We start from the raw sequence: 144179 nt of genomic DNA, 5'->3' as shown, positions 1-144179 counted from the left end.
TAAGAAACTGGTCGTGCATCCTATCAGCTATAAACTTGGCATAATCATACATGATAGCAGGAGGTTGTCCTGGAGTGAAGATGGACATGAAAGCCAAGATGATTTCATCTATATACTCACTGGTGGTATAACCTAGGATACTGGATATCATTGCTACAATGTCCTGGCCAAATTTGGAAAATATGGTATACACATATGGGGGAGGATCTTTTGGAATATGCTTCACTTCTACAATAAAGGTTTGGAACATTTCAGCAAGCTTTGCAGTGGTAAGCTTGGGGAATCGGTCCAATAGGTCTCCAATAGAAATAGGGGTTAGGTTTTTCCCTAGTTGAAGTTGCAGCATTTCATTGATTGATTCAGCAGTGATGGTGAAAAGTATGGTTTGGTCAGGGGACATCACTACTCTTTGACTAGGGATATAATTTGCATGGCAGTAATGGACAATTTCTGGAAAGATGTGCACTTAAGGGAATTGATACTTGGGCAAATTGGACTCCCAAAGACCAATTTTATCAGCATGGTTCAGGTATTGGTCTCTGTATCGACAATATAATTTGAGAGGGGATTCATGGACAGAGGTGTCATTGATTTGGAAATCTTTATCAGCGTGGGGGAGGTGGTCCAGGTCCAGGTGAGGAGTGGAAATAGGTCTGACATCCATAGCAATTGGGGCGGCCATTCTCTGTTCTTGTGGATTTGAGAATGGGGGAGGTAAATTTTCAATCTATTAGGGTAATGGTGGTTCAATTTCGGGTGGGTTTGAGTTACTAGAGTTTCTCTTTAATTTTAATTAAGAAAACTCAGCGATTGGTTCTGAAATTGACAGGGTTTTTCAGTGAATTATGGTTTAAATACCTGGAATTTGAAGAAAACTGGGTCTGAACCGGGTGACTGGGAACTGTGAACGGTTGAAAAGGCTACGAGCAGGCTTGAAGGTAATTTGGGAGCTTTGTGGCGTCTTCAGGGTGCAATTTGTACGTGGGTTGATAGCTTCGACGTTCGTAGGTGCGTGCATGGAAGTTTAGAGTTGGAAAACGATAAAAACCAATAATTTGGGGCTTTTTGGCTTTATGCGCGAAAGTCAATTTGGCGAGTACGGGTGAACAGTGGTCGTTTGTCGTGTAGCGCGATGGCGGTAAGTGGTTTCCTTCACACCGCTTTTGGGCACTTGGCGGTATTGGGGGGAGGCCGCCCAATTCCATTCATTGAGCAACACGTAGTCTTGGGGGCCCAGCGGAAAACAACTCTTTTTGGGCGGGTAACCTTCGGAAGTCGGGCCCTTCCGAAATCAACAAGGGTCGTCAGATGGGGAGGGGAGCGATCGTGCGGTGATCGGGCAGTGGAGTTGCACGGAAGGTAATGGGGGGCAAGACAGGCGTTTAAGCGCGGCGGTTTTTGGTTTAATGAGGGATTAAGGTGGGGTTAAGGTATCGGAGTGATTAGCGGCAGGGTTTAATTGGGTTTTTTAAACTAACTTATTCGTGGATCGATTAGTTAGCGGGTTCAGGGTGGAAAATCATAGTTTATATAATTAAACTAGGGTAGGGTTAATTAATATTGCGGGAGTTAAATATATACAGGAAACGGGTTTTGTTTAAGATTTAATAAATAAATTAGTAATTAGTCAAATAAGCGGAAAAGGGGGAATATTCCATCTGATGGAGTTCGGCTTTCGCTCTGATACCATAGGCATGGAACCCCGTTGACGGGGGCTTACAGGCCGTCCCACGGCCCTGTAAACCCCACCTACTCTCGTACCTATCCACCCTTGGTATCCGTGCGGGCTGCGGCCCCTGTTTACACTTCCTCCTCCGGCCGTAAACCCTCACCCTCTCTTTTTACCCCGCCCACTGTCTTTTTCCCCTTTTACCTCGGCACTTTACCCTTACTGTTTTACCTGTTTCTCCCCTGCATCGGAACGGCGCCCTCACTCCGGTTCGGCCGACAGCATCTCGAAGGCGACGTTTTTTATTCGGTTGGCGAGGCGAGCTACCTGTCACTATATACCTGCTAGGGTTTTTTCTGGTTTTTCCTTTGACGGCTACCGGTGATCACCCCTTTCGGTTACCTGGTCTCGAGGAGGGCTCTGTTGGACGGTTACTTTTTTTGTGGAAGGCTTAGTGCAGCTGTCGACATGGACACAGAGGAAGTTGATTACTCGGAGTCTCCGCTGGCGGATAGTTCCATCTGGCAATCCACGTTTTCTTCTTCGGGGGGTCTGCTCAATGGGAGCCTGTCTGCTGGCTTAGAAAACGTCTCCCCCCCCATAGACCCATCTCTTCCCTCCGAATTCTTACCCGGTGAGCCCTCAAACTGGAACTCATTCGCGATCCCCTCCCCGGCCACTTTGGGTTTTTTGGCCGACTGTCTACAACCCTCCCCGAACGGAGCTCCCACCCATCTGCTGGATCCTCCCTCCCTTGACCCTCCCCCTGTTACTGAGGCGACATCCCCTATCCCTCCTGCTGCAAACCCTCCCTCCTCGTTTACAATCCCCCCATCGGCTCCCACTGCCCCCTCCGGCAGCTATCATTCGGTCCCTCCCCTCCCCGAAGCTATCCCTCCCCCGGAGTCGTGCCCTCTTCCCCCCCCTCCCGTCCCTCCCCCTGTGGGCTCACAGGCTCCTGCAAGCCAGAGCCGTATGACCTCCCGGGCTGCCAAAAAGCAACGCTGTCTAAAAACTGCGGAGGACGCTATTCTGAGGCTGGAAGAAGATATTCGTTGGGGAGAAGCCATGGATCTGGCAGACTGCGTCCTGGTGGGTCGGATCAAGGGCAGACATGCATCGGCCGCAAAACTAAAGGAATGGGCGACAGAGATTTGGGGTAAATACCTCGTGGAGATACCTACGGTCCAGACCTTTGTGCGTGGTTGGTTTGCCCTCAAATTTGCACGGGCGGATCACACGAGTTGGGTCCTTTCATCGTTTTGGCACTTTGAAAAGGCCCCGGTCCTCCTCAAGCGATGGACGCCTTTATTCGACCCGGAGACGGAGATAATAGGGATCGGCCCAGTCTGGGTCAGGCTACCAGGCTTGCCGCTGCAGTACTGGTCAGAAGACATTTTTAAGAGGATTGGAAACGCTCTCGGTACTTTCATGGAATCAGATAAATCCTATCTTGCAACGGGCTCGTTGGCTTATGCGAGAATTTTAGTGCATATGGATACCAGAGGGGGGGTGCCGGAAAACATCAAAATACATTGGAAGTCTACTTCAAGAACACAGAAGCTGGATTATGAAGGCCTTCCCTACAGATGCAGAAGATGCCACCAGGTGGGTCACCTCTTCAAAGACTGCCCCCTCATTCAGAAGGGCCAGCAGGCGGCAACAGAACAGGACCAGGACACTGCTGCAGGACAGACCATCCCCCCTGTGGATACGGCGCGCAGAACAGACCTCATCATCACTTCAGATACGGTGGAGGCCCCCCCAGCACCTCGCCGCAAGAAGCAAGGCTCCCACACGGCTCGGCCTCCTTCTCCTCCTCTAACGAGATCCAGAGCTGCGAAGGGTGCGGTCTTCTCCTCGGGTACGTCCTCTATTTCGTCTGCCTCTGTTTCTCATTTTGCATCCATGAGTATTTCCACTTTGGGTGTGCCTCCCATCTGCTGCCCTCCCCCCTCCTCCCCATCTGCCCTTGACCTCGTCATGGGTACAAACCCCCCCCTCAACCCTTCGTTTTTCGTATCCTGCCCCATTCCGAAGCCACCTGGCTTCCTCTCACCCTCCCCCCTCCCTTCTTTCCCCCTCCCCTCCTTCCCCTCGCCCTCCCCATCTGTTAACTCCTCTCCTCGGTACTCCACCCGCTCGACCACCAAGCAAAATCTCCCGGACTCCATTGGGCTGTCGGTGGAAGCCCTCATCCTCTCGCCTAAACAGGGGCGGGGTCGACCTTCTGGCATGACCATAGCTCGTAAACAAATGGAGGATGAGATCCTCCGCGGCAAGCAACAAACTCTTCACAGGGCCCTTAGAGCACAGGACACCCTTCACCACCCCCCTCCATGAAAATTTTGTCCTTCAACTGTAGAGGGTTGGCCAGCCCCGATAAAAAATCGGCCCTGAAGCGACTTCTTCTCTCATACCCTGTGGACATTATTTTCCTTCAAGAGACATTATGTAAAGCAGACTCCGCCACCTCCCTTCTTGGATCATGGCTGCCGGGGTGGTCCTTCTCAGCCATCGATGTGTCTGGCAGATCAGGAGGCATAGCGATTGGTTTCAAGAACATTTCCATAAATATTAAGAACATCTGGGGTGGAGTGGGTTTTCTAGGGGCCGAAATATATTCAAAAGACTTGGAGGAACATCTTAAAATTATAAATGTATATGGCCCCTGCCAAAACAGAGAACTATTCTGGCAAAAGCTGCTCGGTTCCGAGCTCCTTCACGATGAGAACATAATCTTGGGGGGAGACTTAAATTTCTCCATGGGTTTCTCCGAATCATGGGGTCACCAGGCGCAAATTGATCCACTCTCTGATTTCTTCGGACAACTGCTTGAAGATTACCGCTGGATTGACCTCCCCTCCGCAAAAATCCAATTCACATGGAAGAACAACAGAACAGGGGACCAAAGTTTAGCCAGGCGGCTGGACCGTTTCATACTCAAAGAAGGACTCAGCAATGTACATCCTAGAGCCAGGCAATGGGTGGGAAGCGGAGGGATCTCGGATCACAGACCAATATATTTGGAATTGAGTGCAAGACATCAGTCACAAAAAGCCCCGTTCAAATTCAATGCTACCTGGCTGCGGGATCCCACCTACATCAAGCTGATATCGGACTTCTGGAAGGCACATCCGATCCGGGAGGATGAAGACCCAGCCACTGGCTTTGTAAGGAACCTCTCAGAACTCAAAGTGGTCTCGAGAAATTGGGCTAAACTGAAGAGACAGCAGGATGACCAGACCATCTCCCTTGCGGAACAAGCTATAGAAGCCCTCGAATCCCAATCTGATGGTACATATTTATCCCCAGATCAGAAGTCAATGTATGATGATCTCATCAGTAGGAGAACCCAAATTCTCAGGGATAGAGAGGATTCCTGGCGCCTCAGAAGCAGAGCCATTTGGCTAAAGGAGGGGGACGAGAATACAAAATTCTACCACCGGTTTGCAAATGGTCGGAAGGCAATAAATACTATCTGGGAACTACAGGATGAGCATGGTTATTCGGTGAGCAGGCCTGGAGATCTAGCACAACTTGCCACTTCCCACTTCAGAAATATATACAAAGCTCCAGATCAAGCAAGCCTTCTCGAAATAATGAGGGTGGCAGAACTCTTTCCTAGATTTGTGGAGGAGGAGGATGCAGAAGATCTCACAAAAGATATTACATTGGAGGAGCTGGAATCTACCATCAAAGGTTTTCAGAAGGACAAAAGTCCGGGACCGGACGGCTGGACCATCGAATTCTACTCAGCTTTCTTTGAGCTGTTGGGGCAGGATATTCTAAACGTTATAAATCACTGCTGTCATAATGGATCCCTCCCCTCAAGCATAAAAGCCACTTTCATAGCCCTTATTCCTAAATCTGACAAGCCTGTATCCTTTGATGATTTTAGGCCCATCTCGCTCTGCAATTGCCTCTATAAGATTCTGGCAAAAATTCTAGCTAACAGGATCAAGCCCATCCTCTCGGCTAACATATCCTCTGAACAATTCGCCTTCCTCCATCGCCGTCAGATTCATGAAGCAATTGGTACTGCACAAGAGCTTCTTCATTCTATGCAGAGCAAAAATCTGAAGGGCATGATCCTCAAGGTGGACCTATCAAAAGCTTTCGATAGGGTAAATCTCTTATACATCAGAATGCTCCTCACCCATCTGGGCTTCCCCTTCCTTTTCATCAAGAGAATAATGAGCTGCATATCAGATGTCCCTTTCAGTGTCCTCCTCAATGGCTCCCCCTCCCCTTTCTTCACTGCTGAAAGAGGCCTCAGGCAAGGATGCCCCCTCTCTCCCCTCCTTTTTCTCCTCATTATGGAAGGTCTAAGCAGACTGATAGCATCTGAGCATAGAAGAGGAAGATTAAAAGGGATAAAAATATCGGACAACTGCTTCCTCACACATCTACTTTTTGTGGATGATGTATTGATCTTTTTAAATGGTAGTATGGCAGACTCTTCGGCGCTAAAATATGCTTTTGATCTATTCCAGAAAGCAACAGGAATGGTAATAAATATTCAAAAATCCACCATAACGGAACTTGGTTGCACTCCTCAGGAGGTCATCTACATCAAAAACCGCTTTCCTTTCCACTTTCATCCCTTAGAGGAAGGGCTAAAATATCTTGGTTTCAGGGTGAAACATGGAGGATACAAAATAGCTGATTGGATTTGGCTAATATCCAAAGTGGAAAAAAGGATAAATGTCTGGTATAATAGATATCTCACAAGGGCAGGAAGGCTCACTCTCATAAAAGCAGTCTTGGAAGCAACGCCGGTTTACTGGATGTCTCTAGCTTGGATACCCAGAGGGATATTAGCCAGGCTTCAAAAAATCTGCTGCAGATTCTTATGGCAGGGGAACAGACAAGGAAATCTATTTGCTTGGGTAAAATGGGACACCATAGCCAGACCAAAAAAATGGGGAGGTTGGGGGATTAAGAGACTGGATCTATTCGCAAATGCTTTGGCGGCCAAGTTGGGATGGCAACTTCTTACATCAGACAGTCTCTGGTCGAAGGTAGTTATGGAAAAATATATCGCCCCAGAAAGCATATACAGTTGGATCTGTAGGGAACAAAGAGGAGGAAGGCACTCAATCATATGGAAAGCGGTTATAAACTCTCTTCCCCTTATTCGAGAGGGCCTCACCTGGAGAATCAGACAAGGAAACACTGTCCGAGTTGGTATAGACCCCTGGATTGGCTGTGGAAACATGCACACACTCCCAGCACAGCTCATAGCCCATCTTAGGGTGCAAGGAGCCTTCCAGATTGCTCATATTGCAGACCAGGGAAACACTACTTTTCTCCATCAGGCCTGGAGGACAGCACGAGACCTACACATTCCAGAACAGTGGAGACGAGCATGGGAGTTATATACGGAGGCACTCACACAAGCACAGGTCAGATTGACGGAGGGAGAGGACGAAATTGTCTGGGCTCTGGCAAAAAGCGGATCATACACCCCAAAGGAGGGATACCTGCAGCTCATGCAGCCAAACAAGCCAGACAATATGCTGCAATGGTGGAAGACAATCTGGCATTTAAAAGCAGCCCCCAGAACACGCCTTCTCATGTGGGCAATTCTCTTCAACAAAGTACCAACAGGAGCAAATTTAAAAAAGAGATCCTTCCATGGACCTTTCTGGTGCCACTTATGCAAAAGCAATGATGAAGACACTGAGCACCTCTTCCTCACATGCCCGGTTGTCAAAGAACAGTGGTCTATACTTGCTACAAAATCCCCTTCCATCCATCTATGGCAGGGCCATTCTATCAGCGATGCCTGGGAAAACTGGCAAGCACACCATTCAGGAAAAGAAAAGAACATCCCTCTCCTGATGTGCTGGACCATCTGGACAGCCAGAAACAGGGCCATTTTCGACCAAAAAAATCCTCTCTGGCCTACCCTTATTGCGCACCTCTTTGCTGACTTTGCCCTCATTCCTGAGGATCCTCCACCTGCTCCCCATAGGAACATCACCCCGGAGACTATTGACAAATCTTTTCCCTGGGCCTATTTTGATGGCTCAGCCCAAGAGGCTGGTTGTGGGGGAGGTGCCATCCTCTATCTGAGAGAAAACCATTCATACTCGCTGCAAATTTACCTGGGCAGGGGCACAAACAATTATGCTGAGCTCACCACTGCTAAACACCTAATTTCATTTGCACATGAAAAGGGCTGTACAAAACTACAATTGTTTGGGGATTCACAGATTGTATGCAATTGGCTCACCAGGAAATCATCATGCACTGTTTTCTCTTTGAGACACATACTGGATGAGGCACTCAGACTAACAGATGTTTTTGAAAAATTTGAATGTCGACATATCTACAGGGAGCGCAACTCTCGGGCGGACTACCTGTCCAAACAAGCAGCGCAAAGGCAGGAAGAGGACTGGCTAATTCAAGAAGACCTGGATGGGACCTTCTATCAGCATTACCATAGACCCTTTGATGACCAACAGGCACAGAGGGACACACAGATCTGAAAGGGGTCCCAATATGCACAAAGTGATGCTTTTTGTTTTTTCCATTACATACTATTTAGATAGACTTGTTTATATATGGACAGCATAGTTAAGATGAACTGTTATAGTCACCTTTCTCTATTTTTTGTGCCTCCTTATGGGGGGCAGCACTCACAGCTACAAAGCACAGAACACAGTATATATGTTTTTTAATTACTACACAGACAGACTCTTGTGACAGATACCTCTCTGAAACTCCCTGCGTGGATCAACAGTTCAGAGAGAGGACGGTGATTTTTTGTTATGATCGTACACCTGGTTCCTTTTTCAGTACTTTATTTTGGAACTATGGACAGCCTCTGTTGAGGATATTGTGAGACACACAGTCTCAGTATGCATATGCACTGCATCTACAGAATGTAATTTCTCTTGACTAATAGAAATTACGACTTTTTCCATGGGAAAAAAAAAAAAAGCGGAAAAGGGGCACAATATCCTAAGTATATGATATTTCATGTTTTAATGTCTTTCCGATAATAACATAAAAACTTATGATATAGTGTTTTTATGGGTTTTTGATATGAAAATGAGTTATGTGGGGGAGCAAATAATTTTCCTAGGTAAAAATAATTTAACCTTAGGGAAAGAGTATTATTAGGGAAAATGAATGAACTAAAGGGGGAGATGAATTTTTATGAGGGGATTTTAGTACTTATTGCCTATAAGTCATTGAGCCGAGGGTCTGGTCCCTCCAAAAGTCAGAGAAATGCTCTGAGCCTTTTTGACTTAAGGTTTTTAAGTACTTTGAGCTTTATTGTGGGGGAATTAGTTAAGTAAAAGGTGAAATGAATGAGGGAAGTTAATCAATTGCCTTTGATATTCAATTTCATGCTTGATTGTCCATTTTTCCATAGAACTTTCATGATGGAAAAGATAATAATCATGCTCTTGTCTAATCAATCACCATATTTCTGCAATCTTTCTACTACTTACCTATCTACTCATCCTACCATTTTCACTTCTTTTTATTTGGGTGCATTTAAGCTAGCAAACCCTTATCAAACATTTTTTTTTTCTTTACAATAGTAAACTAACTAAATCTAACCTTATTACATCCAAGGGCTCGGATTAAACAATTGAGCTCCTTTTATTTACTCTACCTATCTAATTATCTACCAAGATTAAACATTTTGGTCATATTTTATTCTCTATCTATAGACATGAAATTTAAAACATGAAATAGTCAAGTTTAAACATTTTGACTCTCATGGATTGTGGCAAAGATTACAAACTGCACACAATCATTTATTATGCACAAAAGTAAATAGTAGTGGCATTTTGGCTTGCTCACTTTCATGGTGTTTTTTTCTTTTCTCGGGGTTCATATTTTTCATATTTTTTGACATTTTTTTATTATCTTTTTTGACATACCCTCTTCACACTTTTTCGTTTTTTGAATATAGAAAACATTTGCAGAAAACAAAAGTATGTACATATTACAAGTTTAATCTCAGTCATTCAAAAATTGTGACTCCTATTGGTATAGGAACCTAACACAATCTGTGCACTTTCTGTCACTTTTTATAAAATTCAAATCCGATGCTTGAAGAGAAAGTTATGACTATTTTCCCTCAGTCGCTTGTTTAAGATTGAATTCTAGAGAATGCATAAACCCTAAATTCTTTGGCCCATATCTCAGAAAATATAACGAACTAAGATCTAAAATTCCTACACGAAGTTCACTAAGATTTCAGCTCTACAAGGTTGCAATTTCAGTGTTTGAAGTTTTGTATAGCGAAAATTCCAAGAGGAATTGTTTGCAACAACGAAACCCTAGAATCCAAAGCTTTGATACCAAATGTTATGTAACCAGATCACAAAGAAGATATATCAACGACTTCAACATTAGCCTCTTCGACAGGGAAACCTCCTTTACATCAATTAAATGAACAATTCTTGGATGACTCAAATGATAAGACCTCCTTGGTATAAATAGGGGTCTAAGGGGTGACAATATAATTAGAGCCTACATAACAATAATAATGTAAGGGCACAACAATAACAATAGTGGGCTTTTATGGGGCACAACAATAACAATAGTGGGCTTCTATGGGCACAACAATAACAATAGGGAGCTACACTAACAATAACAATAAGGGGAATACACTAGTATTATAGGGACCTAACATACCAATTCTCTTTGTTCGTCTTTGGTGAGACTAGATCTTGAAGGGGGAATTGGTTGGATAAATTCCCCTTGCTCACCTCGGGTGACATTGGAGCTTGGAGGGAGAATTGGTTGGGCTTTGCAATAAATTATATGGCCAAATTATACTTTCCCACCTAAGGAAAGGTTTTAGCTTGAAGGGAGAATTGGTTAAACTGGTATCCTAGTGTGAGGCCTTGTACTTGAATGGTATTAGACCATGTCCATAGTTGGTTCGAAGATAACCTTTACCCTTGTGGAGTTATGGCCCTAGTTTGGGTGTGACCCACTACTAAGATATGATGAAAAGTGTGATCTATGGTTGGGAGGAAGTTGGAACATAAGAGGTATACAACCAGGTCATAGATCATTATAGGGGATAAGTGTCCAATTTTTGTGTATAAATACTTAATGTGTGTATAAATGATCATGTTCCTCTACGTTAATATTTTTTGTGAGAATTTTTGTTTAATGCTATGTGTATTTTTGGGCATATATGATGTTATGCATTCTATGTGGTTATGCATACCTGTAAGGCTTATGAGTATATTAATTATTGCATAATTGGGTAATTTGCATGGAAGTTGAATTTTCTCTACATAGGAAAAGGATGCCTTTTGTTATTTATGAGAAAAGTATTCTATTGATGAAGAGGATCCAAAAGCTTGAGTAAATGCCCAAATATGAGAATGAAGACTTAGTGGAAGGAGTCTTCATAGAACATCTAAACATAAAGTTGAAAGGGTTCCTTGGTTAACTTATTAAATCTTTTATAATCTAATGAAAGACATAATTAGGCTCACAATACCCTTATAAATGAATGCGACTAAAAGGAACTCTTGTGGCAAGAACTCATGGTTGAACCACTGAGATATGCCCCGTTGGGATCAGCATTGGGCGTTTCCCTTGAATGTAAACCTTAAATGAGCTATAATAAATGCTTGAGCTGGTTCAACTATGAAACTTTTCCCAAAATTGTTTGAACACCCTACAAGAGCCTTGGATTGTCATAAATATGTGCAATATATATGCTCTTGTATGTGCAAATGGATTAACAATTGATAAGAGCTATGTGAGGGCATAATTTTCTTGAGAGATCAATCATAATGATGGCCTCTTCAATTGAAATCAAAATGGACTTGAAGCCTTGTGTTTCCTAATTGAGAATGAAAAAATGACATTTTTCTCTCAAATAGAAAAAATGAATATGTGGTCTATGGCCTCTTTTGCCTGAAAGAATTTGCTTGATTAATGGCTTGAATGCATTAATATTGGATGCTTTTTTTAGGTTTAGTATGCGACACAGAGGTGGCATAAAACCCTATACACAATCACTACGAGAATCCAACCTTTTCCCAAAGTGCGCATAATGGCTTATATGCTAGCACAACATGATTTAAAACTAACAAATGCATAGAAGAAATTAAGAAATTCACAAGAGACAAGACAAGACAAGACAAGAAAACAAATTTCTATTCTCATTCACATACACAACACAATTTCTCTTATAGATTAGAGTACAATTCTATTTTGTACCATGCCTTAGCATATGCCTCGTCACCCTAACAAGAATCTTTATGATTCAAAACGCTAGACATAAGAGAGTTAGTAATATAAAGCAAATTTCAAATTTCAAATGATCATACCTTTTTGTATGAAGAAAATCTTGCAACAAATCTTGTACTCGAAGACATACCTTGGGTTGTTCTTTAACAAACCTTGTAGGACATCATTTTCTTTGAATCCTTTGCAACAAAGCTTCTTTCAAGATTCAAGTCTTTCCTTTGAAGTTTCCTCCATAACCTTAGTGTATTCTACAAGCTTTCCTATCAAGGAAAATACAAAGAAAGGATTATGAGTATGCAAAACAAAGCAAATCTTGATGTGCGGAGGAAATTGAACATGAAATAAGAAACAAAGAACAAGATATTTATCTTTTGGTAAAATGGTGAAGGCTCTCTCTTACTCCAATCTTTCTAAGGACACCTACAACTTATCAAAAACAATTCAAGAATTTCTAACAAGACATATTCTAGAACATAAAAGAAAAAATTTACGAAACTTAAAACAATACTCTATGTTAACACAAGGGAGAGACTCAATAATATAAGTCTTTAATTTCAGATTCTCCAGTCTTATTCTTCTTAGGTGGAGCTTCATCTGCCACTGTTGCATGTTCTCTTTCTCTCTTCTTATTCCTAAGATTTTCAGGACATTGACTCTTGTAGTGTCCCATCTTATCACAATGGTAACATTCAATCTTTGATAGATCAATCTTCTTCTTTGGTCCTTTGAATTTCTTGTATCCTCCCTTCTTCTTGTGATGAACATAATATGCATTGATGTTGTTCTCTTCATCTTCCTTCTTGTCAACTACTAATGAGATGCAAGCTTCTTCTTGACTACATGCATTCCACATTTGTTAAAAGGATGGTGTGTCTTTCCAACTGCTAATACCTTATGCAAAAGAGCTCCATGATTTTGGTAACCCTAATAGTGCAACAAACACAAGTTCTTTCTCTGGTACAACCTCATCAATGGCTTGGAGTTCATCTCTTATTCGAGAGATCCTTACAAAATAAGGAGATACAATGTCATCTTTATAGTTCTTAGTTCATTTTTTGAGACTAGCTATTTGACCAATGTTCTTGATGGTAAATAGTTAGGAGAGAGCTTCATACACCCCTTGAGAAGTATCTATATTGGATATGTAGGGGATTAGATTGGCCTTCACTTCATCTACAATTAGATCCATGGCCAAGATATCAGTTTCCCTGTACTTTTATGTTCCTGCATCATCAATTGGTTTCTCAAAATTTCCTAGAACAAAATCCAATACTTTGTGCTTAGCAAGGATGGGATCTATCCTCTTCTTCCATGCACTATAGTTGGAGGCTCCTTCTAGCTTATTTTCTATCTTCACTGAGGTTGTCATAGACTTTATAATGTCTTCCTTAATATGAAAGACGTTCTTCTATTCCTTGAAACATTTTTCTTAATCCCTTTTTCAATAGATCTTCAAGCTGCCTTTTTGTTGGAATTTCTAAGTTTAACTTGTTAGAAATTCTTCCTGTACTATCTGATTTATTTCTTCCTACTTGTTCAATTACTTAACAAGTTATTTACCATGTAAATATTGAAAATAAATACAAGTACAGTATCAATACATACAGATCATAAACTGAAAGTAAACAAGCACACAAGTGACATCGTTGTTTTTGGAATAATGTCCCCGGAAAAACCCAATGCGGGAAAACCGGTGCAGCTATTCCGAGGGTTTTATTATTATGCAGTTTCAGAATACAACCTGGGTGCCAGAAATGGGTCACCCAACAGAGAATACCCTCTGCAGTAGTACCTCTCATTCGGAGACAGATATTCCGGCTAAATCACTGGATGAACGATCCCACAACAACGATGCAACTTCTGCTACTCTGTGTCAATCTGATAGGGACTGCGTCACCCTATCCAGCTCTCCAGCTCCCAGTCTGTCCCACGAAATTCTCCCAACGCTGCCTCTAGGCTTTGCGTCAACCTCTGGAGCCTCTGCGTCTCACACATTGGCCCTCTCTGGCTTTGTGCAGCTCTTGGCTGCCTCTGCATGGCCTCTGGCTGGCTTTGCGTGGCCTCTAGTTGGCTCTACGTCAACCTCTCTCGGCTTCTACACTGATCCTCCCGGTACTAACTCTGCCTCTCTGCTATGTATTCACTGCCCCTCAGCTGCAACTCTGATCACTCACTCAATTTCCTCAGCAAACCCTGCCCCAGAAAATCGAGTTCTTGATCCCTCTTGGTGTGTTCTCCAATTGACCTTCAATCCTCTTATACTTTTCTCGTTGGTCTATCAACGACCGAGATTAAATCTCTAATCAACGGCTAAGATTGGATTTGGCTTGATCCATGACTTTTGGACCATTCTAACCCAATTTTATAGTAATACCCATTATTATTTTATTTTTCCCAAGTTTAGACTTAGAAACTCCATTAAAAATATTAATTATTTTAATATCTCCCAAACCGGTTAGATTCTGCCCAATCCATTTCTGAGTCTTGGAGATCTCATGTGCTTTAGCCTCTCCACCAATTTTCGTGGCTAGAGCACATCCAATGCTACCCCAAATCAACACTCCCTCTTAGCGAGGACTGTGCTCTAGTAATACTCCTCTCTGAGTATCACCCTGATCATCTAGCATCGGTCCCTACGTTGATGTTAGGTCTCCCCGCCCAACATCCTCTGCACTGCTGCATCCTGTACTGCTTACCCATGGCCCTACCACTGCCACTTTTGCATTTGTATGACAACTTCCTCTGCATCCGTGTTGCTGCCCATGGCCCTACCACTACCACAGCTGCATCTGCACTGCATCTCCGTTCATCATGTTTTCCATAGCACTACCACTACTAACCACTGCATTGCAACTTAGTTACTAAGAACTAAGTAACTGATCCTCCCAACTCTGACATCTCTGTCAGGCTAAAAACACTCCCGATGTTGAAGCTCCCTCTGTCGCTGACAAGTGCTTCCTCTATTGACCTTTTCACTGCTGCAACAACTCCATGCATCTCGCACTGTTGCCTCATGATGTCCCGGGACCCCTGCACTGTCGCACCCTTTGTTGCTCCATCTGCATCTGTCTCTACCGACATCCGCCAGTCCTGCGACTTCTCTTCGGGTCTCCCATAGCTAGGTATAATCCAAGAGGTTGGGTACCTCGAGGATCATGCCCCTCATCGTCTATAGTCTGTCTAACTACAACTCGATGTCTCCCCGCTTCTTCTCAACTGGTGCATGAGCACTCATGGCACAGTTGTCATCTGTCTCCACTTCTTTCTCCGCCCTCGCTGGCGTTGCCTTGGTCTCAGAAGCCTCTCCCTTGCTCTTCTTCCTTGGACACTAGTTCGCATAGTGACCCAATTCCCCACAGTGGAAGCACTTGACCTTGGAGAGGTCCTTCTTCTTCTGTTTCTCTTGCTTTCTCGCAAATGCTAGAGCAGCATCCTCCTCTTCCTCTTTCTTGATTTTGACCCCCTTACCGCTACTCCCTGCCTTGGTTAGCCATCTGATCTCTTCTTGACGAAGAGCCGCCCATAGTTCCTCCCAATCCAGAAGGTTCGACCTGCCCAATAAGCTCTGGACAAATACCTCCCAGTCCTCTGAGACTACGTTCAGTGCGGTCCTCACCAACATCTCCTCATCTGGCGTGGCCCCTATGGAAGTCAGCTAGTCCCGAATCTCTGTCAATCGCCCGAGGAAGATATCTATCTACTCTCCCCTCTACATCTGGTATGACCGCAACTAATTTTCTAGAAGCATCTTCCTCTGCATGGAAGTATGTTGATACAACTTCTTCAAGGCATCCCACATCTCATTTGTCGTACCCTTCTCGGCAATATGTGGTACCACATGATCCTTGACCCTGTCAAGGATGATGCACTTAGCCCTGGCCATTGCCTCTTCGTACTTCTCATTTTCAACCAGGTCAACTGGGATTGCTATTGTTTTCCAGGCGAAGTGCTTGATGCGATACTTGTCTAAAATGGACAAGATCCTGACTTTCCAGACTACGAAGTTGGAAGCTTCGTCCAGTCTATCCTGATCTTTCAGCCCATTCACTGCCATTTCGCTGCTCCTCTTTCGACTCTTTCGAGTCTCTCTACTTCCCTCCTGGAAGTCCTCTGTTTGACTCTTGTTGAGTCTCTCAACTTCCTGTCTGGAAGTTCTCGGTTTGATTCCCTCTGAGCCTCGCTTTCCCTTCTGGAAAGCCCCCTTCCAATGTCGAGATGCCCCACTTCGATCGTTTGTGCAACTGCACCATTGATCCAGATTTCTTGGCAAGAAATCCTTGACATCAACTCCCTCCTCCTTGGTCTTGTCCTGTTAGGTATTGTTCTGATCACAATACCCCACCAGCTTCGCTCTGCAACTCAGCCATAGCCTCCTATGCCTCAGCAATCTGAAGGTCTGAGCCTCTAGGCTCTGCGCAATCCCGACACCGACAAAATTTGCACCTCTTGGCCACAACATCGATCCTTCCTGATTGAGAAAGATGACCAAGCACTGCGTAGGTCAGGTCTGCTCCTCTCTGCCTCAAAACTGATCCTCCTCTTGGCTTGAACTGATGACACAGGCTCTCTACGTCACCCCTTCCTTGCTGCTTTCTGCTAGGAACAACTTTTGTCACTTGGGACAACTGTTTCTGCTGCTCCTGCTCTGCTCGGCTGATGCCTTTAGTTATCCTGTGATCTGCAACCACGCTCTAATACCATGTTGGAATTTCTAAATTTAACCAGTTAGAAATTCTTCTTGTACTATCTGATTTATTTCTTCCTACTTGTTTAATTATTTAACAAGTTATTTACCATGTAAATACTGACAATAAATACAAGTACAAGTATCAACACATACAGATTATCAACTGAAAGTAAACAAGCACACAAGTGACAACGTTGTTTTGGGTCTAATGTCCCTGGAAAAACCCAATGCGGGAAAATCGGTGCAGCTATTCAGAGGGTTTTATTATTATGCAGTTTCAGAATACAACCTGGGTGCCAGAAATGGGTCACCCAACAGAGAATGCCCTCACCAGTAGTACCTCTCAGTTGGAGACAGATATTCCGGCTAAATCACCGGATGAACGATCCCACAGCAACAATGCAGCTTCTGCTGCTCTGCATCACTCTGATAGGGACTGTGTCACCCTACCCGGCTCTCTAGCTCCCAGTCTAACCCACAAAATTCTCCCAGCGCTGCCTCTAGGCTCTGCATCAGCCTCTGGAGCCTCTACGTCTCACATGCTGGCCCTCTTTGGTTCTGCGCAACTTGTGGCTACCTTTGTGTGGCCTCTGGCTGCCTCTGTGTGGCCTCTCGTTGGCTTTGCGTCAACCTCTCTCAGCTTCTGCGCTGATCCTCCCAATACTAACTCTCCCTCTCTGCTATGTATTCATTGCTCCTCAACTGCAACTTTGATCACTCACTCAATTTCCTCAACAAACCCTACCCGAGAAAATCGAGTTCTTGATCTCTCTTGGTGTTCTCCAACTAACCCTCAAGCCTCCTCCTATACTTTTCTCGTTGGTCGATCAACAACCGAGATTAAATCTTTAATCAACAACTAAGATTAGATTTGGCTTGATCCATGACTTTTAGACGATTCTAACCTAGCTTTATATTAATACCCATTAATATTTTATTTTTCCGAAGTTTAGACTTAGGAACTCCATTAAAAATATTTATTATTTTTATATCTCCCAAACCGGTTAGATTCTGCCCAAACTATTTCCGGGTCTTGGAGATCTCATGTGCTTTAGCCTCTCCACCAATTTTCGTGGCTAGAGCACACCCGATGCTACCCCAAATCAACACTTTTTCCTTCTCTTCTTTTACCTTAGCTCTTATACCATGCTAGAAAATCAGAAAGGTAGAAAGATTTTCTTATGTTGACAATTACTTATGATATTATTTATTCTTATTAACTTTCTTTATGTTTTTGTTTTATCTTATCCTCATCATGCAATCATCAAAATAAATCATGAAGATCAAGGACGCTAGATATAGGCACTCAGCTAGAGCTAAAACCCCTATGAAGGGGAAAACCCAGTCAAACTCTTCCACTAGTAGATTCAAATCAAATTCAGACAATCCAAGACCTTAGACTAGACCAAAAGACCTTCCTCCTCCACCAAGTCAGCCTTCCAAGATGATTATGCAAACTTCAGTAGTCTCTTCTCTTCAACCAACTTCGATCTAGCTACTACACAAAATTTCATCCCCCAACTCCCAGATTTGCGGCCCTCCAGCAATTCTGAAATTTTCGGCCTTCTTGCAACCCAAAAACTTTGTATGTGTTGCAGTAAAGAGAGAAAATTCAGCAGGTTTTGCTTGACAAAGGTTTCCTCCTCCTTCTTAGGTATTTCGCTTTCCTTTTTCTTGTCCTGCTACTGCAGATCGGACTTGCTTGTGTGTATTCCAAATGAGGTTGATTTGTTGCCTATATATTGTGGATTCTAGGTCCCAATTAGGCCGACTTGGTGGATGAGGATTATTTGACTCAATTTACATCAAAATAAATTTCTTTCTTGATAGATAAAGCCCAAGAAGGGTCCATTACATGATGACTAGGACTAGGACTCATGACATAAACCTTAGAAGCCTACAATGGAGGCTTTGACCTATAAATAAAATAATAAGAGCATGAAAGGCATGCTAATAAATATTTTTTCTTTTATAAATAAATTCCTTTTTCTTTCTTTTGATAAATACATTACATCATGACTCAAATATAATTATGAAGACCAACCCTAGTTACATTCTTTAATAGGAGGCACCTCATGTATATAAGTGTTGAGTATGGTTGATAATTGTAGGTCAACAACTTAATAAATGCTAACATGATATAAGAAGCCCAACCCTAACATAACCCAACTGTTGAAGAATCTAGGGCAATTAGGCTATATGATTCTTCTCACGATGATAACTATTTGTGAGGTACTTTTTACTTTTTCTTATTAGCGCATTTTTCTCTTGTTATTATTAGAGTGTGTTTTCTTACTTCATCAAATAGTTACCATAACAAAAGAGACAAGAACACAAGAAGTTGGCTTTTTTCCCGGGCCAAAACTTCTCACTCTTTGAGAGGAAAACCTGCACAAATTCTTCTTATAGAGATTCAAATTGACGAATACCAAGACCATGACCCTTGAGCTATTTAGCCACTCCAAGATTAAGACACCAATCCTCTTCTTCGTCATTGCTAAGATCATCATCACTGCTACTGAAGTCATCACTGTTGCAACACCGAGGCCATCATTACTGCACCACTGAGATCATTATTGTTACATCTTCACCATGACAACGAGATCTCTCTCTCTCTCTCTCTCTCTATATATATATATATATATATGAGAGCTGCATCTAAATTCACCGAGATCATGTCCTTGTAACTATGTCTCCATCAAGATCATGATTGTATCTACATGATTACTTCTATGCCGAGATTATGATTGTATCTAGAATGTATGCCGAGACAGAGTATGTTACTGTGGGATTACCAAGATCCTCCTCATCACAAATATGTTGAGACTGCAAGGAGACAGGGTTGAGCCATTTTTTTGTGGTATCCACCGAGATCCTCTTCATCAGTAATATGTGGACACTGTAAGGAGACAGGTCCGAGCCTTTTTCTGTGGTATTCACCGAGACTGTGAGGAGGCTAATACTTCATCTCGGTGGTACCCATCCCAAAAAAAAAAGATGCTTGTCCGAATTCTCTGCCTTCTATGGTGACGTAGCCGCATATAAATAGTGATTTACCTCTACACTTGAGCTGACATGTCATGCTGAACGGGTGTGTCTCCATATGTGAGCCGACTTGACTTCCTTTGTTATTGTTTGGAGGCTGACTTCTTCAAGAGGGATTGTGCTTGTCTTTGGAGGGATTCTAGACATTTCTATAGACTTGTATACATTAAACGTAGGCTCAAGAAGAGCTCTTCATAAATGACATTAATTCTAGACTTTAAATAACGAATCCTATTATCTTAAAATCACTTGCTCATGAAACCCATGAAGCAAGTTTACAATAATAATTTTGTTCTCTTTATTACATCATTTACATCAGTCATAATTACATGTCATTATGAAGACCGAACCTAGTTACACTTTCTTCAACACTCCCTCTTAACTAGGGAGGTATTCATAATGGTACTTGGTCATTCTCAATCTGAAGAATTTCTCATAAGATTGTCTCTCAAGGTACATACCCACCCGGGTGTTCACTGAGTATGACCTTCTAGGATTATTCTAATCTTGGGTTCCCAGCCCTCAAAGAATATCGGTCCTCTTGCCTACTCTTCTCTTGGATGCCCTACACATCCTCAAAGAGCATCGGATGCCAGATGATTACCCAATCCTTCATTCTTTCTTCCCATGTGAAAACAAGAATGTCGTGTCTATCTCTCCCTCTCAACTAGTGAAGATATGCCCATTCCTGTAAAGGAATGTACCCAAGCTCACTCTTAATTAGGGACTTGTCAGAGCTCCCTCTTAACTAAGGACTCTCCTTTACATCAACAACTTCTTCTTCCTGGGTCCTTCAGCTGCTTAATCAATTTCTTTCCTTGATGTCATATACTTTAGTTGAGCTTCTTCCTTGTAGGGCATTAGCCATTGATCACTTTCCTTCTTGGTTCATCTTGTCATTCTTTTCTTCATGGAAAGTGGCCTTCTTGGTACATATCTGGAACCTTCTTCATATGGCTACTTCTTTCTCATCATGCTTCTTTTATGAATTTCCATTCACCACATGAATGCTAGTTGTACTTGCGCTTACAACTCTTGTTCCAGTAGCCCTGCATGAACTCATCTAAGATATTATTCAAGAAATCAAAACATAACATTAGACCTTAAGAGATGGTTCTTCATCATGACATCTTTATGTAGGTATCAACATCCTGCATACATGTTGACACATCTCCCAAAGATATCCATTGTCAAGGATCTCCATCTTTTTCAGACTCTCATCAGAGTCTTCATATCTTTCGGGGGATTTCCTAGTCAAATCTTCTTGGTCTTTTGGATGTTGATCGCTTTTATCATGGTTGCATATCTCACGATCTCTTCCTCTTACACATTCCATTCCTAGGAGCTTCCAATCAGAGTTCCTTAATTGTAGTCAACCACCTCATACTTCATATGAGGACATATTATGTTGATTTCATCTAGTGTGACTCATGCCTTTCTGCATCTTCTCAAAGGAGGAGATTTCCTTTCTTTGATCATGCTTCTCAAGATAGAAGTAGTGATCCATGTTACCTGCAACCATACAACATGACATTATAATATTAAACACAAGCATACATACCTCATTTATCTTTAGGTCATCTAGGCCTCTTTCAACAACTTCCTTGATTGAAGTGTCTTCAACCCCTTGATCTGCTTCATCTCTTATGTCATCATACCATCATCCATGAATTCCACAAGTTGGAGTTCCTGATGAAACACTTGCTTCCTCTCTAGATTAGTGAACCCTCTGATGAGGATTCCATCAGAGAATCTTGAGGATCTTGCATATCCCCATTTGGCAGATGTTTCCTTTTTGACTTGATGTATGATGAGCCTTGTCCTGGATGACTTCATCCTTTCCTTCAATGTCCAATGAGGTTCCCAAGAGCTATATCCTTCATGTTTGACTGCCATGGATTTTGTTCCTTTTGTCCTTCATGATTCCCATGGTGATGTTATGAGCTATTGTTTCTAATGCTTCCATGATGCCACGAGGCATCTTATTATTTATCATGGTCATATTTATAACAAAAGATCTGTTACTCCCTCTTTCCTTGGCCCTTTTATTCAGCATCCTCCATCTTTCCGGTAATATGAGGTTTCTTTGCATAACATTGAATCTTAACTATACTGTTTTGTCTTGTTTGAGGACCAAATTTCCCTTTCCTTTCTGCAAATGTTTGAGTCCTTTAACCTTCAACATTTTTGCCCTCAACTTGTCTTTTTCTATCGAGCATAGAGACCACAAGTTGTAGAATGAGGTAACTTTAGTGCATTTAAGAACAATGATGATTATCTTCTTATCATCTCTCTCAGATCTCCTAATTGAGATCTTAAAGATATCCCTTCATTCTTTGATGTCTTCAATTTTGTGTAGATCAAGTCTAAGTAATATGACCTTCTTTAATACATTTTCAAAGAATATATCTTCTAGCATTTCATATATCTCTTTGATGTTTCCTCTGCTACATAGGGATGAAAGGACCTTTGACTGATTTCACAAGAATCATATGAGTCTTGTTGTCGCACAAAGTGTCTAGGCACCGCGATAACGCTCAGAGTAAGGGTTGTCACTCTTAATCCTTACTCACTCCGTTTAGACTCTCTCCTAAACAAGTCAAGGGGGGTAGTCTCTAAGGTAAATGGACGAGGATAGCCTGTGAAACACAAGTTCTAGAAGATTTTAAGGATGAACAACTTGATGAATTTAAAGCAAGTATCGGCTAAATAAGACACAATCACGAGAAAAAAATGACTACAAACCAATGCCTTTAATGTGATTTAAGCAAAGACTACATAATAACAAGTTATCCAGAACAATTGTCTAATATGTGACAAATGGTGACCAATCAGGAATGATCAATATAAATTCCCAAAACTTTAACATGCAAGAAATTCCAGATTTAAGATGATTTTCGTTAGGAATTCAGATCTAGAATTAATTAACTTTCTCCTATAGTCAATATAATTTAACACATTTATCGCACTTGACAATAGAGAAATATAAAAAATGCATTTAATCACCAAATAACACTAAGGAACTTCAAATTTTAATTTTAATTATTCCTTAGGCAATAACTTCAATGTGATAAATAAAGAAGTCGAACTGAATCAAAGGGTTAAAATTTTAAGATTTTAATGGGCCATAGGCCACATTAAAATATTTAATGTAAAAGTGCAAATCCCTTTAATTTAATTCCTTAGTCACCAAAAAATTTAAATGTTTTTTAGATTTTTTCTTGAATTTTTAATGTTTTTAATTTTTAAATGTAAATAAAAAAATAAAAATAAAAATAAAAAATAAAAAAGGCAAAGTCAAATCATTAATAAAAAAATGTCGAACAAAAAAAAATCGAATAGTGGAATGAAATGAAATTAAAATAAAAAAAGTTAAAAATAAAAATCAGAACAAAAATCGAATTTAAAAAAATGAATCTAACTAATCAGACTAACCTACACTAAATAAATAAAATATACCTAACCTAAGCCAACAACATACATAATAAAAAAGAAGAAGTCTAATGCGTTTGTTGATTTGCTGTTGCAGGTTTTGGAGCAATGAGGAGTTCAACGGCAGGGAAGACTGCGCTTGGAGAATGGAGCAACAACTGCGGGTTAACAACGATGAGGGACGTGGATCGCAGGGAGACGGAGAGGGCTTAGATGGAGCTCGAGCAGACTGTGCGCAATTGAAGAGGAGGCTGCATGAAGGAATGGAGGAGTCAGGTAGGTTGACGACAGCGTTGAGGGAGGAAAGGCTGCGGGAGAAGGAAAGGCTGCGGATAAGGACGGAAGAGAGGCTGGGGGTTAGAGCAAACAATGATGGAAGAGCAGCTGCGTAGGTGACCAGTCGAAGAGAGGCAGACAGGGATGAAAGGCGAGAAGGGAGTTAGCTGAACAGAGGGAGCAGCAAGAGGAAAAAGGCAGCGAGGGTTTGGAATGAAGGCAAATGAGCAGCGAATGATGGAGGATTAGGGAATGATAAAGGAGAACACCGGTTTTGAAGGCAGCCTTGGAGCTGCAAAAACTGCATATGGCTGGCAGCCCTAAAAAAAACGGGCAAACCCAACATTTTCCAGATTTAAAAAACCCAAACATAGATAATAACAAAAAAAAATCGAAATTTTCCAGAAAACCCCGGGCAACGAAGGAACTGTAGCTAGAAACTTAAGAAAAACCCAGGAAAATGAATTTCACACCATGTTTTAACGCTTCAGATTTATCAGTGAAACCCTGGTGAAATTATTTCCAGATTTAAAAAATTTAAAACAATTGGACTGCAAAATACTTTTGAATAAAATCCCTGCAAAGTGATGTTGATGAACCCCAGAGATCCATATCTTACCCTCCAGGGCCTAGATCTGGACTCTACACAGTTTTCTTCTTCAGATTCGTTGTTGCACAACAACAAGAGAACACCCAAATGATATATACGATGATAAAATCTAAAACCCCATAAACCCAAATCAGAAAACCAAAAAATAATTTACAGATCTATGTACAATAATGGCAGATCTATCAGATCTGAGGAGTGTGAGTCCAACTCCGCTCCCAAATCTGATAATCTAATGCTCTCAACAGCCTGATTTATCAATTTCGCACGTAAAAGATTTAAAATTTTAAAGTTTAAAGGAGGTGTTGAGCTCAAAACCCTTCATGCATCACCACTAAAAATCTTATGATATGCCTGGGATCAAATTATGTTGGGCTCTTCAGAAAACACGGATCGGGAGTTGGCTGGTCTAACTGAAAACTTCCCCGAATACCCAATGATTAAAAAAAAATCAAGACTTACCTGCAAAACTTGATTCAGCCATCAACATAGAGCGAGAAAACAATAATAAAACTCAAACAAATAGAGATACCTGTTGTTACGTTCAGAATTTAGATTATAATTCAAACCCCAGCGACTGAGCAAGATACCTGTACTCAAATCACTCTTCAGAAGCTATTATTAATGGCTAAAAAAATTTACGCATGAAAAACAATACATCTTATATTACTTCCATGAAGAGTAACACCGACGAAAATTAACCCCTAAGTCTTTCTTTATTGTCTAAAAAAAAGATTACACGAGAGCTTTTAGCTTAGCACACGAGTCAGAGGTCAGATAAATTGACTGACAAATGACCTCTTATTTAAAGATAAATCCTCCAACGACTAATTCAAGTGATCCTCGTCAAAGCAATCTCGACTGTTGATGAGGATCAAAATTTCTTTTAATCTCATCTGTCGAAATTTTAAATTTTTGAGGAAATTCGAATTTTTCAATTAAATGCATTTTATTTAATTCAAAAATTAAAATTTTGAATTAATTTCCTCAAAATTTTGATTTTGACTAACCCCAAGGACCAAAAGTTTAAAATTTAGCAAAATAATCAATTTACCTTAGTCCCAAGACCTCTTAAAATTTAATTTTTAAGGACCGACGAATTTTGCATTCGGAGAATTTAAATTTACTTAGGACCTAGAATTAATTAAATTTCTGATTTAAGATTTTAATTAATTTTTTTGGTTAGAAAATTTAATTAATTAACCTATGAGGGGATAAATTATTTTTTCCAACCCTCAAGACACTTTATATCATAATTTTCATATTTTTATATCATAAGAGGGAAAACCCATTTGAAAAAGACCCTCACAAATTACCCATTTCTGCAACACAAATATAATCCAGCAGACCAAGCAATTTGTAATAAAATAACCTAACCAAATAGTTAGGATTATTCTCAAATCACTTTTACATAACTCAATTTATAACACTAGGACTCGCCTAAGATCCCAATGACAAAATCCATTTCGGCTTTGGGGTAAGGCTGAAGGAAAACTCTGCCGACCATTCAAGAATGGATCAATGAGACAAAAAACCTCCCGAAATGTAGATCATCACCAGAAAAGTAGGTTTACCTAGGCAATTACATACACGACATGAATCTGCTGAGATTATTTACATTATACACATGCAGAATGGGTTTACATTATAACATGATAATTAGGCTGATGATGATAGCTGAACGACACAGACACGTTGATCAGACACTATCCCTTTTGCGAAAAAAGGGGGTGTATTGCTATGGGTCGTTGACACGTAGTGGTCAACATCTAGCTCTACTTGGGGACACGTTGCTGCAACGAAGGAATGTGAGAACCCAGAATCTACATCCACGGAACACACACTATAACATAAGTAGCGTCCATCCAAAAATCATCATATAACATTAGGCACAAGAAAGATATAAGCTCTTCATTTATTAACTAGTCTAACAACATGAAAAACATAAATGTAACTACAAAATGAAATACTGAAATAACAGGGCATAAGGTTAGAAATACAATACAAAGATGCCCCATGGCATCAGATGTGTTCAATATAGTGCATACTGAGCATTTGCCTGCTTTCAAGCAAATCTGTCGGTTGTTTCTCAAATGTGCCATGTCCAATCCCGCACATAGTAGGACTTTATCCTATCCGAAAATCAAGCTGCTCATGGCCATTTGATGCATCAAATCGCTTTCTCATTCTCTTTCTCTTGCGCTTTTTCTTTGTGGCAAGTTATATCACTGATGATGTAGAACATTCTGCTTCAAAACTCTCAGATGAAGTATGTAAGATATGCATGACATGTCTCTCTTCATTCTGCATCTACTTTGTCAAGAATGATGGATCAGTCTCACAGGTGTCATGAGTTATAACTTGATCTTTTATCACCGATGGATCAAACATGTAAGCATCAACCTGATTCTTATTAATTTCCATTTTATTTGAGTCATCTTCAATTAGCCACTTTTCAATGGAACAAATGACCTCTTCATAATAAGATGGAGCTTGTTGCAATAGATAAGGAAGCTTATGATATGTTGGCGTTTCCTTGTTTCTTTCATCCTCTGACTGACGTTGAGATTTCTGTACCTGTATTGTTATCACATCCCTCTGGTTAGAGCGTTCAACTTTCAAAGCACTGATTTCGTTGGCATGGTTTTCCTCCATGGTCAATAATCTATTTTGAAGACATATTTGGCCAACTTCCATATCTTTTATTACTATCATTATCCGCTTTTATGGTCATCAAACAATTTTGCATAGAGCTCATTTCCCTCTCATGATTAGCTTTCATGGTTTCCATTTCCTTAGCATGTTTTTCTCTCATGACAAGTAAATAGTTTTGCATGGAAGTCTTTTCTTTCTCATGATGAGCCTTCATATTCTGAGCACACTTTACTACTACGTCGACTACGTGATCAGAGTGTTTAATTTTCATGATTTCCATCTCCTCATCACGTTTTTCCAGCTGGGTGTATAAAGTTCTCATATCCTTGGCGTTATCAGCTATCATTTTTTCTTGACTAAGCTCCATATTTTTTACCAGTTGCGTTTGACTGAATTGGATGTCTCTAACCAACTTCGTTAATTCTTTTATAAGATGCTTATCATTTTCCCTTTCATTGTCGACATTGATTTGATAATTTGTTCCTGCTTTTCCACTATCATGGATTCGTCTTGCAACAGTACAAGTGGATGGTACATTCTGATATGGAGAATTGTCTTCAGTTGGATCCTTTACAAGATTACTTTCATCATGTTGCATAATGTTAGGGGACAAAGCAAGCTACCTTGATCACCATATCTATCTGTAAAAGCATTGACGATGTCTTATAAAGAAGCAAAAGAATCTTCAGGACAATTATGAAACCAATTCAAAGCATCACCCTCTAAAGAAAAAACAAATAGACGCATTTTGACATCTTCATGTTTATATTGGGGAGAACTACAATATTTGATTATTGTCTAAGTAACCTTGCATAGATGCTTTCTAACAACTACTGAATCACCACCCAAGAACAAAGGTAATTTACGAATGGCCTCTTCCAGCATATCATGGAGAAAATCAATAAAATAACACGGGGTAGACAAATCATCCATGATGACTTGCTTAAAGGGATAAGGACCAAATGGATGCTAGAGAGAGACCCCTGCTCAAGAAAATCAAGAGATCCACAAGAAGTGAGCTTCTAGTAGAAATTCTTGTAAGAAATGAAAGAAGTGGAGTCGCCACCTGAACATGAATCTAGCTCTAAGATCCAAAAGGAAAACAACTGGATATAAGGGAGGGTTTCTTGTTTGAGAAATAATGGATGAATAAGTGGAGTCGCCACCCAAACAAGAAACAAACCGATATGTCCAGGCGTTAAAAGTGCAGACGAAACGATTAATGAGATGACTAAAGATGAAGCGATGAAAAGATCAAATGATGCCAAAAAATGTTGTGCCGCTTGGTAGGCTAATGAATGGATGAGAAATGAGAAGAATGATGAGGAAATGTCGTTGAAACGTCGAGAATAAAATGGCCCCGACAACGGTGCCAAAAAATGTTGTCGTTGTCAGCGCAAATGAGAAATGAGAAGAATGATGAGGAAATGTCGTTGAAATGCCGAGAATAAAATATCCCCGGCAACGACGCCAAAAATGTTGTCGCACAGAATGTCTAGGCACCACGACAACGGCTCAGAGTTAGGGACCACCCCCCTTGATTTGCCTAGGAGAGAGTCTAAACGAAGTAAGGATCAAGAGTGACAGCCCTTACTCTTAGCCGTTGTTGCGGTGCCTAGACATTCTGTGCGACAACAAGTCCCTTGATTCTTTTCCATGCATTCAAACAATGCTTGACCTTCAGAGACTTTTCCATTTATATCAATGACTTCTCTTTCGGGGACTTATATCTATCCTCCTTTCTTATGCAAGGAATTTTGATGACCCAACCAATTTATAGATCTCCTTGCAAACACGAAGTCATTTAACCAAACTTGATTATAGAATGAAAGATACTTACTTGTCATGTGAAGATGAAATCTTCACCTTGATCATGTTGAAGGTGGTTGAAGCAGATGCATTGATGCTTCCTCCGAATGAGATCCTTGTTGAAATGATAGGAAGCTTGCCTTCTTGCCTTCAAGATACTTTGACTTATACATCTGATCCTTATGATTAACAAATTGTTGACATACTTGAGATGACACTGTATTGCTATCACACAAGTGGACTATGGAACCTTGTAGTATGCAACATCGTGTAGAATCATAGAGCATCGAGGTTACTTGCTACAATCATCACCTATTTCTGAGCACTATGCTGTAGATGATCCACTTCTATATGCCATCGAGTATGCATCATCAAGCTATGGGAATCTGAGTTGTCAAGACTGTATTCTTTATAGAAAAAGGTTTCAATCCGAGGTTGTGACTATCATTGGTATGTTGAGATCATGTCATTGTGAGATTATTGAGATCACTGTATGACATAGACTGACATTGTGGGTAACATGAGACTATGAAATTATCCGAGAATTTCAAATAAGGATCCAAATCAGTCTCATTGTAGTACTTATCCTAAATTGTCTTGTTGTTGCGGACTATCTCTTTGATTATATAGACAAAAGTCCTAGTTGTTGTACATTGATTCTTCAATCTTTGATGTAGATCTTGAAACACAAAGCCCTTCAACTTGCTTTGATGCCCTTCTTGAAACTTGATCCTTAAGTGTCTCTTTTATGCCCTTCCTTTGACTTCAACACCTTAGCTCTGATACCACATTGAAGAATCTAGGGCAATCAGGGTAATATGATTCTTCTCACGATGATAACTATTTGTGAGGTACTTTTTACTTTTTCTTATTAGCACAATCTTCTCTTGTTATTATTAGAGCGTGTTTTCTTACTTCATCAAATAGTTACCAAAACAAAAGAGACAAGAACAAAAGATGTTGGCTTTCTGCCAGGGCCAAAACCTCTCACTCTTTGAGAGGAAAACCCGCACAAATTCTTCTTATAGAGATTCAAATTGACGAATACCAAGACCATGACCCTTGACCTATTTAGCCACTCCAAGATCAAGACACCAATCCTCTTCTTTGTCATTGCTGAGATCATCATCACTGCTACTAAATTCATCACTATTGCAACACTGAGGCCATCACTACTGTACCACTGAGATCATTACCACTGCACCATTGCTGCATCTTCACCATGACAATGAGATCTCTCTCTCTCTCTCTCTCTCTCTCTCTCTCTCTATATATATATATATATATATATATGAGAGCCGCATCTAAATTCATCGAGATCATGTCTTTGTAACTATGTCTCCATCAAGATCATGATTGTATCTACATGATTACATCTATGCCGAGATTACCACTGTATCTAGAATGTATGCCGAGACAGAGTGTGTTACTGTGGGATTACCGAGATCCTCTTCATCACAGATATGTCAAGACTGCAAGGAGACAGGTCTAAGCCCTTTTTCTGTGGTATCCACTGAGATCCTCTTCATCACAAATATGTTGAGATTGTAAGGAGACAGGTTCGAGCCTTTTTTTGTTGTATTCACCGAGACTATGAGGAGGCCGCGACTTCATCTCTATGGTACCCATCCGAAAAACACAAAGATGCTTGTCCGAATTCACTACCTTCTGTGGTGACCCTAGCCGCATATAAATAGTGGTTTGTCTCTACACTTGAGCTGACATGTCATGTTGAACGGGTGTGTCTCCATATGTGAGCCAACTTGACTTCCTTTGTTATTGTTTGCAGGATGACTTCTTCAAGAGGGATTGTGCTTGTCTTTGGAGGGTTTCTAGACATTTCTATAGACTTGTATACATTAAACATAGGCTCAAGAAGAGCTCTTTATACATGACATTAATTCTAGACTTTAAATGACAAATCCTATTATTCAAAAATGACTTGCTCATGAAACCCATGAAGCAAGTTTACAATAATAATTTTGTTCTCTTTATTACATCATTTACATCAGTCATAATTACATGTCATTATGAAGACCGAACCTAGTTACACTTTCTTCAACACCAACGAAACCACATAATGACCACTAGGTGGGTTACAAGTGTCACCATGACAAGATTAACCACCATAACACTGAAAAATTATTGGAATGAACTCAACAACTTCATGACAAAAGACTTAAAGCACCCATATGTGGTTGATTGGGTTGTAAACAATAAAGAAAAAATGATGCATTTCTACATATTTAAATTAATGTTCAAACTTGTATAGAGCCAATTTAAGACAGCTCTCCACAACAACAACAACAAATGTGTGACTTATTTAAAAAAATTTAAGAATAAAGGGGAGATTTAGTAAAACAAAAGAAAAATACCAAAAAGGAGCATCTATATTGAAGAACAAAGATGAAAAGAAAGCTAGGCAACCTAGCAATAAAAGAGAATAAAGACTAGCAGGAATCAATAAAAAAAAATAGAGCTACATGTCAAGGCTTAACTCAATAAATCTTAATTAGATAAGCACTTAAAGATGTATGGCTATCTAACTTTCATGCAACCAGTGAGTGTTTAGAAGATCATGCCAAACTTTCTAAAGTGAAGAAAATGCCATAAAACTTACATTAACCACCTTTTGAGCCTCGGGGATGAAACTTATGTCGCTAGCTGGACAACATCCATGATGTCAGTTCACTAGGAAGGACATCTTGATTACCTGATGCAACAGCTTTAGCAATCAATTTCCCCAGCAACCCATGGTATATAAGCCCTCTTGAGCCAAGACCACCCACAAACCAATATCTAGGAATCACCTTTTGGCTAGAATGAGTGTTTTTCTTTCCAAACAACTTATCCTTTTGCATCGACTCTAAAACAAAATTATCAATGCAACCTATAAGAGGCAATGCACCAAGAGATGTGCGAGGTGGCATGGCCCTCAAACCTGCTCTAGTCCCTAAGACCGTCCATTGTTTTACTGCAGGGTATACTGTAGATATCTTTGGCAAGAGTTCTTTAAGTGCCAAAGAAGCTTCCTCTATAGATACATCACATGAAGTGTTGAAAGATCCCCACTCTTTTGTTGCTCCAATAAGAATCTTGCGAGGGCCTTGTGCTGCAAGCCATGCACTTGATAATATAGAAGGGGATTCATTGTTGTATATTTCTCTGAAAAAGAAACATAACAATTATATCTTAAGCATATATTGAACAACAGTTACAATACATTTCATAGATGTTGTCTAAACAAGATAGACTTATAGCATATGTCAATTTTGTTGTAACAGAAGCTGACCTATTAGCAGTTGGCAATTCTAGATGAGCGACAATTCCCTTGCATGTGGAAAGAGGCAATTTGCCTACGAGCTCTGGCAACAAACCAACTTTTGCACCCAAACAAATAATTACTGCGTCATACCCTCCTGCATAAAAATATAAAACTTACTCAAAAAACAAAATACTTACCATGCAAAAGAGTAATCATGTAATGAAAGCATTAGCCACAAGTTCTTTTAAAAATTTTGCAATACAAATATTTGTGGATATCAAACCCAATTGCATCCTTGAGATAGATTTTTATATTCAGAAGTCTTGCAATTTGTATTTGTTCTTAATGGGCCTTAACTCTGAATACGGCATAAACATCAATATTGGATTACGTATCATGATGTGTTTCAAAACCAGGAATAAACTTAAATTTTTTTAGGATAAGATTTACACAAAAGTCGGGAATAATACTAGCGTTTGTTCTTGGATTATTTGTATGTTGTGCAGTATTAGAAGGGGCTTGGAATTTATACTCTTAAATATGATTGATTGTATAGACCTTGAGCAGACTATATGATTCTAATATAAATTTTAGACTATCTTGTTCAGATTTTATTTACTGTCTATGAGACCAAGGGACAAGAAGTTATCATAAACTTCTTGACCAAAAGTAAATGTAACACAAATTTGCTGCACTATAATTGATAATATTAGCATATTCTGATGACTCTATAGATTTCTATTCATTTGTAGCTCTTGGTATGGTCTCCCTACCACTTGAATGTAAGTTTTCAAGAAAGAAAATGCTTTCTGAGATTTTGTTTTTAATAACAGGTTTGTATGTGCATATGGAAATATGCAATTGGTTTGTGTATGTGCTTGTGTGCATGGACATATGATTAAAAATGAGGTTAAAAATGACGTCCTTGTAAAGTAATGAAATTTGATAAAATCAAATGAACTTAGATGCTAGGCACGTCGTAGATTTCAGAGTGTTCCATATAAATACAATATGGTATGTGTACATGTATATCATATGTATTCATAAGATAATTTAGCATCGTACATATCAACGATATTTTCAATCACTATTCAAGGTGCATTTCCAGTTCTCATTTATGTTAGTGTATTATAAGCAAAACAAAATAGGTCAATGATGGTATAAGGATCAGATTCTTATAAAGTACCAGGACCTAAGAAACATCAGTTTTGAGATCCAGTCGTAATGCCTCGAGACCACCAGTAAGAAAACTAATGAAGATAATTAGTGGCAAAGAATGAAAGGATGGACAAAAAGTTCAAGGGGCTTGCTAAAGAAGGGCCAATCCTTCTTGTTATTCATTAACGAATTATAGATGTCTTGATTCGGATTTATTTCACCTTACATTTTGAGCTGGTAGACAAGCCTTAAACATTTGGCCCAGAATTAATGCTCAAAAGTTGGTCAATTTAATTTAATTTGACTTAAATTTAAGTATTAACATCCAATAAGGCCAATGTTTGCCAATGGGACAGTAAAAAATAGAAAGATAAGTAAACATTAGGAGTGCCAAAGCATTTCTGAGAAAACTGCAAAAGAACAAAAAATATATATTGACAACATCGAAAACTACAGGAAAAGAAAAAGAGAAAATGGGAGGAAAATAATGCTTCAAAGAGAAGTGATCAGTCACTAAAGAGCTCAAAAGATAGAATCCGACAGGCTCTAAACTGTCCAATGAGCACACATTCTTTGTATTTGCCAATGTTTATGGATTTGCAAATTTGACATTTAGTTCAGTTTCTTCATTCAATCTATTAGACTCTTATCAAGTGGAAGTCCCCATGGGCTCTAGACATCCAGGTCATGAGGTCCTGGAGGATGCAGAATCTCACAAAGATTCACATCTAATCCAACTCTTGGTTAAAATCCTTCAAAAGTAGTGGCAACAATAAAAGGAGTTTCGGGCCAAAATTATACATGACAATATGGCCATGTTCCAGCATTATTACTTCACAAGGAATAGATGTACACTAGTTCCAGTCAAGAGGGTCCAAGTCAAGAAACTCCATTGACATTTTTCTGCATTTCGACAAGAAATGATGTCTACTAGTTCCATGGGAATTACTCCTCTAGCAATTGAGCACATAACTACTACACATCTTGCATTTTATGCTCAACACAGTGCCCCAACATCATCTATCTTGGTTGACGATACTTTAGAAAGTACAAGTATTGTAGATGAAAGCCAACATAAGGAATCTCATGAATAAATGCAACCTCAACTTCACCCTGTACTCATACTTTCAGTCACCCAGGTACAGTCAGATTTTGTTTCACCTCACAAGGAAGCATTATATTTTTCACTATTGCTTCATCTTCTGCAAATTCTATCCTTTAGCACGAAGGGCATCCAACAAGTTTCTTCATTGAACTTGTTTCTCTAATAGAGTGTTCTGCCACTAGTTCAAACACTTCATTATCAGTGAGCACACAAGTCCACACCAACAATCCAATTACACAAAGCCAAAATACTATTTCATACTTAATTAGAAAGGATGTTCCCCTTTGGAAGTTGGTAGCATAATTATCTAACCCAATGTTCTCTGCAGTTATAAAATACAATGCATCTCTTTGACATAATTATCAAACCCACTATTCTCTATTTGCACTTACAAATGGTAATTCATAAATTCATACACATGATATTTATTTCAATTGCTATGCCATGATCTTTAATACTTTCCATCTTTCCCTTTTTCACTTCCATCTCTTTCATAATTTTTTTTTACTCTCGTTCATGTTTGTCTTATCATATGTCATTCAGCAATGTCCAGCTTAGCAAATTGAAGACCAATGTAAACCTAAGTCAAATAAAGCCAAGGTGGCTAGATGTGAAGAGCGTGAAAATCAAAAGTTTAAAAATAATAAAGCTAGAGCTATGCCGCCTCATTGAAAAGGCCATTACCCCTAAGTCCTATTACCCACCAAAATGGGCAACCCTATAGGAGAAAACTTTTCTCCTATTCTTAACAGCCAGCCAGTCAACCACATAGCTAGCAGCCCCTGACAACCACCACTAGTTCATAATATGCCATTATATCTCCACCACTTGCATCAGCCATATGCTTCTCACTCATCTGGCATGGGCACATGGACAAAGGTGGGCTTCCACTCAAAAGGTGCTTTAATCATTTTGTAATTCAAGCACACAAGAGGGCCAGAAAAACAAAGGCCAAGTTGGTAATTCAAGCATCCATGAATGCTCCCTCCTCACATCTATTCACTCAAGATGTGGATCCTCCATCAACTGATCCCTTTGACCATGGCACTTGGCCATGAAGTCTTATTCCCTCCGTGACCATCATTATTATTCGCTAACACCTATCAATTGAAGGGTGGATTTAGGAAATGCTACTTTCCCTCAAGGGCTGGAAACACCTAAGTCCTTTAATCACTCCTACCTAAGATGAAACCACCATTGCGAGCTCAAGACCCTGATTTTGGAAGGGGATCCCTATTTGAAGTATCAAATAGCCCATGACTCTCAAGCTTGGTTCATTGAGATGCAACAATGATTTTTGTCCCTAATGACTGGTTGCGTTCACTAGAATATATGTTGTGACTGTCAGGTGCTTCAACAACCCATGTCTTGGGCACCTTTCCACAAGTACCTAGACCATTAAAGAAGTATATTGGCACTATTAAGTGAGACTTTGAGATTCTTCAACCTCTTAGCAGCAACAACATTTCACACATGTTCCAGGGCACCCCCTGCACCCAAGACATTGTACCACACTTTGCACTAGATTTGATGATTCTTCAAGGTGACACAACTAGATCCAACATGCCCAAAGGCTGGCCTTAACACCAATTGATGGAGGGCAGTTGATCCAGGGTCTAGATGAGGATGGTATCACCTTCAAAGACTAGCGAGGGCTAGTAGCCCCTGGAAAGTGTTGATTTTTAAGTGCAATTAAGACTAGTACAAATTTTCAAATCAATAACTCCTTCCAATGATACAATTAGTCTTCATATAGCATTCCAATCATTAAGTAGTTATACATGAAAAATTTCAACCATTCACTCTCTTCAAGAGATCACAGTAAACCTAAGTCACCTGACACGAGACACGCAGGACACAAGGATTCCAGTGTTCGACACGGGCATGTTGACCCCCCAAAATTGGACACCTTATATATATATATATTAAAAAATAGATATTTCTTACACAAATTCTCATTCATGATACAAATTCATTGATTCAAACATAGATCTTCATCTAGATGTAAGTTTTATTGTTTACAAAGTAAGTTAGTAACATTATAGCATGCATAGTACATACAAAATTCAAATACAATTGTAATTTGTGACATGTCACATAAATGATAAATCAATGAATCATAAATTCTAAATTCATAAATGATAAATCATAATACATATTCAATTCATCAATGATCTAATAGGAGAAAGACAAGATAGTAAGATAAAAACATTGACAACTGTAGTTTTCTCATTAAGTCATCAAAATCAAAATTTGTTACATAGGTAGTGCAATGCCAATGGAAAATAGAAATAGAAAATACAAAACAACTACAAGTATACAAGCCTCAAGGTTGTAGGTAGTTCATGACTCATGAGTCATCAATCCTCATAGTCATCATCAAAATCAGCATCACTGTCTGTTGACCACTATATGTCAACTACCCATAGCAGTACACCCCCTTTTCTTCGCAAAAGGGATAGCGCTTGATCGACATGTTCGTGCCATTCGACAGTCATTGTCGACCTGATCATGTTATGTTGTAAACCCAGTCTGCATGTATAAATTGTAAATAATCTTAGCAGAGTTGAGTCATGTATGTAAATTGCCTAGGTGGACCTAATTTTCTAGTGATAATCTACGTTCTTGAAGGTTTTTTGTCTCACCGATCCATGATCGGCAGAGTTTTCCTTCAGCCTAACCCCAAAGCCGGAATGAATTTTGTCATTAGAATCTTAGGGGAATCCTAGTGCGTTGATCTGCTAGATTATATTTGGTCGCAGAACTGGGTGGTCTATGAGGGTCTATGTCAAATGGGTTTTTCCCCCTTGAGATGTAAAATTGTAAAAGTCATGATGTAAAGTGTCTTGAGGGTTAGGAAATGTTTTAATCCCCTCATAGGTCATGGGTCCTAAGTCCTAAGTCCTAGGTCCTAGGTGATTTTTCCAAAGGCTAAGTTCGAGGATCCATTTAAAAAAATAAAAAATAAAAAAAAATAAAGATATAAATAATTAAAAAATTAAAAAAAATTAAAAAAATTAATAAAATTAATAATAAAATTAAAAAATTAAAAAAAATATATTAAAAAATAAAATAAAAGTTTAAAAAATAATAAAATAATAATAAGTCAAATTTTTGAGTAAATAAATGCAGAATTTTAATTTTTTAATATATTAAAATGCATTTAAAAATTCGACGGATGAGATTAAAAGAAATCTTGATCCTCATCGACGGTCGAGATTAGTTTGACATGGATCACTCGAACTAGCTGTTGGGAATTTTTCCTTTAAATAGGGTGCTAGGGGTCATTTGAGATCAGATTGGATCTTAGAGTCTGGTGCTAAAGGAAGCTCTCTTGTAGTCATTTTTTGTGCAATAAAGAAAGACTTTGGGGTTAAAAATCTTGCTGGTGTTACTCTTCTGGAAATGTTGTAAGATTGTTTTATTTTTCTGCATAGTTTTATTTTCAGTCATCGATAATAGCTTGATGAAGATTGATTCAGGCACAGGTATCTTGCCTGATCTCTGGGGTTTGAATGATAGTTTAGATTCTGAAATATAATGGCAGGTATCTCCATTTGATCTAGGTTTCACTATTGTTTTCTCCCTCTATGTTAATGGTTGATTTTAAGCTGTGCAAGAAATCTTAGTTTTGAGTTTACCGGGCGTTAGGGGAAGTTCTCGGCTGAACCAGCCAACTCCCGGACTGTGTTTTCTGAAAGAGCCCAGCTAGTTTTAAGCTCGGTCTTATCATTTGAAATTTTTATGAATACATGCAGGGTTTTTTTGAAGCATTTCACATTAAATTAAATTTCTGAAAATATTTATGTGGCATAACAAGAAATCTGGCTATTTTAGAGCCTGCAGTTTGTGAATATTGTAATTATTTAGTTAGGGTTTTAGTTTCGTTTTCTGCACATATTATTTTTGGGTTTTTTTCCATTACAGGTTGCAGGGTTTTCTGAAGATTTCCGAGGGTTTGATCAAAGTATTTTGCTGCTCGGGGTTTATTTTTGTTACAGGAAAAATTCTTTCTTTTGGGCAGGCTGGATTGCTGCCATATCTCCTGCGTTCATCTCCTTAGCTCCCTGCGTTTCAATCTGCAAACTAGACCCTCACTCTCCAAGCGATTTCATTTCCCATCGTGGCTCCATCCTTGCTCCTCAACTCTACCATTCATTTGCTGCTGCCCACGTTTCATTGTTTCCACATTAAAATCTACAACCACCACAGCACTCGATTTTCCTCCTTCACGCAAGCTCCATTCCCTTCATGCAACGCCCGCAGCCTGCAAGCAAACAAAAAGAAAAGAGGCCCACGCAGTTCTGGCCCGAGTTGCCTCCATACCCTCGCTCTCCTTCCCACAGCACACCTCACCCTCTCTTCCGCGGGTTTTCTCCTCTCTGCTGGACCTGCAAACGCACCACAAACTCCAATAAAAAAAACCGCAGTTCCCTCCCAAGCCGTCAACCTGCCCTGCGGTTCCATTTTCCCGTCATTTCACTCTCCACTGCTGCCATTGCCCTCAGCCGCAGCTCCTCACGCCTTCCTTCCGCCATCCGACCTGCATATTAGCAACGATAAGCAAAAAAGGGTCGAAAATCCGTTCTTGCGTGGTTGGCATAATCGATTTTCAGGTTTAGCGTAGGTGTTTCTATGTGCTTATTCGTTGATTTAAGTTAGCTCTTAAAGTTAGAATTAAATTTTTTTGTTACGTTTTGGTTCTAATTTTTATTTCAATTCGGTTTTTTTTTTTTTTTTTTTTTTTAACTTGCGGCTTCATATGTAAAATAAAAAATTTCATTAAAAACAAAAAAGTAAAAAAGGGGTTAGATTTGATTTTTCATTAGTTTTAATTTGATTTCATTTTGTTTAGGATTTAGTCTAAGGTTTTAGATAGATTTTAGATTTTAGATCTAATTTTACAATAAATAAAAAAAATAAAAAAGGTTTCTTTTAATTTAGTTTAGATTTGACTTTAGTTTTAGATTTAGATTCAGGATTTGAGTTATTTTGTTTAGTTTATTTTTTATTTTTCTTTTGAAAAAATATAACAATAAAAAATTCATAAAAATTATAAAATTATAAAAAGCATAAAGAGTTTCTTTTCTTTTAATTTAGATTTTTAGATTTTTGATTTAAAGTTTCATTTAGCCTTTAGTTTTATTTTATTTGAAAAATATAAAAATATATTTTGGAAATATTTTGCCGGATTCAGTGTTGGCTCAAGGATTTGTCGTGTTTGCAATATATCTTTTCTGCTGAGGCTAAAATTTTGATGTGGGACTAATATTTATCATTTTCATGTGGTTAAATACGCTTAGAAGATCATTTAAAGATTAGCTATATGAATCTGATCTCTGGTTAGCATTTAAAATTACGTGGTTGTTTAAAGCATTTAATCTTTTCGAAATTTTAATTGCTGGAGTATTGTTAAACCATTGAGCGTTTATTGATTATCTCACATTTGGTAAAAGTTAATCTTTGTTTGAGTTGTTTGATGGTAAACGATTGTTAATGAGTTCATACTTCTGCAGCATTTGATAAATAATCTTTTCATCATTCGTTTCATAAGGCACTGGTATATTAACTTAGTAAAATCAATTTAGTGCTTGTTTTCCCTTCGTGTCTCCCAACCCAACTGGTCCCCAGTTGGTCATTCATTACCCCATAGGGTCTACCCCCCTTAGCTGCGGGAGATAAGCTTAAACGGAGAGATCGGGGATCAGGGTGACAACCTCCGATCTGAGCATTGTCGTGACAATCTGTGCGACAACACTGTCCTCATCATCATGGTCACCACTACTCTCCTCTACTGCATCCTCCTCCCCTGTATCCAAAGTCGTCTCTGCATCTGTCAGTGTGGAGGATGACCCCTATACAGTATCACCATCATCAAATCTAACAGGCTCTAGCACTAGATCATTGAGATCCAAGTTGGCTAATGCCAACTCAACACTGTTGTCCAAACCCATATCATCTGGAAAGACATCCCACATCTTTGTCTTTCCCTTCAACCACTCTTCCCTCTGCTTGTAAATAAAATAAAGGTTGGTGTGCACATACACCATTATCTTTGCCCTGGACTGCTCAAGCCTGCTCTTCTTAATACTATACAAATTCCCATATGTGCTCCAATTCCTCTCGCAACAAGAGGATGAAGTCACCTGAGAGAGGAGCCTCCTGGCTAACTGTTGTAGAGGAGGGCTTGTTGCCCCATGATTTGCCCACCAAGAATAGGTCTTCTTAGCCCCCTTGTCTCTAATCACATCATATCCTGCAAATCGACCAGTCCCAGTGGAAAACTCTACAGAGGCATCCTCCACCTCATCAAGCAATGCTCTATCCTGAAAAACCCGCCTAAATGCATCTTTCCTCCCCTGCGAGATTTCACCATCCATGTGAGCAGGGAATCTGCAGGAAGGTCCACCATACAACCACTCATGGCTGTAGTATTTTGGGTTCAATGAGTGAGCCAAACAATGTAAAGGTGTGCAATTCTTGCCCCATTTGCTGACAAGAATATCCTGTATAGTACCACAGAAGGCCTCTGGTGATGTATCATACTCGAGGCACTCACTCTATAAAATAAGGCTCCTCACAAACTCAATCATGGAATCCCATCCCTCATAAACCTCTCCTAGGATAGGTTGGTCTGTATCTACAAATCGAAACAAAGAAATGATAGGGTCCATGATCTGAATAAGTAGATCTACCCTCTCCCACCAAGCATCATCTAGCACTGTGTCCTTCACTCTTTTAGAGGCTACTTGATCTGTCTTTCTCCAAAAAGACCAAAACTTTGAAATAACCATGGCCCCAAGAGCGGTCTTGACCTCCCTCAACCTCTTCAACATGATGAATAAAGGGGCAAACCATGTATACACAATCTTCAACAATGATAGATTGTTGTACTCCTAGTAGATAGTGAGGGCGTTTGTATGATTTTGTACGAAGTTACGGATATGCCATGCATCCTCAATAATGTTACCAATCCAAAGCACATAAGAAGCAATGGATTTCAGTGCTAAGTTCAATGAATGGACAATGCAAGGTGTCCAAAACACCTGTGGATATTTAGCTTCCACAATCATGCCAACAACCTTGCAAACATGTGCATTATCTATAATGATTTGCACACAAGAATCAACACCTACATCTTCAATAACTTTAATAAACAACTCACTCATATATTGTGCATCCTTGTATTCTCCAAGTGTATCCACTGCTTTCAAGAAAACTGGACCATTCAAGGAAGACACCATGAATTTGATGAGTGGGTGTCATGCTGGATCTGTCCATCCATCGGAAACAATGCTAACCCCAGATGTTGGCCATGATGCTTTAATAGGCTCAAGCATTTTTTGCACCTCTTTTTTGCCTTCGTCAACAATGTGGTTCTAAGCTTCTTTGAACAAGAAGCACATACCATGATGGAGCCCCTTGAATTACAGCTCGGCACATCTCAATAAATAGAAGTGAGCATGCGACATTAAAGGAAATGAAGTTTTGATAGAAAAAAGGCAATGGTGAGATCAAGCTCTTCCCGTTTCTCCTTTTGAAAAGTCTTGTCCATTGGACCAAGTGAAATTCCCTTTCTTTTTGCTGCTTGTCCCCCACTAGAACTCTTAAATGGGAATTTGTTGTTGCATTTCCTCAAAAATGGAAGGGGATCATCATTCTTGGTTTTTTTTATTTTGCGGCCACATTTTCCATACCAACATTGAGCTTCCTTTCCATTTCTTTCCTCTTTTGTAAAGGAACTTTTGTACAAGCTCCAACTCCACAACCTGGTAAAGCCAACAAATTGCCTTTCACACGGAAATATGTGCTTGTAAAAGTACTGTGGCAAAATTTGTATCTCCAATTCACATTGCCTCCTCCCTTCACCTTGCTTCTTGGCCCTTCCTCTCTTGTGACATATTTCCACAAGGGATATTTCTCAATGTTACCTTTAGGAGGAAGTCTTCCCTCAACATTACTTGCAATAGAGGGAATACTTGCAGCAGACTCTAATGAAATTGGGGGAGAAGGGGCATCTCCAATGGGGACATTCTTCCCCTTCCTTTTCCCCTTACCTACTGCCCTTCATTGAGCCATGAATACTGTAAAAAAAATAAACAAAAAATGCACAAATTTCTAAAATAAATGCATATGCAAATAGTTGTAATACAAATGCAAAAAAATAGAGAGGAAATGCACTTACCTATTGCTTGAATCTCCTTGAAAACGCTCCCACACCCTTTGCTCTTTGCTCCAAACCCCTCACAGCGAACCCACAACCAACCTATTGCAAAAGAGATGAGTGAAAATGATGAAAATAACAACAAATTTCGCCTTTTTATGGCCACGCCGGTCCCTTTTTTCCGAATTCGTGTCCCAATCGGACATGACGTGTCTCGATTTCCGGACACGAATTGGCACGAATTGTGTCCGATTCGCCGGATTCGAGACACGTCGCCCTGTTTGAACGAATCTGGTTTCAGAGCTTGTAAGGAACTTGTATATATACTAAAACGTGGAGCACAAGTGGGGGCAGTTTGGTTGCTGGTTGACCTTGACGAATTGTCCCATAACACAAATAAATTCATATCTCCATGAATACTTATCGGAATCAGATGATCTTTAGATCAATCCTACACCTCTCGATGAGAGGAATCCAAGAAAAATATCAAATGCCATAAATAAGATAACCCACATGGAGTTTGGCCCTAGTTGCCAATTTTAACACTCCCTCTCAACTAGGAGAAATCCATCCCCTGATCCATCTGCCAGGCTATACTATCTCTGCCATCAGTGTCCTGCACTGCTTTGCTCTGCTCTGCTGAACCATGAAGAAGAAGAATTGATCGAGAATGTCTCATACCATTCTCTATTGACCCGAAGTCAGTCCCATATGAAGAGAGTGTGTCATACCACTCTTACTGATTCGAAATTGGTTCCAAATAAAGAGAGTGTCTCATACCACTCTTACTGATCCGAAATCAGTTCCAAATAAAGAGTGTCTCATACCACTCTTACTGACCCAAAGTCAATTCCAAACGAGAGTGTCTCATACCACTCTTACTATCCCGAAGTCAGTTCCAATTGATCCCAGATCAATATCATCCTAGCATAGGGAGTACGATAGTAACACGATGCCTCCATCGGTACTACTAATGTTCCTATCCTCATTTCCTTACTCATTGGCCAAATGAGAGGTACTTCCCATGAGTCCCAGACTACATGGGTAGGATGTCTCAGCAAGAGAAGGATGAACCACTCATCCTGCTTGCATGTCGCAAGGGGTATCCCAGGGGAAGGCTGAACCACTCACCCTGTACACAACAAATCACTAGGGGAAGGTTGAACCACTCACCCTATGATTGTGTCTCGGTGGGAGAAGGATGAACCACTCATCCTGCCTACATAGAAAACCACTAGGGGAAGGTTGGACCACTCACCCTATGGTTGTTCATCGCTCCAAGATGTACCCCCAAGCCCCCCAGAGCTCCTAGAGCTCAATGTCCATATCATACACGACCCTTAGGAGAGAGTCTCTCCACAACTCCTAGTTGTTCTCGGAAAGTCAAGAATTTGACCTTTCCCAGGGGCTTCGACAGAATATCGACAACGTGCACATTAGTCCCAATGCGATGGAACCTTCTTGCTCCTCGATGTACTATATCCCAGATAAAGTAGTACCTGATGTCCATATCATAGAACATGGGATTCCTTAACAATCGAATCCCCCTTTGGTTGTCACAGAAGATCACGATGATATCCAACAAGTGTCCAAATAGCTCACTGAAGAGCTTCCACAACCAGACAACTTCGCACGAGGTCATACTCCCAGCTATGTATCCAACCTCAACGGTGCTCAAAACAACCGTCTTCTGCTTCCTGCTCATCCAAGATATCGAAGCTGAACTCAAAGAGAACCAACACCTAGAAGTGCTCTTGCAATCCTCCACACTGCCTACCCAGTCAGCGTTCGAATAATCGTGCAGCTTCACATTTCTGGCAGTGTATCTCAATCCATGAGAGATTGTGCCCCGAAGATATCTCAGAAGATTCTTGGCACCAATCCAGTGAGGCTCAACCATATATGAGCTCAACATGCTAACTACAAAACATATATCTGGATGGGAGTTCACCAAGAACATCAATGCTAGAATGAGTTTATGAAACTTAGAGGCATTTCCCAAATCAAGTTCGACATCCCTACCACATAACTTTTAAAAGTTAAGCTCCATCGAGGTAGTCACGGGCTTGTAGTTCCCCATTCCAAATCTGGAATCCAACTCCCTCTTACTTTTGCAAATGAGAGGGTCTACACTTGTCAGAAAGAGGTCGTCCTCAGAAGGTGCCAGTATGAGAGGTCTATCATCCACAACCTTCAAGCAAAGGTTTGGATCGGTTTCACTCCTAGTGAATCTCATCTTCATCAGACAACTATCAATCTTTTCATATCAAGCCCGAGGTGTTTTGCTTCAAGCCATAGAGGGCTTTCTTCCACATGCATACATGAGATTCCCGATCATGAATCTCAAACCCCTCGAGTTTTTCCAAATCTGTGGACCTACTACAGGAGGGGAATGGTCCCCTTGTAAGATTTTCCTTTGGTACATCTCAGACATGTACCTTCATACTCTTCTTGAATTCATGTAGGGCCCCATAATAAGCAGACCTTCGGTGCTATAGAAGAGATGTGTCAACCTACATGATCCCCAATGGACTTCCTGCAACTTGATACAAATTGCCAACCCTGAATGCAAGAATAAAAGCATCTTTGAAAATTCCCTTTTCAAACACGTACCTTTCCATCGATGAATGCCACCTTGAAACCTTTGACTTTCATTGTCGAAATGGACACCAGGTTCTTCTTGTGATCAGGTACATAAAGAGATTCTTGTAAATGAATCGAGTTACCCTCATTCAATTGAGGGGTAACATTCCCTACACCCTTTCTAGGATAGGTGGCATTAACTCCAAGTATAATCCCATGATTGTTTCCATCTCTACCAAATAAGAGAGAGTATCCTTCTATCCGATGAAGTGCCTTGAAGTACTACAATCAATAAGCCAGATTCCCAAAGAGTAGTGGTGAGGGCCAATATAGGGTAACACTCTTTTAGATTATCAGAAACAACATTTGATTCTGCATACCTAAGGTTCCTTGCTTTCTTTGAAGAGTCAGCCATTTCCTTGATGAATTGCATTACCTGTCATTCCTCCGATCATTGAAGATGTCCCTGGAATGATTGTTATCATCATCAAGTGATGTGTCCCTGCCATTCGGAGACTCCTTTGTATAATGGTTGAACTTATTGCAAGCAAGGCATCTGCCTTTCCTTCCACCCTTAGATCTAGACTTCCCATTGAAGTGATCTTTAGGTAGGCCATCAGAAGCTTTCGTTGTGCCATTCTAATAATGTTCTCTGCTTCGATTTCACCCTTGGTGAATCTGAAGAGGGATGAAGAACCCATTGAGCCTTTTTGTCCTTTCCAACTATCTTCGGAGATTGCTCTTTCACTCTTGCTTGGTTGTCTTCATCTCAACTCTGATACCATGTTAATTTTAGGTATGTTCTATGCTGAGAGCAATTTTACTTCAATTTTCCATATAGCTCAATATCAATTCCATATTAGCAATCACATTTAGCATGATAGTAAAATGCAGATAGAACATAAACATAAATCGCAGAAAACAAGAGGACACAAGATGTGGCGCTAGCCAGGGACAAACCCCAATGTGGGGAAACCCTAGATCAATTCTTCTTATATGTTCTTCAATAGTTTAGCAGAGAGAGAGATAGTACATATACAATAGAAGTCAACACTTTGACTTATCTAAATAAGAGCAGAGATCATCTCTAAGAAGATGATACATGAGGTAGCTGAACTCAGTTGATGACATGCTGCTTCAACTGATTCTCCAAGGTGACTCCATCACCATGTTGCACCTATCATTGTGTTGCACCTCATCATCATGTTGCACCTCACTGTGCTGCAGCATGCTACATCTCATCATGCTTCACTAATCATGACTGTACCCATCACTGTGCTCAATGTATCATCACTTCAACATGCTGCTTCAATACCTTTTGTTGTTGCACTATTCACATCATGATCATCATCATCAAGTTGTACCAATGTGCTGCATTGTACTGCATCCATGCTGTCTACAACAGTCACTGCATTTATCATGCTTCTTTATGCACCTTACTGCATCATGCTACCCATGCATCTTATTGCACTATCACCATGTCTTACTGCAGTTTCAGGTCTGCAACATAGTTGTTGTGACTGTGATTGGTTAGGGCATATTGGCAGCCCCTAAACAGTCATCCAAACAACCCTCCTTGGCTGCGGCCTATACTAGGAGAGATGCTCACCTGAATTGATGTTGTTCTGGGCATGAAAAACCCTCAATATACCCTACACTACCTTTAACAGTGAGGTAGGGCCTGTGACCTCACCACAACAATCTACATTGCCCTCCCAAGGATTCTCCACCCAAGAACCACCACAAACAGCTCTGAAACTTATCCTCCCTGTCTCGGCCTTCAAGAACAGACTTCGGACTTTGTTCAACCCATGAAACAGTCCTCCAACCCATGTTGCCCTATCCTCTCATGTTGTGGCCTCAAAACAAAGATCTTCCATTAGATCTGCGGCTAGGGCTAGGGCTTGAATGCGCAGCAGTTTAGGGCATATAGTAAACCCTTATAGGACAACGAGGGAGCCTACTTCAATCTCCTTGATGACAGTAATGAGGGTCTCCCTTTGGACAGTGTATTAGACAAGGGTTGTCTTCTATGACAGCACGGAGGATTTGGGCATGTCTGCTTCTTAATATGACAGCGTGCTGGATCTATGCGTAGGGCTTTCATGAGCTAGGGCATCATCCTCTAGGACTGCGTTTTTCCCTTAAAGATTCTTCTTTCCACTAAATCCCAAAAAAAGTGGAGAAGAAGAAATCTCAAGAGAGTTGTGTGTTCAAATGACTTGCAAGGCACTTGTATTTATACTAAAATGTGGAGCACAAGTGGGGGCAATTTGTTTGTTGGCTGACCTTGACGAATTTTCCCATAACACAAATAAATTCATATCTCCAAGAATACTTATCGAAATTGGATGATCTTTAGATCAATCCTACACCTCTCGATGAGAGGAATCCAAGAAAAATATCAACTGCCATAAATAAGATGACCCACATAGAGTTTGGCCCTAGTTGCTAATTTTATCTATAAATTAGAGTCATTTGAGTCTCTGATTTTTGGCTAAGAAATTGTTGTTAAAGCATTTGTGTAAACTATTGTCCCACTGGGAACTATTTTTTCTATCATAATAAAGACTTTGGGGTGCAACTCGAGGTGTCCATGTTCATTGATTTGTGGTATGTACTGACTACAGGCTTTCTTATGTTGTGTTGATAAATGGTAAGATTTGTTTTTCATTAGATGGAGATAAAATCATTCTATTGATAGTTTTGGGCTAATCTTAGGTGATTTGATTCGCCATATGATTAACAGATTGTCTTGAGATAAATACATAGTGTTTGCAGGTACTTCAGTCCTTGGTCTCCAAGTTCACAAACTGTGGGCAGGGATCAACTTTGCTTGGATCCTAAATATTTATGTGGTGGATTAAATTTTTGCTATGGCTATAGTGTGCGTGGGGTTTCTAAAGTATTTTTAGTAATTTATCAAAGAAAAATAGCCATAAAAATATTATTTCTCAAAAAATTTAATTTTCAAAACCCTTGTATATTTGTATAGTTTTGTGAATAATTTTGTAAATTATTTTGCTAATTGGGATTTTGGGATTTTGAGATTTTGTATATATTTGGGGTTTTGGGTGTTTTATTTTCATTTTTCGCAGGTTAAATCAAGAGAAGAGGTCAAAGTAGAGCTAGATCTAGGCCCTTGAGGGTAAGATCTAGTCTCTAGAATTTTCTTGCAAGGCTAGTCATTGAGAAATTTGCAAAAAAGTTCGAATCTTGGAAGAGAAGAAATTTTATGAAGCAAGGGTTTCATTTTTGGCCTTCCCGGGCCCAGATCTAGCCCTCCCAAGGCCAGTGTTTTCATTCTTAGCCCCTGCGACACCCTTCTTGGCCATTTCTTACTTCCTTTCCTTTCTCTTCCTTAGCCATTGACCTTTTCAGCCCTTCTTTGCTCTCTTTCCTCTTGCTGTCATCCTCTAGCCCTAGTTTGCCCTAAATCCATCTTAAATTTCTGGACTGCATACTTGGTGGTTTTGCAGGTTTTGGGCCTCAAAAACTCTATTTTCCAAGTGGAAACTTGATCCCAAAGTTTCAGCAAATTTTGACCAAGGGATCTTCAAGGCCTTGGGCCTAGGTTTTGCTCTCTAATCCCTAAATTGCATTGTTTTATAATTTTATGTTTATAACAGTGATAAATAGGCCCTAAAATCACATTTAAATTGGTCAAAATAACTCAAAATTGCAAAAATTTTCCTAAATTTTGGCCACTTAGGCATTGGTGATCTAGCCTAGATCTAGAATTTTTCTTGCTGGAATTTACTACATCACTGAACATATCAGATCCACAATTTTCTGAATCACACATCTAAAAAGGCCCAAAAGGTTAAGTTTTCAATTTTGGCAATTTGTTCCAAGTTTTGGGCATGTTTTGGCAACTTGTTGTAGCATAGATAACTCACTATTCTCATCTTTTTCTACTGTTGTAATAAATAGATCAGATCCGAAAAATTTTCTGAATACTGCATCTTAAGGTGGACTAAAAATCACTATTTTACTTTGGCAAGTTGTTGGGCATCTCACTGATCATATCTAGTCACTGTTGGCTTGTTATCTCTTGGATCTAAGGTGTTTTCCTTACTGCTGTCACAATAGTCAGTTATTGCTCATAAAAAGGTCATTGGAACATAAAGTACATTAGTGTTTTCATAGCTTTATGTTTTGTTGTTTCTTGTTCCTAGCATTTACATTGTGGAAGTGGCTAACATTGTGTTCTGCTTGTAAGTTGATGTGCTATAAGAATTCATATTTCATATCTAAAAAGCTCACTCACTAAAGCACTTGAATCATAAATCATCTTAATGTTAAGAATCTCTTGGGCATATTAATATCTTGTGGATCTAATCGAACATCTCTTGATAATTGGCATTGAATAATAAGATCACAAATAATATTGTTGGAATCATCCTTGATAAGTTATGATTGGCATCTTGTAATCATTTAAGTTGCTCTAGGTTCTTGTAATTGTTAAGCATCTTGTGGTTTAACCTATAGTTGAAGCTTACACTTGTATTTTTTAAGCACTTATCTTGTTTAAGATTGTTATCTCATCATTGTTGAGTACTCATGCTATAAGATAATTCACATTAAGTATTTAAATAACATAAACCAATCTTAACTCAAGATAACTTCACTCGTAATTGTTGCATAAGCATCCTAGGACTTAGTTTGCATTAATAATTTAGCCCCAAGCATAAGTTGGTTGATAGACTCCTAAGGCAACCCTTTTCCAATTAGCTTGAGAGATTCAACCCTTCTTAGTAGTTAAAACAGTGACCTTGCAGTTGTCAAAGCCATAGTCTCTGCAGCGTCGGAGACTTCCATCTCACAACCTACTCTGAAGATTTTTTTCAAAACAGTTAAGGGAGAGGTTCAACTTAAAATAGACATCTAATCTAAAATTTTCCAAGATCCTTGCATCATACTTAGATCTTAAGGATTGCACTTCATATAGGTTAGTCTATCATATTAAGCAGCGAGTGTCCATTCGGTTACTTGGTCTAAATTTGTAATAAGCAAGAATTGTGACGCCATTTATCTTGCTAAATTCTACCAAGTAGCTAGGTCACTCATCCATGTCTCCCAAACAAGTTGGTTCCCAACTTGTTTTCCTTCACCTCATTTCCATAGGGACTGCCCCCATAGCCTATTATCGAGAGACAGCCAGAACGGAGTGGGCGGGGATCAGAGTGACAACTCCCACCCTGAGCGGTTGTCGCGGTGTCTGTACAATCCGGGCGACAACAAGGTTTATTTTGGACTCTGTATATATTGGGGTTTTGGGAAGATTTTATTTCATTTGTGCAGGTGAATTATCAAGCCATATCAATTTTGTGAGGGTTTCTAGCCTTCTTGAAGAAAAATTGTTGGGGTTTTAAGGTGGATCTAGGCCTAGGAAGGCAAGATTCACCCTCTAGCTTCCCTCCAAGCTCAACACTCAACTAAGAGAGGAAGACGTTGGCCCTACAAGGAAGAATCTTGGCATTTTGTGGTGATTTTGGTACTCTAACCAATTTTCTTTAGTTTTGCAGTGGTCCGAGATTTTTTCTGAGGCCTTTAAGGCCTAGTCGTGCATCCATTAACCTAGCCGCAGCTCCCCTTGTCCTCTTTCAATGGGCCGTAACCTTTTCGTAGCCCTCCGTGAGCTCTAGTGGGCTTTCCCTGTTGAAAAATATGTAACTAGGTTCGGTCTTCATAAGTATGAAATGTATTCTTGTAAATATAAAACAAAAAAAGAAATTATTATTATTATTGGAGCATGGGTTTCATGCTCAAGTTCTTTTATTTTATAGGTCAAGCACCAATTGAGTGCTTTTAGGGTTTGTCTTAAGTATAAGAGTCATTGTCATATATTGAAGACCTTAGGGCACATTGTAAATTGTAAAGAAAAAATTATTTTGTCTTTAAAGTGTCAAAATACCTCCAAGATCAAATCGGCCTAATGAGCTATCAAGTCGGCCTACATGAAGAGCCACGTCCACCCTTGAAGAAGCCTATATATAAGAGGAACTCGTCCTCCATTTGGATCACTCACTCTCTCATCTCTTAGTCGAAGAAGGAAGTGCGAAGAAGGAGAAGTCAAAGAAGGAAGTGCGAAGAAGAGGAAGTCGAAGAAGTCAAAGTTTCTAGGCCTTATCTATTCTTTTGGGAAGATCGAAGTTAGGGTTTTCTGTGCTGGATCTTCTGGGTTCGATTTTGGAAGCAGAAGAGAAGGGAAGGCAAGCGAAGGTCTCTTAGGGCATCTTACTAGCCCTAGGACTCAAGTCAAGGCAAGCGAAGTCAAGAGGAAGGCTATTAGAGGGAGATCGAAGTCTCCTATAGAAGTAGCAACATTTGTTGGCAAGCAGAATTTCAAATCCACTGGGAGGTCAAAGATATTGCAATAGGAGGCCATGGTAGACTTGATCTTGGGGGGTATTTGTCTGGGTCTAGGTCATGGTATTTGTCAATTGAAAGATCTGAAAGATAAAGAAGAGGTTTACGGGTTTTCCCCTTAAGAGGAGGGGTTTTGGCCCTGGCTTGCAACCTATATACTGTGCCATTGTTCTTACTGTTTTGGTAGTTGTTTGATGTATTGCACATTGGAATAATAACAAACAAAGCTAATAAGTAAAAGGTAACACAAACAATTATCAAGTTAAGAGAATTAACATATTCATTGCCCTATTGAATTGTCAACATTCCCTTGAAATTGTGGGCTTGGGAAAGCCCTAATCCCCCTTGAAGCCCTTCTTCTTAAAGTCACAGGCCTAGATAGGCCTCCCAACCCTCATGACAACCCTTAGAGTCCCTTATCAACCCTATCATAGCATCTTTGACCCTTGACGTTAGCCCTAAAAGCCTCCTTCCTTTGCGTAGGCCTACATGGCCACTAGCCCTAGCCATTGCCCATCCTAGGCCTAGGGTTGGCCTTTGGCCCTCCTCTATGTTGAAAAATGTGTAACTAGGTTGGGTCTTCATAAGTATGAATTGTACTCTTGTAAATAAAATGAAAGGAAATTATTATTGGAGCATGGGTTTCATGCTCAAGTTCTTTTATTTTATAGGAGAAGCACCAATTGAGTGCTTCTAGGGTTTGTCCTAGGTTTAAGAGTCATTGTCATATATTGAAGACCCTATGGGCACATTGTATCTTGTAAAGAACATTTATTTTGTCTTTAAAGTGTTGAAATACCTCCAAGATCAAGTCGGCCTAGAAGCTGTCAAGTCGGCCTACATGAAGAGCCACGTCTACCCTTGAAAGGAGCCTATATATAGAGAGGAACTCGTCCTCCATTAGACACACTCACTCATCTCATTCTATGCGAAGAAGAGGAAGAAGAAAGGTCGAAGAAGAAGGAACAAAGAGGAAGTCGAAGAAGTCGAAGTGCTTGGGCTAGTTCTCTCTCTTGTGAAAGTCGAAGTTAGGGTTTTTGCGCTGGGACTATCTCTGGTTCGATCTTGGAAGAAAGAGAGAAGGGAAGGCAAGCGAAGGTCACTTAGGGTGTCTCACTAGCCCTAAGTCTCAAGAAAAGGAAAGCGAAGGGAAGAGAAGGCTATACGAAGGAGATCAAAGTCTCTAAGAGGAGCAGCAATAGTTGCAACAATTTCCGGGAGACAGAATTTCGGATCTACAGTAGGAGGTCGAAGTCCTTGCAGTGGGAGGTCAAATTGATCTTGATCTTGCAGGGTATTTGTCTGAGTCACTAAATAATGGTATTCGTTAATTGAAAGATCTATAAGAAGAGAATATATTTAAGGGTTTTCCCCTCAAGAGGAGGGGTTTTGGCCCTGGCTTGCAGCCTATATATTGTGTCACTATTCTTATTGTTTTGGTAGTTGTTTGATGTATCTCACACTGTAATAATAAGGAACAAAGCTAATAAGGAAAAAGGTAACACAAACAGTTATCAAGTTAAAGAGAATTAACATATTTATTGCCCTATTGAATTCTCAACATGGTATCAGAGCTAAGGTTATCTAAGGGCATCATGAAGATATCCTCTACAGTGAAGAAGCTCATCAAGAAGATCGCAAGCCATCTCAAGAAAGGTATCAAGGAAGCATGCAGTTTCTTATTTACTTCAAAGAAGGTATCAGTCAAAGAAACAAATGAAGGTCTCTTCTCGGCTCCCTCTGGCACATTCCAAGATGAAGACATTTGGGTAATTGACAGTGGTGCATCAAGGCACACAATTGGCCATTCCAATCGATTGAAGACCTTATCAAAAGGTAAATATGCTTACTCAGTGGAACTTGGAGATGACAAGAGCTATCCCGTGAAAGGCATTGGATCAACCTCCATAAAGCTAGAAGACGGAAGCAACATTCACCTCAACAAAATTCTATTTGTTCCAGGTTTGCACAAGAACTTACTTTCTATTTCAAGTCTTACGGAGATAAAATAGCCTTCATTGATGGAAAGGTCGTTGTTTGGGGAAAAGACTCAAGTATAGATCAAGCCAAAGTTATTGGCATTCGAGAAGGAAGACTCTACAGACTGATATCTCCTGTGGCCCAAGCCCTAGTTCACATTGAAATTAGCCCATGTGAACTTTGGCATCGAAGATTTGGTCATCTACATTTCAAAATCCTTCCAACTCTAAGTTCCATAGTAGATGGAATTCCTAATCTGAAGGAAGATCATGAAGGTGTTTGTAAGGGATGTGCATTGGGTAAGAATACCAAGAGACCATTTGGAAGCAGTGCTTCATGGTCAAAAGAAATCTTGGATCTCATTCACTCCGATGTATGTGGCCCTATGACTCCTAAATCACTTGGAGGTCATCTATATTATGTCACATTCATAGATGATCATTCAAGAAAGACCTGGGTTTACTTAATGAAAACCAAGGACGAAGTATTTACAAAATTTCAAGAATTCAAAGCTGAAGTGGAGAACCTTACAGAAAGAAGAATCAAGATACTAAGATCTGATAATGGAGGAGAATACACATCCAAAGAAATTATAGCATTCTGTAAGGAGTTTGGGATTAAGAGGGAGTTGATAGTCCCATATAATCTCAAACAAAATGGAGTTACAGAAAGAAAGAATAGATCCATTGAAGAAAGTGTAAAAGCAATGTTACACGATCAAGATCTACCTAAGTTTCTATGGGGAGAAGCCACGAAGACAGTTGTCTACATTCAGAATCAAAGTCCCCACAAATCTCTAGACAACAAAACTCCAGAAGAAGTGTTCATTGGAAAGAAGTCATCTATAGATCATCTCTGGATCTTTGGGTGTCCTGTATATATCCATATACCAAAGGACAAAAGAAAGAAGTTGGATCCTTTCGGCATGAAGGGAACATTTGTTGGGTATAGCAACTCATCAAAAGCTTATATGATCTACATGAAAGATGGACATCACATAGAAGTCAGTTGTGATGTCATATTTGATGAGAGCATAGCATTCAAGAAATCAAAGGAACTTTCCATAGACTCTGATGATGAAGAACTTCTAATATTTGAGGAGGAAGTTGACCAAGGGAAAGAAGAATCACACCATGAAGAAGAAGGTCCTTGTGAACCTGTTCAACCTGTGGTCATCCCTGAAACAAGGAAAAGACCTAATTGGTTGAAATCTACACTACTTGATGCAGAAGGTCATGGAGCAGCAACAGCTCATTTAGAGAAAGCAAGAGCCCAAGAGATATTCTGGATATGCTGCATACATGACAAAACTGATAGAAGCATAACCATCCTCCTTTGAAGAGGTTGTAAATAATCGAGAATGGAAGGATGCCATGAATGAAGAGTATCAATCTATAATGAAGAATGAAGTCTGGGAGATCGTACCTAGGCTTGAAGACAAATCTGTGGTTACTTCCAAGTGGATCTATATGATCAAACATGCAGTTGATGGAAGTATAGATAAGTATAAAGCAAGGTTTGTGGATAGAGGCTTCTCTCAACTTGAAGGCATCGACTATGAAGAGACATTTGCTCCAACAACAAGATATACAATGATTCGATCATTAGTCTCTTTGGCAGCATCGATGGGATGGAACATCCACCAAATGGATGTCAAGACTGCGTTTCTGAATGGCACAATAGATGAAGAAGTCTATATAGAGCAACCCTTGGGATTCAAAGTTAAAGATAGGAAGGCATATGTTTGCAGATTGAAGAAAGCATTATATGGCCTCAAGCACGCACCAAGGGCATGGTATGCTAGAATGGACGCACGCCTACAAAGAATAGGCTTCAAAAAAAGCTCTATTGATTCAAACCTTTATATTAAGGTTGTAGATGGTGAACCTATAATCATTCTTCTGTATGTAGATGATCTTCTCTTGACAAGTGTAGAAGGTCGAATTGAAGAATGTAAGAAGCAACTAGCAGCAAAATTTGACATGAAGGATCTTGGGTTGATGCATTACTATTTTGGAGTAGAAGTCTAACATGGACCTGATGAAGTTCATTTGGGTCAAGGAAAGTACGTGATCGAGATACTGAAAAGGTTTGACATGATGGATTGCAAACCTCTGACCACTCTGATGATCACAAACTTGAAGAGACTAAGGAGTTCCGAATCTAGCCCTGTGGATCCTTCCAAGTATAGGCAACTTATTGGCTCATTGATGTACTTGGTGAATACTCGACCAAACATATGCTTTGCAGTAAATGTTCTCAGTCAATTCCAAGTGGAGTCGAAGCATGATCATTGGGTAGCAGCAAAACATATTCTGAGATATTTGCGAGGAACCATCCACTACTGTCTGAAGTATGATAGAAGGAATGATGTCCAATTGATTTGATATTCAGATTCCGATTAGGGAGGCAGTGAACAAGATGGAAGGAGTACTACGATAGGATGTTTTAGTTTGGGATCCTCCATGGTCTCATGGATAAGCAGAAAGCAGGACACAGTTGCTTTGAGTAGTGTTGAGGTTGAATATGGTGCAACCTGCGAAGTCAGTAGAGAAGCTATATGGTTGAGGAAGTTGCTATCTGCCCTGTTTGAAGGACCGATGAACTCTACAGTGATACTTTGTTATAACATCAGTTGTATACGTTTGTCTGAAGATCCAGTGTTTCATGGAAAGGCAAAGCATATAAACAACAAGTATCACTATATTCGAGAGCTAGTACAAAATGGTGTGCTGCAACTACAGTGTATCTCCACTGATGAGCGGGTAGCTGACATATTGACAAAGTCACTTCCAAACAAGAAGCTTGTATATTTGAGAGACAAGCTTGGTTTGGTTGACGTATCCTCCCTAATTGAGAGGGAGAGATATACAGTACATTCTTGTCTTCATTTGGAAGAAAGAATGGAGGATTGGGTAACCATCTAGCATTCGATACTCTTTGAGAATGTGGTAGGGCATGTGAAAATTCCTAGACTCAAAGGAACCCCTACTGCAGCAAATCTGAATCTACTTCACCTACTTGATATTTAAATTACATTCATCAAGTTATTCTTCTGAATATTGAAGCAAATTACTTCTGCAGCCTACACTAATTAAATATTTGATCACATGAAATAGAAAACAGAGCAAAGAACAAGATACACAGAACACACTTATTTTTGGACACAATAGTCCCTGGAAAAACCCATTGCGGGAAAATCGGTGCAGCAGTTCTAAGAGTTTATTATTATGTAGGAGAAATATATAGGATGCTCATCTAGCAATACTTTACAGAGAAAATACTCGCAAAAAATCAGAGTGAGTTTTACCTCACTTCACCCGCCAGAATTTCGGCTGATCCGGCACAAGACTGGCTAACCCCGACTATTTCTGCACTGGCTCTGCGTCAGCCCTGCGTCACCTTCTCTGCCCTTTGCATTAGCTCTCCCGACAGTTCCCGATAGTTCCCGACAATTCTGGATTCTGCGTGACAGACAAATTTTCTGCTCTGTGTTGGCCCTTTTGGCCCTGCGTCAGGACTGCGCAGGCCCAGCGTTAGCTCTCTTGGCTTCTGCACTGCCTCTATGCAAACTCTCTTTGCCGCTCTGTCAGTATTCTCCGGAAATTCCTTCCAGATTCTCACTGCCCCTCTACTGATGAATGATCACTTAGTTCGAATTTCTCAGCTTCCTAGCCCTAGAAATCGAACTCTAGATCAATTCGTTCTCTCTATGTATTTCCAAATGAACCCCAAGCCTCCATTTTATACTTTTCCTATTGAGTCTTCAAGGGCCGAGATTAAGTCTCTAATCAACGACTAAGATTAAAACATGACTTGATCTGCCTTCTAGATCATTCTTACCCATATTTTGATTAATACCCATTAATACTTTAATTTCCCTATGTTTAGACTTAGGAACTCCATTAAAAATATTAACTATTTTAATAAAATACAATTCGGGTGGATTTTCACCAAACGGTTTCTGGGTTCTTTAGAACTCGTGTGGCATAGCCTCTCCACCATTTTTCAAGGTTAGAGCACTTCTAATGCTACCAAAAACTAACACTCCCCCTTAGCGAGGAAAGTGCTCTAGCAACAATGTCCACCTGCATTCTGCTCTGTTTCTAAAGCACCTCCTTCTGCACTGCTGCTGCCACCAACACTGTGTTGCTACTACTCCTATACTGTTGTCCACGGCACTGCCACTGCCACTGTTGCATCTATACTACAGCTCCCTCAGAAACGCTGCATCTGCTATGCTGCTAGCACTGCCACTGCTCACACTGCATCTGTATTGCAACTCCGTTGCTGAGAGAAGCAACTGAAAAAATCCAGAATTAGTTGAAGTTAATTATGTTCAACATAATACAATGAATGTTGGAATCTGACTACTGCTAATTCTAACCCTCTGAATCTTCTGCGCTACTGCTGACTCCTGCATTGTGCCAACTGCATTGCTGCCAACCTTGCTCTGCATTGATCAATCTCTAGTCCCCAGCCACTGCATCTGTCCTCCAAACAATCCACTGCATCATCTGACACTAAGTCCATCTCGCTACTACTGAATCTTGGGCTCCCGTAGCAAGGAATTGATCCAAGAGGTGGACTCCTCAAGGATCCTACCCACATGTAGTCCTCCCGACTACAGCTCAATATCGCCCCATCTCCCTCCTGGAGATGCGTGGGAACTCATGGCAAACTCATCCTCGTCAATCTTTGTTGAAGCAGCCTTAGGATCATGTTTCTCATCCTTGTCCTTTTTCTTCAAAGGACACTGGGATGCATAGTGGCCCATCTTGTCACAACTGAAACATTTTACCTTCAAAATGTCCTTCTTTTGCTTCGGCTTTTGTTGTCCCTTCAATGCTAGAGCTGCATTCTCCTCCTCCTCCTTCGTCTTTGTGCCACTCCCACTGCTGCCACTGAGGTTGACCTTCACTAGGTCCCTCCTTAACTCCTCCTGTTGAAGAGCCGCCCACATCTCCTCCCATGAATATAATTTTTCTCTGCCCAATATGCTTTGGACAAAAACTTGCCATTCATTTGAGACTCCATTTAGGGCTATCCTCACCATCGCGATTGGTTGAGTGGACCCTACTACAGCAAGTTGGTCTCTAGTGTCATGAAGACGTTGAAGATAGAGGTTCACCCTTTCTCCTTTTTGCATCAAGGGCTGCTGCAACTTCTACTCTAAGTACATCTTCCGCTGTTCGGAAGAGCCTTCATACAGAGAAGGCAAGGCTTCCCACATTTCTCGGGCTGTATCCTTGCCCTTCAAGTGTGAGACCACGTGATCTCGAACTCCATCGAGAATGAACCTCTTTGCCTTCCCCTACTCGGCCTTGTATTTCTTCTTTTGATTATTGTCAGTAGGAACAACTACAACACTATTGACGTAGGTCTCGAGATCATGTTCCTCCATAACAACTATGATTCTGGTCTTCCATATGACATAGTTGGAAGCTCCTTCCAACCTGTCCTGATCTCTGAGCCCATGCGATGCCATCTTACCCTATTGTCAAACTGATTCCTCTAGTCACTTCTTAGCACTGCTCAGCAAGTGAGAAGTTCGAACTTTTTGGCGGAAAGTTCTCCGAGGAGAAAATTACCCTTCTACGTGTCTTCGCTTTTTTCCAACGGATTTCTGCCTCGACAGAAATTGCGCCCTTCAAGCACTGCGCTGAGGTTCTGCGTCACTCCCTCTACCTCTGCAAGCTCACGAACTGGAAATCATACCTCTTTGTCGTCTCACTCAGAGAGAGATTTCCTCATATCTGCTTCCCGACAAGGACTGCGCAATCCCTTCAAGGGGATTCGAATTGCTGCCAAGTGCAGCTTTCGGCCTCACTGCTCAGCAATGGATCTGTTCTTTCTGTTTCAAAATCAATCCTCTGATACCATGTGAAAATTCCTAAACTCGAAAGAACCCCTACTGCAGCAAATCTGAATCTACTTCACCTACTTGATTTTTAAATTACATTCATCAAGTTAGTCTTCTGAATATTGAAGCAAATTACTTCTGCAACCTACACTAATTAAATATTTGAATTGTGATCTCATGAAACAGAAAATAGAGCAAAGAACAAGATACAGAGGACACACTTATTTTTGGACAATAGTCCTCGGAAAAACCTAACGTGGGAAAACTGGTGCAACAATTCTGAGGGTTTATTACTATGCAGGAGAAATATCTGAATACAAATCTAGGATGCTCATCTAGCAATCCTTTACAGAGAAAATATTGGCGGAGAATCTGAGTGAGTTTTACCTCACTTCACTCGGCAGAATTCTAGATGATCTGGCACAAGACTGGCTAACCCTGACTATTTCTGCGTTGGCTCTACGTTAGCCCTGCGCCACCTTCTCTGCCCTCTACATCAGCTCTTCCGACTACTCCGGCAACTCTGGATTTTGCGTGACAGGCAACTTTTCTGCTCTGCGCTGGCCCTTCTGGCTCTACATTAGGATTGTGTGGGCCCGACTGGCCCAGCGTCAGCTCTCTCGACTGTTGCGCTGCCCCTCTGCAAGCTCTCTTCGCCTCTCCTTCAGTATTCTCCAGAAACTCCTTCCGGATTCTCACTGCCCCTCTACTGCTGAATGATCATTTAGTTCGAATTTCTCAGCTTCCTAGCACTAAAAATCGAACTCTAGATCAATTTGTTCTCTCCGTGTGTATTTCCAAATGAACCGTAAGCCTCCATTTTATACTTTTCCTGTTGAGTCTTCAATGATCGAGATTAAGTCTCTAATCAACGGCTAAGATTAAAACACGATTTGATCCACCTTCTAGATCATTCTCACCCATATTTTGATTAATACCCATTAATATTTTAATTTCCCTAAGTTTAGACTTAGGAACTCCATTAAAAATATTAATTATTTTAATAAAATACAACCAGGTGGAATTTCACCAAACAGTTTCTGGGTTCTTTAGAACTCGTGTGCCTTAGTCTCTCCACCAATTTTCAAGGCTAGAGCATTTCCGATGCTACCAAAAACTAATAGGGCATTCAAGACAAGAGTAGTCGTGGACCGATATTCTTTGAGGACTAGCTATCCAAGATAAGAATAGTCGAAAGGAAGGTCATACTTGGTGAACGCCTGGGTGGAGTTTGTACTTTAAGAGACAATGATTATGGTTAATAAATCATTGGTCTCACCAGCATTGTGCTTTGATCACGTGGATAGAGTTGTTAGTCAAGGCCTTGCTATGTAACAATGCTGGTTGATATGATGCTAGACAGATGGGTTACCAATCCGACTCTTTTTATGAGATCTCTTGAGATTGAGAATGACCATGTACCTCTTATGAATACCTCCCTAGTTAAGAGGGAGGGTTGAAAAATGTGTAACTAGGTTCGGTCTTGATAAGTATGAAATGTACTCTTGTAAATAAAATGAAAATAAATTATTATTGGAGCATGGGTTTCATGTTCAAGTTCTTTTATTCAAGCACCCATTGAATGCTTCTAGGGTTTGTCCTAGGTTTAAGAGTCATTGTCATATATTGAAGACCCTATGGGCACATTGTATCTTGTAAAAAAATCTTATTGTCTTTAAAGTGTCGAAATACCTCCAAGATGAAGTCGGCCTAGAAGCTGTCAAGTCGGCCTACATGAAGAGCCACATCTACCTTTGAAAGAAGCCTATATATAGAGAGGAACTCGTCCTCCATTATACACACTCACTCATCTCATTCTATGAGAAGAAGAGGAAGAAGAAAGATCGAAGAAGAAGGAACGAAGAGGAAGTTGAAGAAGTTTAAATGCTTGGGCTAGTTCTCTCTCTCTTGTGAAAGTCAAAGTTAGGGTTTTTGTGCTAGGACTATCTTTGGTTCGATCTTGGAAGAAAGAGAAGGAAAGGCAAGCGAAGGTCACTTAGGGTGTCTAACTAGCCCTAATTCTCAAAAAAAGGCAAGCGAAGGGAAGAGAAGGCTATACGAAGGAGATCGAAGTCTCTAAGAGGAGTAACAGTAGTTGCAGTAGTTGCTGGGAGACATAATTTCAGATCTACAGTAGGAGGTCGAAGTCCTTGCAGTGGGAGGCCGATTTGATCTTGATCTTGGAGGGTATTTGTCTGAGTCACTAGGTCATGGTATTCGTCAATTGAAAGATCTATAAGAAGAGAAGAGATTTAAGGTTTTTCCCCTCAAGAGGAGGGTTTTTGGCCCTAGCTTGCAACCTATATATGGTGTCACTATTCTTATTGTTTTGGTAGTTGTTTGATGTATCTCACACTGTAATAATAATGAACAAAGCTAATTAGGAAAAAGGTAACACAAACAATTATCAAGTTAAAGTGAATTAACATAATTACTGCCCTATTGAATTCTCAACACTCTAGCCCTTGCTTCTTGCCCTCTTTGCCTCATTCCATTGCTGATTTGGTTAACATTTGGTTTTTGAGCTAATAGTTAGTGTTTTGCAGAGATTTTGGATCAAATTGTTGTGATTGGAGGTAGTTTTCTCCCTAGAAGAATTTTGGGCAAGCAAGTGGGTCATCTCCAAGGCCTAAGGGCCTACTGGTTTGCTTCATCTAACACTCACTTCCTCACTGTTTTATTTACAGCCAGATAATCACTTGATAGCAGTGAAATATAACTCATCTAAGTGGCTCAAATTTAATTGATAATTCATCTAACACATTGCTAAGTGAATTGCACAAATTGGGTAAATAACTGTTGGGCTTATTTCATGAAAATTTGTTCTGTCATTAGCATACTAAGGTCTGATATGTAACAGTGACATAAGCATCTTCTCATTGTTTGCATTTCATCTTAAGTGCTCTCATCTAAATTAAGAAGAAGAGATAACTTTGGGACTGTTTTGGCATATTTGGCACTGCTGTTACAAAAGTTCATTTTGCTCATGTTAATTGGAACATAAGTTACCTAAGGTTTCTTGAAGTGTTTAATAGCATATTGTGGAAAGGATAGCTAACATTGGTGCATTGGATTTTGAAGCAAATTTACCATTGGTTTAGTTGTTACATTGCTCCTATTGTTCAAGAGATCTAACATTGTGTTTTCTTGTGAGTTTCATAATCCTAAAGTTCATAATCTTGCACTTAATAATTTCACTCACATAAGCACATAATCCTAAGATTTAATATCTTGTTGAATGGTTAATATCGCTTAAATTGGTAATTCAAGGAATTATTGGATATTGGCATTTCTTGTTCTCTCACAATTACATTAAGATCTAATTGCTACACATTAAATTTGGCATTGTGATAATTGATTGACATAACTTGGAAATTTGCTAATGGTGTTGAGAACATTGATCATCTAATTGTGTATCTCTTGGGCAATTGTCATTAATATCCTTTTCATTCTTGTGTCGTCTCATATAAGTGTTGAAGAAAACCTTGGTTAATTGTTCTAAGTAACATTTTGGATAAGTGCTCTAATCTCTTTTACTTGCCATCATTGTCATTATTGTTTCACGGTTAAAATCTATTGTGGATGATAATTTTATCTTTGTCATATTGATCATTTTTTCTTAAGAGCATCTATCTTCTTGTCATCTAATAACTAAGCAATTATCTCTTGGTTATCTTTCATCATTTTTAGCACTAAGCCCGAGGTCATCCTTCATAGGTCTTTCTTGGGGAGCCTTTCAACTTTTCCTTTAAGCATTTGAACCATTAATTGAGCCTCTCCTTTGAATGAGCCTAGGAAATTACATTATACCTTGCCATTGATCCTATCATTCAAGTGATTTCCTTTATATTGGACCTCCTCCCATCGATCAAGGTCTGTAAAGAGCAGGGGACTTCGACTAAGGTTGACAGTGGGTCTTTGTCCCATTGTCACCACTTGATCTAGTAGTAGTCCCTTAGGAACCCCTCCTAGGACCCCTGCTAAATTGAGCGGTAACAAGCCCCTAAGAGGTGTGAAAACAACCCACAAGTGTCATGCAGAAACATCACAACTAACAAGGAGAATATGCATGCCCTAATATATGAAGTTTCTGTTAATTTTTGTAGCATCGGATGTGCTCTAGCCTTGAGATTTTGCAGAGAGGCTAAGACACATGCATTCTCCAATACGTAGAAGTCATTTGGGAAAATTCTACCTAGAGATGATTTAATTAAAATAATTAACTTTTTAAAATGGTTCCCTAAGTCTAAACTTAGGAAATCTGGTTAATTAAAAGGTATTAATTAAATATGGTGCGAATCTTCTAGAAGAAGACGAGGATCAACTCCCAGTTAATCTTAGCCATTGATTATGTTTTAATCTTGGCTGTTGGTGCTCCAACGAGAGATTATAAGGAGTTCGATGGGCACTTGGAGAACACACTTGTGCAGTTCGATTTTGCTGGGAAGTCGATTTCCTGAGTAGCAGCTGTGAGTTGCCGGAAGTGATTCAGTAAAGTCGAAGCAGTGAGAGAGGGTAGGGATAGTAGACTGGAGGAGATTTTCCAGTTCCGAGGAGTGCAAGGCAGAGAAGGCAGAGAGAGGTTCAGAGAGACAACGCAGTGCCACGCAGAGGCAACACAGTGCTTCAGAGGGAGTCCAAAATTCTGTTGAGGAGCAGTCGAGATCTAGTGCCAGAAGCTGGGGTGTGAGACCGGAGTGCCAGAGGGTCGCGTTTCCAGCCAGCAGAAGATTAGAGGAGGAGGTGATGCAGTCTCTAGAGGCTGTGATGCAGAGGCAGCATGGGGCTAGCCATCCAGAGCTCCGATCAGATTTGGATCGCCAGTGACAGTGTGGGATTTTTCTCACTACCTTTTTGCCAGTTTATTCTCTGTATCAAATTGCCAGTTTGGGCATCTAATGATTTGTACTTAGATTACTACTGCATAATAATAAAAACCCTCAATTGCTGCACCAATTTTCCCACATTGAGTTTTTTCTGGGGATGTTTGTCCAAAAACAACAGTGTAATTGTGTGTGTGTTTATTTCTCTCCAGTGCAGTATTTAGTTTCCGCAATATTTTATTTTGTGTAGGCTGCATTGTATGTATTTCGGTATTTGCCGTAGAAAACTGCAAATAATTTGTTGAAAGTAATTTAACAAATAGGAGAAATATCATCAGTTTGCTGCAGTACAAATCGGGTAACTGATTTTTCACAGTTTCTCCATGAGTAAGTGTCTAGCAACCATGTGAAGGCCTTTCAGAAGTCAACAAAGCAGCAATAGAATTTTGAAGACCTCTGTCTAGCCTCCTCAATGATATCCCAGAGATTAATTAGGTGATCCATTACCTGGTAGTCTCTCCTAAAGCTGACCTAGCCTCGAGCCTTACACCCATCCCTGCTGAACCAGGTGAATAAGCAAAAGATCAAGGGCTGTGCCATAAAGTTTGGGAAAGGTGTGGGTGATCATAGCAGTCCCGTAAATATTAGGGGTGTCAACATATTTATGATTCCATGGAAACAGTCAGCTTGCATTCACATTAGAATAATGCAAACAAAGCAATTGCTAACAAAGCTGATTAGAATAGGTAAGAGTGATATAGGTAGTGCCATATCAATTAAATCACCTGAAAACTCGAGGAGACTACCAACATTTCTTTTGTGCAATGACACCTGAGTTCCTGAACTTCGTGAAGCTGATAAATCCCTAGCTTTTCTTTGACATGCCATAAACAGGGCCTGCACTTTAAATAAATGCTATATAGTTCATTACAGTAAACTTGTAAATTGAGCATGTTGAAATGAAAAAGTGGAAATTTTTGTTGTTAAAGTCTATCATCTTTCAAAAACTGAATCATAAATATATATTAGAAGCTAGGCAGGTAATATACTTGTACCTTAAGGTAGCGCTCAGGATGGATGTTGACAGCTTGAGGCATGTAAAGGGCAAAATCTGAATGGAGAACCAATTCAGGCAGAAGTTCCTTTGCTGCAAAGCTATTTATATAGGAGATTTTGCAATTCGACAGTGAATCTTGGGCACCCTTGTCATACATATACAAATAATATAGAACAAGCTGCAGATATCAGTTATAACACAGATTGACTTGCATTACACCTGGCAAATAGATAATACTGGAAACTCTCAAACAAACTAAGCTGGTTCTTACCTTCTTCATATCATACATATTCTTTGCAGTTGCTGCAATTCTCAAGATGCCCCTGGTATAAACACCAGAACAAGCATTAGTAAGAGTAACACTTCAAACTTTGCAAGCTTTACATATAAGAGTCTGAATTTCAGCACAGTAGATTGTATCCAGTATAACAACCACAGAAAAGTAAACATTTCAAGTTCTAATGATTATGTTCAATAAACATGTTAGAATATGCTCCGACCAACAATGTTATCATCCCTTAATTTTTTCTCTCAAGCCATATGACAACTCTGGTGTCATGGTAAGATATGTCCAAATAGTAACAAACACCAATAAAGCAGTATTGTTAATGTGCCACTGCTTCCACTTTGGTATCCTAAACATAGTTGAAAACATCACTAAAATATCAGGAAAAAATTAGTGAAAAATCACGAGTTGAAGGCAAAAATGAAAAATTGCCTAGAAAAAATTGATTGTTCACAAAAAATTGGAAAAATTACAATTTTAGGAAACATTGCAACTTTTTCAAAACAATCATCAAACAAGGCCAACATAAGCCAAAATTTGATTGTTTTTGGTCAATTTGTTTTACTTTATTTTCTGTTGGAAGCCATAACTGCCAATATTCAATTCTCGAGAAATGTTAATTAGAGGACAACGATGATTCTGGCAATGCTGTGTTTGCAGTTGATGTAGTCACCAAAGCAAGTGGAATTTTGTCATGTAATTATTGGCAATGAAGCCGTTAATATGTTTAACATCCGAACTGTTCTGATGTCTTGTCATAGATGCTAATGGCATGGCATTTATATATAGTGGTATATATTCAATGGAGTATATGGTAGTAACATGGCATAGAATAAGATATAGTGAAATTAATATGAAGAAAATAGAATCTCATATCCCATTCAGAATTCAGTAGACATAACAATTTTCAAGATTTCAACCAGTATTGATAATATCAGCGATATTTCGCGAAATATCACGATATTTCCAGGCAAATGATATTTCAGCAGGTAAATATCGTGATATTTTCAGATTTGAAAATATCACGATATTTTCAAAATCTCGGCTAAATATCGCCATATTTTGAAAATATCAGCTAAATATCATTATTGCTTTATATGCTTAAAAATCTGAAAATTTTGATTTTTTATGTTTGCCGATATTTTGCTGATATTTTCGCCGATATTGCCGATAAGATGTTTTCAGGACCCTCGCCGATATATTGCCGATACCGATATTTTCAACACTGATTTCAACATTTCAGGATCGATGGGATTGCAACATTTCACAATTGGATTCTATGATGTAAGAGGGTATGGGATTGGCATTAATCAAGAGAATCAAACCCTCTATGTACCCCACTGTTGGTGGTATTAAATGTTGAACTCATCTATCATGACTTTAACAAAAATGTATCCTTCTTTCAAGCGAAAACCACCAATTAGGCATGTTAAGCTCCATGCCTCATTTTAACCTTGGGATAGCCAATTTCAGCAAAATTGAAGGGTGTCAACTTGAGCAACAACAAAGTGAATGGACTTGGAACCACAAGTAACACCAAGCACCAGTATTGATATTCCTAGAGGATCAAGGCAAAGGCTATATGAGGGGTTAAAGGATGCTACTAATAATGAGGATCCCAATGTAGGGGATGATTTTGATAAGATGCAGTTATTTGTTGTAGCATCATGTTTTTTGGATTCCCAAGGCCATTTAGAGCCTTAATGTTAATGTATCTTCTTTCGAATACGTATCACACATGGTGCCATTTTTCTATGGTCACCATTACATACTATATACATGAGAAAACTTTGCATACTTGGCATTTGATGGTTTTGCTTTACATTGATGTGTGTGTGTATAATTTGCATGGGGGAGTGTAAACACCTAGAGGTCTATAATGGAGAAAGCACTTGAGTGGTTACATAAGGAGGAACACAAGCAAGGGTTAGGGGAGAATGATCCATGTTGCCTCAAAATCTAGGAGGTCTTGTGAGAAGACTCACAAGACAAGGGCCAAATCTTGTTGCAACAATGAGGTAGATTGCCATTGTCACCTCAACAGTCTTCCTCCTACTCTTTAGTAGAATTTCACCACAAGGAAGGCTTCCCAGTGATCACCAAAGAGGATATTCTTTGTTATATGGTTCAAGGTGACAAAAGTATAGGCTTGGTAAAGACACTCTTTAATGGACAAAGGCTCGATTCTTCTTAATTAGGAACAATGTATCATGCACCTAGACTTAATAAAGACATATGACCTAGGGTTTCTTGAATGTAGCAATAAAGGAGAACCTAGGTACATAAAAATCAAAGAAAGGGTTTACTTAGAAGTAAGATCAACAAAATAATAAAGCAAACCTTCCAATTAAGCCTGAAGTTGAAGTCCCACTACGGTTAGGCTTTCTAGGTCGCAAAAATGTTTAGGGAAGGATGATGTCAGCCCTCCAAGGGGAAGTTTTACCACACAAAAGGCTAGATTTCAACTTAAAAGGATCACCAAGATAATCCTAGGTTTTATTACCACAAACACTCATCTACAAGTGCCCTAAATCAATTAAGCCCTAGTTAAATGCCCTACTGACTTGTCTTAAAAGGCCTAGAAAATTAGAAAAGAAGAAAAATGTTTAGTATATCAAAGTTGTTGATCAACACAAAGGTTGCCTATGCCTAATCCTACTTGGGTGATGGAGTCTTTAGGGAGATTTCAAAAGATAAAAAGACAAATGATTGGAGTAAGGGGAGAAAATCTCTTGTTTCCATTTAAATAAACCCTATCTATCTTTTTTGTGAGGGGAGAAATTAAATAGGAGAAGCACACTAGGAGATCTCCTATGAATTTCAAGGAAGATATATTCAACATGCAAAAATTAACCAAGAATTTAATTTTCTCCTATCTTGGATAGTTGACCAGCTACTAGCCCTACAGATTGCTCCTTTATGATGATATGCCACATTCCCCTACCATTTGCATGAGTCATGTTGACCACACTTTATGTCAATTGTTCCAAGAAGTAGAGTACTTGTTAGAAGTATAATTTTTTTCAAAGTCATTATCATCACAAAGCCGCCAACTTATCATTGTAATCCCAAATTTTGTGTTTTTATTGTAAATGATTCTAGTATGACTATTAAACCATGTAACAACACCTAGGTAAGCTTATGATTCTTCTCAAAGGGCTTCACTCTAGGGAGTTTTTTAACCTCCCCAAATTATTTGTGTTTGTAAACACAGATAATTGGTAGAGTTTCTCTCCCAGATATACCCCAAAGCTAGGGTGGAGCTCGTTGGTGAGGTCTTAGGTAAGTCCTTGAGTTATCGAGTCTATGTATTTTTATTATACTAGATCATATGTCTTGTGTCACAGAATATGGCGAAGGGATTATGTGTCTATTGTAAATCCCCCTTCTAAATGTTGAATTATTGCAATATCTTGATGTAAAAGCATTGTCTAGGAATATTTTTGGTGAATGGTTCCTCATAATTAGAACACCCTTGCCAAAATATTTTTTACACCCACTTTGAGGGTGGAAAATGTGTAATTCCACTCTAGAGTCTTTTAATTAATTTTTCTGGCAAAAAAAAAATAATAATAATAATAATTAGCCAAAAAAATAATTAAATTGTGTTTAAAAATAATTTGAAAGAACTTAAATTCTCTCGAAGTGGAAAACTGTCAAAACTTCATGGATCAAAAAAGAATTATTTTTTTGGGGTAATCCATCAAGGGAAAAATCAAATTTTTAAGAGAAATTGACCCTTTGGACCATGGTGGTTAAGTCAAAGAAGATTTTTTGAAGGTTAAAGTTCAAAATATTAATTTTTGGACTAAGAAAAGGGGGTTTAATGTGGAATTCGAATTTTTCCTCAAAATCAAGGAATAAAATTGAAATTTTGATTGGGATCAAAAAAAAATTCTCCATCAACTAAGGAGATCGAATTTTTTCAAGAAGATCAATGGATCAAATTATTTGGACAAGGATCAAGCAATCAAGGAACTAGTCGTTATTTTCCACTTGGAGGGGTTTGATCCTCTAATTTTTTCTATATAAGGAAGCTATTGAACTCCTCATTTAATACTCATGTACTTCATCAGAAAATCATTTGATGTAATGATGTAATGTTCCTAATGGAATTATGCAATGAATAAATGAAGCATGAACTAGAAAACAACCAAAAATCTTTACACGCAAGGCACCAAAACACCCAATAAAAGTTTTAGAACAACAATTGAGCCATTTCATTAAAAATCTGGAATAAATGAGAGTACAATAATAAGGAACAAGTGCACCTGGGCTTGCATAAGCAAGTTGAAGCAAACCCAAGGTGAGAAAGATGCCCCAATGAGTAGAAACTTTGACCCCCAAACTGCCTCTGCGCTGCCCATAAATTGTGCCACTACTGCTGGAATGCTCGAATTGGCCTGAAATTGTTTTTGTAGCTTCCTCTTAATTTTTCGCACAGGACCCAGAAAGGAATTGATCTCAATCCTTCACACTAGAAACCCACAAAATGGAGCAAATTACCAAGAGCTACTGGTTGGAAAGAGACACATGTTTGAACCCGCTAGAGTGCTCAGAAAATTCAGCAAAATTAGTCTTGGCCTCTCCTCAACAAACCCAAAAAAACCCAGAAAGGGTTGGGCCTAATTCCAACCTTCCAAAATCACCCCAATTTGTGTGAGCACCCTCTACAGCTAGGTAATTTTTACTGCCTGAAAAATAGCTGCCAAAGCTCTCCAAAATTAGCTAAGAATACCTCCAGAATTATCCTTATGCCCCTTTGTAAATCTTCATCCCTAACTCTAGTTCAAACCCCCTCAACCAACGTGTTCCTCCAATGACTGCACAAGCCTAGCCAAACCACTTCTACGCTGGCCCAGGAAGAAGAATTTCGGCTTATATGTAATCCACTTAGACAACCCTTCAAACCACTACAAAATCAATTCTAGGTGCCAAGAGAATATGCCTCTAAATCCCCGGAACCCACGCTATCATGAAGCTCACTCCCCACAAGAGTGCGTGGTTGCTTACTGCGCACAACTTGCTCCTCAATAGCTCAAATTTCCCTGTGAAATTCCTCCGAAACAACTCCAAAAATGTAGCAAAGCTCCGCTAGGGTGGCACTCGAAGACCACCGAAGTAGGAGTTGAGATCTCCCTTCAGAAATCTCGTGTGCTAAGCAGCACTATGTTGACACAACGAAACAGCGTGAGCAAACAACGATTCAAGTATCAGATGAGCAAAAGATCCCAATTGTTGCCCTCACCTTTATATTTATAGTTGTTTCCTTCCCTTTCCTTGTGGGTCCCTCCTCCAAATATTTCAACCTCCCAAATTCGCGTATTCCTTGATGGGTGGCCCCCACATTCCACCAACTCCATAATTTTTCCCCTTTTTTTAATTTCTAAAGTAGGCCTTCTCTTTACCCAAAAATCAAATCTTCCTTTGATTTCTCCATTCTCCTAAGTTGTGGGCCAAAATATTTCCCCAATTGCCAAAATTACAAAAATGGAAATTCTTCTTAACAAAATCAATTAATTTGGGGACATTACAGTCCTCCCCACCAAAAATTGCTTGTCCTCAAGCAATGCCTGAAACAAGAACCCTCTCGATCAGCTAACCCAAACAATCAATGCACCCAATACCGGGGTCCCAACTGTACCACCCAGCCATCCCTGATCTCTGCCCTGTCCTGCCAAGATCCCAAGCCATCCTAATCAGCATGAGGCATCCCTTGCTCCATTCGTTGTCCAGCTCATCATAGGCACCAGACGCCCTCTGCATATCGCCACTAAGTAGAGCATCATGGTAGTATAAGATCTTGATCATCCCCTCATGAAACTGCTCTATTGAATAGTTCCTCTCTTGCACTTCAAGAGTGGACTCTAGAAGATGTAATCCAATCCTAGTGGGATTCGAGCCTCGTCTACCTGAGCTTCCCCTGATCTCCTCCTGCTAATCACCTTGCCACACCGGTGAAGTTTCCCACACCATCAATGAATCACTAAAACCCAATGGAAGATCTGGATGGTCTTCCCCTGTAGAAACCAGCTCACCTCTACGGGTAGTTGAACTGCTAAGCCTTGTTATGCCAGAATCCCCTGCCCGTCATAGAAGGAACCTATCCTACTGACTTCATGACACCTTGGTCATGCCTGACTGCTCAACACGCTCGTATTGGACCCTCCTCTCTGGTAACGCTCGACCACTATATCTGTCACGATCAACGTTATGACCAACCTGCCAAGGCAACTCTGCAATGCTAGAGTCCACCACTCCACGACTAGCCTCGATCCTGAGCAGCAACCTGCCTCTCCATATGATGATGCTCTCAGTGATCCCCCATGTGACGCCTGGGAAAGAATTGGATCACTCTATAACGACCAAAAGTCGTACACGCAGCTGAAATCTTTAAAATACTTCAAAGGCATAAATGTCCATTGTAAGACATGTAATTGTATATTGAATTGATGTTAGATATGAGATGATTACAAATGAGAATTAGGGCCTACTTATATACCCTAGGTAGGTGTCCTTTAATGAATGGTCATGTCTCTAAGACATGCCTCTTCATTACTAACTAACAAACCATTAGTTAATTAACTATTATTTATTATATTTATATTTATTATTTTTATATGAATTATATCGATAACATACTCTCCATCATAACCCTACCCATCGAGAAGTGGAGTGATCCGCTCAACACTCGGATCCCTAGATCCCCAACCATACTGGGAGCTCACAACTCCCACACCTCATGGGTTGCTGCTGCGTAGCACTGCTACCTACTAGAGCCCATCCGACCCTCATCTCTGATCCTTGTATGTATCCCATAGGTGGTCCCCAAGTATCAAGAATTTGTCCCAGGCATGCCAATTTGCCCTGTTCCTGCCAAACCACATAGTGATATCTGCTATCCCAACTCTTGATGATATGTCCGGATACTACTCGGAGTCTGGACACCCTCCTGTAGATGAAGTCTACCATCCATTGTCCCTCATGCTCATGTAGCGCCTCAGACTGTCTCGCCAAAAGTGTATCATGCAACTCCCTCGCAACCACCTCTCCAAGTGTGAGCCCAGGGGTGGAACATATGCCACCTTAGAAATAACCATGTGATCCCCAAACTTGTATCCATCAGCTCATGCATCCACCAAATGTCTCAACTGGAGAGTCTCCTCCCCGCCCATGTCACGCGGTGTCTCATCCAACTGCCTAGGGTGGGCCTCCCATGTCCTACTGCTTGAACAAAGAGCATCGAGGGGCGGAAACCAAACTCTCTACGAATGTAAGCGACACTAGAGGATGATGGTTGGGTAGGTCCCCAAGGGTATGATCAAGAGTCTGCAGGGATACTGAAGAGTAATCCTATGGACGACCCTCTCTCTGCCTCAAATCTGCTGATAACCCCCTCGAAGACCTGTCTCCGCTAAACATGGTGTCCCCAGATGCTCAACAATGTCCTCATCGATCTTAGGTGAGCTGCATCCAATGGTATGCCTAACGCCCCTGTCCATAAGTCTCTTTGAAGGCAATGCTCCAAGAGCCCATTGTGTCGCATCACATGCCACCACATACCACCAAGTATCTCCACCCTCCTTGGCATGCCACTATAAGGCACAACCTGTCCATATACACCACAAGATACCCCCAACTACTGCTATACCATCTTGTACCGTCCTGTGTCCTACCTATGCCACTGCACCTGTCACTCCCTGCATGTAATCAATGCGATGTAAGACAATCCCACTCCACAACGCAATCCAATACATTACAACACACCACCATGCATCTCCATGCCCATCTGCAGACCACTTCTCAATGCTAGATGCTCGTACACATCCCTGGATGTGATGGCCTAAATTTGTGTCCATAAGCGTTGGTCTGCACCCGACCGGCATCATCACCTCCACCGTCACATCACCATACCCTCTGATGAATGGATCTCCCCTCCATTCTCCCCTCCAAATCCTCCTTGAGGGACCCAAGAAGTGAATCTCCCTAGGTATCAATAGTGATGCCACCACTGCTCTGCTCCTTTGTATCCTCTGCACCTTGTTGACCACTAGAGTGGTCAACATTTGATTATATGAAGACTCCACGCCCAAGGATGATCCAAAGGACACTTGTACCATAAGATATCATCAGTCAACAGAGTTTTTTAACACTACTTGTATTTTCTCATCATCTTTCTTGTACCCAAATTCCACACCCTGCGGGGAATTGTAATAAGTGATACTAGTGATGATGAGTTTTTTAAGTCTGTAACAGGCCTAGGATGTTGCGACTCGATCAATGAACGAGTACACAATGGAGTGTTTTTTTATCTAGTTAATTATCCTTTCTTTTTCAGAAGCAGATAATTTTTTGGGTTTTTTACTCACTTTTTACCCCAAAGCCGGTCTGACGGTTTGAAGGTTGAGCCCCTAACACATCTTAGTGTCTAGATTTGATATATATTACCATACTAGATTACACAAAAAATTCGTGAAATTTGGCCAAGTTTAAGCAGGATTTTTTAATAATTAAAATTTTCCCGCAAAACGAGATGTTTTAATTATTTTCTATGTAATGATGTAAATAAATGGCCTTGGAAAATGTTTGGGGCATGTGACTACTCGAAATTCATCTTCAGAGACCCAGCGTTATCCTAAGACCCACTTTGGGAGTCAAAAAACAACTGAAAGTCTCTCAAAAGCCGATTTTCCTAATGTCAATGGCAAAAATAAAAAGAAATTCAAAAAAATAAATAATTGAAAAAAATAATTCTTTTTTTCCGAAGTAAAAAAAGAGTCAAAGGGTGACATGGAAGTTCAAAGGAGAAGTCAACGCTGATGTGGAAAGTATGTGGGGCCCACCACATAAGGTACAAGTCAAAGTCAAATGTGCCATGTGTCAAGTCAAAGGCAGTCAAATTTTTTCCAGATGAAGTCATGAAGTATTACGTCAGCTAAAAATTCATTTTGGATTTAATTTAAACATAGTGGAATTAAAGTGCAAGGCATATTATAAAACTGAACCTTTAACAAAGTTAGTGGGGGACAAAAGGTATGACATGGCAGCCACATTGGAGCTCTAGTTAGCCAAGTCAACAAATCAGTCAAGGAGGGCCACGAATCATCAAAAAGGCAGTTAAAATCAGTTTATGGATTTGTAAAAGGAAAGTGGGGACAAGACTGCCACATGGAACAGACCTTGTCTCCCACTTATTCCCCACTAAACTCCACTCAGTTGGCAGTCCACTAAGTAGATATGCAGCCTGTTTTCAAAGTTCAGTCCAACCCACATGCAAAGTATACTTGACAGGCTACACGCAGCAGTCAACTACAACTTGTACGCAACAATTAGATGCAGTTATATGTTGATGATAACACACAAATTTCACACTTGGCAATAATGATATGCACACGCAGACCAAGAAAAGGAACATGCAGTTCACAACAGTTACACATCAGTCCTCGAGCATCAACGCTGGCAGATTTTTCAGTGTATACGGAGGCATCAACGCTGGCAGATTTTTTAGTCTATACGCAGGCCTAAATCAGGGGATCATTCAACGGTTAATAGATTTGTTTGGTGGCACTTTTCAATAGTAAATTGTGGGATAAGTTTCCCTTTATTCCCACACAGCTGTAAACTTCTGCCATTCAAACTGATACACTGCCCTGTCTAAGAGATTTATGCTGCCACTTCATAGTTTATACAGCCAGTGTGGTTTACACCTAGAGGAGTTTTCCTAGCTTTGGGATTGTCATCATTAGCCACTTGTCATTTGATCTTTCATTGGGATTGGCTCCCATAGTTCTATTTAAATGAGCCTTCGACTCTCATTTTATAAATTGAAAACGAGCTATTGTGCTTGGGGAATCGCTGCTTGTATGTACACTTATGCTCTATTGCAATAAAAGACTTTGGGGTTTCATATATGAGGTGTTGTTCTTCTTGAGCAAAGTAATATCTTGATCATTGTGTCTCATTTTCTACTTATGCTAGTGTTCATTAGTTTCCATTATGCTTTTAAGGATTTGTTAATGTGAGATGCATTTGGTTTTGAGAGTTTGCCCTAGATAGAGTTTTAGTTGATTTTTGTTTAATTCTCTAAAGATCTTGTTATCATTGTATTTCTTTTAACCCATGTCGATCTAATGTTTATTCGAAGTTGTGTAGAGACATCTCTTGGATCAAGCCTCAAGCATGAGGAGAAATTCTTGGAAGAATCATCCCACTCTTGAGCAAGTTCACTGAAGAATCTGCATTTTTCATTTCCCAAGGCCTCATCTCGCGATTTTGTGTTGCAAGGATCCTTGGTTTTTAGCTTGTGTTTCAAAATCCAATTTCAATTAAAATCATTTGTCTCAATTTCTTGTGCTAATGATGATTTTATTTCACTACTGAAGAGCATGTTGAAAATTAGGCAAGAATTGGAGTTTCGCTCAAATTCCTTAGTCTAAATTTTGTAAAATATTTGTAGATTTTATTTGCTGACTTTTCTCTTTGTTTTACACTAAGTTTGAGTGTGAGTTTTGCAGAAAATTTAGATCTATTTATGGACTATGTTCACTTTTGTGTTGACAAGATCAGTGTTGCGAAAATCACGATTTTCTGAGTTTGGCGATATTATAGCCCGATTTTTACGCTAATTTTCTTCCCAAAAAATCGCAAAAAAGTCGCGATAACTTGAAAAAATCACGATTTTTTGGGAAAAAAATCTTGAAAAAAAAAAAAATCTTCTTCTTCCTTGATTTTTTGATGAGGAGAAGGAGCAACAGGAGGAGGAGGAGGTGACACAACCTACCCAGGCTACCCCTGTCACCAGTAAAGGACGTGGTCTACCTCCTGTAGCTCCTAGTTCTTCAGCTTCTAGAGCACAACAAAGTCCACTACCAACTCCACCGGCATCTACATCTAGAGGGCAGAGGAAATCAGTGGTATTAGACTTTAGTTATTTGGTTCATTTCACTGTATATGACATTATGACTCATGATATGAGATACATTATTATATTTTTTGTTGATATTTTGAGGTTGAGTTGGGACTCAGGAGTCAGGACTATTCAGGGCATGATTCACTGTTATGTGTGATGTAGCACTAGAAATGATATTACACATCTTATATATTAGTTCTTTTGTCATATTTATGTGTCAATGTATTTATTTTATGTTGTAGATACATTAGATATTAAAAATTTTGAAAAAAATGAATATTTTTGTATTTTACGATTTTTTCCCGATTTTTACCGATTTTTTCCCGATTTTTACGATTTTTTTCCCTCGCCGATAATATCCCGATAACGATTACTGTAACATTGGACAGGATTGAGAAAGCTAAAGTTTGAAACTCTAACTATTTGTTGTAGGACCCCAAGAGCACTTGAAGATCAACTTTAAGGAGGCCGTGGGCAATCTTGGATAGCAGCAAATTAGCTTGGTCGCGGGCCTTTGTGCACTTGTAATTTTCAGATTTCAAGAGTTGTTTCTTGGCCATTGCGGTTGCTACTTCTTGGATGGAGATCTTAGTTCCTATAGACTCCTATTTTGTAATTGTCTCTGCCATCTTTTGGGCAATCCATTAAGGGGTTTTCTATTCGTTGTAAAAAGCCAATAAAATATCTATTTTTCTTGCAGGAGCCTAGGTTTTACCCATGGAATCTCTTCTCTCCATTTAGAGAGAGAAACATGTGAGTGAATTAACTTTTGCATCTTCTCGTTTTCCATTTTAATTGCATGCTTAAAATTTACACAACCTCACTCATCACATTTTCTACAAATTCAACTTAAGGTTTTGCATTCTCCATTTTATATGTAGATTTGAGCTACAAGCACTTTACTTTGAACAATCTACTCTTCACATGTTCATTAACTTAATTTTCTATAAATCATTCTAATTTCATATTGCAAATTCAAGTCCATTTCTTTTGCAAAGTTAATCAATTTTGAGTTCACTTAATCACAAACATTGTTATTTACTTACTTGCAAGGCATCTCTCAAGTTTTATTTATTTTTGAGTAAATCACAAAACTATCATAAGGCAAAACAAATATTTTTCACAAATCCTACATGTGTATGCAATCTTGTGTTTAAAGCAATTTTTATCATTTACTTAACTTTTGCAAATTTACTTGCATGACATAGTAGACATATTAAATTAGTTGCATTTTACAAACTTCCAAAGCCTCATTCATAATTAACCTCCAACTTAACTTGGCTATATAGACATTTAGGGACCGTCCACCTCTATTGAGACTCCTCACTGTAGCGTCCGAATTTTCGGGCGACGGTGAGGTCTGAGGATTGGAGTTTAATTGAAATCTTGCTTTTAGAGTTTAACTAATAAAATCAACCAAGAGCACATTTACATCATCATTTTACTTTACTTGCAATTTCCCATTTTGCTATCTTGATGTGTTTTGAGTTTCATTTGCAAATATCATTCTTTTCATTTCAAGAAGCATTTATGATGCAAGTATTGTGAGTCTTTTACTTTTGCAACAATTTAATTTTCTTGTACTTAGAATATTGATCATTGGTGTAGTTCTATTTCATGTTATTGCTTTGATGATCATTATGCTCATGAGTAATTGATGTATCTTGTTATCTGGGGCATTTTCTTCCAAAGTACTATTTTCTTTATCGCTGCAATTGGTGTTCATATGCTTATTATGGTTTAACATTTGAATTGTCTATCATTGTATCTTGATTTCATTTCTTGAGCAAGCTATTGTTATTTACTTGAATGCACTGGTCTATACTTTGAATATATCATTGAAATTTACGCATTTATATGCTTGCTTAATTCTTGGAAACAAGTTATTTTTGACAAGTAATCCAAATTAACTTTCCCCCTAGAACCTCATATCACTTTTAACTTGATTTTTCATTAAGGACTAGCCCCCTTAGCTAACCTAGCAGATAGCTTAGACGGAGAGAGTTGGGAACAGTGTGACATCCCCTTCTCCGAGTTCCCTGCCACTAACCACACCTTGTGGGGTTGAAGGCTTTTCTCACTAACCTATAGGTAGGTGTAGGCAGCAGGTGACAACATCTTTGGCGTTGCTGCTGGGAACAAGCTTTCTTGTACCTAAGAAATCGACAAACCTTTTGGTTTTAGCATTTTTGAACTTTAGATTTAGATCCTTGCTCAAGTGGCGACTCCACTCAATCCGAATTTTGCAAGAGTCTCTACTAGGAGAAATTCAAGTGGTCTAGTTAGCCCCTACCCTAATCCTGAAATGCTTTTTAGAGAGGTTGAATAGACTTTCCCATAGTAGAGCTCTTGCTCGTCTTGGGCAAGAGGCTATTTCTGATATTCATTTGCCTTTTCCAGAAGAAGTAGAGCCTAGCATCATGCATGATCTTTTTGCTCCTTGTGACTTCACGAACATAAATGTCTATCCTCACAATATCCCTGACACGGCTATTGGAAAGTTGTCTTCCTTTCAAGGTAACAGTGCCATTAGTGCTACATCTCATGTGACAAACTTTAATGTTTGTATCTTTAAATGGTGTAACACTGCTAACTATGAGGATGTGAAGCTTAGACTTTTTGTTTTATCTTTAGAAGATGATGCTCTTGATTGGCTCACTGAGCAACCTACTAACTCATATAACTCTTGACAAGCCATTCTCGCTGCATTTTTAGATAAGTTTGGAGAGAAGAAGGAAAATAGGCATTTGGTCAATGCCATTAGCAACATAAAAAAAATGAGAATGAAACCATGGAGGAGTTTAATAGGAGATTCAATGAATTAGTAAAAAGCATGCCTGCTACCATTAAACCTTATGATGAATTTCTTTTATGTTCATATCTAGATGCTTTTGGGGTTGACACTGCCTATGAGTTGAGGAGGAAGGAGCCTACGAATCTAAGTGTAGCTCAATCTGAGGCCTTGAAGATAGAAAGGGCTAGAAAGCAATCAGAAAAATTTGAAATTCCTGGTTTCAATAAAGGGCCATCAAATGTTGATTTGGGGTCTGAGTGGATTTTGCTAGTGCTATATTGTTTGAGAGGATCGTGAATTTGCCTGAGGTCGTGAATAGCGTTTGTAGCCCATTGTTGCCGGAGTTGGCATTTGGAGGGTGTTGAAGACGTTCGACTGAGAATTCAAGTTGAGGAAGCCGCAATTTAGCCAGCAAAAGGAAGCCGCAATCTCTTCCTGTTATCATACTACAAAATTATACCGGGTATTTATCTTTCTTTAATTTGAAGAAAATGGACTCTGCAAGTTCTTCTGAGTCAATAGGAAAATTTGGCTCTGATACCATTTTCAGGATCAACACATTCAAATACACAGGTATGCGGAAATATCTTTCTTTATAAATTATAAACTGATGATTACAACAGTGGACACTTGCAAGACTGAGTTTTCTTCCTTAGTTTGACTGCAACAACATTTAATGAATATATCTTAGCCGCAGCTTAAGAAATTCGTAGGCTACCTGGCATGCGTGCAGGCTAAGTCTCAAAAACTTACAGGCTTACAGACTCATAGACTCTCTATATGATTCGGCCACTTTAGGTTCTCACCAGCGTCAAGCACTGATGCGCAAGCTCCCAAATCACCTAAGACTTGAATAATTCTCGTGTTGCAAGCAGTTCAGACTAAAAGTCCGCAAATGCAGAGCAGGAGAAAAACTCGACTCAAACTAAACTCTCCAATTCTCAATTCCCCAATGAACCTTACCTTGTAGTTCAAAATATTTATAGAACTAGCAAAGGGGACAAGCATTCGTGAATTGCCGACAGTAAAATGTACAGACTGATGACTCAAAAGGTAAGATGCTAATCGGGACCGAACAGATCGCCGAAAGCTAGATTCGGGCATGGGAGGACTGTCCCATGTTATCACATCCCTTATCCTTTTACGGATAGCCAGAGGCATGTGGGGACCGAATCTAGTACCTTTAATTATTCACACAGTGGAAGTTCTTGGAACGAGTGAACCCACGAAAGCTCGAAAAGACAGAAGATAAAAGCAGAGATATGCAAATCTCATTTTGTACAAAATTACAGAGTGGAGATTCCAGATCAAGGGAACCCACGAAAGCTTGTCCAACACCATCGTCGGTTGGAAAGACGACACTTCAAAAGGGGTAGTAATCAATCTGAGGATGAGTGTAGTATTGGTAGTTCCACCTTTCAATCATGTAATTTGAATAGTATTGGACCCATACTTCTTTCTCTGATTCCCAGATTGCAGTACTATGTGGGTCAGGTAAGTCCAGATAGTTTAAATTCATGAACAGATTTAGATCCGGATCCATCTGTCCATGGAATTCGGCATAATTTGTACTTGTGCCAATAGATCTTGCTTTATAATGATTTATTACAAACCATCGGACATAGCCACATCTTTTGACTCCTCATAGGAAATTTATGTCCTCTAGTTCCAAAAGATTCCTTATTGTTTTGTAAAGGACTTCAGTTACGAGCATACTATGAGGAGTAAAATCTGGAATCTTGAGTAGTGTGAAAGAGTATGGTTTAAGTATGAGAGGTGATAAACCATATATCTTCCACCATTCCATGAAAAGAGGATCATCTTCTTCCATATCTTCAACTGTAACGCCTTCAAATAAGAAAGAAAACTATAAGGAGTAAAATAGATTAGTAGAAAAATTCTGGAGGTTCATTCCTGCATAAAAAGCCTCCTTTTGGCGTTCTCCATCATAGTTTGACCTGTTGAGATGATTATCAAACCTTCTGAATGTTATATGACAACTTGTGATTCGATCATCATCATCATTATCCCTTTCGATTCTGTAGGCTATGCTTCCAATGTGTCTCAAATAATCCAAAGCTTCTAAAGCTTCATCATTCAGTTCATCTTGCAAAGGATCTGTCTAGAGGTGAGGGAAACCTATTCTGTAACAGACTTCTTTAATTGGTCGCCAATCATTATCATGGTCTAACAAAGCCTTATCTAATTCATATGAAACCCAACCAGCCGAAGTTTCAATTTCAACAGTGTCTTCATGTCTTCTTACAAAATTACATTTTAAGGCAAGAATTGAATGTTCTGATAGGAATTCCCTGCTTAACATATCTGCAAAACTATTTTTATCTCCTGGAACAAATTCAATATCAAAAGAATATTGGCTTAGTTCCATGATCCATCTAACCATTGCTGCATCTTCAAATTGGCATTTATGGATGGCATATTTCAAAGCTTGACAGTCTGTCCTTACTGTGAACTTGGTATAGATGACAAAGTCCTTAAACTTGGCGATACCAAGACAGACTGCCCTTAATTCTTTCTTCAGGCTAGACCAATTTAATTGGTTTTTGGCCCAAAGTCCAGAGGCATACTGGCATACCTCTATTTCTTTCTTTCCTCCAGACTTATCTGGATTTTCTTGGCACAAAACTGCTCCCCATCCTGCCTGACTGGCATCTGTCATGATTATCTTTCTCCATTCCTCTCTTATTGGAGACAGTGGCTGGATACTCTTTACTCTTTCCTTTATCCTTTTTACTGCTTGGGTGCAATTTTCATCCCATGGAATAGGGATTTTCTGAAGTCTCTTATTTAGTAGCTTTCTGTCCTGTGCACAATGACTCAAGAACTTTGAAATATAATTAAGACTCCCTAGGAATCTTTGTAACTGATTCTTATCAGTTATCTCGTCTGGGAAATGATCAACAAAATTCAGACTTCTCTGAATCACAGTATAAGAACCATACTGGATATTGTATCCCAGAAAATCTATCATAGTCTTGAAAAGCTTCATTTTTGATGCAGATAGAACAATGCCCATATCTTTGACTCTTTTCAAGAAAATCTTCAAATGCTTGATATGATCTGGTATATTGTCAGAATGTATTAACAGATCATCAATATATTTCTTCAAGAATTCATCCATACCTTCTAAGGTTTCATCCATTATTCTCTGGAATGTTGAAGGTGCATTGATGAGACCAAAAGGCATAATGTTCCACTCATAATGCCCTTGTGGAACTGAGAAAGTTGTTTTCCATTTATCAGCTTCTTTGATACCAACCTGCCAAAAACCTGACTTCAAATCAAATTTAGAAAATACTTTAGATTTTGATATTTGGGCCAGAATGGTGGATGGCTTTGGTAATGGATAAGCATCATAGTCGAGAATGTTGTTTAGAGGTTTGTAATTGACTACCAACCTAGGCTTACCTCTAGCAATCTCTGCATGTTTGTTTACATAGAATGCAAAGCAAGCAATAGGGCTCTTGCTTTTCCTTATTAATCCTTTTTTCAGAAGATCTTTAATTTCTTCTCTACACATCTTCATTTGTTCTTCATTCATTGGAACTGCTTTGGATCTTCTGAGTTTACCATTGAAGTCTGCTTTTAATGGGAGTTCCACCTCATGCTTATGAATGTGCCAAAAAGCATTAGGGTCATCTGAACAGCATTCTTTGAATTTAGCAGTGAGGTCTGCTATTTCTCTTGCATATTTCCCATTATCTAAAAGCTCATCTATCTTTAGAGATTCTTTCTTTATTTCCATCTTAGCCAATAGACCTTCCAATCTTTCTATTCTTCTTAGTCTATTTGGTGCATTTGAGTTAATAAAAGGAAAGAATATCTCTCTACCATCCAAGCTAACAAAATAACCATACCTTTGAGTAGCAACATCAAGCTTGGCTCCATGCTTGGTGAAATTCTGGAAAAATGAAGTTCCTAAATACATAGCACAATCCATATTAGGAACTATTGGGCATACTACCCTTACTCCAACATCTTTTGTCAAGAATATCTCAACTTCTGACTCTGTTTTTGTTTCAATTTCACCACTAGCAGTGATCACCCTGGGACATGCAGTAGGTCTTCTTAGGTGTGCACTAACTACTGCATCACTCACAATGTTCAATCTTGAACCAGTGTCCATTAAACCTTCCAGTCTTCATACTGGTCTCCGATCCTTATTCTCATCTTGATACAATACATGACATCTCGATTCATAATATTGCATCCAAGTGAGATCCTATCATCCTCATTCTTTTCTTCTGGTTCCTCTTGTTTATTTATCTGCTCAGAAATTGGATTAACCACATATGTCCAATTTTCTGTTTTTCCCGAAAGAGGAGGATTTTTTGAAGTAGAAGCTCCTTGAGATCCCATCATTTTGACTGATAGATCTTTGTGATTTTCAATGCACAATCTCTTATTTTCTTTCACAGTCTTCCTTAGCTCTTTTATAGCCTGATGGATAGCTGGAAGGGTCTGTGGAAGATCTTCTCCAAAATCTTCAGTCCTGAACTGCCTTGTTAATGCTTCTACTGAGAATAATGTTGCAGGAGGAACATACCCTTTATGTGGCTAATTCTTTAAACTTGAGGGTACTTGCTTTAGATGATCCATCAACATTGTTTTATACATTTCTTTCAATTGTGGATCTGTTGCGGCCATCATCTGTGTGAAGAGATTCCTGCTAGTCTCTTCATAATCTGTCTTCATCATTCTTACTGCATTGCAGTTGCAGACGTCTGGGTCACTGCATTCACAATCTCGGCATTCAGTGCAGTAAGGATCTCTGCATATTTCTTCTTCTGATGATGAAGAGTAATCTGCATAATTTAATTCATTTTCTGAGTCAGACTCAGAACTGATCAGTTCATCACAACTGCTTGGAAGGTCAAAGAAATTGACCTTTCCTTTTTTATTTATGTATGTAATCTTCTTCTTTGATTCCTTTTTCTTCTCAGGACATTTGTTTGCAGTATGCCCTTTTTTGTTGCAGTTGTAACAGATTATTTCTTTATCTTTAGAGAACATTTATGTATGTTTATATGGCTTCTTCTTGAAATGTCTCTTTGGTTTGCTTTTGGAATGCTGGGAATTCTTCTTAGAATGGAACTTTTTCCTTCGCTTCTGCCCCTCAGAATTGCCAGCTTTCCCAAGGTGCCATTGCTTGCAGAGCTGCTGATAGCCATGAGGTTTTCTTGGATTTGTGGCAGCTCGAGCAATTTTCATTTGTGAACAAAGCTCAACAATTACAGCTTTGACTGCTTGCCTGATTACACCAAATTTATAGTCTCCAACTTTCCCTGGAAGCTTATTAACAATTGCTGAAGATACCCATTGTGGAAGAGAGGCAACAAAGATTTCCTTCCATTTAGGTTTAAGAATCAAGTCAGGAGACAAAGTATGGAGTCTGTGCAAAAACTCATTAAAGTATTCATCAAAATGTTGCATATTGTGCAACTTCATAGCAAGCAGTGTTATGGTTGTGATTTCATTTGTAATCTGAGGAAAACCAACAAAATTTATAGTGATCCCATAGAGTAGTTTTCCTATCATATTATTTACAGAAGATGGGTAACAGGATCCATATATGTAGTCCCATCTTCATTCAGCATAACTGACTGTTCCCAAGAGGGAAGAAGGTTTGGTTCTTTTAATGTTTCTGCTCTTAACCATGCATCCAAAGTACCTTCAAATCCTCCAATTATTCTTCTGCAAGCATTAATAGGGCCAATGTCATCTGCAAGATATGTTCTATAGCATACTAGCATGGAATGTAAGACTGACATTACCTCTGCCTCAGTGCAGTTATCAATATTCCACGAATAGGTGGAATTGGCAGACCAATCTTTGTGATATTCAGATTTCATTAAATCTCTTCGGTCTGGGGCTGGATCCCAAGTAGAATTCCACTTGGATCTGGAAGAAGTAGCATTAACCTGATGTTCTGTATCTTCTTCCGGCTCTGTTATGCCAAATTGCTCTTTATCCTGTGCAGAAAATTTACTGATACAAGCCTCAAGATCCTCAAGTTCTGGGGCTATCTCAATCTTGTGGAGACTTGTATCTACATCATCCTTGTCTTGAGAAGATTCACCAAACATGAATTCAGAAACACTTCCTTAAATTCATCAGATTTTTCTTCAGAAGGCTTCTCAGGAGGTTTTTCTGACAAATAAGGAACTTTACTGAAAACACTGGGATTAGCAAACAAAGAATAAGGATGTGTAGAAGTAGGTGGTGGAAAGTTTATAGAACTAGGAGCTTTGATCAGACTTTCCACAGAAGGAGTTATAGAGTATGGGACTGAAGTTTTAGGCTCAGAAAACAGAGTGGTGGATTTGTAAGCCTCTGCACTAGGCTTCTTTTTTAATGATTCTACTCCAGTAGATACAACCCATACTTGATGTTTTACTATATCAAGGCTTTTGCTTACCTTGATGATTTCCTTTCCATGAGCTATTGTTGCTTCATGGATCTTCTTTTCAGTTTGAATTGATAATCTGTCTAGACTCTGAGCAATGGTTTGATCATTTTCTGCCAGAGTTTTTACACTGTTATTCAGACAGACTGTATTATATTCTTGTTTCTGTAGAACTCTTTCTAGCAAAAGTTTCATTTCAGAACAGGCAATTTCTACAAAATCAAATCTATTTCTCAAAAAAAATTCTAAACTGGAGATGGCCAAGTTTGTCCAGTTGGTTGCTGCAATTGCTTCAATATGTAGAAAAGAAATTAGAGGAGAATCGTGTTATCATTCCTTCTCCTCTCCGTACTCCTGAATTCTCTCCAAAAATTCAAAGTATGCTCTCAAAGCCTAATCTGCCAAAGCATCTGATTGCTGTCAGGGCAAAAGGAGAAGAATTAATAAAGTCAGTATGCTCCCAGTTTCATGTTAACATGATGAGATCAGGAACTCCAGGGAAGCATAAGTGGGAACTTCTAGATGGTTCTATCCAAGAAACAGATTCTAAATTCCCACCATGGAAAAATTTTGTGATTCGACAACAGGATGGAAAGTTGTATAAACTTTTTCCTTCATGGAGAAATCCACTCAGAGCATCAGATGTGCTCTAGCCACGAAAATTGGTGGAGAGGCTAAGCACATGAGATCTCCAAGACCCAGAAATGGTTTGGGCAGAATCTAACCGGTTTGAGAGATATTAAAACAATTAATATTTTTAATGGAGTTCCTAAGTCTAAACTTAGGAAAAATAAAATATTAATGGGTATTAATATAAAATTGGGTTAGAATGGTCGAAAAGTCATGGATCAAGCCAAATTTAATCTTAGTCGTTGATTAGAGATTTAATCTCGGTTGTTGATGGACCAACGACAAAAGTATAAGAGGAGACTTGAGGGTCAGTTGGAGAACACACCAAGAGAGATCAAGAACTCGATTTTCTGGGGCAGGGTTTGCTGAGGAAATTGAGTGAAGTGATCTGAGTTGTAGCTGAGGGGTAGTGAATACATAGCAGAGAGGCAGAGTTGGTACTGGGAGGATCAACGCAGAAGCCAAGAGAGGTGGACGCAAAGCCAGCTAGAGGCCACGCAGAGGCAGCCAGGAGCTGCAGAGCCAGAGAGGGCTAGCGCATGAGACGGAGAGGCTCTGGACGCTGACGCAGAGCCCCGAGAGGTTGACGCAGAGCTCCGAGAGGCTAACGCAGGGCCAGAGAGGTTGACGCAGGCCCTAGAGGCAATGCTGGAAGATTTCGTGGGACAGATTGCAGCGGGAGTGCTGGATAGGGTGACGTAGAGCAGTGGAAGTTGTATTGTTGCTGTGGGATTGTTCATTCGGTGATTTAGCCGAAATATTTGTCTCTGACTGAGAGGTACTACTACCGAGGGCATTCTCTATTGGGTGAGCCATTTCTGGCACCCAGGTTGTATTCTGAAACTACATAATAATAAAACCCTCTGAATAGTTGCACCGGTTTTCCCGCATTCGGTTTTTCCAGGGACATTAGTCCAAAAACAACGGTGTCACTTGTGTGCTTGTTTACTTTCAAATGTTGATCTGTATGTGTTGATACTGTACTTGTATTTATTTTCAGTATTTACATGGTAAATAAGTTGTTAAGTAATTGAACAAGTAGGAAGGAATAAATCAGATAGTACAGGAATAATTTCTAACGGGTTAAACTTAGAAATTCCAACATGGTATCAGAGCGTGGTTGCAGATCACAAGATCACTGAAGGCATCAGCCGAGCAGAGCAGCAACAACAGAAACAGTTGTCCCGAGTGACAGAAGTTGTTCCTAGCAGAAAACAACAAGGAAGGGGTGACGTAGAGAGCCTGCGTCATCAATCTGAGCCAGGAGGAGGATCAGCGTTGAGGCAGAGAGGAGCAGACCTAACCTACGTAGTGCTCGGTCATCTTTCTCAGTCAGGAAGGATCGACGCTCTGGCCAGGAGGTGCAGATTTTGCTAGTGTCGGGATTGAGCAGAGCCTAGAGGCTCAAACCTTCAAATTGTTGAGGCATAAGAGGCTGTGGGTGAGTTGCAGAGCAAAGCTGGTGGGAACTGTGGTTAGAACAGTACCTAACATGGCAAGACCAAGGTGGAGGGAGTTGCTGTCGAGGATTTCTAGCCAAGAAATCTGGATCAGTGGTACAGTTGCACAAATGATCGGAGTGGGGCATCTCGACATTGGCATAAGGGTTTCCAGAAGGAAAATCAAGGCTCAGAGGGAGTCAAACTGAGAACTTCCAGACGAGAAGTTGAGAGACTCAGCAGGAGTCGATCAGAGGACTTCCAAGAGGGAAGTAGAGAAACTCAAAAGAGTCAAAAGAGGAGCAGTAAAATGGCAGTGAATGGGCTGAGAGACCAGGATAGACTGGACAGAGCTTCCAACTTCGTAGTCTAGAAGGCCAGGATCTTGTCCATTCTAGACAGGTATTGCATCAAGCACTTCGCCTTGAAAACGATAGCGATCCCAGTTGACCCGGCTGAAAATGAGAAGTATGAAGAGGCAATGGCCAGGGCTAAGTGCATCATCCTTGATGGGGTCAAGGATCATGTGGTACCACATATTGCCAAGAAGGGTACGAAAAATGAGATGTGGGATGCCCTGAAGAAGTTGTATTAGCATACTTCCGTGTAGAGGAAGATGCTTCTAGAAAATCAGTTGCAGTCATACCAGATGCAGAGGGGAGAGCAAATAGATATCTTCCTCAGGCGATTGACAGAGATCTAGGACCAGTTGACTTCCATAGGGGCCACGTCGGATGAGGAGATGTTGGTGAGGACTGCACTGAACGCAGTCTCAGAGGACTGGGAGGTATTTGTCCAGAGCTTACTGGGCAGGTCAAACCTTCCGAATTGGGAGGAACTGTGGGCGGCTCTTCGTCAAGAGGAAATAAGACGGCTAACCAAGGCAGGGAGTAGCAGTGAGGGGATCAGAATCAACAAGGAGGAAGAGGAGGATGTTGCTCTAGCATTTGCGGGAAAACAGGAGAAATGGAAGGACTTCTCCAAGGTCAAGTGCTTCCACTGTGGGGAACTGGGTCACTATGTGAACCAGTGTCCAAGGAAGAAGAGCAAGGGAGAGGCTTCTGAGACCGAGGCAGCACCAGCGAGAGCGGAGAAAGAAGTGGAGACAGATGACGATTGTTCCATGAGTGCTTATGCACCACTTGAGTGGAAGTGGGGAGACATCGAGTTGTAGTGAGACGGACTACAGGCGATGAGGGGCAGGATCCTCGAGGTACCCAACCTCTTGGATTATACCTTGCTACAGGAGCCCTGAAGAGGAGTAGTAGGACTGGCAGATGTCGGTAGAAAAGGATGCAGATGAAGCAACAAAGAGTGCTACAGTGCAGGAGTCCTGGGACAGCGTGAGGCAGCAGTGCGAGATGCATGGAGTTGTTGCAGCAGTGCAGAAGTTAGTAGAGGGAGCACTTGTCGGCAACAGAGGTAGCTTCAGCATCGGGAGTGTTTCTAGCCTGACAGAGATGTCATAATTGGGAGGTTTAGTTACTTCTCAGTAACTGAGTTGCAGTGGCAGTGTTATGGGCCGCAGGATGCAGCATGATGAGAGGGGATGTAGTGCAAATGTAGAAATGGCAGTGGCAGGGCCATGGGCAGCAGCATGGATGCAACAGTGGCAGTGGCAGGGCCATGGGTAGCAGTGCATGATGCAGCAATGCAGAGGATGTTGGGCAGGGAGACCTAGGATCAGCATAGGGACCGATGCTGGATGATAAGGGTGATACTCAGTGAGGAGTATTATTAGAGCATAGTCCTCGCTAAGAGGGAGTGTTGATTTGGGGTAGCATCAGATGTGCTCTAGCCACGAAAATTGGTGGAGAGGCTAAAGCACATGAGATCTCCAAGACCTAAAAATGGTTTGGGCAAAATCTAACGGTTTGAGAGATATTAAAATAATTAATATTTTTAATAGAGTTCCTAAGTCTAAACTTAGGAAAAATAAAATATTAATGGGTATTAATATAAAACTGGGTTAGAATGGTCCAAAAGTCATGGATCAAGCCAAATCTAATCTTAGTCGTTGATTAGAGATTTAATCTCGGCCGTTGATGGACCAACGAGAAAAGTATAAGAGGAGGCTTGAGGGTCAGTTGGAGAACACACCAAGAGAGATCAAGAACTCGATTTTTTGGGGCAGGGTTTGCTGAGGAAATTGAGTGAAGTGATCTGAGTTGCAGCTGAGGGGCAGTGAATACATAGCAGAGAGGCAGAGTTAGTACCGGGAGGATCAGCACAGAAGCCAGGAGAGGTTGATGTAGAGCCAACTAGAGGCCATGCAGAGGCAGTGAGAGGCCACGCAGAGGCAACCAGGAGTTGCGCAGAGCCAAAGAGGGCCAGCGTGTGAGATGCAGAGGCTCCAGAGGCTGACGCAGAGCCCCGAGAGGCTGACGCTAGGCCAAATAGGCTGACGCTGGGGCTAGAGAGGCTGACGCAGGCCCTAGAGGCAGCGCTGGGAGATTTTCGTGGGACAGATTGGAGCTGGAGAGCTTGGATAGGGTGACACAGTCCCTATCAGGGTGACGCAAAGAAACTGAAGCTGTATTGTTGTTGTGGGATCGTTCATTCAGTGATTTAGCCGGAATATCTGTCTCCAACTTAGAGGTACCACTGTCGAGGGCATTCTCTGTTGGGTGAGCCATTTCGTGCCCCTAGGTTGTATTCTAAAACTGCATAATAATAAAACCCTCTGAATAGCTGCACGGTTTTCCCGCATTGGGTTTTTCCGGGGACATTAGTCCAAAAACAACGGTGTCACTTGTGTGCTTGTTTACTTTCAGTTGATGATTTGTATGTGTTGATATTGTACTTGTATTTATTTTCAGTACTTACATGGTAAATAACTTGTTAAGTAATTGAACAAGTAGGAAGGAATAAATCAGATAGTACAGGAAGAATTTCTAACGGGTTAAACTTAGAAATTCCAACATCAAAATGAAATGATACCAAAGGCAAGGCCAAGGAAGAGACTACACATGATCCTACTAAAAAATTAACTCAACTCATCAAGAGCATGGAAGCGAATCACATTAAAGAAATGCAAGTCATGCAAAATAGGTTGGTGGCCATGGAAAGATCACAAGTGCAAAGATTCCAACCTAGGCCAAATGATAGATGACAAAAGAATAAAGGCCCCCAACAAGAGCATAGGCCTCCAAATCCATTGGAATCCACCAACATGGTAGATCAGATTCCCCCTTTTTGTAGGCCATGTAATGAGTTCCATGAAGAGGCCACATGCCCATATGTGAAGAGAATCATGGAAAGTGGCATGTTAGGAGATGAACATGTAGGGACAAGTGGTCAAATCAATATGTTCTCCATGGAAGATCAAATATACACCATTGAAAGAAATCAAGAGATTGACCATAGGCCTAATAATCTTGGGGTTGACAACATGATTGCAAATTTTGACAAAGTCACTAAGATTTTTGGGGAAAAACCTACATCTGGACAGATTCTTGCTATGGAAAAACACAAAGGGATGACTTATCATAGAAGGGATATCCAAGACCGGAATAATCACAAAAAAATTTCTCCTCCTACTTCAGAATTAAATTTTGACTTAAGAAATTGGGTGATTAATGCAAAGGTTTCTATTCCAGTGACAGAACTTTTAAAGATACCATCTCAAAAGGCCAAGGTTTTAAGTGCCATTAAAGTTACTCAAAGGGAAGAAAAGCCTAGTGATGAACCAGAAGATGAGGAAACTGTATTGAAAAGTATGAACTGTTATGTGAGGAACGAAGATCATCTACCGTTTTATGTTTCTTTGATAGTGAATGATTGTCTTTTACACAACTGCATGCTTGATTCAGGGGCTTCATCAAATGTCATGACCAAAAAAGTCATGGAGCAACTGAATTTAAGGGTATCTAGGCCCTATCACAACATATGTTCAATGGATTCTAAAAGAATTGAATTGTGTGGGATAATTAAAGATTTACAGGTTTTCCTAACTGCATACCCAGACAGAATAATGACTATGGATATTGTTGTGATAAATGTTCCTGATTCATGGGGAATGCTCCTATCAAGAAAATGGGCATCAAATTTAGGTGGTAGCCTTCAAATGGACTTATCATATGCCACCATCCCCATGCCTAATAATACCTTTGTCAGACTTGATCGGGAGTTAGAGAAAATATATCATGTTGAGGATCCAAGGAAACCCAACAATGAGATTATCTATAGATCATGCCAGACAGGAAGTGATGCAGTGTTGACAAATTTTCTTCCCCCCCTAACAAAGCAAATTCAAAATGAAGAAATTAGGCATAGCTCAAAAAGCTTGGGTACTTCAATCTTCCATCAGAGCATTTTCAAGACAAAGCAGTAGGATTGACAATAAATGCATCATCATCACCATCGCAACTAACCAAGAAGAAAAGAAAATGGCAAAAAAAGAAAAAAGATATAAACAATGAATCACCAGTTTTGAGCAAGATCAAGCCTCAACACATCAATAGTCGAAAAAGGAAAAGGAAGAGGTTTGGTATATCTGATGGCCACAAAGAAGTTAATATTGGGGCGAGTTGAAGTCCCAAGATAGTTAGAATTGGATAAGTCACATCACAGAAAGAACCTATGGACTTGCCTGTGAGTAGGCAGGTTCTCAAGATAGATTTCACCGAAGACATTTGATGCCATGGGGCATCTTTTGGTATCAAATTTTTAACCTTATCCTTTGTCATTTTTGTTTAATTAGTTTTATTTCATGAATAAATCGTCATTTATGCTCTTAGAATAAATTTCAATTTCTTCATTTCTGTACTTTATTTCATTTGATGATATTTTGAATGGATACTGTTGATATATGTCTCTTGTGGGTGGATGCAAATTCCAAGTTCTTGCACACTATCACTTCATATCTAGCATGCATCCCCATATGGAGCCAAATGTTGACCACTGAAGTGGTCAACATTTGATTATATGAAGACTTCATGCCCAAGGATTATCCAAAGGACACTTGTACCATCAAATATCATCACTCAACAAAGTTTTTTAACTCTACTGCTATCTTTTCATCATCTTTCTTGTACCCAGATTCCACACCCTGTGGGGGATTGTAATAAGTGATACTAGTAATGATGAGTTTTCTGAGTCTTTTGAGGCTCCTTCAAGTTTGTTCTTAGCCTTGATTGAGTTAGACATCCCATTTGAATATAATAGACTCCTTCCCTGAGATAGTACCTATGAATGGATCATGTGCTTGAAACTGCCTTTTTCTTCCTTCTTCACCAAAGCTCTGAAACCATGTTGGAAAATCAGAAAGGCAGTAAAGATTTTCTTATACTTGATAATTACTTGTGATGTTTCTTATTATTACGATTCTTTATATCTTCTTTATTTAGTTCATTAAGCAATTACCAAAAGCAGCAGCACAAAAAACAATAGACACCAGATGTAGGCACATGCCAAGGCAAAACCCCCCTCGAGGGGAAAACCCAGTCGAGATAATTCTTCCTTTCAATAGTATTCTTTGAGACTCTTCACCCTAGACCAAGACCAGACTTTCCTTCCACACCATATCAACCTCCAAGATCTTTGACCTCTACCTAGCAACTTCGACTATGTAGCAACTTACGGCAACTGGCAACTTCCGGCAACAATGAAACTTGGAAGACTCTGATCTCCCAATCTAGGGCATGAAACAAAGAAAGAGAGACACCAAAATTTTGATTCTCCTTGTCTCCTTAGACTTCCCCAAACTCGCGTTCACTTTGGCTTCCGAGCAACAAACTTTCGCACCTTTTCCCAACTACAAGAGAACTTCGCACTTCTACCCAACAACAAGAGAATTTCGCACTTCTTCCTAGCTACAAGAGAGTTCGAACTTGATGAGAGAATGATGCTCCAAATGAATTCGATGTGCTTCCTTTTATAGGTTTCTTGTGGGGTCGAATAGGGTCCTTAGGCCGACTTGATCTTCTCTTAGGCTGACATGGTGTGGAGGTCACATAATTCATATTTGACTCAATACTTAACTTTTTTACATGATTCAAAAGCCCAAGAAAGATCTCTTTAAACGTAAAATAACTCTATAGACTCAAAATAAATCCTAGAAGTCCTCAATGGGGACTTTTGTTAGGATATTCCGACACATAGGAAATAGTTAAGTATAACTTGGTCTAGTGTAGAGTTAGGTAAAGTGTGTTTCTTTACTATGTACATTTGTAACTTACAATCTGACGGTCACGATATGTTCTAGACATGAAGTGATCCCACAGTTCATTCTCTCCTCAGTATTACCGACGCTTGATTCGTGGCTTAACACCTGATTGGTCCATGATCTCTATTTAAGGAGCATGGAGTGTCATTTGTAGGGTGACCGTTCATGAGAGAAGCTTATGTAAATTTTCTTTCTTTTATTAATAAATTGTCTGAAGTGGTCGCCTTGGCTCAGGCCATGGACTGTTTCCCTCTTTGAGGGTTTTAACCACGTCAAGAATACTGGTGTATTGATCTGTGATCTGTTTGTGAGCAGTGTTCTTTGGTGTTCTATCTGAAGAACTTGCCCTGTAAATCCCTACATGGTATCGAAGCTATTAGAGGGCTGCATCCGTTGGTGATCCAAATTCGAAGCCGGTACAACTGCATCCGACTGTCGTTTCCTAGATCTACTGTTTCTGACTGCTTTCGGGCCAAGAGAACTGCTCTATTGTGTTAGGGGCATCTGTTCCAGTGAGGAACCCCTTTCGTTTCACGCGAAAAGGTTTTTGGTAGCCCTAGCTACGTCATTTTTAAGATCTGGAGGTATACAGTCTTTATTTGCAGTTTTAGTTATTCATCTCTATGTTTATTTCGGTTTATTTAGCTCTCTGTTTTTTATTACCGGATCTATATCTTTCATTTCTACATATGCTCTTTGCCTCGCGACTCTATGCGATCTGGGCAAATTAGAAACAGAAAGGAAGGATTTTTGTCATGCGTATGCTATTTTTCGCCACGCCTTAGTGTGATCTCCGAAAATCAGAAACATTGAGGAAAATATTTAGTTTCCGACAAAAGCTAACTTCAAGCCATAAGGTTTTTTTTTTTTTTTTTTGCATGTCCGTGTTGGGTTGCGTGGTTTTTTGTTTTCTAGGCAAAAAGAGTTTTTTCAAGTAAAGCACACACCCCCAAGCTTCAGTGACTAAGAAAAATAAAATAAACCCCTTCCTCTTTTCCAAAAATTACTAACCTTTTAAACTAGCTCACTTGGTCCAAAGTTACTTTATGAGAATAGAGGTCTTGGGTTCAAGTCTTTTTTATTTGTTGAGTTACTTTTTCAAAAAGCACATGTAACTTATGCTTTAAAGTTACTTTATATAAAGGTGTTCTCACCCATTATAAAAAGTGAGTCACTTATAATTCTAAAGTCTCTTTATCTTTTATTTAAGTTACAATTTAGTGAGTAGCTCATAAAGTACCATTGAAAAAGTGACTTTCACTTATTTATAAAAGTGGGTCACATAAAAAATTTTTTAAAGTGAGCTAATTAAATTAAGTTTGGAAAGGGGAGGATTTTTTTTAAATATAACATTATCATTCACTTTCGCACATTCACGCACTTCGTCAGCATCTTCAACAATTTTTCTTCAAAAAGCCACAACTTCTTCATTCGGAAGCCGTTTTTTATAATCGGCCTAATTTTTCGAGATCTTTCTATTGGAACACTTAGTTTCAGCATCTATAGCTTCAGTTTCTGTTAAAATGTAAAGTCCATGCCAAGTTATTTTTGACAACACCAACTACTTCCAATGGTGGTCCTACATTGTGGATTTATTTAGAAGTACAGGTCTTTACAGAATAGCCTCAGGCCAAGAAACTAAACCTAAAAATGAAGATAATGCAGCCAAATGGGAAAATAGGCAAGATCAAGCACGTCGGTTAATAGGGGTGTCTATTTCTCCAGACCTTAGATTCCATATCGCACAACTTGATACCCCTAATGAAGCAATGAAACAGCTCACTAAAGTTTTTGTAATTAAAAATGAAATTAGAGCCCATCAACTCGAAAATGAGTTGTTTATGTTGGACCCCAATAATTTTTCTTCCATTGAAGATTTTTTGTCCAAGTTCAAGACCCTTAGACTTCTCTTGGAAGGTGTTAAGGTCAAGAAAGAAGATGGTAGCCTTATCTATTCCATTCTTACTAAGTTGGGACCAACCTACTCTGTGTTTGTTTCCACCTTCCATTCTACTAGAGAAGCCTTCATTTCTCAAGTACAACACTACAAGTCTCCCTCTTTTGATCCCTTTTGTGATTCTTTAATAAGAGAACAAGAAAAACTCTTACATCTCGGTCTTCTTAATCTTGGAAACTCTTCTAAGAAAACCTTAGCCGCCCAACAACAACCAAATTCAAAAAATCCTAAGAAGCAGTATCCTAAAAAGAATGGTCCTAAACCAAACAAGGGTCCTAAGCAATTTCAGTCTCAAAATGAAAAATCAATTCAACAAAATGATATGGCAAATAAAAACAAATGGAAGAAGACTGATAGACATTGCAATTTTTGTAATCGAGATGGACACTTAGAATTCAAATGCTTTAAAAAGATGGAAGCCTTGGAAGTAGTAATGAAGAAGCATAACATCCATTTGGAGCATTCTTCAACTTCAACTTCATCTTTAGGAATAGCACTTTCTGCACGTGGTTGTCAAGCATCTCGTTCTGGTTATGCACTAAATGTATCTTCTTCTTCTCATTCTCATGAGTGGCTCATTGATTTTGGAGCTTCTTATCACGTGGCCAAAAACAAAGCCATGTTTTCTTCTTTAAATGATTGTAACACCAAAAATATATATGTTGGTGATGATAGATCTCTTAGTGTTGTAGGGTCTGGAACCATTCATCTAGACAATGGTCAATTTAATGATGTATTGAGTTCCAACCTTATCTTGCAACCTTCTCTCTGTATAGCAGATAACTCATTCAGGTGAAGGTAAAATCGTTGAATTTTCACCTCATGATGTTGTAATTAAGGACCTAAGAGATCCTAGACAGATTTTAGCTACTGGCATTGCTGATGATTCTACAAGGTTGTATAAGTTTAACAACTTTGGGTCATCAACTCTTCCCTCAATATTTGTTGCTCATAATGATGAAGTGAGCAAACTTTGGCATGAGCGATTTGGTCACTTAAACTATCGCTCCCTTCAAAATCTATGTAAAGAAAATATGGTGACAGGTCTTCCTATGGTATCTTGCAGAGATGGTGTTTGTTCCGGATGTGTACTCGGAAAACATCATCGTGATAGTTTTGAAAAACATGCCTCTTGGCACGCCTCAGCCCCTTTACAACTTGTGCATAGTGATTTATGTGGTCCACTTCCAGTTGTTTCATTCTCTGGCAACACATATTTCTTAACTTTCATTGATGATTTCTCCAGACGCACTAGGGTATACTTCTTAAAACTCAAGAGTGAAGTATTTAACATATTCTTGGCCTTTAAGGCCTTTGTTGAGAAACAATCTAGACATCCAATTCTTAAGCTAAGATCTGATAATTGTGGAGAATATGTTAACAACAAATTCATCAACTTTTGCACTGAGCATGGAATTCAAATGCAACATACTGTTCCATATACTCCACAACAAAATGGTGTAGCTGAAAGGAAGAATCGCACCTTAAAGGAAATGGCTAATTTTATGCTTCAATCTAAAAAACTTAGTCTTAATTTTTGGGCATAAGCAATTAACTGTGCAAATTACATAGTAAATCACACGCCTGCTAAGCTTTTAAAGAATATCACTCCAGAAGAAGCATGGAGCTCAATTAAACCAGATGTAAGTCACTTTTGTGTTTTGGAAGTGAAGCATGGGCCCATATTCCCGATGAGAAACATAAAGCCTTAGAATCTAAGAGTGAAAAATGTATTTTTGTTGCATATTCTGAAGATGTCAAAGGATATAGACTTATTCCACTTAAGTCCAAAAATGTTATCATTAGAAGAGATGTAAAGTTTGCTGAAAATATACCAGCCTACGAGCCTAGTTCGGCGGATGTGCCACCTCTCTCTATCCCTTCTACTTCTGAAAATATTTCTTCTTCAGATGATGACAGCGAGGATGACAATCCTCCCCCACCTTCTCAGGATCCTCCTTCAGCTCCTCAACTTCCAAAATGGGTCCGTGCTACTCGGGATGCAGCAGGTGCTCTTGCAGGTGATCCTACAAATCAGCGACGTACACGTTCTCAGTTCGATAGAGCCTCTTCTTTACTAGCTCAAGCTTCAGCGAATTATGATCCTGACACCTTTGCAGAAGCTTCAGGCCATCCAGATTGGGACGCAACTATGAATGAAGAATATCATTCATTATTGGCAAATGATACATGGGATCTTGTTCCTCTTCCAAAGGGATGAAAACTTGTTAGATGCAAATGGGTTTACAAAACCAAGTATGGACCAGATGGAAAAGTTGATAAACATAAAGCTCGTCTTGTTGCTAAGGGTTTTTCATAAGTTGAAGGCATTGACTATACTGAAACCTTCTCCCCTCTTGCCAAAATGAACTCTATCCGCCTTGTTCTTTCCCTCGTTGCCTCTTTCAAATGGGAAGTCCATCAACTTGGTTTTTGCATGAAGAAATCTATATGGAACAACCTCCTAGCTTTATACAAATAGACTCCAACCTTGTATGTCGGCTCAAGAAATCCCTTTATGGTCTCAAGCAATCCCCTAGGGCTTGGTATGCCAAAATAAATGGCTTTCTTTTAGATACTAGCTTTTCTAGCTGTCATTCTGACAATATTGTCTACACCAAAAAAGTGGGTAAGTCTCTTATCATTCTTGTTCTTTATGTTGATGATCTTATCCTTACTGGTAGTGATCCCAACCTTATAAAACATGTGAAGTCTAGCCTTAAAAAGCAGTTTGAAATGACAGACTTAGGACACTTGCATTATTTACTTGGTCTTCAAGTCTCGCAATCCAAGGAAGGTATTTCCCTTTCCCAGTCTAAGTATGCATGTGATCTTCTACGCCACTTTCACATGGAAGACTGTAAGCCAGCCCCTTCTCCCTTTCAGTCTGGAGCCAAACTTTCATTCACTTGTACTTCCCCTGAAGTTGATGCTACCTTATACCATCATCTTGTAGGAAAACTTTTGTATTTGACCCATACCCGTCCCGAACTTTCCTTTGTTGTTGGCCTTATTGCTCGGTTTATGCAGCTAAAAGAATACCTCGTTATGTTCGAGGTACAGTTCAGTTTGGGATTCATTACAGTGCAAAAGCATCTCCTCTATTGGTTGGTTTCACTGATTCCGATTGGGCTGGTGACCATGATGATTGGAAGTCTACTCCAGGTTATGTCTTCACTCTTGGTTCTAGACCTATTACATGGGCTTGCAAGAAACAAAGTGCCATTTCTCTTTCTTCAGCAGAAGCAGAGTATCGTGGCGCTGTAGAAGCTAGTAAGGAAGCCCTGTAGCTTCGTCAGATCCTGTCAGAGTTTGGCTTTTAGCAACAGCATCCGACTACACTTTGGTGTGATAAATTATAATCAAAGTGCCATTCAACTATGCAAAGATCCAGTCCAACATCAGCGCAACAAACACATTGAACTACACATGCACTTCATCAGAAAGCTCATTCATGACCATGTTCTTGAAGTGCAATAATGTTCAACCGATGATCAAGTTGCAAACATCTTTACAAAGGCTCTCACAGAGGCGAAGTTTACTAAACTTCGATTTATGGTTGGAGTTGAGGAAGTTGTCACTAAGGGGAGATAGGTTCTAATGCCTCCTCCTTCTCCCATTGTGTCATATTTGTACATCCTTCAATCCTATCCCAAGTTGTTCTTAAAGGGGAATGTTAGGATATTCCGACACATAGGAAATAGTTAAGTATAACTTGGTCTAGTGTAGAGTTAGGTAAAGTGTGTTTCTTTACTATGTACACTTGTAACTTACAATCCGACGGTGACGATATGTTCTAGACATGAAGTGATCCAACGGTTCATTCTCTCCTCGTTATGACCGACACTTGATCCGTGGCTTAACACCCAATTGGTCCATGATCTCTATTTTAAGAGCATGGAGGGTCATTTGTAGGGTGACCGTTCATGAGAGAAGCTTATGTAAATTTTCTTTCTTTTATTGATAAATTGCCTGAAGTGGTCGCGTTGGCTCAGGTCGTGGATTGTTTCCCTCTTTGAGGGTTTTAACCAGGTCAAGAATACTGGTGTATTGATCTGTGATCTGTTTGTCAGCAATGTCCTTTGGTGTTCTATCTGAGGAACTTACCCTGTAAATTCCTACAACTTCGACCTAAAACATGGTGACCCAAGCATGAAACCCATGCTTTAATAAACTATAATAAATATTAATAATTATTCTTTTCTTTATTCTTTTGACAAGTACATTACATAATGACTCAAGTACATTATTGAAGACTGAACATAGTTACATTTTCCAACATCCCCGACCCCTTAGGAAGCTTATAATGGAGTCTGCTAGCCTAAAGTGGTTCCCATAGGCTAAAGTGGGGAAATATTTAATAAGGGGACTTAAATTGCCTAAGGAAACTTTATAAAGTTCAAAAAGAGAAAGGGTGATATTTCCTAGGCAAGTTAGAAGTCACTTTAACTTTATAAAGTGAAATATCATAAAGTGACTTTATAAAAGTGAATTTAATAAAAAGGGAAGGTGAAAAGGCAACCCTAAACTCATAAAAGAAGGAAAATGAGGAGACTCTCCTCATTCATGCATTTTGGTGAGTTTGGAGAAAGAGCTCTTGGAGAGAGTTTGAAGGAGAAGTTGAGGGTTTGGAACCCTAGCCGCCATAGTAGACTTTGGTGTTGAAACAAAACACCCTAGTTTGAGATTTGAGAGTGAAATCACACAGATTTCACCGTTGAGCTTCAATGGAGAATAAGATTTTCAAGAGATCTTGAGTTGAAAGAGGTTTTATCAGTTGAAAACTTTGTTTATCTTACTTCACCTATCTTCTTTCAGGTTGGGGACATTGCCAAAACTGAGCCACGATATCTTAAACTTCATTATGAGCCGAAAAGCTGAAGTGGTTCGAATTTCTATTGGAGAGGAAGGCGTATTCCTAGCAGAGATTGGTGAGTTGAAACTCCTCATAAATTTGAACAAGTTCATTGAAGAGACAAAGAGAATCGAACTCCCTCTTTACCTGGGTCATGGCCACTCTCAGGACCCATGCTAGCAGCAATACAGTGAGTTGTAACCTTCCTATACAGTGCAGAAGTGAACGCTCTACTAGATTGAAGCTACGCTGAAAATTTTGTTAGTTGTCTCGAACCTAAAACAGAGTTATCTATTGTTAGTGCGTGAACAGTCCCTCGGACTCATTTTCTGGGCTATGTTGAGATTGAGGAGGGCCAAAAATGATGGTTGTTACAAAGAGACTCACGCGAGAAGTTGTCTTGTAGGCTAATGCAGAGATTCTAGGTTTTCATCAAGGTTATCCACCGTTCCTCAGCAGCCCAAGTTCCACATATATCATTTTTGGGTTATGCCATTATTGTCATTTTTAATAAAGTGATGAAAGTTGTATTCCTTGTGCTCCATAAATTATAAACTAACATTCTGAGAAACGGAAGGTGTAATTAAATGGTGTCCGGTACTGTTCATTTTATGGTTTGCTTGCCATCACATTCCATGAATTGAAAATTGATATTTGGATGATGAGATTCTTAATAAATCATTGTTTGGAAATGCAAATTACTCATACATATCTATATTAGCGCATGCATAATATGTTTGATTAAAGGTGTTACTGAAACTTCACAGAAAACCAAGAAGGTTTTAACTATTTGAGTCATTTATTTGGAAAAGAAAAGTACAATGCTATCAAAGCCTTAGTCTTGGCTCAGATGTGGGTTAACAGCTTGAAGACTTAGTTGTGTTAGTTTTTGTAGCATCAGATGTGTTGTAGCCACAAAATTTTGTGGAGAGGTTAGAATATAGGAGATCTCCAAAACCCAAAAATCGTTTCTAGAAATTTCGCCTAGAAATGACTTAATTAGATTATTAGCCAGTTTTTAATATTTCCTAAGTCTAAACTTAGGGAATATGGTTAATTAATCATAATTAATTAAGTCAAGGCGTGAATGTTGGAGAAACTCACACAGATCGACTTCAAGTTAATCCTAGCCATCGATTAAGATTTAATCTTGGTCGTTGGAGTCCCAACAGAGGATTACAAAAAGAAGTCGATGGGCACTTGGAGAAGACACTTGAGAAGTTCGATTTCAACAACAGATCGATTTCCAGAGTAGCAGCAGTCAGTTGTCAAAGAGAGTGTAGAAATTTTGAATAATTTAACACATATTCAACAGAGATTATCCTGATCATGTACTATTGCGGAATACATACACAATACATAAGCTCCTCTACGTTGATCATCAATATAGCAGCATCAATAACAATAAAACATCAAGAGCATTCACACATTAACACAGTATGTAACCCGGGGAAAGCATCTCGCTAAAAACCCCAACTATCTGTATATTAATGATTGAGACCATGTAACATTACAAAGTACAATGCTTATCACAAGCAATCCAGTACCAGCTCCACCTGTTACACACAATACAGCTCAGATCTGATCTCCAAATCTATTCCACTGCTTGCCTGCCTCCACTGCTCAATACCTGCTCAAGAACTGATGAGAATGGCTTACCAAACTCGTATTTCACCTCAAAATAATCACTCACACTTTGTTGGACGTGAGCAAAGGCTACAATACTGGGCAAATACGTGAGCAAACTCATTGGCATACTCAATCCCTTGATTGTGCAAGATCTGGTGCACAACTATAGTCACAACTGATAGCAATCTGATTCTCTACCACATGTCCCTGTTGAACTGAACATGCACTGACATGCAACTGAGTTAACTGATGTATTCATTAGTTGCATCATGAGTTAATAATTAGTTTAACAACTCATCATTAGTCTATTTGCAGTTAGACTAATTACAACTAGTTTAACTAAGTCAAACTGAACACAACTCCATCAACTCCACAATCAACTCCACCAAACTCAACTGATTGAGTTCTAACTGAAGTCATGCATGCAACAACTCAACTGACTCATAAGAAAAACGTATTTCCTTCTGACAGCTGCATGTGCCACCTCTGTAGCTCAAACTGAAGTGCTCCAAGAGAATAAGATCAAGTTTATAGTCCAAATATTATTATGAGATAATAATATTTGACTTTTCTATTTTTGACAGCCAGTCTAAAAATAGACTTTGATCACTCACACTTTGATCAAAAATAGAAGTCCATCTATTTTTCCCAACTTGACCAATCATCCATAAACAGCAACATGCAATCCATAAACATGATCCATATGTCTAAAAATAGACATAGTCTAAAAATAGACTTGCGCCAAAAATAGCCTGCGGGCCCACTTAGTGAAGGCGACTCTTTTCACTAAGCTCCATCATCTTGTTGCAATCTCAACAGAGAGAGCTAGTGAGATCGAAGCAGTGAGAGAGGGGCAGGGGCAGTGAAGTCGTAGGAAGGATTCCAGATCTGGTGAGTGCATTTGCAGAGAGGCAGAGGAGCCATAGAGAGGCTGACGCAGATCTACGCAACAGCCTCTAGAGGCAAAGTCGATTTGCTGGGAGAGACTGACGTTTTCAGTTCCAGATGCTAAGAAGGAGTCCCAAAGTGTCGGAGAAGCGTCTTTCTGGTCAGCAGAAGGCAAAACGACTTCATCAAAATCCAGCAAAAGGCAAGTCACCCAACCAACTACGCATAGCAGCGTTGAGGCTAATGCCGTGCCTTAGAAGGCCGAAATTCTGAAGGCAAGTTCTGCCGGAAAATTGCCTATGGGGTGAGGAAATTTCCTCTCCAGATTTTTGCCAGTATTTCTCTGTAGGATTGCCAGTTGCAGCATCTGGTCGTACTCAGATTATTTCACTGCTACTTAATATTAAAACCCTCAACTACTGCATCGGTTTTCCCAAGTTGGTTTTTTCCGGGGACATTTGTCCAAAAATAATTGTGTAATTTTATGTGTATCTGCTAGCATTTCTTCCAACATTTATTCTTCCGCAGTTTTATTTGTGTAGGTTGCAGTGTGAGTTATTCAGTGTTTGTTGTAGGAAACAATAAATAAATTGTTAAATCCAATTAACAATTAGGAGAATAATTTCCAGTTGTTGCAATGGGATTCCGGGTTTCGGAATTTTCACAAGTTGCTCCTTGACAATGTTTTCATGACAGAAGAAAACCCCTATATAGGGATAACATATAGGAGAAAACACACTTACAGAGAACCAACTCCCCTTATAGAGGAAGATATCCCAGATACAAAGAGTGAAGAGACTAGACACCAAAAAGGGCAAGGGAATAGAGAAAACACCTGAGTTTGAAAGCCCAGATATGGGGGATAAGGAGGAACAAGATTTTAATAGCTTGCTCAGGGCTATAAATGTCTTGGCCAAGGGCCAAAAGGAGATGGTGGATTTGATTAAAGGTGTGACAAACACAAGGGCTTCCACTGGGAAGGAGCCATTGAATGGGGAAGGGTCCAACAATGTTGACGGAAATCAAGCTCGTACTCATGTGCAAAACCAATCACGCACTGCTAGTAAGATGCCCTGACCCAATATGCCTCAATTTGTACAAGAGGTCGTAGAGGACTTAACAATGTCGGTTGACTTTGGAATCCCTTATGTAGATTACATGAAGTGGTATCGGGCTCTAGGATGGGATTTTCACATTGCTATGAGCTTTACGGAGTTTTGCCACCTTTAATTGAAGAGCAGGCCCAAACCATCTCAGAGGTTTCCAAGGCAGAACCAGGAGTTGCTGAAAAGTTTGGGGAAGGTGACCATCCCCTGTTTTGATGGGTCATCCAAATGCTCAACTCAATCATGGGTGCAAAAATTGGACACTTATTTTCTGTTGCATCATATGACAAAGGAGGAGGCTATCAAATTGGCCACCCTGCACTTGAATGGTGAGGCCCATGAGTGGTGGTACCATGGGTTGGTAACGTTGGGGCATAATAGCATCACCTCATACAGAGTTCACTCATAGGCTAATTGACTGCTTTGACAGGAAGGATCAAGAGACTCATTTTAGAGAGCTCGCACAGGTCAAGCAAACAAGTAGTTCAGAGGCTTATATTGCAAAGTTTTGGAGACTGGCAATCATGGTCACAGATATTTCAAAGGCAAGATTGGTGATGCTATTTGTAGAGGGGTTGGAAGAACCTCTACGTGGATGGGTCAAGAGTTTTGAACCCACCACACTTCGTGTGGCAATCAATAAGACCAAGGACTTATAGGATGTCGCTTCCAAAAATAAATTCTCTCCTAGACCTTCTTTCCCTCATAAAGGTAAAGAAGTCAAGCCCCCTCAAAAGGAGTGGACCAGGAAACCAAAGTTGGATGAGGAAACCCGGAAAGAGATAAGGAAGAAGAAATTTTGTTTCAACTGTCAGGAGCCACGGGCACGGGAACACAAGTGTGTTGGCAAAGACAAAAGAGACAAAGCTCATTACATTGAGGTGTACCCAGAAAGTGACAGTGATGATGGGAATGAGGAGCAGATACAAGGATCGGTATAAGAACAGGTACAGGGGCAGATGCACCAGACTGTTGGAGGTGAGTCCTCGCATGCAGAGGGCAAAGCTCCTATTTTAGCCTCTATGTCAGGATTCCCTAGATATCACACTTTCAGAGTTAGAGGGGTTATAGTGGGGCACAAGGTGACAGTATTGGTTGATGGTGGAGCTTCTCACAACTTCATAGATGTTGAGTTGGTGGAACGGAGGGGAATTCCTACAGCAAAGTTCGATGGTTTTACAGTCATCATACCAGGGAAACATCAGATGGACTGCAACAGGTACATTCCCAAGCTACAACTCACCATGGGGAACTACACAGTGACAAATGACTTCTTCGTGGTGGATGTACCAGATGCTAATGTGGTGTTGGGGTGTCAATGGATTTACTACATCGGAAAGTACACCACAGACCAGCAGAACATGGAGATGGAGTTCAACGATCCAGTAGATGGTAGGAGGGTAGTCTTAAGAGCCATGCATAAATACCCGCCCAAGCTTGTATCATCCAACCACATGGAGGTTGTATGAAGACGAGGTGATATTGAGTGGCCAGTGGAGTGAATTATCACTAACAACAAGCAACCAAAGCAGCCACGGCAACACTCAAAGGACATACAGGTATTACTTCGTAAACATCATAAAGTTTTTGTTGATATTCCTCCAGGTAGACCACCAGATAGAGGCTTTGAACATGTCATAGAACTTGAGGAGGGTGTGCAGGGAGTTATAACCACTCCTTATCGACATCCGAAATTTTATAAAGATGAAATAGAGAAGGTCATAAAGGAGCTATTGAGATTGGGCCATATTTGCCCGAGCTCTAGTTCGTTCTCTTCTTTAGTAATGATGGCTAAGAAGAAGGACAGCACCTTACAAATGTGTATAGACTATCGAGCTCTCAATAAGAAAACAATCAAGAACCAGTATCCTATTCCCAGGATTGATGAGTTGATGGATAACTTGAAAGGGGCCAAATATTTTTTGGAGATTGGTCTTTGTTCCGACTATCATCAAATCCGGGTTCGAGAGCAAGACATCCCGAAGACGGCTTTTAGGTCCCACTATGGGCACTACGAGTTTTTGGTTATGCCATTTGGGCTAACAAACGCTCCCGCGACTTTCCAGTCCTGTATGAACCATGTATTTTAATAAGCAGTTGCGAAAGTACTCGCTGGTCTTCTTCGAAGACATATTGGTCTATAGCAAGAAATGGGAAGAACACTTAAGGCACTTGGACGAGGTGTTGGGAATTCTGGAGAAGGAATTGTATGCAAAGGAGTCCAAGTGTGAGTTTGGCATGATGGAGATGTTCTATCTAGGGCATGTGATTGGTCACGATGGGGTACGGGTGCATTAGGAGAAAATTCAGGGAATCATTGAATGGCCAACCCCAAAGAATGTCACGAAGTTGAAGAGCTTCTTTGGACTTTGCACTTACTACAAGAAATTTGTTAAGGGGTTTTCACAGTTAACAACTCCTCTTACAGATCTCACCAAAAAGGGAGCCTTCAGCTGGTCGGAGAAAGCACAGGAAACATTTGAAAGGATGGAGGTGATGAGCACTTGCCCTGTGCTTGCTTTACCTGATTTCACCCAGCCATTCGTGCTGGAATGCGATGCTTCGGGGACAGGAATAGGAGTGGTCCTTATGCAAAATCAACACCCCATAGCGTTTGAAAGTCGCAAGCTTAGAGATTATGAGTTGCACTATTCGATATATGATAAGGAGATGTTGGCCATAATGCATGCATTGGCCAAATTCAGGCAGTATCTGGTAGGATGCAGATTTAAGATAAAAACACCACAACAGCCTGAAATTCATCATGGGGTAGAAAGAATTGAGTGAGAGGCAACAAAAGTGGATAAGTAAGTTGCAGACCTATGACTTTGAGATAGAATACATCAAGGGCAAGAACAACGTAGTGGCTGATGCTCTATCGAGAATGCCACCCACCTTCTCACTCATAGAAATGACGGAAGATTGGAAGTCGCTATTGTTGGTGGAGTATTCAAAGAATAAGTTCGCTTGCGAGATTCTAGATGTATTGATCTATGATGACAGGTATCGGGTTATGAATGATGTTATATACTATAAGGACCAAATTTATATTGTACCAGAATCAAAACTCAAAGAAAGAATCATGCAAGCAGCGCACAACTCACCCTTAGCAAGACATCCGGGATATCTCAAAACCTACAAGAAGGTCAGGGAGAGGTTCACTTGGAAAGGCCTCAAGTCAGATGTGTTGAGATTTGTGAGGAAATGCAACACTTGCCAGCAAAACAAGGTAGAGCATACCCATCTGGTAGGCTTGTTGCAGCCCCTCCCCATCATGGAGGAAAAATGAGAGAGCGTTTCCATGGACCTTATCACTGGCTTACCTCCGGTGCAAGGCAAAGATTGCATACATGTGGGGTTAGATCAGCTTACAAAATTTGCCCATTTCTTTGCCATATCATCAAAATATTCAGCTTCACAAGTGATCGAATTATTTTTCAAGGAGGTTTTCATATTGCATGGGTTGTCGAAGAACATTGTCAGTGGCAAAGATAGCAGGTTCATGGGCGGCTTCTAGCAAGATCTTTTCAGACTTGTGGGGACTAAGCTCACTCTGTGCACTAGTTATCATCCACAGATTGATGGGCAAACAGAGATAGTCAACAAGTGGTCGGAGGGCTATATAAAAAATTATGTGACTGGCCAACAAAAGACATGGCTGAAGTGGTTGCATTTGGGGGAACATTGCTACAATTCCACTTACCACATGTCCATTGGCATGACTCCCTTCAAAACATTATATGGATATGATGTCCCAACTTTTGTAGATAGGATATTTGGAGATAGTCGGGCACCACTGACCAAAGACTGGATCCAGGACATTTTAAAAGTCCTCAAGGATAATCTACACATGGCTCAAAACCAACAAAAGTTGTATGCAAACAGACGGGGTGTAGTGCAACTTTGAAATTGGAGATATGGTATACCTTCGACTTCAGCCCCACAGAGAGTCTTCACTCAAAACCAAAGGCGTTGAAAAATTAAAACCCAGGTTCTATGGGCCCTTCAAGATATTGAGAAGAGTAGGAGAAGTGGCCAATGAGCTTGAGCTTCAAGAGGGATGCAAGATTCACAACGTTTTTCATGTCTCATGCCTCAAAAAGGCCTTGGGATAACATGTTGTTGCTTCCACAGAGCTTCCACCATTGGATGAAGAGGGAGAATTGGTCTTAGTTCCTAAAAAGATCCTAGATACAAGGGAAAGGAAGCTGCAGAGTAGAATGATCAAGGAGTACCTGGTAAAATGGAAGGATTTTCCAGTAGAAGATGCTACCTGGGAGGGTGAACAGGTGCTCAAACATCCTAAGTTGAAATTGCTTGAGGACAAGCAATCTTGGGCAGGGAGGACTGTAATGTCCCCGACCACTTAGGAAGCTTATGATGGAGTCCGCTAGCCTAAAGTGGTTCCCATAGGCTAAAGCGGGGAAATATTTAATAAGGGGACTTAAATTGCCTAAGGAAACTTTATAAAGTTCAAAAAAAGAGAAAGGGTATATTTCTTAGGCAAATTAGAAGTCACTTTAACTTTATAAAGTGAAATATTATAAAGTGAATTTAATAAAAAGAGAAGGTGAAAAGGCAACCCTAAACTCATAAAAGAAGGAAAATGATGAGACTCTCCTCATTCATGCATTTTGGTGAGTTTGGAGAAAGAGCTCTTGGAGAGAGTTTAGGAGAAGTTGAGGGTTTCGAACCCTAGCCACCATAGCAGACTTCAGTCTTGAAAAAAGACACCCTAGTTTGGGATTTGAGAGTGAAATCACACAGATTTCTCTGCTGAGCTTCAATGGAGAATAAGATTTACAAGAGCTTGAGTTGAAAGAGGTTTTATCAGTTGAAATCTTTGTTTATCTTACTTCAACTATCTTCTTTCAGGTTGGGGACATTGCCAGAAGTGAGGCACGATTTCTCAAGCTTCATTGTGAGCTGAAAAGCTGAAGTGTGCTTTGAATTTCTGTTGGAGAGGAAGGCGTATATCTAGAAGAGATTGGTGAGCTGAAACTCCTCATAAATCTGGACGAGTTCATTGCAGAGACAAAGAGAATCGAAGTCCCTCTTTAACTGGGTCATGGCCACTCTCAGGACTCGTGCTAGCAGCAATACAGTGAGTCGTAACCTTCCTATACACAGAAGAAGCGAACACTCTACCAGATTGAAGCTACACTGAAGGCTTTGCTAGCTATCTAAAAACCCAGAACAGAGTTATCTATTGCTGGTGTGTGAGCAGTCCCTCGGACTCATTTTCTGGGCTGTGTTGAGATCAGTGTTGTTAAAATCGCGATAATATCGCGATTTTATCGGAAAATCGCGATTTTTTCATTTTGCCGATCAAATCGCGATTTTTATACGAAAAAATCGCCTACTTTTTTTTTGCCGATTTTTACTGAAAAAATCGCGCTTTTTTCAAAAAATCGCGATTTTTTCGAAAAAAGCACGATTTTTAACGAAAAAATCGTGGGGGATCAGGACAGCATAGTTTTATAACTTTTTTTGGGTTTTTTCATGCAATGTTTTTTGAAAGAAACAAATAATTTTTTAGTGGGGTAGCTTAATGATCAAGTCTAGGCCCTAGTATGGATATGCTATTCATGGTAATGTTAAATTCTTAAAGTAAAAGTGACATTCTCCTTAATCTTCATTTTCATCCTTTTACTTAAATTTTTAACATTACCATGAAATGACTCAGGATGTTTGAGAGTGGTTCCAGCCTCATTGGATTTCATATGGAGAAAGTAGAATTTTAGATTTCATTTAAAATCCAGCAGACTTATCAGTTTTTCAGGATTTCAGGATTGGGAGATTGTAATGTTTCCAGGTGACACCACCTGCCCGGGCTACCCCTGCCACCAGTAGAGGACGTGGTCTACCTCCTATAGCTCCTACTTCTAGTTCTTCAACGTCTAGATCACATCAGACTCCACTGCCATTTCCACCTGCACGGGCACCAGCATCTACATCTAGAGGGAAAGGGAAAGCTGTGGCATTTTCTCGCAAGAGGGGCAGAGGAAATCAATAGGATTAGACTTTCATTTTATTGTATATGACATTATGACATGATGAGATACATTATCATATTTTTTGCTGATATTTTGAGGCTGAGTTGGGACTTACTATTCAGGACATGATTCAATGTTATGTGTGATTTTAGCGCTAGAAATGATATTAAACATCTTATATATTAGTTTTTTTATCATATTTATGTGTCAATGTATTTATTTTATGTTGTAGATGGTTTAGATATTAAAAAAATTGAAAAAAAATGAAAAAAAATGAATATTTTTGTGCCAAACGATTTTTTCCCGCTTTTTTCCGATTTTTTCCGCTTTTTTCCCGGCGCCGATTAAATCCCGATCGCGATGTGTGCAACACTGGTTGAGATTGAGGAGGGCCAAAAATTGATGGCTGTTACAAACAGACTCAAGTGAGAAGCTGTCCTGTAGGCTAACGCAGAGATTTCAGGTTTTCTTCAAGGTTGTCCAGCATTCCTCGGAAGTCCAGGTTCCACATATATCATTTCTGGGTTATGCCATTGTTGTCATTTTTAATAAAGTGCTGAAAGTTGTATTATGCGTCGGGCTCCATGAATTATAAACTAGCATTCTGAGAAAAGGAAGGTGTATTTAAATGGTGTCCTGTACTGTTCATTTTATGGGTTGCTTGCCATCACATTCCATGAATTGAAAACTGATATTTGGATGATGAGATTCCTAATAAATCACTGTTTGAAGTGCAAACTACTCATACATACCTACAGCAGCGCATGCACAATATGTTTGATTAAAGTTGTTATTGAAACTTCAGAGAAAACCCAGAAAGTCTTAACTATTTGAGTCATTTATTTGGAAAAGAATAGTACAGTCTAGCCCTTGCCTTTCAAGGGATCTCACAAGGCCTAATAGATTTTGAGGCAACAATTACAATGGCCTCCCTCTTAGTTACACCAAAGCTTTGCTTGAGCTTTAAGACTTTATCTCAAGAAATGAAGGTTTGTGGGATAACAATGCCCACTATTTGACTCCTAGATATGTTGATCTTGATGTACATGTTTATTGATTATTAGTGAAATAGATGTTGCATTCTCAAAGACAATGAAAAATTGTAGATATTGTTTTTGAAGGTTTGTCCTCTCTGTTTATTGACTTCATCATTTGCAAACCTTTTCTTTGTGCTTATATGTCTATATACTCGCTTTTGAATTACATCTTGAAACCTTAGGTGTCAAGTGCCTTTTAAAGGCTTCACTTCTTCCCACATGCACCCAATTTGCTTCTTTTCTCTTTTAGCACATGAAAATATACAGGACTTCCAAAAATTCTAAAATGAGAGACATCGGGTTTCTTACTAGTGAACATTTCTTCGGGAGTCTTGGAGTCCAATGCTTGATGAGGGCATCAGTTTTGAACATACACAGCGGTATTTGCAGCTTCAACCCATAGGAACTTCGGAAGGCCTTGATCATGAAGCATGGCACGAACTGCTTCTACAATAGAGCGATTCTTCCTTTCAACCATACCATTCTGCTCAGGAGTGTATGGCGTTGTAGTCTCCCTCTTAATGCCAGCGTCTCTGCAATAATCTTGGAATTCATTGGATTCATACTCGGTCCCATTATCAGTCCTCAATATCTTGATTTTCTTCTCGGATTGGTTTTCGATTAAGGCTTTGAAGTGTCGGAACCAGGTGAGCACTTCATCCTTCTTCTTCAAGAAGTATATCCAGGTCTTGCAAGAATAATAATATGTAAAGGTGAGATAATATAAGTATCCTCCCAAAGAGTTTATGGGCATCATACCAAATATGTAGGAGTGGATCAATTGCAATATAGCTGTGGTCTTGCCATTACTTGAGGGGAATGGTCCCCTTGTAAGTTTTCCTTCGACACATCCCGGACATATGCTTTCATGTTCTACTTTGAACTCGGGCATACTTGTCACCATCTGTCTCACATCGGGTAGGGCCTTATAATGAAGATGGGCAAACCTCCGGTGCCATAGTTCAGATTGTAGAGATGTGTCGCAAGACATGGCTCCCAATGGACTTCCTCCAACTTGATACAAAGTGTCAACCCTAAACCCAAGAGTAAAAGCATCTTTAAAATTTCTTTTCCAAACACGTACCTTTCCATCGATGAATGCCACCTTGAATCCTTTGTCCTCCATGGCTGAAATGGACACCAGGTTCTTCTTGAGATCAGGTACATATAGTACTTCTTGCAAATGAATAGTGTTACCTTGATTCAATTGAAGGGTAACATTCCCTACTCCCTTCACAGGATAGGTGGCATCATCTCCAAGGATGATCTCCAAGTTTGTCTCCTTTTCTATCAGATTAGAGAGGGCTTCCTTGTATTCGGTGAAGTGCCTTGAGGCACCACTATCAATCAGCCAATTTCCCAAAGTGTCTAGAGGAGAGGCAGTGGAGAGGGCCAATATAAGATAGTACTCTTTTTGCTTATTGTTAACAACATTTGATTCTTCATACCTGGAGTTCCTTGATTTCTTGGAGGGTCGACCATTTCCTTGATGTCCCGCATTCTTTTTTCCTTTTCCATTGGACCTGCCATTCCTTTGATCGTTGTTGTTGAAGTTGCCCCTGGAATGATTGTGATCATCATCATGCGATGTGTCCCTTCTATTTGGACACTCCCTTGCATAGTGGCCAAACTTATTGCAAACAAAGCACCTGCCCTTCCTTCCTCCCTTAGATCCAGGCTTCCACAGAAATGATCTTTAGACGTTGCATTATTTCTCCTTTGGCATGAGAGGAGAATGCAATGGGGTTGCTTCTATTAGAAGGCATTTCTTGCTCCACCATTCTTGTTTCTTCTTGAATGCATCTTGACATCAATTCTTCAAACCCTGGAATTCGATCATTATTGAGTATAGTGGTTCTAAATACATACCACTCAGGTGGGAGTCCTCCAAGGGTGGTGAGAGTAAGTTCCCTGTCAGGAATGACTTCTCCAATCGAGAGTAGATCATTCTTGATCTCAGTAATCCTCAAGAAATAGGATTGAATGTCCTTGTCCTTGCCCTTCTTAATATCCTTCAACTTATTCTTGAGAAATAGAATTTGATTAGCATTACTAACCTTGAACATGTCGACCAACCTGTCGTAGATCTCCTTGGAGGTCTTCAATTCAGAGATGTAGGCCACCAGATGCTTGTCAATGGAATCCCTGATAATCTTCTTTGCTTTGACTTCAGCCCTATTGTACTTGGTCTTCGCAGCAGCCGGTGCATTTGAAGGAGGTTCAGGGATTTTACCCTGCACATAGTCCATCACTTCTTTTTCTTCCAAGGTCAAATCAAGAGACATCTTCCATCCATGATAGTCAAATTTATCATGGAGCTTGTCTTCAGCCGGGAAGTAGGATGAGGAACCCATTGAACCTTTTGTCCTTGTCCAACTGTCTTTGGTGATTGCTCTTTCACTCTTGCTTGGGCTTTGTCTTCACCTCAGCTCTGATGCCATGTTAATTTTAGGCAACAATGGTATGTTCTATGCTTTATAGTAATTTTACTTCAATTTCTTTATTAGCCCAGTATCAATATTCAGATTAGCAATCACATCAACATGATAGTAAAATGCAGATAGAACATAAACATAAACAGTAGAAGACAAGCCAAGGCAAGAGGACACAAGATGTGGCACCAGCCAGGGACAAACGCCAATGTGGGGAAACCCTTGATCAAATCTTCTTTTAGTCTTCAATAGTTCAACAGAGAGATAGTACAATATACAAATCTAATAATTTATAACAGCAGCGAAAGAGCCCTAACCAGAAAAGTCAACGTTGGTCAACATGGCAGATTTGACCCTCAGCAAATTGGTCAACTTCAATCAACTTCAGCCTCCAAACAGCAAGATAAACAGCTCTCAAAATAGTCAAATTTAGCCTAGTCAAACTTTGGTCAAACAGCCCACCTGCGGTCAGCCCTAGCTGCAGTCAACGCTGGTCAACAATCAACGTTTAGCCTCGATTTCTGTGCCCAGAAATGCGAACTACCCAAGAAGAGATAGCCCTCTAAAAAACGCAGTCAAAGGAGGTCAACGCATGTTGGTCAACGCTTGGTCAAACTGTCCAGAAATTCAGTCTCTTGAAATTTCGCTCTCCTGAAATTTCCGCCTCTTGAAATTTCGCTCTCCTGAAATTTTGGCCTCCTGGAATTTTGGCCTCCTGAAATTTTGCTCTCCTGAAATTTCGAACGTGTGGAGAGAGAGAGGCTCAGAAATCCGTACCCAATCAATGAGGAGAGAGAGAGAAGTGTGAAAATGAGTGTGTCCAAATGAGGCTAAGGCATCATGTATTTATAGCAAACGTTGAGAATGAATAGATGTGATTGTTGGGCTTTTGAGCCTACATAAGTTTGTTGGCCGACCTTGACGATTTGTCCATAATCAAAATAAATTCATAACTTCATTTGTACACGTTGGAATCAGATGATCTTTAGATCAATCCTACACCTCTCGGAGAGAGGAATCCAAGAAAAATATCAGCGGTCATAAATAAGATGACCCATGTGGAGTTTGGATCATCTTAAGAGCAAGAGTAGAATTGTTGACCTAACGTGACACATAGAGAATTGTGCCCTTGTCCATTCAAAAAGTACCTTTCTTAGCCTTTGATTGATATCACCTTGTGAAAACTAAGAAGCCTCCCATGTAGGTAATCCACCCCATTGTTGCATCTAGATTTGGCCCTTGCCTGTCGAGGGATCTCACAAGGCCTACTAGATTTTGAGGCAACAATGACAATGGCCTCCCTCTTAGTTACACCAAAGCTTTGCTTGAGCTTTAAGACTTTATCTCAAGAAATGAGCGTTTGTGGGATAACAATGCCCACTATTTGACTCCTAGGTATGTTGATCTTGATGTACATGTTTATTGATTATTAGTGAAATAGATGTTGCATTCTCAAAAAAAATGAAATATTGTAGATATTGTTACGATGAAAAGTACGATGAAACGAGTAAGAGTAATTGATAGGCAACCATTGTAATTGAGATTTGGCAATTTTCCATGGCAACTCTTGCACTTGTTTTAATTTTGTATAAATTTTATAGCATGTGCAGTAGAATACAATTTTCTGATCTAATAATTACTTCCTAACGATTTTCAAACAATATTTTGCATACCACTAATATCATTGAATAATTACACACAAAAAATCTCAACTATAAGCGGAGCAGAAACAATAAAGATGATCAGAAAGACAGCCACGCACAACAGACACAATAATTTTTACAATGGGAAACCCAACCATGGGAGAAAACCCAACGATCTTTGTTTAAGGAGAAATTCTCTTTTCAGCAAGGTTTACAAATCAGAAATTTATTTAGAAATATGTGCCAACCTTACAAGTCAAATACCAATCAAACCTGGTCAAATTGTTGCTTGGTTAATGTTGAGCAAACTAGTCAAAAGTCAACTCAGCGATCAAATTTTGGTTCGGTCAAACTCGGCCCTGCGGTCAACCCGCACGTGCAGCCTTGCAGTCTGTGGTCAACCCGCACTGCGAACAAATTTGATCAAATAGCCAATGCTAGTCAAAACTCAACTATACATATCAATAAACATTTGTCAAACTCAGTCAAACTTCAACCAATGCAGCCTAGCCAAACTTGTCCTTCTCACATGTGCAGCCTCCAAGAGAGAGATAGAAATGATGAAGAAAAGATAAAAGATGATCTCCAGCAACAGATTTCTCCTTGCCTGAATTTCTCCTCCACTAGAAAAGATTCAATGAGCTTGCTATGTTGATGATTTGTCTCCTCACATGCTTGTCTATTTATATAGAGCTCTAATGTTGAGTGGAGACCCATAAAGAGGCACCTCATCACAAGAACCCCTTCACTTATGGAGCCTACATTACAACTCAACATTAGACTAGAATTGTTTATTCCACTTATTGGTGCAAACCCCAACTACATAAACAAATGAAACCTATGTTGCACGAAACTTCAAAGAACCCAGCGTTTCGGGCCGTACCCGTACCCGAAACTTGGTCGAAACTCGACCATCATGTAATCATATATTAGAGTTAATATAGACTTATTTTTCCTTTTAAATTGTCATATATGGGTCTTATTCCCTTTTTTCTGGCAAGATAATGTGTTATTCACTTATTTCTTTATATATATATATATATATATATATATTTCTAGATATACATATATGACGTTTCTGCTGACGTTTCGGCCGACGTTTCCATTTTTGGGAGGTGACGTTTCTAAACGTACCTGTTTCGGAAACTCCGAAATGTTTCGGCGTTTCGTGCAACTTAGAATGAAACCCATTCTATAAAAAATAGACCACTTCATCCCGAAGCAAGCGATGTGAACATCATAAGTCAATCTCCCCTAGGCAAATCAACATGGCCCCATGGGAGAAAGACTACCCCTGGGCCATTCACCCCTAGCCAAATCAACATGGCCCCATGGGTGAATGCATCATTCTCCCCTAGTCAAATCAGCATGACACCATGGGAAAATGTTATGAAACCAGCTCAAGAAAAGATAGAAAAGATAGATCAACGCCTTAGAATTCAGCCTCTTCGAGGGGGCAACCTCCTTTACATTACATAAATGAACAATTCTTTGATGATTCAAATGACAAAACCTCCTTTCTATATATAGGAGTATAAGGAGTCACAATATAACCCAGCTGACCTAACAATAATAATATAAAGCCACAAAAATAACAATAGAGGGATTATATGGGGCACAGTAATAACAATATGGGGATAATAGGGGCACAACAATATTAATAAGGGGTACAACTACAATAGTAATGGGGTAATCACTAGTATTATAGGGACCCAACATGCCCCTCTCCTTCAAAAAAGTGTTGTCCTCAACGCTTGAGAAGTTCTGGATGCTTCTGTATAAAATTCTCATCCTCCCATGTGGAATCTTCAGCGGATAAGTTCTTCCACTTGATAAGATACTCCGAAATTGATCGATTTCGTAGCTGTCGAGTTCTTGTTTCTGTGACTGCTTCCGGTTCCAATATAATTTTTCCTTCCTCGTCAAGTTCTGGCAATATTGTTTGAACTGGGAGCTTGTCGCCTATAACCTTCTTTAAACATGAAACATGGAAAACTGGGTGCAATCGAGAAGCTGCAGGAAGCTCCAATTTGTATGCCATAGTACCAATCTTTTGCAACACCTTGTATGGACCATAATACTTTGGTGATAATTTATTATCCTTCTTAGCTTGCTTGAGGGACATTTGCTTATATGGTTGTAGCCGTAGGAATACCCAATCACCTACATCAAAACTTCTTTCGCTGCGATGTTGATCTGCCTGTTGTTTCATTCTATTATGTGCCAACACGAGGTTATCCTTTAAGAGTTGGAGGACTTGTTGTTGATGTTCGATGTGATGTTCCACTGCTTGAACCTTAGAATTTTCTCTTAAATATGATGTGATGGATGGTGGTTGATACCCATAAAGTGCCATAAATGGGGTCATTTTTGTTGTTGTATGGAAGGAAGTGTTATACCACCATTCAGCCAGAGGCAACCATTTGACCCATTGTGTCTGTTTATCAGATACAAAGCAACGAAGATATCCTTCCAAACATTTGTTTACTATCTCAGTTTTCCCATCAGATTGAGGATGATAAGATGAGCTATGAGCTAACTGAGTACCAAGACAAGAAAATAATTCTGTCCAAAAATTTCCAGTGAAAATGGGATCTCTGTCACTTACAATAATCTTTGGGTTTCCATGTAGCTTTTGAATTGTTTCCATAAATGCAGTAGAAACTGTACTGGCTTTAAATGGATGTGATAATGCACAAAAGTGTGCATACTTGGTAAGTCTGTCAACTACCACCATGATGACACTCTTTCCCTCAGACTTGGGTAAACCTGTGATAAAATCCATTGAAACCTCCTCCCAACGTTGGCTTGGAATGGATAAAGGTTGTAATAGACCGGGTGTCTTAATTGTTTCAACTTTATTTTGTTGGCAAACCAAACATTCCGCCACAAACTTTTGAATATCTGATTTAAGGCCATCCCAAAAAAATTCCTTCTTAACCCTGTGGTAAGTTTTTAAAAATCCTGAGTGCCCTCCTAAGGGAGAAGTGTGCAATTCCATAAGAATCTTTTGTTTTAGCTGGGAATTCTTACAGAGGTATAAGCGATCTTTGTACCATAACGAATCATTTTGCCAGCTAAATGTATCAGACATACTGGAATCTTGTTGTAACTTTCGAATAAGTGCCCACACTTCTTCGTCATTCTTCCATTCCTCCCTTGCTTCGTTTATCCAATCTGGTTGGATAATAGAAATGGCGCACAACAATGCTTCCACATCCTCATCCTTTCTTGAGAGTGCATCTGCCACCACATTTTGCTTCCCTTTTTTGTAGATGATTTCAAAGTCATAACCCAACATCTTTGTGACCCACTTTTGTTGCTCTTCAGAGGATAATCTTTGTTCTAAAAAGTATTTAAGGCTATCATGATCCTTTTTTACCTTGAAGTGTCTTCCCATTAGGTAGGGTCGCCATTTCTTAAGTGCATGGAGTATTGCCAACATTTCCTTCTCATAAATAGCTTTGTGTAAAAACTTTCCCTTGATTGGACGACTTTCAAAAGCAATGGGTCTTTCATCTTGCATTAAAACAGCACCAATTCCATTTCCTGAAGCATCACATTCCACAATAAAGGTTTTTGTGAAGTCCGGTGTAGCTAAGACCGGTGCTTGGCACATTGCCTCTTTAAGATGTTCGAAGGCCTTTGTTGCTTCTGGAGTCCATGAAAATGCATCTTTCTTCAATAATGTTGTTAGAGGTGCTGCTATTCTCCCATAATTCTTAACAAACTTGCGATAATACCCTGTCAACCCGAGAAATCCTCGCAGATGCTTTATGGATGTGGGGATTTTCCATTCCTTAATGGCTTTAATTTTGCTAGGGTCTACCTTAACTCCTTCATGAGATACAATATGACCCAGATATTCCACCTCTTGTACTCCAAAGAAACATTTGGATCTTTTTGCATATAATTGTTTCTCCTCCAATAGTTGTAGCACCCTGTCAACATGTTCAACATGATCCTTCCAAGACTTGTTGTAGATTAGTATATCATCAAAAAATACTAACACAAATTTTCTAAGGAATGGTTTGAAAATTGAATTCATCAAACCTTGAAATGTTGAAGGTGCATTGGTAAGGCCAAAAGGCATGACCAAAAATTCATAATGACCCTCATGAGTTCTAAATGTTGTTTTCGGAATGTCTTCAATCTTCATTCTGATTTGATGATATCCTGAACGAAGATCCAACTTGGTGAAGTAAATTGATCCATGCAATTCATCCAGTAATTCATCAATGACAGGAATGGGAAACTTATCTTTAATAGTGAGCTTGTTGAGCTCCCTATAATCCGGACACATGCGCCATGATCCATCCTTCTTGTGCACCAATACTACTGGAGCAGAGAAAGAACTTTGACTTGGTTGAATTATACCAGCCTCTAGCATTTCTGCAACCATACGTTCAATTTCACTCTTTTGGGCATAGGGATATCTGTACGGCCTGATGTTTGGAGGAACACTTCCTGGAATCAGATGAATAGCATGATCATGATCACGAATAGGTGGGAGACCTTTGGGAGTCTCAAATACCTTGGAATGATTGTCCAAGACTTTTTGGAGATCTGGAGAAATAGATGATTCCAATGTGGAAACATCTAGCGAACATAATTGTGCAATTACACCTCTTTGTTCCTTTTTTAGAAGCTTTGTCATACCATTAGAGCTGATTATCTTTCCCGGTTTCCCTGCAATACCCCTTAATTCAACTTCCTTTCCTTCCACAGAAAATTTCATGAAAAGTTCTTGAAAATTAAAAGCTATTGTACCCAAGGATTGTAGCCATTGGACTCCTAGTACAACATCAGCACCTCCCATTGGAATGGAAAGCATTGGGCTAGTCAATACATATTCTCCCATGGATAGCTTGATATTATGGCACTTTCCAGAGCAATTTATTGTTCCTCCATTTGCAACCATCACTTGACACTCTGGTGCTGGATATAAGAAGCAATTCAATTCTTTTGCTACCTTACAATGAATAAAATTGTGGGTACTTCCTGAATCAATCAACACTATTACCTTTTTCTTCTTGATTTGTCCTTCTATCTTGATGGTTTGAGGAGTGGTAATTCCCGCCAATGCATTACAAGATATGGTCGGATTCATTTCTTCTTTATCTAGGCTTTGTTCCTGGAGTATATTCTCTTCTTTTGACCTTTCTTGCTCCTTTTCTTCTTCCTCTTCACAATCTATGTAGAATAATTTCTTCTCAGCACACTTATGACCTTTAGTGTATTTGCTATCACAACTGTAACAAAGCCCTTTTGCTCTTTTTTCTTCCAATTGTTGTGGTGTCAACCTTATAGGTTGTGGAAGACTAACAACACTTCCGTCTTTATAGTTGTGAGTGGTATGCTTCCTGGTTGCCATAATTTTGCTTTCCATTTTTCTTGCTAACCTGAATGCCTTCTCTAATGAATCAGGTTCCCAAAGGCGAACATCATGTTGGATATTATCCTTTAAAGACCCTATGAACACATCAATCCTATGCTCCTCTGGAATATCTTTTACCCTTATGTTCAATTTTTGGAACTCCTCAATGTGCTCCATTATTGAACCCTTTTGTTTGAGACTTATCAATTGGCTAAAAAAAGTGTTGCTTTTTGTATCCTCATAATGTGCTATCAATTCTTCCGTAAAAATTGCCCAAGTGATAAATTGTTTACGAGAGCAAAGCCATTGATACCATACAAACTGATTTGGTTCCAAATATAAAGTTGCAATACGTACCTTTTGTGTGTTTTGCACATTATTGAGATCGAAAAATTGCTCCATCTGTAATATCCATGTTGCGGGATCCTTGCCATCAAACTTCCTCATATCGATTTTTGGAATATGGTGGGTCTTTGATCCAACATTAGAGTCTATGGAATCATGATTAACATTTCTTTTGTTCTCATCATGAGTTTCCTTTACTACCCTTTCACCATTAGTGACCCTTTCTTGTAGCAACTTATTCATATTTATCTTCAATTCTTTCATGTTTGTCTTCAAATCTATCTTCAAATCATCCATCTTAGCTTCCACGTCATTCATCTTAGCTTCTACACCTTTCTTTAAACAATCCATCTTAGCTTCTACGCCTTTCTTTAAACCATCCATCTTAGATTCTGTTCCTTTTTGTCCAAGGGACAGTTGTTGCACTTGGTCTTGTAATTTTGATATATCATGTTGCATTTCTTCCTCTTCTTCATGAGTCATGCTAGAGCTTTCAGGTTCCTTACTAGGTGTTTGCATTTTCTTTCTTCGGGGCATCAGTTACCGATAATAATGCTCTACTATGCCCTTTGAATTCCTTCAAAATAAATTTTCAAACCAAGCTTAAGCAAAAATTTAAGAAAATCTACACACTTTTTTCACTTTGTAGGAGCTCAATATTGCCTCTGATGTATCTCTGTACTTTCCAATCATCTAGATCTGAATTTGTGACCTGCAGTAGCCCTCTGTGTCCTCTTTCCAATGCCACAAGTCTGACCCAAATTGGATTCTCCAAGGAAGAGTTATGCAAAATCTCCCACAGTGACTTGATTATAGACTAGTTCAGTAGAGCGAACTTGTACGACGTGCCACGAGTCACTGTTTCGACCTTTGGATCTGAAAAATGCATACAAGAAACTACAATCTGTCCTATTTCTGTACCTTCTTACGAAATTTCAATCCGATCCTCAGAGAGAAAGTTATGACGCTTTTCCCCAAGTCACCTGTTTGGAATGTAATTCAGGAGTCTGCAAAAAGACCAACTTCCTCAGATCATATCTCCGCAAATATAGCGCGAACAGCTCTGAAATTTGGACCCGAGGTTCAACGCGATTTCTTCTCAAATGGGTTTTTTTTGCAACTTTTGAAACGTCGCAGAAAAAAAGTTATAGCAAAAATGCCACGATGACCTATTTGGAGCAGCGAAACCCTAGAATCCAAAGCTCTGATACCAAATGTTATGAAACCAGCTCAAGAAAATATAGAAAAGATAGATCAACGTCTGAGAATTCAACCTCTTCGAGGGGGCAACCTCCTTTACATTACATAAATGAACAATTCTTTGATGATTCAAATGACAAAACCTCCTTTCTATATATAGGAGTATAAGGAGTCACAATATAACCCAGCGGACCTAACAATAATAATATAAAGCCACAAAAATAACAATAGAGGGATTCTATGGGGCACAGTAATAACAATATGGGGATAATAGGGGCACAACAATATTAATAAGGGGTACAACTACAATAGTAATGGGGTAATCACTAGTATTATAGGGACCCAACAGAAAATGTCTACCTAATGCTGCAAAAACATCAACACTCCCTCTTAATGAGAGAGACATTCTACATCACACTAAGCTTGTCTCTGAAGTATACAAACTTCCCCCTAGACAAAGGCTTGGTAATAATATCTGCAATCTGCTCATTTGTGGATATGTATTGGAGCTTCACTACTCCCTTCTGCACCCTACCTCGGAGGAAGTGATATTTGATCTCAATGTGCTTCGACCTGTCATGAAATATTGGACTCTCCGAAAGCTTGACACAACTTTGATTATAACAATATATCAATGTCGTCTCTAGCACCTGATCAAATAGCCCTACAAGAAACTTCCAAAGCCACACTGCATCTTGACTTGCGGCACTGACTACGATATACTCTGCTTTTGTTGTATTGAGTGCAACAAAAGTCTACTTTCTGCTAAATCAAGATATCGGCGCTGATCCCAAGCTGAAGCAGCACCCCAAGGTGCTCTTTCTATCCATTGCACTCCCAACCCCACCAGAATCAGCGTATCCCTACAGCCTCACTTCACCACTTGAGAGATATCTCAGAGCATATCCAATTGTACCACACAAGTACCTCGACACATGCTTCTCTGCAACCCAATGTACATATCTTGGCTCAACGATAAACTAGCTCAAGATGTTCACTGCAAAGCAAATATCTTGCATGGTGTTAACCATGTACATCAAGTGCCTATACATAGTGGGATCCACCAAATCTGAATCTAAAGCAGAATCACTTAGCTTCTTTAGATTTGTCACCATAGGCGTAGCCATGGACTTGCAATTCATCATACCTAATCTCCTCAAAATATGGACTATGTACTTCCCTTGTCCAAGGAAGATCTCACCTAGCTTTTGCCACACCTCCAATCCCAAGAAATAATGCATCAAGCCAAGAACCTTCATCTTGAACTATGAATCCAACTCCCTCTTGCACCCGACAATGAGCCTCTCTACCCTAGTAAGGAGCAGATAATCAACATACAACACTAAGATCAACGAATCACCATCAACAACCATGAAGTAAAGGTCAGGATCTGCATCACTCTTGGCAAAGCTCAAACTCATAAAGTATCCATTAATCTTGGAATACCATGCCCTGACTGCCTACTTGAGTCTGTACAAAGCCTTCTTCAATCTGTAAACATGGGACTCCTTCCCATGTATCACAAAGCGCTGAGGTTACTCTATGTACACTTTCTCCTCAATCACACCATCAAGGAATGTGGTCCTTACATCCATCTGGTGTAACCTCCAACTCATAACTGAAGCGAGAGAACCAATAGTCCTGATAGAAGTGTACCTGGCGACTGGAGCAAAGTTTTCCTCAGTCCTTTCCGTCTTTTTAGGAGAACCCTCTCACCAAAAACCTTGCTTTGTAATTCTCAATGTTGCCATATGTTGCATGTTTGATCTTATAGATCTACTTGGAGGTCACTACTGAATTCCCCAGTGTTCCACGGGGACGTGTCCCCCAGGGTGGGGTGCACGCACCTCGCGCACCCCACGCACCCGGGACGGGGAGACTCTCGGGGGTGCATTTCCCCACGTCCCCCTTTTGGGGAGACTCGGGGAGACGCAAGGGGGTGCGTTTCCCCAGTGTGGGAGACTCGACTCCCCGAAAGGGGTACTTCTGGGCGCCCCCCCAAAAATGGGGTTCTTCTGGGCGTCCCCCCCCCCCCGAAAATGGGGTTCTTCTGGGCGTCCCCCTTCATTTTTGTCTAATTACCCTTTATAAACGAAAAAAAAAAATTAAAAAAAAATGAAAATTAATTTATTAAAAAAACATAAAAAATAAAAATAAACTAAATTAATAACTACAAATAAAAAATTACATTAATATTGAAAAGTTAGGGTTAAAACTTAATTCAAGTTTTTAGTTTTCACTTGCCGCCATTCATGAATCATTATGCTTACGGTTTACCCTTCAACGCATTTTTTTTCTTCCATTTTCTCTTCAAACCTTCAGCGCATCCTCCCAGTCCAGGCAGCGGCTTGTTGTTAGGTTCAGGCTTGCTGTTAGGTTCTTGCTCCAGGCAGGCGGCAAGCAGCAAGGTATCACTGATTAACACAGCGGCATCCTCCCACGTAACGGCATCCTCCCACGCAGCGGCATCCTCCCACAGCGGCATCCTCCCACAGTGGCAGCGGCATCCTCCCACAGTGGCAGTGGCATCCTCCCACGCAACAGATTAACACTGAACAGAGGACGTTCGGAGGAATTCCCATATAACTTCCGTGACAACAGCGGCAGGCACTGGGCAGCATCCGCAGCGTATCAAGTTTCAACTTCAAGTTCAACAGCAGTGGCATCAAGCGGCAGCGTATCAAGATTTTGATTCAAAGATTCAACAAATTTGCAGTGGCATCCTCCCACCCAGGCGGCAGGCAGCAGCGTATTCAAACAAGAAAACTCCTTTCTGAGGTGATTTTGTGAAGTAATTTTGTGGATTTTTTGCTATCTCTGAGGTGGTTTCGTTGGGCTTCTCAGCCTTCACTAATCGGGCCATGTATTATTTAAATTTTAATGTTATTATTAATTATTAAATTGTTTTAACTTGTGCCAAACCCTCCACGCAGGCAGCATTGCTGCTATACCATCGTCCTCCACCCAGCCGGCATCTTTGCTGTAACTGTAAGCCTGTACAGTGTAAAGTGTAACGCAGCTGCTCCAAAGTCCAAACTTCCACGCAGCTGCTCCAGACTGTACACAGTGAGTTTGACTGCAATTTTTTTTAATTTTTTTTTCATGTTTCACTGTTTCAGTGTTAAAGTTTTGAAGTTTTTTCATTTACATGGCATTAAAAATTAAAAAACTCAGAACTGTAAATTCAATTGTTTGTCAAATTCACTGTTAAATTTTTTTTTTTTAACTCAGAACTGTAAAATTTAAATTGTTTGTTAAATTCACCGTTTAAATTTTATTTTTTTTTAAAGCAAACCCTTCTTGCAGGGCATTAAATAATACAAAATCTGCAAAATAAACTATTTGCAAAATGAGTGACAGCGACCAAAGTGGTAGTGACAGTCAAACTGAAAATGAATATGATTCTCAAACAGAAACAAGGAGTCATCTTCAAACTGAAACCCAACCAACAAGGAATGAAACCCATTTCAGTAGTACAGCTAGTGCTAATGTCATTTCAACGACTCCAACGGCAACCCCATCAAAGTCATTGGCAGAATATGCAAAGGGGACATTCAATCCAAGCAAATCTCTTTTGCTATATGCTACCAAAATCACTGGCCCTTCAACCCAACCAAAACCGGGAAGCACAAGAGGTGGGACACGCCATTGGAAATGCAACATTTGTGCCCATTCTTGGGCTGGGAGTTATAGTCGTCTCAGGATGCATCTTTTGGGTGTAGGTGGCAAAGGGGTTAGCATATGTTCACATTTAACACTGCTGCAAAAATCAAAGCTCTTGAGAATGCAAATGGCAGCAGATGCAAAGGGCATGTTCTCAAGCAAAAATGTCATGGCCTAGCCTCAAGAAAATTCTAATGAAGCCACAAGCTCAAGAAGAAAATCAAAGAAAGATATGCCTCCACCATCTCATATTGGGACTAAGGGTTCCCGCTCTTGTGCAGTGGGACCAACTCTTGCAGGGATGTACAGTAAGTTGAACCGTGATGATACAGATGATGCCATTGGTAAATTTCTTTTTGCCAATGGAATTCCTTTCCATGCTAGTCGTTCTCCTTACTACAAGGAGATGGTCAAGGCAATTGCAACAGCAGGACCCTCATATGTGCCCCCAGGTGAACATAAGTTGAGGACAGTGATATCCCAGGTGAACATAAGTTGAGGACAGTGATATTAGAAAGGCAAGTGGCCAATATTAATGTGCAAAAGGAAACTTTGAGGCAGACATGGGTGAGGGAAGGTTGTTCTATTGTTATGGATGGGTGGACAGACATTGCCAAACGTCCACTCATCAACATCATAGTCACTTGCCGAGAGGGGCCTTTCTTTCTTAGAGCTATTGATTGTTCTGGAAAGCGCAAAGATGCAGCTTTCCAATTTGAGCTTCTTCGTGATGCTATAGAGGAGGTTGGCTCTACAAATGTTGTACAGGTTGTGATAGATGCAGTGGCAGTGTGTAGATCAGCAGGATTAATGATTCAGAGTAAATACAGACATATTTTCTGGACCCCTTGTTGTGTGCATGCACTCAATAATGCATTGAAAGACATTGGCAAAATTGAGTGGGTATCTAACTTGGTGACAGCTGCAAGAAATGTGCAAATGTTTATTTGCAATCACCACACCTCCTTAGCAGTACAGGTCTCATGCGAGGAAGGAATTCCTCAAGCCTACTGATACCAGATATGCTAGTTATTTTCTTTTATTAGAGAGGATGTTGGAGGTGCAGTCAGCATTGCAGGCCATGGTTGTGACTCCAGATTGAAACAGATGGGCAGAATCCAAGACAGAGGAAGGGAAGAAAATCAGGATTCAGATACTGGATAATGATTGGTGGACAGATTGTGGTTATTTGGTGTCACTCTTACGTCCTGTAGTTGAGGTCATTCGCTACACTGACACAGATTCTCCTAGTCTTGGAGAAATCTATGAGACTTTTGATAGTATGTTGGATCAAGTAAGGGTGGCCATTCGTGAGAAAGATCCTTCCTTAGAGTTCTATATGACTCAGATTCGACCCATTATTCAGCGTAGGTGGGATCGAATGAATACACCTTTGCACATGGCAGCATATGCACTCAACCCAAAATGGTATGTGGCAAGAAGTGGTAGAATTCTTCCCATTGAAGATCCAGAGGTCAAAAAGGGATTTCGAGTAGCCATTACAAAGATGTATAGTTCAAAAGAAGGGAGATCCATTAGGAGACAGTGGATGCAATTTGCAAGTCTCAGTTGTCCCTTCAACAAGCCGGATGCAAGGGAAGATCGCAATGATTTAGGCCAGACTGACCCCATTGGTTGGTGGACCATGCATGGGGATGAGGCTCCAGAGATCCAACATCTTGCTATTCGCTTATTGTCTCAGATTGCTAGTTCCTCTGCAGCAGAGAGGAATTGGTCCACATATAGCTTCATCCACTCTATCAAGAGGAATAGACTTTCCTCTAGGAGAGCAGAGAAGCTAGTTGCAATGCATAGTTCTCTACGTCTTGCACATAGGAAGACACCAGAGTATCAGAGGGGACCAGCAACACGATGGGATGTGGATCTAGAGGATAGTGCACAGATAGATGATGAGGATGGACCAGATGAGTTGCAGCATGGTTTGGTTGGAGTTCCATTGGTTACTCAAGAGAGTGACTCTGACTGAGATAACGACATTCCCATTGATGTTCCTGATGACTTCATGCAGCAGATGGATGTAGAGGACCAATCATTGAGATTGAGTCCTTGAAGTTTATTTTATTTTCAGTGTTCATTTTGATTTTCCATTTTTACTTTTAAGTTTTAACTTTTAACATTTGAGTTGTGACACTAGATATTGATGACCGACTCTTCACTCTGAACTATTTTTGAGTTTGAAACTTTGAGTTATATAAATTGAAAATTTGAATTTAGTGTTCAATTTAGAATCTAGAAGACTAGAATGATGAATGATGAATTCAAAATTTTCAATTTAATTTTTAGCTCAATGATTCAATATAACAATAAATTATAGAATGATGATTGATGAATGATATGGATCAATGTACATTGTATTTGAATATTTCATATTGAATTTTATGATTGAATCTTGATGAATTAGCATTATTGAACAATGAATATGAACATGAAAATTTCAAAATTATATACATATATATAATATATATAATTAAAAATTATATTATATATACCTCGACGTCTCCCCGTCTCCCCTAAATTTCCCTAAAATTTCAGGGTTCTCCCACACGTCCCCTTTGTGCGTCTCCCCGCACCCGCGTCTCCCCGTCCCGGAGACTTGGTGGAACATTGGAATTCCCCTTTGGTCTCGAAACTATCTTCCACACATCATTCTTTGTGATGGACTAACACTCCATCATGGCATTGTTATCACCCCAAGAAACTCACCTAGGTTGTAAATCAGTGATGCTCAGGAACATTAAAAATTCAACAATTATGTTGGATAAGACGATGGATAAATGAAGATACGCTGCACATTTAAGCCAGATAACCACTCCTACTATGACTATCCCCAGACATGGGTGAAGACCCCCAAACTACAAGGCTTTCAACCACCAACTACTCACAGTTTAAGGTAAAGGTGATGATGGAGAAAACTAATTGCACCAGCAGATGCACAGGACCCTGTGATGGCCAGCTGCAACCAGTCAGAAGATCTGTAGAACTATCGCTTAATATACAGACAGGATGACAGCTCCCTGATATTAAACAACAGCAATCTGCAAGCAATTTCAATGAGCCACTAAATTATAATACAGAGGTGGGATGACAGCCCCTCTGATATCAAACATTCATAGCACATCAAATCAATGCAAGCAAGCACAGCCTAGAACAAGAAAAAGAAGTGGAAAGTGAGCAGGTGACAGCAAAAGAAGCTTGTATGAGTTGAAAATCAAGACCAGAAGTTGCAGGCCTCATAGTATTTACAGTCTCCAGAAGTTAAAGGCAACAACAAAGCTTTTCATTCATCAAACACTCATCAAATCCGATTACATCTGAGTTCTGAGTATATATAGTGTTACAATACAAAATATCTCTGTTAAACAATGCGTGGAGGAGCCCATAAATGGCCACCAACCATATTCATATTCAGAAATGGGCCTCTGATACAAATCTGTCTGAGTTTTAAATAGATTTGACCCTCTCTGGCTCTCTGCGGTCCTCCTTGGGCAAGTGGAATGAAATATGGGTGAAACCCATAACCATTGAATGCTCTGTCTGGATCTGTGGTGTCCTGTTTCCTCCTCGGCCATACTGCTGATTAAATGCTGCTGCTGAATCATTAAACGGCTCTATCATGACTGTTTTGGCTTTAAAACAGTGAAACGCTGCCCAAACTATTCATTCCCGCCCATCACTGCTTCCATGTTGACTTTTAAAAGGCTCAGGCATGGTTTATTCATTATCGGGTCCGCCTTTGGCTCGCAATTCACATTAAAACAGGCTCCTCCTTTGTTTTTTAATATTTGACAAATACCTGCAAAACTGCCGCAAACCATGAAAAATTGGCTTTGGCGGATTTGAAATATATATTTGGCCTTTAGAACCCTTTCGGATCCGAAATCCCATCGCAATCGGCGCTTGCCACAAGCTTCCCTTTGTATTTTCTTTATACAAAGAAAATACACAAAATACATTGAAAACGCTATGGGCGCGGACTTGAAAAAATATGAAATGGGGTGTTGTGCATATATCGGGTCCGGCCCGTCGGCCCGCACCATAACTTATGTTAAAGCCCCGCCCCTTTGAAAGTGTCGATGCGATATCGGCGATCGCCGCGGACCCGAAATAATATAAAGTGCAGCGTTGTATGGCCGTCGGGTCCGGCCCATCGGCGAAGTCTCATGTCGCTGCCACTGCCCGCCTCCTCCGATTGCGATATGCCGATGCGATCTGGACCGCTGATCGGCCAGATCCAACGGCTGAGATTAAAGTGGAGCCTTAGGCCTGTGATTTTGATTTTTACATGGTTTTTGGGGTATTTCCGCCTCCCGATAGTGTATTTCTGCCCTCCAAAGGGCTTTCCCCTTGCAATTTTTTCAATCGGTGGAAGACTTTTAGCCATGATTTGAGAATTTGAACAGCATCAATGGATCCTTTGGCATGATTATAAGAGTGTTTGCAGCCTTTGAGAGTGTTTGAATCCATTTTTTATTCTTTTGTACAGCAAAGCTAACAGGCATCCTTTCAAACATGCTATCATGTTGCCTCATTGTTGAGAAATCTAGGGCATCAATAGTTAGGAGATTTCTCTTCTTAAGATAATTGCTTGTGATAGACTTTTACTTCTTGATTATGATCTTCTCTTCTTAAGGTTATTATTGTGTTCTTTTCATCAAGACAATTACCAAATCATGAACAATAAAAGACAAGAGACACAGTATATAGGCTTGTCAGCCAGGGCCAAAACCTCTCACTCTTTGAGAGGAAAACCCAAACGAAATTCTTCTTATAGATCTTCAATTGACGACCACCAAGACCATGACAAAGACCCTTGACACTAGAGTCCTCCCAAGACCAAGTCACTAGCCTCTTTCCACACTGCTCTTCCTCTTCCCTTTCTCGGCTTCCTTGAGAATCTCGGTCTCCTCCTTTCCACACTGCTCTTCCTCTTCCCTTTCTCGGCTTCCTTGAGAATCTCGGTCTCTTAGGTCTGCAACCCTATTTCAGAAACCCTAGAACAATTTCACTCCTCAATTAGTCTCTTCAAGAGAGAGAGACCTATAGCACTTCTACTCGGCTTCTTCTAGTGAGATCCTTTACCCAAACAAGATCACCTCAATGTAACTACAAGTTCTTCAACCTTCTCTAGATGCCTTCGGATCTGCTGCCTTCGCACGTGGGAGAATATACTAGCCCAAATCAGACTTCCAAAAGTGTTCCTCCCTTCGCTATGCTTCCTTCGTCCTTCGCTTCTTTTCTAGTCCTTCTTAGATGATTTTCGCACTTATGATAGAGGCTTGTTTCACCGAATTGCTTGCCTCCAAATGAGGCCAAGCACTGCTATATATACATGTTTTCTCATGTCCTTTAGGCCGACATGATTACTTGAAGGAAGGCCGACATCATCTTCTAGATTTCTCCATTCGTTGTAGGCCGACATGATTACTTGAAGGAGGGCCGACATCATCTTCTAGATTTCTCCATTCGTTGTAGGCCGACTTGAAGAGGGCTAGTGACAAGGTCTTGGAGGATGAATTTACATAGACAAGTGTGACTTTTTACAATGTGTAACATGTCTTCATTACATGACAATGACTCTTTATGACTAGATGACAAAATTCCTAAAGGCTCTCAATGGGAGCCTTAACTAAAAATGAAATCTCTTACTCATGAAACCCATGATGCAAGCATTACAATAATTTTATTTTTCTTCTTTGCATCTCTTACATAAAATCACAATTACATGTCATTATGAAGACCGAACCTAGTTACACTTTTCAACACTCATCATAACTAGAAGGTTCAGAATCAATGGCGTGGCTTATCCATGCCATATAACTCGAGAACCTTTGTGGTTGTCTACTCTCCCTGGAAGTACTGCAAGGAGTTGCATGCCTCTACATCCTGCAAAGTGTCACGAAGACATATCAATCTCTTCCTAGTCCCTGCAACATCTATAAGCGAGTCCACTGGCTCTGCTGGCTCTACCAACTCCTCTTGATAGTCTGAAGGATGAACAACTAGACTAAATGGATCTGTACCCACATCCTATAGAGCCTCATGCTCCTCACTATCAATCTCCATATAAGACTTTCTAGACCTCCTGAAACCTACCTTGTCATCAAAAGTTACATCCTGGCTAACCTCAATCTGAGGTTGTCCTAGAATGTAGATCCTATAGGCCTTCAATGTCTCACTGTATCCCACAAAAGTACCCTTCCTCCCAGAAGGTTCTAACCTCTTCCTCCTCTCCTTGGGCATGTGGATGTATATTGGACAACCAAAGATCCTCAAATGACTGACCTCTTGCTTCACTCTTGTGAATGTCTCCTATAATGCTCCAAACTTAAACAAACAATGACATACAAAAGCAAATACGATTCATACACAGAAAAATTAAACAATCAGCAAATGTTGAATACACAACAGCATTGAGAACCAGCAGAGCATTTTATTAATGGAATGGAGCAAGTACAATAGTGTGGAAAATGCACACGGGCTTGCCTCAAGGGCAAGCTTGACAGAACCCAGGTGTCAAACAGTAATCTCAATACTAGAAAGAACTGCTCCTCTAATGCTTTGCGCTGTCTCCTAGTAACTAGAACTGTTGGCTGGAAAGGAGCTATAAGAAACCCCATCTCCAATGCTCAGAAAATGATGAAACTTTACCCACAAGCTTCTTGGCCAAAACCCAAAAAGGGTTTGGCCTTAATCCAACCTTCCAATTTCGACCTCCACTATAGCCCACGCCCTCCAAATAGCTTCAGAAATACGGCCTGCAAGGAATGGCCACAAAGTCCTCCTCCAAGCTCTGAAAGGGAAGCAAACACCACTCCAAATATCTCCTCTAACCTCCATGGCAAAGCTCAACCTCAAGGATTGATACTCTACCCACCAAATGAGCTCCTACACACTGCCTCTGCGCTGGCCCAGGTACTGCGAAGGTCACACTACCAAGCCAGAAGCTCAATCAGCTCCCAAACTCTCCCAATGCTAGCAATCCTCCCTAGCCTCCTCTCCGAAAAATCTCACATCAAATCTCCACTACTAAGCACCACCAACAAACTCGACCTCCTCTCCATTGCGTCCTCCAGTAATACGCACCACCTGGAAGGAAATGCTACTGCTGGAAATCACAATGTGATCCTCCTCCTAAAGAAATGAAGAAAACCTTCCTAGGGTGGCACTTGAAGTCCCCCAAAGAAAGGGTGAGCTCTTCGCTTGAAGAACTCGTGCTAAACAGCCAGTGACTCGGCTAAGCAGCTCGAGCAACCAAAGAGAAATCGATATACTCCAATGATGAATGAGAAGAGGAGAGTTGCCTTCCTTATATAGTTTTCATGGAGCACTTTTCCCTCCATTTCGTCCTCCATCGTGGGCCCTCACTTAACCACCATCATGCAAAAGTTAACCCCCTCCATGCAAATCGAACTAGGGAGTGCATAATTCCCTAGTGAGGGTGGCCCCCATGTGTAACTTAACTACAAAACAAACATCTTCTCCTAAGTCTAATCTCCTAATAAAATCGAATGGGGTCCACTAACTCCAAAATTGGCCCCATAATACAAAATTTAATCTTGTTCCAAAATGATTTAGGAAGGGGCATGACACCTCCTCAAGAGTCTTGTCCTCCAATATCTGGTGAGGACTCCTTTTCTGAACATAAATTGTCGTGTTGGATGCCTTTACCCATAAGGAAATGGGTAAATCTTGATCATGAATCATCGCTTTGATAGCCTCCACATCGGACTTGTTCTTCCTTTCTGCAACCCCATTCTGTTGAGGATTGTAAGGAACTATCCACTCCATCTTGATCCCTGCCTCCCTGCAAAAAACATTGAAGTCCTTGGAAGTATACTCTTCTCCATTATCTGACCTCAAAACCTTGATCTTCTTTTCTGTCAAGTTCTCTACCTGAGCCCTGAACTCTTGGAACTTGTTGAAGACCTCATCCTTGGTCTTCATGAAGTAGATCCATGTCTTCCAGGAGAAATCATCAATGAATATCACATAGTACAAGAAACGGCCCAAAGATGATATTGTCATCAATCCACATACATTTGAATGTACTAGATCCAAGATCCCCTTGGACCTACTATCACTACTTGGAAAATATCCCTTGGCATTCTTGCCAAGTGCACAACCCCTGCAAACACCATCATGCTCTACCTAGAGCTCTAGAAGACCTGTAACCATCCTCCTCAATGTTGGAAAAGCCCTATAACGCAAGTGAGCAAATCTTTGATGCCATGACTCACATAAACTAATATTGTCATGTGCCAATGCCTAGGCTGGACATCCTAACAATCTGTATAGTCCTCCTTCTCGAACACCAATCACTCCCATTGAATCTATGCTCAATCCCTTAGGCCATACAAGAACCTGACCATCAACAAACACAACTCTGTAACCTCTATCCTCCAAAGCTAAAATAGAGAGCAAGCTTTTCTTCAATCCTGGAACAAACAATACATCTCTCATGTGTAGAGAATCTTCGGACTCCAACTAAAATGATATTGTCCCAACTCCTTTCACTTCATATTTCGCATTATCTCCAAATTCCATGTACAATGTCGAATCCTTCTTTTTCAAATCTATGAGAGAGTCTCATGAACCTGTCATGTGCCTCGAAGCACCACTCCAACCAAATATCAATATTGTCAGTAATAGTGCCTATAAGAGTGGAGACAAAGAAATATTCCTTTCGAAGTTCATCTGTAAACTCATTAAGTATAGATTTTGTTGTCTTTTCTTGTGGTAGATGCTCATCATCATCATCAACATCAGTTGTTGATGCATGTTGCTTTCCCTTCCTTTTCTTCTAAGGACACTGGGAGGCATAGTGACCAAATATATGACATTTGAAGCATTTGATCTTTGAAAGATCCTCCTTCTTCTTATCTTGACCTGGAGTTGATCTTCCACTTATATTTTTCTTATCAACATTTATTCTTCCTTTTCCTTTCCTTACATGAGCTGCAAAGGCTTGAGTTTCTTCATCTTGAAGTCTCTGCAAGTTGTTCTTGGACAACAATCTAACCTCCTCTTGGACACAATCAGTCCAAAGCTGATCAAACTTGGGCAGCTCAACTCATGCACAAATACCTTGTACAAATGGATCCCATGAAGAAGGAAATTCATTAAGAGTCATTATAACAAGCTCTGCATCATCAATGGTATCTCCAATGGCTCTAAGTTGATCTCTCAACTGGAAGACTCTCATGAGATAAGTGGCAACTAAATCTGATCTGGACATCATGACACCACGGAGTTTATGCCTTAAGGCTAATTTCCTACTAGTGTTCTTACTCTCGAACAATCCCACCAAAGCATCAACCATTTCTTTATGGAATCAAGTGATCCTTTATGGAATCTATCAAGATCCTCTTAGCCTTTACTTCATTCCTCTTATCTTGCCTTTCTCCTCAGCATCTTGTGGTTCTAAGACATTCTCGTTCATGTAATTATGAATCCAATTTTCATCCAAGACAAGGAGTATCCTAGTCTTCCAAGATCTATGATTTGTAGCACCATCCAACCTATCTTCTACTCTAAGACTGGGCACCATCTTGACAAGAGATCAGAAATATAAACAAGTTGTTGAATACTTGGGGCTAAATTGATGGTTGATCTTCCTCAAAGCTCTGAAACCATGCTGAAATTCTACAGCATGTGTAGCAGAATACAATTTTCTAAACTGATAATTACTTCCTAACAATTTTCAAACAGTATTCTTCATGCCACTAATATCATTGAATAATCACACAGAAAATATCAATTGTATGTGCAACAGAAACAATTAAGATCATAGAAAGACAAACATGTGCAACAGACAATATTTTTACGCCAGGAAACCCAACCTTGGGAGAAAACCCATCAATCTTTTCTTAAGGAGAAATTGTCTTTTTAGCAAAGTTTACAAATCAGAAATTTGTCTAGAAACCAGTGCCAACATTACAAGTCAAATACCAGTCAAACTTAGTCAAATTGTTAAATAGTCAATGCTGGTCAAAATCCAACTCTACAGTCAAACTTCAGCTTGGTCAAACTCAACCCTGCGGTCAATTGTTTGCAATCAACCCGCATGTGCAGCCAAATCTACATTCAAATTTGGTCAAATAAGCAAGGTCAACGCCAGTCAAAACTTGGTTGTGTGGATCAGTCAACACTGATCAAACTCAATCAAACTTCAGTCAATGTGGCATCGTCAAACTCGTCCTTTTCACACGTGCGGCCTCCACGAGAGAGATAGAAATGAAGAAAAGATAAAAGATGATCTCTAGCAAACGATTTCTCCTTGGTGAACTTCTCCTCCACTGGAAAAGATTCAATGAGCTTGCTATGTTGATGATTTGTCTCCTCACATGCTTGTCTATTTATATAGAGTTCCAATGTTGAGTGGAGACCCATAAAGAGGCACCTCGTCACAAGAACCCTTTCACTTAGGGAGCCTACATTACAACTCAACATTAGACTAGAATTGTTTATGAGAGAGTGAAGATTCTACAATTGTTCATTATAAGAAGATTTCAGGAGAAAACTGTGAATAGGATTTATAATCCGTCCAACATTTCGGGTGTAATAAAAAATAGCTCACTCCATCCCAGAGTAAACAATGTGAGCATCATGGGCCAATCTCCCCTAGCAAAATCAGCATGGCCGCATTGGGAGAAAGACCGCCCCTGGGCCATTCATCCCTAGCCAAATCAGCATTGCCCTACGGGTGAATGTATCATTCTCCCTTTGTCAAATCAGCATGACCCCATGGGAGAATGTCTGCCTGCTGTTGCAAAAACCTCAACAAATTTGTCAAAAAAATTCTTGTATGTGGTAATTCAAACATTTATTTTTGTCACATGTTTGGCTGATGGACATGCTAAAGGAGCCAATTTGGTGATCTCACTTTGTAATGATATCATTGTCCTCATCAGTCCCATTGACCTATTTTCTTCATCATTTATTAGATTTCAATAAAATTATCTTATTTTATCTTATCTCCTCTCCTCAAAAGCCAATGTGTAGAGTATAAAGTTCAATTGGAATAAGCCTGTTGTGCATACCAGCAAAAGTTTACCACTTCAGGTAGAGGAAATTTTCAATCTAAGAGACTTATAAATCAAAATTTCTCTCAAATTGTAGCAAAGCCTGTTGCTTAAGAAAGAGATTCAAATTAGTCACCATGCTATGATGTCATTTAATGGAAAAACAATCTTCTGCTGCTCAATCATTTTCATCCCTCTATGCACCATATTTAGAGGAAAATTGCATTTATATCAAAGCCCTGCAGGAGGAAACTAATTTAAAATCAAAGTTTTTTCCTTGTGGGGTTTTGAGTGTAAAATTGGATCTTGAAACTAGCTTGTAAAAGAGGAAAACTTCTCTTAGACATGGGATTGAACACTTGCTTCCAAACTCAGATTGAATACTCGTTATACTGATAATTATTAAGATAAGCAAACCGCAACCGCTTTTCTTGATTCTGACTTCTGATCCTTCCAGTTATTACATGCAGCAACCCCTGATGGCAGAACCAGCAAGCTGTACATTGCTCAAAGCTTTTGGAACAATGTAAATATCCCTTTGCTAATTTAGCAACAGAGGGAATGTTTGCATTCTAAGAAGAGTCTGTTTTATCAACATTACATTCATCTTTCATAAGGAACAACACCAACAGACAAATGAGAACTGCGAGTCAGATATTGAAACTTTTCTGCATTGAGATAAACAGGGTTAAGACTGAAACCTTCTCCAGACGAAAGGTTCTGCAACAGTATGCTGTTTATTTTCACTATCAATTTCGCCGCTTGGTAATTCTGAAATAACTGATGCTTCTGCTACTGTTATAAGCTTTAGAGCCTCTTCCCAGCATTCTGCACCATTCCAAAGAAGCTTGCCTGCAAAAGTCAACCTGCACAGTAATAGACCTACTCGAAAGGAATAACTACAAGATGTCCATTTATAGACATAGCTTCCTAGAAAGAAAACAATACACATACACATTGGGTCGCCCATGCAGTGGAACATGTGATAGGGAATAATGGAAGTTGAATATACAACACTTACAAAAGGACAAGGTCGAACTCTAACATACCAAAAGCAAGAGTGAGTAGTTGCAACCTTTAGGAGAATATGGATGCAAAAGTCCTCCCGAAACACCTGAAGCTCCTCCACCAATTCCAACCTCATCATATATTTCAATGCATGTTGGTGATGTCTTGGAACAGTGCTGCAACAGTGATAATCAAGAGGGTTAGGTTGAACTCGTGACATGAACATAAGATGGACAGATGTAGAAAATATAAAACAGTCACGATTGGGACTTATTACAAGTTTACAGCTACAACCCCATACAACAATGCATACAATAGTGCATACAGCAGAAATTGGATTTGAAGGAAGCAATAAGGGGTAGCACTAGTAATTCGAAACAATATCAATAGAAAGAGAGAAGTACCATTTTCCTTGAAAAAGACTCTTGAAGAAGCCTTGGAACAGACAAGGGGCAGAAGAAAACATGAAGGACAAAAACTTAAACGACAAGGCGGCAATGAATTCCTCCTTGTAGCAGTCTAAGAAACTTCTTGAGATGAAAATGGGTGCTGGAAATTGCATGCTGCACATCAAGCTTCTAAGTTCTCATAAATGCTAAAGAACTGTATTTTGGATTTAGTGACTATTTTGAAGAACTTTCTTGTTGTTGTATGTATGATAATAACTACAAGAGCTTACTGTGAGAAGGTTAATGACATTTACTAGTATAGCTTTAAGCCTTCATGTTAACCAATTGCGCATAGGCCATGGTTGTGCTGTTAGAAACTGCAGTTAAATTATGGGGTTGATTTTGTGTTCAAAGTATATACTAGTTACCAGTGGCGCCAACTTATACCTATAGGTACTTCTATCTTAGTCAAAGCATCCATTCAATAATGTCCATTGCCGAATTTAAAATGTGTTATACACATGATTGCTTCAGCTGAAGTTGGTAATTGTTTGGCAAACACCTTCAAAGACAACCTGTAGATGACCTGTAAAATGTTTGAACTTGTGCATTGCTGTTTACTAAAAGTTTTTTATGCATGAAGGTTTACTTCAATGGTATTACCAGTTGTATTCTCATGCCGGCATTCAAGACTTTTGGAAACACAATCCTGTTGTATTCTCATTCTTTGGGCAATCTTGTCCTTTTGGAGAAAGATTTGCCACTTCGCAGCCAGAATTCGAGCATGTTAAATGGCTTGCAGGGTTTGCATCCAGCTTATGGGCCAACTGAGTGGCTTGCCAAAAGATGGATTTGTTGGCATATGTTTTCTGGAATTTTGGCAGATGAAGCGGTGGAGCTATTGCTTGCTCTGTTGCCAGCCTCTGATAAAACCGGCAAATCGCAACTTTTTCAACTCACCAATGTTATCGACCGATTTCTTCGAGAGTTTTTAAACTGTCAAAAATTTGCGATTTAATCAATAAAATCACGAGTTTATCACGATTTGATCCAAAATCTCGCATGTCTTTTCAGGGCCATGTATAAGCGAAGGAAAATTTGACTTTTTCAGTCATTTTGCACTCAATGCTCAATGATTCAACCCCATGGAGAGAGGAGTTTATCACTGCCGAGGAGGAGGAGATTTGACAGGTTTTGTGGCATGGATTTGGATTTTTGTCCACTGCTCAACATGAGTGACAGCAACCGCCAATTTGAAGGTATGGATTCTCTTTGTTATGGTACATGCTGTTGTTGATTTTTGCAATATATATGGTGAATGATTGACTGAGATTAACCTTGTGGCTATTACGTATCCAATAACCGTCAAGAGAACCCCATCAAGCTAACCCGCAACCCTAAACCCGCAAATGGTTTAGAAAAGCCTATCAGTTTTATTTTTATTTTTTTTAGTTTGTTGCAGCTTTGAATCAAAATGTTTCAGACTTTAGTTGTCACTAGAGCTGGGCCACTGAGAGCATGGTCCTTATTATTCTTTAGCATAGATTGTTCACATGTTTCTTGAGCCCTTGTTTTTTGTTGCTATCTTGTGCATTGTACATTTGTGAGTATGTGGGTTGATGCTCGATACTAGCCTGATACACATCACAAAATGCTTGAACGAATCTGAGTGTGTTAACTTCAGTGAGTGAGAAGAGGCATTTAATTTCACAATTTGATTTTTTGTAATCTTTTAATATATATCTTGATTCTTATGTGATGGGTAGGTTTTAATTTTTATTTTATTTTTTAAATTGTGCCCTAGGTTCAAATTCAAGTTCAAACAAAATGTCGAGGCAGGTGGATGGCAGGTGGACCCTTTGTGAGAATAAGGTGAACCAGATGCCCAAGGTGGGGGTCAAAAGACAATATTTGACTTGCAAGTTGTGCAGCAAGCATATGTCAAGGGGCATTGTTGTCACACAAATGGTCTGGGCAGTGCGACAATGCTCAGACCGGGGGCTGTCACCCTAATCCCCGATCTCTTCGTTTAAGCCGTCTCCCGAGGCTAAGGGGGGTAGACCATATGGGATAAAGGAAGACCAACTGTGGACCAGTTGGGTTGGGAGACACAGCAAGGCAATTTAGCACCTGATTGATTTAGAAATTAATGTACCAATGCCTTATGGAGTTAATGATTAAATGATTATTTATTAAATGTTGCAGAAATATGAACCTTGTAATCATTTATCATCAAATAACCCAAGCAAAGATGAAAATTGCCAAATGCGAGATAATCAATAAATGCACAATGCCTTAACAATGATCCAACAATTAAATTTCTAAAGATTAAATGCTTTAAACAACCATAAAATTTAAATGCTGACCAGATTTCAAATAGTTAATCTCCAGATATAAACATTTTAAGCACATTTAACTACAGAAAAGTGGAACATAGATACCACAAAAGACATCAAAAAATGAATTTTTTAGTTTAAGCTTTTCAAATTCTTTTAATTTTTTAAATATTTTTATATTTTTAAATAAAACTAAACTAAGCAAAAACTACAGTAAATGAAACTTAAAATTACTAAACTAAACTAAATGAAGTTTAAAACTAAAAATTAAAAAATCTAATTCTAAAAAAAAAAAACTAAATAAAGACTATAAAAAATCTACCCTAAATAAATCAAACTCTAGAATTAACATTTTTATGGCTTTAATATATATATATATATATATATATATATATATATATTATTTTATAACTTCTAATTTATGAAATTAGAATCAAAATTAAAAGAAATCAACACCTAATCTATATACAAAAATGAAAACCGAAATTCTTTTTATTTTTATATTTTTTTATGATTTATTAATTTTATTTTTTTATTACTATTTTTTCTATGAGATTTTTTTATTTATCAAAACAAAACTAAACTTTTAAAAAATTTCTAAATGTCAAAACTAAAGCCTGTCTTAAGAAAAATCACACAAAACAAATAACTTTAATCGAACAAAATTAAATGTATCTAAACTAAGACAAAAATTTAATTCTAAAATCTAAATAGACTAAGCCTAAGCTAAACTATACATAAACAAAAAAAAGGAAACTAAAATCGAAAACGTCTAACTTAAAAAAAACCTAATCGTATCAAATGTTTGACAATGAAAATCGAAATGTTTTGAATTTTTATTGCGTTTGTTTTGCAGGTTGGATAGGCGGCGAAGGCAGCATGACGGAGCAGTGAGAGAGAGCTGGGATTGACGTAGGTTTGGGCCAGCGTTTGGGTAGCGTGGAGAATGCTGGTTCAATGGAGGCTGCGTGGGAATGTTGGGCAGCAGAATGCGTTTTCCTTTTGCAGGTTTGGAGCTAAGGGGAGCAACGCAAGTGGAATGGGTGCAGGTAATGCGATTCTGGAAGGTTTTGCAGCGTGGGATGGCAGAAGCGCAGGAGTTTGCTGCAGATAAGGCGAATGGCGAGCAGAGAAAGGAACGCAGGTGGCTGAGGAATATGCGCTGACGACATATGGCAGCGTAAACACGTGCCAGTCAAGGGAAAGAGGGCTACGCTTGCTGACTCTGAGGTTTCTTACAAGCTCGAAGAAAGATGCGTGGGTATGACGTAGATGCCTTTGCGTCATGGTCTCGACCCATAATTGATTTTCCCTTCCTGTCTCTGATTACTTGCTCTGATACCATGTGAAAATTCTATCACTGCAACAACTGATTTATTTTACCTACTTATTTTTCAATAAGTTATTTACGAAAACCCTTCAGTAAACATTAAAATAAATTTTGTTGCAGATATCACACCATAATACAGAAACAAATACATGCACAAGAATCAACACATCAACACAGATATTTTGGACAAATGTCCCCGGAAAAACCCAATGCGGGAAAATCGGTGCAGTAGAGGAGGATTTCATTATTAAGCAATTCTTCAGTACAACTGGGTGCCAAACTGGCTTACCCAACAGAGAATAAAATTCTCCAGCACTTCTCCCAACCTTAGCATTAGGCTTACTGGCCTCTACACAGCTCCCAGACCTACTACATCAGCTCCTGCCTCTTTATGTCACCCACGCAGGCCCTCCAATGACTGCGCAGTCTGATGCCTCTGCATCTTCCTCTCCAACCTCTGCACTGGTCTTCTGGTGATGATCCCGACTCTCTGTTTTGTACCCGTTGCCTCCTGCTACTCCCCAAATCACTGGTTTGAATTTCTCAGCTAACCCCGCTCCAGAAATCAAACTAACTAGTCTCCCTCAGTGTGTTCTCCAGCTGACCCTCAAGCCTCTTCTTATACTTTTCCTATTGGTCCTTCAACGCCCGAGATTAAATCTCTAATCAACGGCTAAGATTAGATTTGGCTTGATCCATGACTTTTGGAACCTTTTAACCCAGTTTTACATTAATACTCGTTCATATTTTATTTTTCCTAAGTTTAGACTTAGGAACTCCATTAAAAATATTAATTATTTTAATATCTCCCAAACCCATTAGAATCTGCCCAAACCATTTTTGGGTCTTGGAGATCTCATGTGCTTTAGTCTCTCCACCAATTTTCATGGCTACAGCACATCCGATACTACCCCAAATCAACACTTATGCTCCTTGTGAGAGCATTTCTTCATTACTTACTTCTTGGACTAGTCAGCATTTCTTCTTGCTTCTTAGTCAACAATCTTATACTCCTTATGTGAGCATATCCTTTTGTTGACCTTCATTGCAATGTAGCACATGCCTTCAAGCATGTCCTTGGTGAAAGAGATTCTTTCATATTTGATCATGTTATAGAACTATCCCCATGACTCAATAATATACAAATGATAACATGACTAAACTTTAATGCATACATACCTCATCTTGATTCTCCTTTGATCATCTTAGCTTCATTTGGTTGTCCTTGGTGTGGCCCTTCTTGCTTCATCTTAGCTTGCCTGCATATCATCCTTTTCTTGAATCCCATGAATGGGATTCCCAATGAGACATCTGCTTTGGTTCATGAACCTTCTTTTGAAGATTCCATCATAGGATCTTAAAGACCCTTGCCTTGCAAATGTTTCTTTCCTTTTGATGATGGAGGTCTTCTAAGATTCTTAATCATGATCAATTTTCCTTTCATCGTGGATGAGGTCCTATTCTAGGTATGCTCCTTCTACATGAATATCTTGAGCTATATCTATCATGCTCCTATATTCTAGAAGATATTTCTAACCATGCATTTTGTTCTCATTATAAATGCTACTTCTTCATGAGTATCTAGAACTCTATGTACTTCATGCTTCTAGATTCTAGAAGATGTTTCTAGCCATGCAATTTTATTTTATTCCTACATGCTCCTATCCTACTCAAAACTTTGAAAGAAGACTTGAAGTAAAGAGTTTGACTTAGTCATAGTAGAGATTCGGAGGATCTTCCTTCTTTTGCTTATTTTCTTCTTCTTTCACCTCTTGAGTCATGTGAGCTTCTTCCCTCTTTCTTTTGTTGTTGTTGTCCTTCTTAAGCTTAGGACAATTCCTTTTGTAGTGTCCATATTCTTGACATCCATAGCATTGGATTTTGGACATGTCTTTGTTGTTTGTTCTTCGTGGACCAAATTTGCCAAATTTTTCCTTTCTCTTGGCCATGGTAGCAAATGCTTGCTCCTTTGATCCCACATCTTCTTTTGCTTTAAGTCTGGTTTCATCTGTCTATCTTTCGTAGAGACCACATTTCACTGAGTGTGGTTGCTTCCTTCTTGGCATATATGGTTAAGGGGGTGATCATTGTTATATCTCACACATCATGCTCTCATTCCCTAGATCCTTGAGCAGTTACAAAGAGAAAAATCAATAAAAGGCAAAAGGCATATGAAGACGGGTGGAAAAACAAAGGTCAGGGTAATTCATGTACCACGATTGCTCCCTCCTTCATCTATACACCCAAGTGTGGGCTTCCCTCATCCTTGCTACCCTTGTACCATGGCATGTGGCTTGGAGCCTCCATTGATGCCCCCTGTTGTAACTTTTCTTTACTCCTACAATCTGATTCTAAAATTGTACCATTTTTCTAAAAAACATTATACAAGTTATCTCGCACTTTGTAATAAAGTTGGCATGTTTATAGATGCCACTTTCATTTTGAATTTTAGGCAAATAATATAGTTTTATCATTTTTCAAATAAAATATTCAACTG

General features: G+C 39.8%; 1 protein-coding gene across 1 annotated transcript; it reads right to left on the bottom strand.

The window, feature by feature from the left end:
- Window positions 1-31015: 31015 nt before the first annotated feature.
- Window positions 31016-137801, bottom strand: LOC149145047 (uncharacterized). The gene is made up of 8 exons (XM_089447804.1): window positions 137669-137801; window positions 137321-137485; window positions 65070-65121; window positions 64797-64943; window positions 64527-64638; window positions 31721-31847; window positions 31370-31593; window positions 31016-31141 (listed from the first exon to the last, which is right to left on the bottom strand). Exons 1-8 carry the CDS (start codon window positions 137764-137766, stop codon window positions 31089-31091), a joined length of 978 nt encoding a protein of 325 aa, XP_089303930.1. The 5' UTR covers window positions 137767-137801; the 3' UTR covers window positions 31016-31088.
- Window positions 137802-144179: the final 6378 nt, after the last annotated feature.

The sequence above is a fragment of the Pinus tabuliformis genome, chromosome X (assembly GCF_031772625.1).
Source record: "Pinus tabuliformis cultivar Carrire ecotype Pingquan chromosome X, CPIR1, whole genome shotgun sequence".
NCBI lineage: Eukaryota > Viridiplantae > Streptophyta > Pinopsida > Pinales > Pinaceae > Pinus > Pinus tabuliformis.
This window is presented reverse-complemented; position numbering and strand designations above follow the sequence as displayed.

Bases quoted from the DNA above. Each gene is read 5' to 3' on its own strand.
- LOC149145047 (XM_089447804.1), bottom strand. From the start codon at position 137,766: ATGATGAGGTTGGAATTGGTGGAGGAGCTTCAGGTGTTTCGGGAGGAC. The intron at 64,639-64,796 runs GTACAAGTATAT...TTTAAAGTGCAG, and splicing joins ATCCTGAGCGCTACCTTAAG to GCCCTGTTTATGGCATGTCA. The intron at 31,142-31,369 runs GTTTGAGGGCCA...CTGTTGCATCAG, and splicing joins GGTCTTAGGGACTAGAGCAG to GTAATCAAGATGTCCTTCCT.